At 43.2% G+C, this 121896-nt stretch overlaps 2 protein-coding genes across 3 annotated transcripts; one reads left to right on the top strand and one right to left on the bottom strand.

Moving 5' to 3' along the window:
* Positions 1–1752: 1752 nt before the first annotated feature.
* On the top strand, positions 1753–14532 carry SMIM13 (small integral membrane protein 13). Its single transcript, XM_052773457.1, has 2 exons — positions 1753–2036; positions 10861–14532. Exons 1-2 carry the CDS (start codon positions 1961–1963, stop codon positions 11052–11054), a joined length of 270 nt encoding a protein of 89 aa, XP_052629417.1. The 5' UTR covers positions 1753–1960; the 3' UTR covers positions 11055–14532.
* Positions 14533–27870: 13338 nt separating this feature from the next.
* NEDD9 (neural precursor cell expressed, developmentally down-regulated 9) lies at positions 27871–105860 on the bottom strand. 2 transcript variants are annotated; one of them, XM_052773329.1, is made up of 7 exons: positions 105673–105860; positions 52780–53220; positions 35299–35400; positions 33998–34099; positions 32333–33556; positions 31906–31995; positions 27871–30541 (listed from the first exon to the last, which is right to left on the bottom strand). In XM_052773329.1, exons 1-7 carry the CDS (start codon positions 105673–105675, stop codon positions 30032–30034), a joined length of 2472 nt encoding a protein of 823 aa, XP_052629289.1. In that variant the 5' UTR covers positions 105676–105860; the 3' UTR covers positions 27871–30031. The 2 variants fall into 2 exon arrangements, with proteins under 2 accessions (XP_052629289.1, XP_052629201.1); XM_052773241.1 differs by lacking the exon at positions 105673–105860 and adding an exon at positions 69770–69868.
* Between the last annotated feature and the right edge of the window lie 16036 nt (positions 105861–121896).

Here is a 121896-nt window from a genome sequence, read left to right as displayed (position 1 = left end):
AACCAGTTTGAAACCATAGGATGATGTATATGAAATATTTTAATAGCCCTAAAATGTGACAGCTATTTTACAGGAAAGAGAAAGTGGTGGTCCCATACCCAGACAACTTACTCTAACTGTAGACAGTTAGTAAACAATCAGAGAAACCGAACAGTGTAGCTAGGAAGGAGCTCAAATATTTTTCAAAAGATAATATCGCAGTAACTGTTACTGGTTTGCTGTTTGTTTGCAATACAGAAGAAACCTTGCTTAAGTATGTGTAACAGCTCCTTAGGCTAGAATTAGAGTGACATTTAAAGATTGGGAGACATATCAGTGTACAAAGTTATTGAGAAATAACAGAAAACATGTTTCAAATTAAATGATACTTGTAAAAGGCATGCTGAGTGGGTTAGGCAGAGTATTAAACAGGGCCAGGAATGTTGGGAGAGAAGGCTAGGAATGGAAAAAGAGAACTCCGGCTTGACTTGGTGAAGTGACAGCAAATTTAAGGATGTGAATGAGGGGCTGCACGTGCAGGTAATTTTGGTTTACAGGTATCTTGAAAGGAGGAGGCATCAGGCATGCTCAATGAGCAGGAAAACCAAGAATTTTTAGCTTCACTAAAAAGGGGAGATTTTTAAATAATCCATAAAAGAAACACAAAGGAGAACTGGATTAGCCTTCTCTGACATCTCGCTGCAATGGTGACATCGCCATGGCAAATTAGGCCTCTGTAGCAGTGGATTTAAACACACATTTTCAGTAGTTTTAGAAACACTAACCAGTGTCTCTTACAAGGCAAAGGAAAGTTATAACTTTATTCTGGTGCTAAAGGCAAAGTCCATAAGAGAATCAAGATTACCTCACACTTATCTCACGATTCCTGGAAGGTATCATTTCCTCAGATTCCTCTTAAGTGGGAAAGGCTGGCTACGTATGGCTACAAGGTCCACAGAGGGCAAGAGCCAAAGTCATGTGGAATGTGAACCACGCTGGGGTGGCACAGATGTAAGAACGCTGCCTCGGCCAAGGCCTGGTAGCCCTGCCGTCCCCTGATCGATCAAACAGGGGGAAGCGAGGGCAGCAATGACAAGAGGGAGAAAGAGGAACTAGAGACCGGGCTGCCCCGTCCTTACTGAATCCCTGCCCGGGAAGCCATCTGTCCTACAGACCTTCTGTTCCGCTCGGGCCTTCAGCCACGGCCTATTTTACCACACCGGCCTCTCCCCTCTGGCACCGCCCCAGCCCACCCCGCCTCCAGCCCTGCCTGTCAGCGCTGCCTGTCCCGCCGAGGGAGCGGCGCCGCTGCGGAGACCAGCCGTTCCCGGGGCGGCCGGGCCCGCTCCAGAGGAGCCGGGGCGGGGGCGGCCCCCGGCCCTGCACCAGGGGCAACGGCTGCCGCGGCCGCCGCTTCGCGCCGCGAGGTGGGCGGCGCGGGGCACGACGGGACTTGTTGTCGCCGTTGGCGGGGGCGCCCCCCCGCTGCTGCCGCTGGAGGGAGGGGAGGCGAACTACAACTCCCAGCATGCACCGCGCGCCGCGCTGCGTCGGCGCGGCGCGCTTGAAGGCCCGCCCCGGCTTGCTGCCGCCGCCGCTTTTCACGCCGGGTTGTGAGGCGGCGGGAGGAGAAGGGGCCGGTGTCGCCGCCGGCTCGGTCCGGGTCCCCTCGCCCTCCCGGCTGGGCCACGGAGCTGCCCCATCCCCTCCCTTCCCCGGGGGCAGCGGGCAGCGGGCAGCGATGTGAGGCGCGGCCTCCTCCCCGTAGCCGCCGGTGGGCCTCTGCCCTCACCTCAGCCCCGAGGCGGCCCGCCGAGGGGCCCGGCCGCCCCTCCCGCAGGGCTGAGGGGGCCCCGACGGCCGCCGGTGGGGCTCGGCTCAGCCCGGCCGAGCGGTTGCCGCGGCGGGGAGGCGTCTTCGTGGAGGGGCCCCTGCCGCTGCCGCCGGTGGCGGGGGGGCGGGAGGGGAGTCGGCCGGCGCCATGTGGCAGAGCATCGGGCTGACCTTGCTGGTGATCGTGGCTACCCTGGCCTGCGTGCTGCTCTTCATGCTGTGCGGTGAGTCCCGCCCGCTCCCCTCGGCGGGGGGCGAGGAGGTGCGGGGGGGCTGGGCTGGCTTCGGTGTGCGGTGCTGGTGTCCCCCCCCCCCCCCCCCCGCTTTCTCAATCTCTGGGGGTTCCTCTTTGCTCAGATTGACCGAAGGAAGTGGAAGGGCACCGTGCCGCGGGGGGCGGGGGAGGGTGTGTCGTTCACAGCGCCCTCTTCTCTTTGTTTCCGACTGTTGTCGAGCCTTGAAATGCTTCCAGAGCTTAATTCGGTGACTAATCTGAAGCTGACAGCTTTTGTAGTGAGAGGACTACTGAGCAGTCACTCGCTGCAGCTTGTACGTGGGGCTGAAATGCCAGCGAATGGAAGAAGTAGACTTCCTGCTGGTACCCTTCAGCTTTTGACATCTGTTTGCTAGAATAGATTGAGAGCAGCTCTTAGGAGGTTTTTTCTTGTGTGGTGCATCCAAGACTTGCCTTTTTTTTTTTTTTTTTTTGATGTAGAGAGAAGGGTTATTTTAATGGGTCTGTTGGAGTTCTTGGAAGGAATCAGCAATGTAGTACGTGTCAGTGTTGTAATCAATATCCTGAACTTGGAGCTCTAAAAAAAATCTACCCCAAAAAACAGCACCACCAAACTCAAACTACGCCATAGCCTGTGGTGAAAGGCTTGTGAGATAAAAAGCAAATGCCAGGTGGATTTATGAGTGATTTTTGAAAACCAAGGGAGCGAAGTGAAAAGTCAGCTGACATTTAATACTTAAAAAAATTGTTAGTTGTGGTCAAAATGGCAAAGCATTGTGAAAAGATTTTGCAGTATGACAGGACTGGATGGTAAAACGGGAGGTGAAATCCAGTATTAACATGTATGGAGTAATGCACATAAAGTGTGAAATGTATTCATGCATAATTTATGTGGGGAAATATAATGGCTTCAAACTGAGCTGTTAGTATCCCAAAGAAAGGATTAGCTGAAGTAATTGCAAGCATTTCTCCAAAATATCTGTTTAATGCTTTGTAGCAAGCAAATAGGCAAATCAAACATTAGAAGTTTAAAATAAAATAGAAGATGTCATTTTATTGCTACAGGAATCTACCACGTGCTTGTGTCTCAGTGTATTTTCTTGTTAAAGTGTATTACCTTATTTAAAAAAAAGAAAAGAAAAATCCTAGTTTCTTTTTTAAAAAATAGGATGGTGAGAGCTACGTAATGATTTTTGCATGAAGAAACTCTAAACAGGTTAGATCTGTCTAGCCTGGAAAATAGATGACTGGAGGAAGGGTGATGGTTATAAAACTGAGTAGAATGAAAAAGGTGAACTGGGAATGGTTGTGAAATTGCATCATTACAGAGGAACTGGAGTACATGAAGTTAAATGATCAAGCAACAGGCTCAAACCAAAAAAATTTTCTTTTACACAACAGAGAAATAAATTGCAAGCTCATTAACAAAGAATATTTTGGGTGCTGAAACTTTTATCATTTAAAGTTCATGGAAGAAAGGTCAGCATCTTTAAGCCAGAGTACTAATACTTGGGTAAGGAGACTTCTGAAATACAGATAACTAGGACTGTAAGGGTATATAAGGGTGTACCTTGTATGCTTTCCCTGGTCTTGTGATCTCTTCCTGCATGTCCTGTACTGTCTGTTGTTACAGACTACTAAATTGTGACCTAAGTCGATACTTATTCAAGTTTCTATATGCTCATTAAGTGTTGTCTGGCCACTTTTAATCTTTTAGAAGATGAAACATGGTACTTGCTAGGGTCTTTATGTTTTCAGAGTATGCATATGAGATCTTTGCTTATTCTCTTCCTGAAAGATTAAAATGATTTGACAACATGCCGTTCAAAATCGGAAACGAGGATCATTTTCTCCAGGCCTTTCTGCTTTTGTCAGTATGTGACAAATGGAATTGAAATGCTAAGGATCTCTTTAACTTTGCCTGCTAACTTAAACATCTCTGTAGTGCTTTCTTGCTTAAAGAGAGCAAAAGTAATTAATAAATGGCTTTATTTTTAAGTGGCTTATAACTACTTAGCAGTTTGGAGTTCTGTATTACACATTCATCTTGCATTCAGTGAATACTTTCCTTTGAATCCTTCATTGTATTTTACTTTCAACAGTATCAGAGCTTATAAAATGATTGCTAAAAGTCACCTAGATTTCAAAAGTACCGAACACAGGAAGCTGACACGTTCATTGTTTTTTTGGGGGTGACTTGAACTGTTACCATGTTAGAAGTGACTCAATAGGATTTGATAATGATTTACAGTATTGGTAATGATTTTTTTTCCATCATACAGCATTTATTGATTAATATTGGTACACTTCTAGTTCTCGTGCCATGATTATTAATGGAAAATATTCAAGGAAAACAATGTCAAGACCACTACTAGAAAAACTGAGTACAGGCTACTTCCAATTTAATTGCTGATCTGTGCTAGTGACGGGCAGTTTCTTACCCACCTTATTAGCTACAGGTCTCTATTCTTTACAGCCTGTTGGACTCCCAGGGAGACTGAGTGCTATGTATGACAGGATATGAGTAAATGCCAGCCAGCAAGACATACAAATTAATGGACAAATCTGACACAAGAATGGCTGGATATAGTCTTGAGTAAGCTTGATCTGATGGTAAGAATATTTTACAGACATCTGATGAGAGGTATTGAAACAGCCTTATGAAAAGGAATAAAGGGTCAAGAGCCTAAACAGCTGTAACTTGGATTTTGAGTGGCTTATAAAGACTCGTGGTGTGAATGCTTGCAGAGAACAATACTTAAATATCCAGGAGACATCCTAGGATCATGTGGATTTCTGCTGCTTATCACAAATGTGATGTGATAAGTGATATCAAATAATGGGGGGGGGGGGGGGGGAATTTAATTTTATCATTTTTCTAAAGTGAAAAGACAAAATTCAAAGCACAGACTATCAGAAGTTATTTGGACCAGTTCTTCAGACATGTGAAAAGCAAATGTTTATGCCTGAATTAGGCATCTATGTCTGTAAAAGTACTTTGAATAAGTGACCTGATTTCTTCTTCTTTTAAACATTTCTGGATGCTTGCAACTGGTACTTTCAATGTTAATCTGAATTTGTTAGGAAGCACGGAAGTCTTGCAGCTAGCAACATCTCTATTTGTAAACTGATCACATCTGACATAGAAACCATTGAGGGACTGTAAACATAGCAATTTTTCAGTTGATCTTTTAAAAGTGGGACTAAGGTAACTTTCTTCCACTTTTTTTTATTCTCACCTTTTCTGATTTCCTTTCTCTGGTTTCTCTCTGGTGGTCTCACTGCTGCTTCCATGTTCCTCTGCAGATGGGAGGAACTCATGTATAGTCAAGGATATAGGATAAGATAAAATACCACCCAAGGTGAACTCTGGTACTGCTTATCTCTGTGTATTTGTTTTATTTTCCCCATGTTAGAAATGCATGGAGCCATGTGAAATTGCGGAAGTGCCTTCAGTGGAACAGATGGAAGCATTCATCTCATTTGGCAAGAGAGGCTAATGAGATGTGGTTTGAGAGACATGACCTTAAAACAAAAATCATGTAACTCAAAGTGCCGAAACAAATGTGTGGTTTCCTTCACAAGTCTGAATTTAGTTGCAGATAGGAGAACGTTTGAGCCCTAAACTCTACCTGAATAACTTTTCTTTAATGCTTTGTTTAAACAGTTTTGTAACTATCTTAAATGAGTGAATATTGTAAAATACTTCAAAAGATGAGAAAAGCCATGCTTGATTAGACCAGCAATAAAGAGAAAATATCCTTTAATTTGAAGCTGAGTTTTGAAACTGTTACAAATGGGAGGTTGAAAGAGAGCAAGCTTCCTTGTGATCAGTCAGCAAGCAGCATGTGGTAGAGTGTTGTTTTAAACGAGACCAGGTTTAAGGAGCTGTGCAGAACCAAGCACTGTGTCACCTGATGTCTTCTGTTATTCCAATATCAGAGTAGTGTATGCTTCCTTCAGTCTGATCTTCTTCTCCATAGCAAAGCTATGCACTGGGGCAGTATATTATCTACATCTTAAAAATGGTGCAGCATTAAAGTGACTTGTCTATGGTCACAGAAGACATCTGACGCAGAGCTCAGAGTAGAACCCTGTTCTCCCAAATCTCACGTTAGCATCTAGAGCTCTGTGCTCCTTTTTTTCAGCTATAGCTGCTTAAGATTTTTTGTGATGGACACTTCAGCATTTGAATACAGGCAACATTCACCTTGGTGATACCCTAGTTCTAAATTAGTCTTCATGTGCTGGAGTAATAACATCCTATTTTCAAATCAGTAGGGACACAGAGGTAGAACGATCTTGCATCCTATTTTCAAATCAGTAGGGGCACAGAAGTAGAACGATCTTGCAAGACTGCACAGGAATCCCAGAGTAGGGTCAGAAGTAGAAGCCAGACCTTCAGACTCTGTCTTGTGTTGTTACCGCATCACCTTCCGTCCTTTCTTGGTTTCATTTGTATTTTACGTAACAAAAATCAGATTGCTTTACCCCAGCACTCCATAATATCCCTGGATTTTTTTGTTTTGTTGGCTCTTCCTGTTTCAAATGGAAGAGGAAAATATGCTCCAATAAAGAAAACCCTCCGTTAGCTTTTGCATACAGGCCAGTATAAGGTGAATGAAATACGTGATCCTGAGACTTGTACCCCTCACCTTTTGAGGAGGAGTAACATTGTAGTCAGATCACTTTGTTTCTTTCCCCTTTACAAAGAACTAAGAGTAGGTGTGGGAAGTAACAGTAAAGGTAGCTTTAATGAAGCATAGTCAAATCATAAAATCTGTTTAACATCCTGATATAGCACAGATGTTACATACATCTATGTATAAGTCAGTAAAAGAGGCTTTGACTCACGGTCCCATCTTCACAAACACATTGCATGATGATTTATAAGAGGGGTTGACGTACTGATAACACAATGTCAATTGTGGCTTAAACGTTTCTGGATGGCACCTGACCGTGGCATTTTAAGTGAGACATTGGCTCCCAGCTTTTAGTGAATACTAAACTCCGCAGGACTGGGAGCTGCTATTTTGCCTAAATGCAAAATACTGTCTGTTTCTGGTAGACAAGATTTCCTGACTTTCTCTGGATTCAGGTATCTGCTACACCAAGAGCTGGAGCCCCTGCTTTGCACTGTGGTGATGTACTGTTGAATCTGGCTTACTCCTTTGACAGGCAACTTCTTTCACCAATTAATGTAGACATATTATAGTCTGCATGTTGTCGCTGCTTGTTTGCTGCAGATGCATTGTGGGTATGCTGTTTGACTTCCACAGGTTCAATCAAGCTAAGGATGAGGAAAAGGTAAATCAAATGGCTAAAGAAAATAAAGCAAGCACTGGAAGACTGATTCAATCAAATATGTTGTGTGTGGTGAGGTTAAACCAGTAGGGCTTCTTTGAGAGCAGCTTACCTGAACAAAGTGGAAGCATATGAGATACAAACTGGTGGTGTCAGTTACCTGACCAGGGAGAGCTCTACAGCAAAAGAGCTGCGAAGCTAAATGGAGCTGCATAAAGACAAGAATGCATGGAAATGCCCATTTTCCTTTTTTGTATATTTTAAATTACCTTACAATTATTTTCTTTTTAAAAATACAGTATTACATAACTTACAGTTCTTCAGTATGGCATGATGTTGGGTGTTACCACTTTGCAGTGTTCTTAAGAGGCTGAGAAATAAATAGAAAATGCATTGTCTTCTGATTCAGAAGTAACTCAGTACTGTGAATTTGCCTCCAGCCTTTGTGCGTATGGTTTTGTTTAATGGCGTATTTAGTTGATATTGGTTTTGGAGAGAGTTTCTCTTACCCAGAATAACCTGTTCTTTAGTAGTCTGGTTATTTCCGAGGGAATTTTTACTTGTTTAGTAATTGTGAGGTGACAGGGAGTCTCAGCTGAAGAGGCAGTCTTAACTTGATTCAGACAAGTGTGTTTGTTTTGGGGATTTTTTTTTTTTTTTAACTTTCCATCCAAGCTGGCACTGTAACTAGAGCAAGTGAAAGAAAGAAATCTTTCTACTTGATTACCTTACATCTAAATCTCTTTGGTACAGGCTGGGACATCTTCTGAGGTTTTGAAACTCTAGTTTTCAAGCCTGGTTTTCCTCCCACTATTATTGACTAAGCCTGTTCTAATTTTCTTTTCAATCCACTGCATCGTAGTTCATTTCACCTGGCTATTATCACTGGTCTGGTTGTCTGTTGGCTATAACCAGTCTTGTTGGCTGATTATTTACACTGTCTTGTTTGTAGTCCAGAGCTGGAGAGCTCTAAAGTCTGTTTATGGTACTCGGTATTTTGGATACTCAGACCATTGTGCTCTAACTCAAACAAAACATGGAAAAAAGTTAATGCTGCTTTTCTTGAGAGCGTCCAAGAATGAACTGTGAATGTTCTTTAGTATTTCTCCCCCTCCATCCCCCAGTAATTCTGTGTGTTAAATGGCCTGTTTGTAGTGACAGAGGAAGAATGTGGTCTGCTTTGTCTAGCATGACTTAAAATACCTCCCTTAATGGGTTATTTATACCAAATATACTCGAGTCATGCTTCTGTAAAGTGCCCTATAACTCTTTTGGGAAGACCCTGAATATTTTTGGGTCTTCCTTCCCCCTCCCCGTTCCGTGGTACTCTCTGGAAGTCATGTGTCTGTTTTGCAGTAATTCACTTTGCAGGTGTTTTAGGTAGGACTTTAAACAACCAAACAAATAATTAAAAAAAAAACCAACCAAACAATTTGTAGCTGAGAGTTTCTCCCCCCACACATATGCTTAAGTGGATTTAGTAGAAGGTACCACATGCTTTTCATGTACTTCTAAGTCTAGTGTCTCAAATTTTGTTTCTGTCAACAAATTGGGGAGTTGAACACATTTTTGAATTACTTGTAATATTTTGCTTAGGTCTTACTTTCTTGCAAGTGTCCTATATTCACTTGGAATATTTTATGCATTTTTTTCCCACATGGACTAGAAATTAGCATGGCTTCTGGAAATTTGATTACTTCTAATGGTGCTTAGACCCATGAGAAGAATGGATTGTCTTCTGGTCTTCAGAATGCACAAAGCATTGAAGGTCCCAGAGACCTGAAATACCCCTCAATAGAAACAACTTTCGGGAAGCTGCTATTTCAATTTTTACTTCTAGATCTGAAAGAAAAAAGATGCCAAAACCAGACATCTGCCATTGAGGTTTTTTCTAGGTGTGTGGGGATTTAGTGCATTTGTGGGACATCAAATTCAATTTAATAACAAGTCATTTAAAGGTTTAGGTATTAATGGAAAAGGAAATACTAGGTGTAGGCTTTAGGAATTAATTTAGATCATAAAAGGTTGTCATATAAAAGCTTTCCTCCAGCTCTCCTCAGCAGCAGAGAAGTTAATGGAAATTAAAAGTCTGCAGGATGTGTAAAGTATTCCAGGAGGGAGAGGAAGGGTGGGATGTTGTTGTGTCCTAAGCAATGGCCTGCTCGTATTGGCATGACTCTGATTACAGAAGAGGAAGAAAAACAGTCGTGCTGTGGTTACATAAGTGCCACTTACTAGTCTTTCTTCCCCTTCCCTAATATGCCCCTGTTGTCCACACTCAGAAGTTTGTTTCTGCTGACAGTTGTGTAATTGGGAGGATGGGTTTCCCTAGCTCTGTAAAATAGGGCTCTTAATATTTGTGTAGGTCAGCAGTATAGGCTTGAAAGCTAGCAAGACCTTCTGAACAGAGAATGGGAGTATTAATTTATAGGTCTGTGCCAGACAGATGGTTTTTGGTGTTGCAAATGATTCTTATATAGCATATGTTTTCAAATAGCTGTTTAAATTTTATGCTACTTCACTGTGTATTTCACAGATGTTACGTTCCTGTTCTATGAATGATGAGATTTGACTGGTTAGCTAGAGGGAAAGTGATATCACTAGTTCTCAGCTGGGTAAAACTCCAGTCTTTCTTGACCTAAATGCTTAGATAAGGGATGCCTTTTAAAAGGGAGATTTTGGTTTATGTTTAGATATATTTGTACCTGCTTTAAGTTTCTTGGCTACCTGTTATAGAAACCCTTATACAAGAGAGAGAAGCTGGATCTTAAATATTTTTCAAGAGAGATTCTAGAAGTGTGACCATCTCAACTCATTACTTGCATAGTTTTTGGACCCAGAGAATTTTAGCAGTGGAGCAGAACATAAATTTACCAGAGAATGTTAATTTTACTTTAATGGGATTTGGGCATGGTGAGGAAACACTTTGAATTTGGGGGATGTGGTTGGTGCGTATAAGGGAGACCTTGTGCATTTCAAAATAGGATTTATTATAAAACATGGTATTAATTTTAAGATCTCCACAAGTGTGCTTAATAGTGATTATGTAATGCAGCTTTTAAAATGTGATTTTCAGAATGGTGTGTTTGCTGAGTGAGGGTAGAAACTCTAGTGCTAACTTTTTACAGTGCCTGTGTAATGAATCCCGAGTCCTTGTTTTGGTATAACCACAGAAATTTTTTTTCTCCTGACAGCTAAGACCTTTATCTGTGCAATGGTGATCACCCACTTACTGCTTGCTATGGCAGTACAATTCAGAATGTGTAGGTCCTTGCCTGTAGCTTAAATGTTTGCTTCTGGATGAAGACAAACTTTATCAAGTTGAATTGGTATTTATAGGACTGTAGAAAGGAGTGGGTGTGCTGTGGAGGGGTGTTGGGCTTGAGAGCTGGCAGTTAGAGGATGGGAGTTGTTAAAATTTGTTCTTACTTTTCTGCTATCTTTGCCTGAGAGCTGACTATCAATTTGAATGAAGTAACTAAGCAGTACCTTTTTTCTTTCTCCTGCAGGCTGGTACGTGGTCTGGCAATTGTTTTTGTCTAAATTCAAATTCCTGAGAGAATTGATAGGTGATACTGGGTCCCAACAGGGAGACAATGAGCCTTCAGAGACTGAAGCTGAACAGGAGACTCCACCCTCGCCTCAGAGAGGTAGACAGAAATCCGCTCGACAGCGAAGGGCAGCTGCAGAAGAGACAACTTAAAGTACTCCGTTGAACTTCTGACTAACTATGAATGGTTAAGCACCTCTGCACTGTGTTGTTCAGTGGTTTGATCTTACTGAAAAACTGACTTAAGAGGTAATATTAATACCTGTGGACCTTTACTTCTGAACTACCAATGTATGCTACTTCGATAGAGGTTCAGGGAGAGCTTCAGCAGCTAGTCATAGAATACTGGAAGAAAGGAGGGGTGGAAAGAAATCTCCATCAGAAAAATGTTGAGCTGCTGTAGCTCTTGTCTCTGCACACAGATTAAAAACAGGTCCTGGACCACAGGCTTAGCCTTTGCATTAGTCTGAGCATAGTAAACATTTCAGACTTGAAATGGTTTCTAAATTATTTTTTCTTTTCAGCACTGTAACTACATATAGTGAAATTGAGTTTTATTTCCTTAGCTATATATGAATATCTATTTTTTTCTTCAACCTTGAGAATGCACGTGAACTTGAAAAATGGTTGAAAGAATATCCTGCTTTAGAAAGTATTCTAAAGTGAGATTTTAGTTATGTTCTTATATATATAAAAAGTATAAGTGAAATATGAAAAATCAATATTAGATGCACATGATTTGCAGGTTTTTATTATCTCCTTTTTTTAAAAAAAAGGGGGCAAAAAAAGGAATTGGATGGTAGGACCTGTTTTCTTGGGTTTGGTGTAAGGAGGGTTATAGGTTAAACTGTCCTGCTAGGTTTCTGTATGTTTTTCCTGAACCTTTTACTCTAAGTCCAACTTGTGTTGGAGAGGGCAAGGTGCCTAGGTTATGTACTCACTGTTTAGTATTCTGAAGTGTCATCCTTGGTTTTTGGATACTAAGCACATCTCTAGTTCGCTTTGTACACCTTTACATCAGGTATATGGTACCTGACATAACTTCTTTCTTGGAACCAGTTAAGGCATTCTGACCAATTTGGTAGACATCACTGTAACACTTTGATAGTGTTACAGTAATCAATTTGGTACCTCATGTTTGCTGGAGGACTTACTGATTTTTACCAGTAATAAGTGGTTGCTCCTGTTTTCTTTGAGAACGAGTTATACAGCTGTTTTGACATTGCACATCAGAATGAAGAGCTCCACTTCTGTTTACCTAGCAACTCTGAAGATTGATGCATGAGATCTTTGGAAAGAGGAGGAACGTGTGTGTACCACCTCTGATGTGTGTATGATAGAGAACTACCAACAGGTCTTGTCATGAACAGCTTCAGTTTTCTCTCAAAGCTTGGATATGTGGTGGTGTTTGGATCATTGTTCCCTGTATAAAAAGTTAAACAGGACTACAAAATTGGTCTTCTACTTTCAGCTGTTAAAGAAGTTTAAACCTATGACTTCCAAACTTGTGGTTTGGTTCAATTATATGGCTAAAAGCAGCAACATTTAGCTTTTTCTTCAAGTAGTCTTACGTCTGGGAAGAGAGCACTCTTTTAGTGCCTTTATGTTTTAATTTGTCATCTGTGAATACTGTTCAAAAGCTAATGAGAGCATTCACTTCCTAAAATGATTTGGATGTTTCAGTATTAAAATATATAAGATCAGACCTGACCTTCCTTTGGAGTCTAAAAGTCTTTGTTTTGTTTACTAGCATGTATGTATAAGCATGCTTTGTATTACAGGGTTACATTTTCAAGCATGATTAGGCAGTGCTATGCACATATCCTTTAAACACACGTAGAAATACTGATAGTCTCTTTCCTCTAGCCTGTCTGCTGGCAAGGGAATGTCTAATGATGTTTTGGTTTTTTTTAATTAGTAAAATTCCCATTTATTCAAACTGAGCAAAAGCAATCAGATTCTATTCCCTGCTGCTTTCAGTTGTTTGCCTTGCACAACTTAATATCACAAAATATTGTGTCTGTATGTCTCTTCACATGATGAGACTTTCAGTTTAGCAGTGCTAACCAAGTACTGGTACGTTTTTCTTAAACACCTTTAGCATCTTTCTCTTGAGCTTTGCTAATATAGGCTTACAAATAAATTTTTTTTTTTGTACTGACTTAGGGTATTGACACTCCGCTGCACTCCACTTTTACCTAGACTTTAGCACACAGAAAATGTCAAAAGGCTGATGCTTGTAGTATCCCTGTTACTAAGTAACTGTTAACTCAGTCTCTGCTTCTAGTAGCTGTGAAGAAATGTGAAGTTACAGCAATATACATAGCTAGTCAGCGTAGCTCTAAAGGTGCAAGAATCAAGACTCTGGAGCAAGATAATGAAGGAAAAACCCATGTGGGTTTGAGTGCTGACACTGATCAAATATGCAATAAGATGGATGTGGAACCTGTGGGTAGCTCATCTGCTCTAGCCAAACAACTTCCTTCTCCCTTCCTTGCTGTATGTAGGTGTACATTTCACTCCCCAAAGTAATTTTCAGTCTCTTTTTTTTTTCAAACAGCTGATGCTATTTTTTTTTAATGTTGCTGTGACATAGCTGCCAATAAGGCTGTCTGCCTAGTGTATAACTTTAATGACCTTATTAGTAGCAGGTCAAAGGTTTATATTATGTGGTTCAGAAGAGTTTTGGAATGCTGATGTCTTCTGTCAATGCATAATTTTTCCTGAAGGAGTCTGTAGTAAAATCTTTGTACAGGGCTCTTCATGCAAACCTGTAAAAGCGAAGCTGTATGTGTGAAAGCGTACTTGTGATAAGACCTGGGTTGTGATTGCTGGCAGTCCAATATACTCATGTCTTTGAATATTTTTACCAATGTACTTCTGAAATGTTACTGGTGGATAAGCACTTAACTTTGAATTGACCCATTCAAGTCTGAAACCTTATGAAGGCAACGGGTTACACAGCTGGTCTTGTTTTGTTTAGTAGGATCTATTTTTAAAACTGTTTATTGCCTTATTGTTGCAGCCATTCTCTTGAATGTATTTTGGGTTCTTACTTTAAATATAGTCATATCACCTTCGTTGCAGGAGCTGTGTAACTTCGAATAAGCAGTAATTACCTATGTTGTATGTGACAGTTAATTGAAAACAGTTAACTGCAATGAAGGCTGGAACAAACAGAGTGTAGATTGGTGGAAAAAACACAAAAGCTATTGCTAAAATTTGAGTGGTGTAAACAATTTTGTTCATGCTGAATTGCATAACTCAGACCTCTTAGGGAGCCACTAAGGTTATTATCGTGGTGATTTAATTTTGCCTATGAGGCTAATTCTATGCAGTTCATCCACTAAGCACTGCTGCTGTAGCTATTTGCAGTAAATGCCATATACTGTGCTGCAATTTGTGAGCAACTTGCTGCTTAATATCAGGTTTTACACTGAACTAGACCTGTGTATGGACTTCTGTTTTGTTTGGAAATGACCAGCATAAAGAATGTGTTCAATGTGGTCGTCTGCTTCTTCAGTGTTACAATACTGTACCTAAAGCTTCTGTGGTTGTCTGTTTTCATCGTTAACTGTTCTTTTAACTGACTGCACAGATGGAAAAATAAAGTAACCAGACTTGATATGAATATTTGACCCGAGTGGTTTTCTGACTTTTTCTGAATGGGATTTTGCCTGTAGAATGAGACTTCTTGTTTGAGTGTGCAACACTACGAAAGATGACCTGTCAAAAGTCATATTCTAGCAGGTGTAATACCTACAGATGACTTCATTTTAAAGTACACTTTAGTATGTATCTTTCAGAGCAGTTGTTACTAAAGGTGGTTTTTCTGCCTTGTCCTTGAAAGTTGGCATTTCATTTTAGCAGTTAAACCCCAAACAGACAACAAACTCAACAAAAATAAAACCACCTCCTCCCTCCTTTGTTCTTGATACTTTTTAAGATTGTTTGTAGACTTCTTAGTTTTTCTGTAAGTATGTTGGTAAAGTAGGAAGTTCTTTGTCTTCTGGAAATTAAGATGTGCAGGAGAAGGAAATGAGAACATGCTTCATCCCTGATTGCTTCTGTTAAGTAAAATGCATAAATTGAATCCTGGGTTCTTTTATTGAATAATAAGAGATTAAAAGAAGATTTAAAACCGAACAAACAAAAAACCCCAAAAACCCAACCAAACCCACCAGATAAGATCTCTTTAATCTTGAGAGAATGAGCTGTTTTGCTATTGTCCTACTCTTCTCACTTGTAAAAAGGGGCTATTAACGTAGTACAGTAAAATGTCGTGGCATTATGTAAGTTGAGCACTTGGGTCTTTTGACCTCAAAAAGTTTGAGTTGTATTTGGGGGGCTAATGTAAGTGGGAATGCTCGGTGATGGGCTATTGGTGTCAGATGCTTGTAAAACACACGCTTGCTTTTCTACTTTGGTACTGATCCCAAGGAAACGCTTCATGGTCTGTTCCCCTGGAATGAATAAAGGTGCTGTTGTACAACTCTGCACTGCCCAAAGTTACACCAAGGGCTGTTTTAACTGATACTGCGCCTTCCCCACAGACACTCGTGTGCTGTCAGGGGTCTCCTGTGGCCTTGATCCTACACAATTAAAATACACAGTCTTTGTAAAATACAAGCAGTGTTTCATCTTGCTTGGTTAATACTTATATGAAGATTTTTTTTTACGTGGGATTAGACTGGAAGTTGGCAGTGTGATTATGCTGGGTTTTATATAAACCTTTGATACCTTAGCTGTAATCTTCATGTAGAGCAGAAGCTCGTATCTTTTGAGCATCTCTGTTATCCCTGTGGGTGTTTGTAATCAATAAAACGTTATCTCTGAAAGCTGGATGGAATGGAGGCTCTTCCACCCTGCTTTGTAGACTGCCTTTGAGAAGGGTTTGCATCTGGTCGAGGGCTTATGTTGACACGTAGCAATGTTGGACTTGGCTTCAGGCAAAAGGAACGGCAAGATGAACCTGTGGGTGGACAGAGCAGCATCATGGAGCGAACGGAAGAACTAACCGGTGCTAATGTCTGACAGCTCTTGAGGTGTAGTCACCCTTGGAGGAGGTACAGCTGTGGAAATCTGGGGGAGAAGTCTCTTAAAGGCAGGAGACCTCATCAACAGAACTCAAACCAAGACTTATGTCCTGGTTTTACAAATGGGGACACTGAGATGAAATACATCTTGAGCTTTATTTTCCTGCATTCCTATTCACAGGGCTTTTCAGCTTCCACAATGGGAAATGAATAATACAAATGTTCCTTCAACTTTGGTAGCAAAGAGACCCTAATATCTAGGGGAGGATGGGATGGGGCCATAATACGGTCACTTTGGGGTCGTTGTCAAAGTATTGCACACATGCTGTTTGTGGTGTACCTCCCTCTGCTAGCATGCTTTGTGTGTACTGCCACAGGACTCATCCTGAATGCTGGCAGTGTACCTGAACTCAGAAGGGTAGGAAGAAGGGATCCCGTATCAGGGAGCTGTGGCCAGAGAGGTACTTACCTGTGAATCCCTCGTGCCTGGGTCTGTGTGTGCTGTACAATTCACACGGCTGACTTCCACCCTGTTGAAACTTCCAGCCTTCTATGCAGATGACTGCAGAGCTTCGAAAGGAGAAGCTATGTGTAACCTGTGTCCTCCTCAGAACTGCAGAGGAGGATAGTTTGCTGCATGTCATATCAATTTTCTCTCCTCCGTGCTAGACTATTTTAACATCTTGTATGGGGAGTTGAAAGTGTCTTATCAGCAAATGTGTCTGTTCACAAATAACATTAGCTCTGGGTTGAAGCAAGTTTTGCTGCTACTGTGTGCTATATTAAACTACTGGAGCTACATTAACACTGAATTTTTATTACAGTCAGTCTTGAACTTCCTAGTGCAGTGCCCTGCTCCTTCTTATTTGAGAACCTAATCAGGAGCCTTCTGTCTTTCTGAGAACCTCTTGCTTATTTTGAGTTAATTGCAGTTCCTGTGTCTCAGCCCTTCAATGCCAGCTGATCAGCTGTTAGCCTTTTCCCTGTTTAAAAACGTCAGGCAACATCCTTGCGATGGTAGAATGCATCAAAATACATTTCTCATGCACCAGTTGTTTCCAACGTGAGTGGTTTCAGCTTTTAAGAATGTAAAGAGTTGTTACCCTCAAGTTCTGTAAGACCCTGCTTTGAGAACCATCTGAGAAGAAACAGGAGACACTGCCTGCGGATCTGGGCAGCTGCGAGAGGGCTGAGCTCGGTGTGGGGTGCTGGTGCCCACAAGGCACGAACAGGCAGCTGAGACACGACACGGTTAGCTCAAGCTCACCAGGTCTGCAGCATCGACTGCGTTCTCCAACACTGATAAACCCCACAAGCCCACTTGGGTTTGTGGCTGGACGGTACTGCATCTGCTGTGACTTCTGATCCTGGCACAACCTGACCTTTGTCTTTCCAGGAACAGAACTGGTGTGATGGACCTCTGTCCCGTGCCAGCGGCGTGGTGGCAGGTTTGCAAACAACCGGCGCCGCTACTCCTGCCATGGGGGAGAATGCTCATCCTTCCTCCAGCCCAGCGAAGGGGGTGCACCAAGGCGGAAGGCAGGGAGCTGGGAATTTCACTTTGTGGCTCTGATGTGCAGGTCTTCTACTGACTTTCTGTGTTAGCCTCTTTATTTTCCAAAATCACAAGGTTCGTTTAACAAGCGCGACATTTAAGCACTAGCAATGACGCTTATTGCAGCCCTTTTTACACTTTACAAAGGATTCAGATACTGAGGGCAGACTTGATTTTGCTTTCTCTTGTCCCTGCTTCCAGGATGTCCTCGTGTTTCTCCTGAATCCTGGAGTGACGGCACGGATAGGGGAAAGTGCTTATCCCTGGACTGGCTGCTTCAACTGGTGAATTGCTCGCAGCGCAGATCCAGTCTGAAACCCCGGAGGTTTTTAGTACCCAAGTCGGGTAGAAGGGAGCTTTGGGGCTGGCTTTTCACCACTAGATGGCACGGGCCTTCAAGCTTTGCGGTAGAGGTCCACCTGCCAGGAGAAACGTGGAGTCCATCAGGGCCAACGCCGTTGAGCTCCTTTGTGTTTGCTGTCGCTCTTTTTAGTAATTCTGCTGGTGTCTAGTGGGATTGGGAAGTACAAGGGCAGCTCCTTGCAGGGGCTGAGCCTGGTTCTTGTTTGGCCATATGGTTCATGCCAAAAAAGCTGTGCGACACATGGAGTCGTGTGCCTAAGGGGGACTTGCACGTTGCTCTGCGGCACAGGAGGAACATTGGATTTTGCTTTGTAAAGGAAAGTGACCTTAAAAATTATCTGCCCCAAGAAGGGAGGTCTCAAAAGTGCCAACAGGGATCTGCTTTTCTTACCTCTCACCGTGCTTAAGAAAAAAACCCCCCAAACACACCACAGCAGCACCTCTTCAGGTCTCAGGGTTACAAACATACTGTAATGAGGTGAACAGCAGCTTAAGAAATGGGTTGGGTTTTTTTCCCCTGTCTAATCGCAAGGGCAAGCTGCCTGCCATCCAGATCTCTTCAAAACCAATTCACAACTGTGTCCCCTCATGCTTCTTGTAGTTTCACTGCAGAGGTGTGAGGTGAAATGCCACCCCACCAGGGCTGGTCTAAATGCTGCTGGTTACTGAGCAGGTAAAACAAAGGCTCATGATCAGCTCACTTTAAAATCTTCTCCCCAAGGCTAATATTAATATTAGACCAGTAGCAATCTAATATTAATATTAATAATCTTAATAATCTAATATTAATATTAGACTTGGGGACAGAGAGCCTGTGTCACAATTTCTTTGCATTAAAGACCAAAATCCCTGAGGAGAGCAGTAAAAAAGAGATACAGTGGGAGCCTTGTTGAGTTATCCTGCTGATGAACTTCTGTATTCAGGCTAAGGGAGAAGGAGGGAGCACTTTGTTGCACAAGGCTTTGGAGAAACCTATTTTCCCTTTATTGAGCCCCTCATTTATTACCTAAGAGTAACAGCAAGTCCCCATTAGCAGATCTAACATTTACACTTGGAGAGCTGCTGGCATTTAAAAGAAAATATAATTAATTCTTGTTTCAGTCTGTGTGGCTTGCCAGGTAAACAAGGCTTATTCCAGCCATGCGGGTGTGTGCCTGAGGAGTCCTTCGTCTGCTGTTTGGGTCTGGAGGGCTGCTGCTCTTGTGTTAACAGTCCCTAGCACTTGGCAAGGCCGTCTAACTCAAAACTGAGACTAAATGTGTTGGGATTAAAAATTGGGCTGTCTGTAATCACCTAGCAGGGCTGAGGATGACACTGGCTCTTACACTGCTGCTCTGCCTGGCGGCAGGCAGCTCCGTGGGGAGCAGGAGCGTTGCTGGGGGCATGGGACCACCGCTGGAAAGGACTTGCTTGCCTGTGTGCTGGACCACTGCAGCCGTGGCCACCTGCCCGCCTTTGGGGCTTGGGCAGGAGGAAGAAGCCTCTGCCCTATGGCCAGCAGGAGGAACACCTGAAGTCAGCCTCTTGCATGTGCGTTAAGTCCTAAAACAGACAGGACTTCTATTTTTTTCTTGTCCGGACTCCACCCCGAGGCTGGCTAGCCAGGATCCATCCATCACATCGGGGACTACAACAATCACACTGGATTTTCTCCCGTCCCCAAGACCCTTCCCCTCAGTTCATGTTAGGTGACGTGCTCATCATCAACACTTTAACCAGGACTGGAGGATGCTTCAAAAGTAATTGTGAGGGACAGCGGGGTGAGCCTGTCCTAGGGAAAGGAAGAAAGTGTGCTGAGAGGAGAGTGTGGGGTTCCGTGTGTGCTTCCTGCTCTGGGAAGAGGACACAACAGACTGAGGACACTGTTTCAAGGTACAGGTACATGACAGGAGCAGTGGTTTTTTTCTAGGAACGCCAGGTACTTCAGTGGTGGCTGCAGCAACAGGTTTCTTGGGATGTCCCACACGTAAACAAATGCACTTCATACAGGAGGTGATGAAAGCGTGCACCCAGCTGCCACAGGATGTCATGAAGATATGTTTGGGAACCTGCAGATACAGGCTAATGGAGACTTCCATGGGCAAATCCCAAGTTCACAGGATAACAAGAGGTAGAGGCAGGGCTGTATTTCCTAACAACCCTGGTCCAATGATTGCGAGAACTAGGGAGAGTCAGGCTGGTGAGTTTACCCTGGACATACCCATCTGCCCCTGTTAGAATACAGGGCTATGTGCACCACGGCCTGAGCCAACAGGGCTGTTCTTACCTTCTTAAATGTTGGCAGGCTGATAGCTAGAGATGCTCGGAGAACAAAACCAATGGAATATTGCACACACACCTCCCCTCAACTAAAAAAGTCTCCAATGTCCAGAATGAAAAAAAAAAATGCTTTGTTTTACAAATAGCTGTCATGTTTACGGCTACAAATGACCAGCAAGAAACCAGCATTCAGTGCAGCACGTGGGAGGAGATCACAGCCTTTCCTGCCCACCTGTGCCCATGGCCTGGGCCGCTCTGCACACTGAGCAGGGCCAGCAGAGATTAGAGCTGGGCTCTGCTTTTGGGCTTGGTGCTGCTCTTGGCAGGTGTCAGACTGTCCCACCCTCCGTGTAGTTGATTTCATCTGTGTAAGAAGCTGTGAAAAGCTAATTAGTTCCTACTTGTGCAAAAGGTAGGGTTTAGAAAGGCCCTTCCCCCACTTTTTTTTTTTTTTTTTTAATTTGTGTTTTTACCTAACGTGCAAGGGCTAGAGACAAATCAGGCCTGGAGGACTCGCTGCGGTGTGCATGGAATGAGCTTTAAAAATAGATGCATCTCAGCTGGTGATGCAGCCACAGCTGTGGCTTTTCTGTGCATAAGGCTTGTGCCTTCATCTTTGTGTCTGTGGAAAAGCAGCATTGCTGAGGAATGGAAAGGGAAGTCTGTTGGAGTGCTCTCCTGGCCGCTTGTCGTACAATTTCCTTCTGGGAAAGCCATGGATGCGTTCAGGTAGAAAACACTGCACTTCACTTTTCTACTTGATTGTTTTTGTAAAGGGTGGGAAACTGAGCAATGTTCACAGGGCACAGAGATTTTATTCCCTGTTGCCTTGCCTGCAAGCAGAGGTTGGCATTTTCTGCTGAAGTTATTTCTTGTGAAGTGGGTTGGATGGGTTGCTCCAGAGATTTTGGTTTGCTGTGGAAGAGATGCCGCAGGCTCCTGTGCTACTGCCCTATTATGGGACTCAGAGCAGAAAAAGTTATCTGTAGCAGAGCCCCTCTGATAAGTAGCTGATGACATGTAATGGCTCCATATGAAATATATGAATTGGGGGATTTCCCCCTGTGCTAGCACGGACTGAGGCAGATTCCTCTGCTGGAAAACTAGTCAACTGCAGGAGTCTGGATTACACGATAATGGTCTGGTATCTCGTGCTGGCCTCCAAGTGGGTGCTTTTGTTTCCTCCAACAGTAGTATTGTCACTTTGTGGTACAGGAGCAGCTTGTGGGTATCTTGACGCTTCCCTGTCTGGTTAACTGCTAATGAGCACAGTGCCCAAATACCTGGCTGTTTATTCCTGTGCTGCCAGCTGCCCCAGCAGTTCATTGCATAGGCAGTTCCCTGCTGACAGAAGGCTTTGCTTGTGTCATTAGATAAAGCATTGAGAATAAGCTCTTTGAGAGTTTGTTCCTAAATATTGTGAAGAGAAAAACAAAAATGTGCAAAAGCTGTAGAAGTGAAAACACATTCAGCTGGATGTACGTACTTGCTGTGTAAGGTACATATTGTTTGCAGTTGTGTCATCCTTGTCCCCATATGAGGAAAAAAAACCCCAGACAAAAATGGGATGAGGCATATGTGCTGGTAGTGGAGAAGCAGTCAGAGTAAATGAAAAAGAACTTTCACAAAATGTTTCTAACTAGTAAAAGAAAGCAAACACACTTTGTCAGAAAATAATTTTCAAATCCACGCTTCAAAATCAAATGCTGTTCAATTGCATGGAGCTCCTTTAGCCTTCCTTGGCGATTCAGCCCTTCCTGTGCCAAAGGACACCCGCTCCAGATGTGTGGCTACTTAGCTCCACATCTGGCACACAGTCTCCCTGGAAATGAGCACCTGAAACTCTGTGCTACACTTTTCCAGCACGGCAGGGCTGTATGCAGGATTGCTTATTGAAGGGGAGCTAAACATCACCTAAACAACCACCTCTGTGACCCTAAGAACATCTGCCTGCTTTTCCTGTCCTGAGCCCTGTGTTCCTCTGCCCTGGCATGAGGAAGAGCAACCCAACCCAGGAATGCCTTCAGGCTGGGAGCTCCCAAGCAAGCCCTCCGTAACTACCTGGACTCTGTGCTGCTACGAGCCCAGAGATGGCAAGAAAATTGCTGGGAGAGTGGAGGCAGAGAGGTGTGAGCTACCTGCCTGTCCTGCTTTTCCCCCCGTCTGGCACAGAGCGTGTTTTGGTCGATAGGACTTTAGAATCAGGTCTGGTCCCGAAGCCTGGAGGCTGCCTGAGCGCAGGGGGAGGTGGCAGGGCTGGGGGATTCGGCTTGGATGTGGGTTGTGACATTTGCAGGCTCAGGCTCCAGGACTGCTCTGACTTGCTGAACCCTCCGGACCAACGCTTTGACGGTACTGATACCAGCTTCAGGCTTGATGGGCTGGGGGGGGAGTCCCTGAGTTTCTGTGGTGTTCTAGCGTTCAGGTTGTGACTTAAACTGTGTATGTGGCCACAGCAACTTTCAGGAGGCAGCTGTGGGGTCTGTGGGTAGGAATCGTCATCCTCAAAATTTAGGAGCTTATGATACGGTCATTCGCAGCTGAGCTGCTTGTCTCAGCTGCCCTTGAAGACCTAATGAGACCTAATCATCGGAGCCTGGAGAGGGTTTGTCTCCTCCTAAAGCAGATTTAATCACGTGGCTTGGTCTCCAGTCAGTTTAAAGGGGACTGTGATGATATCTCACATGCAAATGTCTTCAGGTAGGCAAGATGAATCACATCTGGAGCATCTCACACTGGGAGCAGAGATGGGCTAATCCAAATTGGGCACTTCTAAGCATCACCATCCCCATGGAGAAGGAAGCAGGGAGCAAGAAAGAGGCTTTCTTATTTGTGTATCTTGCTGTCTTCAGCAGCTTTTCTCCTCGGATGGAGCTGGTAGTTTTGTGCATTGCCCGCATTGGTGGGATGTGTGGATTTTTACCTTAACTTCTCGGTGTGCAGAGGCAGCTCCACCTGCTGCTGCTGCAGGATGGAAGTGGTGGATCCCGCATCCACCTCCTCCTGAGTATGTATGCAGGGGAATGAGGTGTCTCTGCGCGGTGCAGCCCTGCTCTAGGAACATCCTTTTGGTCATTGTAGCAATTCCCATGAAAGTGATGTAAGTGGCCAGCAGGGCTGTGCTCTTTCCTTAAGTAAATCTGCCAGTGGACAACCAAAAGCTGTGTCTTGAGCAGTGAGGTCTGAAAGTAACGGCAGGTCAAGTGCTGCAGAATGCACATGCTCGTTCTCATTTATCAAAAATTAATTTCTCTTTGAAATGCGGCATGAAGAAAAGCCAAGTTAACTTCTCCTGTTCTGGAATGCAAGTTAATTACAGGTACCTGTTTCCAGCTCAAATCACCTCCTGAGATAAAAGGCTTTTGGGTGGGCTGCTTCTACCATCCTTCATAAAAACAAAGCACAGGGTGAAACAACAGTAAAAGTCCATTTTTCTTTTTCATGTTCATGGCTGCTCACCCTTGTAGCTTTTTTCTTTTTGAGCTTAGCTGGGAATAATGGCAGACTTGAATCACTGCACGGGGAAATGCCCTGGAGCCTTCTACCTGCACAAACAGTTTTAAAATATGCTTTGATTCCTTTCTGCAAGACAATCTAAAGCCAGAGCAGGCTTTTTTTTTTTTACTTTTTCTCCTTTCCTCTCTGCTTTCCTCTTTCAGATTTTTCTGCTTGTCCTTCACTGTAACCTTCATTTAACCACGCTCAAGTCTGCCTTCATATAAATAGCAGATGCTTCTGGGACATTGTTACTGTGCCTTCCTGGTTGGCAATGGTTTGAGTAGCCCTGGGTGCAGCGTTGAGCAAGATAAAGCCAGCTAAGTAGGAAGCTGCAAAGGGCCTCTTGGATTTGGTTTCCTGCAGCTTTGCATCAAGGAAAGAGCTGTGATCATTTTTCCTGTAATTAAGGGAAATTACAGGGAAGAAGAAAAAAAAATCCCCCTGATTTCAGGGACAACACCCCCCCCCCCCCCCCCCCCCAGCAGCAAGATTTTTACATCCCTCCCTTGGCTGACAGAAGCTGATACCCCGTGGGCGTGAGCGTGCATGGAACCAGGGAATCGTGATTTTTGTTTGGGCTTACGGTATGTGTAACCTTCTGGGAGCCTGCTGCGTGCGGCGGAGGCGGCTGCTGCTGCTTGTGTCGCAAAGCTGAGGCAGCGCGTTGCAGATGAGATGAGCTTTATATATCTCCTGTAAACCTGATACTTCGTGCTCCCCCGTTCTGTTCTTGCTGTAGTCAGCCTGACGTATCGAGCTGCTGCTTGTACAGAAAAAGATACCGTGTCTCTTAGTGTTCAGCAGGGAAAAAGAAACCCCTGCCAGGGAGGTGGTACATATGCTGAGTCCATTCCAGCTTCAGCAGTGCTCCTTGGGTGCAGGTCTCTCAGGCGCTGGGCTTCGCCCTCGGCAGGGACTCGGAGAACTCATGGAGATGGAGAGGTCAATAGCAACAAGGTGGACTCCCGGGAGGAACGTTGACTTGATGGACTTTGCTTGTAGGGATGCAGGGCCAGAAGTTAAACCCAGAGAGTTGCAGCAAGAAGAAAGCAAACTGCAGATCCATTCTGGGTTGAGCCTAGCTCAATACTGTCTGCTGAAAAGACAGAACTGAAGCACAAACTCCTGTGAGGAGGTTACTTTTGCAAATTAAACCCCAGGAGAGGTGGGAAGGTCACGTTCTGCTCAGCATTGCCTCTCCCTTGGAGCATTTCACCTTTTCCTGCTCAGAAATCCACAGTAACTGTGAGCCAAGACCACATCGCTGTAGAGCCATGGGTTTGTCAGGAGGCACAAGGAGCTTTTTGTCTCCTTGCTTCTTGCCACGGAACTGCCAACTCCTGATTTTCTGCTGCCCTGTGAGGCTGAAGAGGAGGGCTCTGCAACAGCCAGCAGCATGCATGCCCAGCCATGCCCTGACGTTTTGACCTGAAACTGTCCTTGTTGGTTCTTTGCTTTGGGAGGCCATCCCTGCGTGGTCCTAGCCACTGACCTGGAAGGCGGTGGGATGAAGAGCACCCCACTCTGAACTCGGCAGCTCCCCGGAGGCACAAAGCAATGCCCTGGGAATGGCTCTCCTCTGAGGTCAGGCTGCTGACTATTTCATGCCCTGCATAACTCACAGGCACCGAAGACTAAATATTTGGGTTTTGAATGGAGAATGATGTACTTGCATTTCCTAACTGACTCCAATGGCCAGCAGCATGTCCAGCGTGATCAGGCCTTGCTAACGATGTGAGCTGCGCTCCAAATTTAGCTCTAATTTAATCTAAATAAAATTGCTTCTGGGCAGTTCACTGGAGGGAAACTGAGGTGGTACAAGTTAGAGAGTCTGTGCTAGCCCTCACGCTAGCTCCCAGGAGGTTAACTTTCATGTCACACCTGCTCTCTCTGAAGTCAGCAGGCTTATGATAAGGCTGGATTAGATGTTTCTCCTACTGTTGTTCACTTTATCCAGGTACTCTCAAGCCTGGATTCAACGTCCTCTTTGAGTCAGAAGAACCTCTCAGGGGACTTTGCAGCACTAGATATAACTATAGATTTACTCTGATGTTGAAAAGCCACACAGCAATATCCAGGGCTCCTCAGACAGAGGACGCTGTTGTCTTGGGTGGAATTTGGGTGCAAATAGCAAAAAGAAGTTATTGAAAAAAAAACCCCACATTATGTGGAGAGTCTATCTCTGAGATGGGAAAAATCTTCTAGCAGAAAAAGGGCTCTGTTGACTTAAGAGTGATGTGTGTATGTTGCTTTTGAAACTGCCAGTGTAATGGGTGTAAGATGAAATGAATAGGCATGTTTCAGAGTTGGGAGGAACCCTCTGTGTCGTCCTCCGAGACTGGCGAGACCCTGTCTTTGCCCTGGAAATGTTCCTGTCTAAATGTGGACTAATGCTGTGAACATTGTGAGAGGAGAAAGCAGCAAGGGAGGGTTAAGAACTACCTTTGGAGTAAATCCTATGAGTTTCTAAAGCCTTTTGATTGAGACTGAGGCATGTTAAGGTGGAGCAGGCAGCCTGGAAGTGGGGTTCAACAGGGAAAAGCTGAATTTGGAGCAGAACAGCTACAGGTGCTTGGCTCGTGGGCAGAGGGAAGGTGTTACTGGTGTAGCAACACTCTGAAGAGCACTGGCAGTAGACGTGGGAGGGACATTTCTGAAACGTAGCCCAGATGTACATGTCGGACAGTACTAAAAGCTCCAGGGTCTGGAAGTTCTGGGGGATGTGAAGATGCTGGGTTGTAATCCAGCATCAGGCGACAGTGTGGGAACTTGGTTTCCTTCACCCATGTTGCCTTTGCTGGAACGGCAGACGGTGGGTTTGCCAAGGTTGCAGCAACGCGAAGCTAATGAAAACAGAAGCTGCGCAGCCGTGGCTTGCAAGAAATGGTAAAAGTAGCAGCAGGGGGTTGTGCAACGTGGGGTGCAATGAAGTGTGTCCTGTATCATGAATCAGTATGAACTGATAATTTCTCTAAAACCTGCCCATTTCAAGAGTGGCTTTTGTCTCTCCTCTTTCTCCCTCACTCATCATCCTGGAAAAGAAAGGAAGCATTTTTCTGATTAATATGAATTAGCATTTACTTAATGTTTGGAGTAAGGAGCCAAGTGTGTTCTGCATTTGCCACTAGTGCAAGGCAGCCTTTTTTTTTCCACACTGGACATCAGACAGTCATTTCACACTGGCCATCAACTTGGTTGCCAAACAGCGGTAGTTTCTTGGCAACTGTGTGGGGACACTGTGGCTCAGGGAGGAGAGCAAAGAGGCTCTGGTTACTATTCCGAACCATTTTGGTTGTCCAGTCCCTCCTTTGTTGTTAGTTGACCTTTTTAAATTTAGCAGAGGAACAAAATGGAGCACTCTTGGGAAGCAATCCTGCATCACTGGCTTTCCCCTTGTGAGGACACAACAGGCCAGACCAGGCACTGTGCTCTCGAGGTGTTCATTTTACTTGCACTCTCCAGCAGGAACATCTTTCAGTGGCAGCCAAGAACTGGCGAAAGCACAGAGCCAGTCCCAGGCTTTTTCTTTCCTCCTTGCACACCCAGGGTGTTTGACAGGAGGTAGGGCAGTGCCTTGGCAACAGTGAAATGGGAAGATAACTTTTGGGAAAGACTCCATGATCCCTGAAGCCACGTGGTTGTTTCAGATGGAACCCCCACACAGGTAATGCTCAACTTGGCGTGTAGAAGAGGGATGCTCTTACTATTGGGTTGGGGTGGGGAAGGATGGCTACACTGAACAAAGCTGCTCTTCCAGTTCCTGCATGGGTTGTGGCTTCACCAGTAAATGCTGGAGAGGGAGAACAGGCCAAAATGGGTGGACAGTCACATCTGTGTCCTGCCACCCCACCTTATCGTGGGATTGTGTTGAGAGGAACTGCCCCGTTCACCTCAAGGACCTGTGCCTGTGCTATGATGAGGTGGTTCAGGATGCAGCTCACGCAGCAGGAATAGACACCAGGAACGGGGCAGGAGCGTGGTCTGGTGCGCTGTAGACCCTGATGGTTGTTTTTTGGACTTGATGCCTTGTGTAGTTGAGTTGGATAAACCTGCTTCTTCTGGACAGGCAGAGAAACTGTCCATCCCTTCTTTTTACACCCTCAAGTTCTCACTCCACACTACAAGCACTCATCAGTGAAAAGATGGAAGTGAACTCCTCATTTTAGAATGGCTTTGATAGTATTAGCAGGCAGCAATATTTCTTTTTAATATGCTTAGAGGACTCTGAAAACAAGAAAAAATAAGACCACATGTTGCCTTTCTTATATTAAAAAAGCTATAGTCATTTAATAATTTTAAAATGGCTCTCTACAAGATAACAAACTGTAATACAGGCTTGCAATAAAGGTTCTCCTTTTGAAAGCACAAACTATCAACATAACCACTAAGCTTCAAAACACTTTTTTTACTTTCTAAGAATATACAGTGAAAAAAATGGAGAAGGAAATCCAAAAGAATCCCAAACAACTCTAGTACAAAACAGGTTCATGTGGATTGCTTTTTGGCAACTGGCTATCGGTTACAATAGCATAACTGCACTTTCTGGATATTACACCGGAGCCAAGCCCTGGAGCCAATTCTAGGCCAGCTGAGGTTGTGCTGGCTCCTGTTGCCCTTCCAGGAACAGTCTGCAGACCCTGGAAGCGACGTTACGGTAACTAGGAGTGGTCTTCACTCTGAGACAATATATTAAGGCTGCAAGATTTCATACGCTGCTGAAATGGTTTTGTTACCTAAGACAACAAATCCCATTTCAATAAGGCACGTGTTCAGATACAAACTGGGAAAGAGAAGAGTTGGGCAGAAGTGCCGGTTTTCTAGGTGCTACTGATCTCGTGACTGTGTATTCACCAGTGATCTGCTTGCTGGTGCAAACGCTCAGAACACATCAATGTGGGACTACCTTGAATTATGCAAGGACAGTAGTGTTCGGCTTTAAAAATGCCAGAATCACCTGGAATTTACCTAAGCTATTGCTCACTCTGAAGCATGGCTTTTAGTCTGAGGACCACAGGCAAATGGCATTCTGTGACTTATTTTTAGGGGGTTCACAAAAGGCAATGAAGACAAATAAGCTTATGTGTGTTTTGGAGCAGCCAGCATACATGAAATTTCTAAAGGAGTCTACCACTCTGCTAACAGTTTTTAAGGGTCTAAATTGAAAATTGCTGGGTGGGACTGTGTGTACTTACTGATGGAATGGCCCCATTAAAACAGGAGGTCATTTCTGGCAACAATGTAGTGCAGAAGGACCAGCACCTACGGAATAGAATTCGGAAAAAAAGCCCAATAGCTGAATGGAAGTCAGAATTGCCATAGATGCAATTAATTCTCAAGAATATGTCCTACAACAGTAAGTGCTATTTCTTCATTAAATTGTGTATACGCTATAGAGATGTTTAAATATGTCACTTCAAATTTACCTGTTTTCTTTCCATATGCATTACAATTTGTATGTTAATCCCTCTGGAAGGGACTGGTATTCTGAGACATTGCTCATCTGCAGCCTCAAAGATGAGCCCGATGGATCCTGGGATGCTCTCAAGGTAACTCTGAGTCCATGAACCATAAGGCTTTTGGGCCTGACTGTTAAATTTAATTGCGAATGCAAGGACATACAAGGTAAACATGTATGAATTTACATTGCTGGGAATCCATCCATGTTTTTAAATCCCCCGTTGCACAGTTATTAGAAATAGCAGAATTCAAATGCCATAAGATATTAAATATATACGATTCTGTCTTCCTTCTTAGAAGGTTCTTTTTCTTATATGGCCTAAAAATGCTTTTCTCCCAAATGCTGTACGCCTTGCTTGATGCGTTGCTTGTTGCAGTTGTGCATATATGCTAGTCAGAATGATTGAATGCTGTACATAACAAAGTAACATCAAGAGGAGAGTTGAATTTCACGGAATTAAACTATAGAAAGTAATTTCTAAGAAGGGAATGGAGTTCTATGAGAACCATTACACTTGCTTCATGGATTGCTACAAGTAGGTTTCACAACCAAGTCCATGTGCCAAAATCAAGATGGAATGAAACAAGAAGAGTGCAGCATCCAGTTAACAAATATACTGAGGAAACAGGCAGTATATACAAAAGATATGCACTGCTTACCCAACGCATAATTTTTAAGGTGCTTAATTGATGGTTTAGAGAAAGTAGCAACATATACAAATATGCAGTGTATACAAATCTAAATGTGTATTAGAAACATAATACAGAACCAGATATATTCCCAGATCCCTGATTTCATTAGATTCTCTAATGCATAAGAATGTATCTAAAATTTCATTAAAAATACCTAAAAAAAAAACCCCAAACCAACCAAAACAAAACAAAAAAAACATTTACATAAAAATAGCTCCAGTTTGTTTGCTTTTGTGTTTTGCTGCTTGTGGATTGGATTCCACTGGGTTTCATAAGGATGCCATTTGGACCAGCGAGAGTTTGAACAACTGTGCGTGACGAGACAGCTCTGTTACTCGGTCCACCATCTGCTGTAGGGCTGCTGTGTTGGGGTAATGCAAGGCAGCCATCTTTGTAGCCAGAACGACACTCTTCAGCAGTTCACACAACTGGTTGCTGGCATTCATCACTTTGTTGCATATGTCCTGAGTTGTCACTTGCCTTGTGAGCATGTCTCCAATGAACACAAGTTTGTGAGCGCTCAAAATGACAAATTTGCTGTGAGCCACGAAGATTCGGGGGGGCTGAGAAGCGTTGACACAACCAAAAAAGGCGTCAATGGCATTTAGGAGGGAGTTGAAGTGAGTCTCGCATTGGTCAGAATAGAATAAGAGTAGCTGGCTGTCACGGGAGGTGGCAGTGCCGTTTGCAGTCTGGAGAGCTTGAGGCGGCTTCCATTTTGAGATGTCATTCTCTACTGGCTTTGTGATCTCTTGCTCCAGACGTTGAAACTGATTGATCTGAAAGGCAAATAAAAAGGGTCTCTTCAAAGAATATTCTCCTAAGACGTTATATATTCAATTTCACTTCATGCCTCAGGACACCTCTAGGTATCATAGATTGACCTTATGCTAGTATATGTTTTCGAAGATCTTTTATTTTGGAGAGTGAGGGGTAATCAAGTGCTTTGGTTACCAGAAATCCAAATACACAGACTTCAGAAGAGTCTTCTAAAATACTTTATTTGCATTTAAAAAAAACAAACCCTCCTGAATTTACAGGCTGTTGCTCATTTGGAATATTCTGAAATCACAAGTGACAGAGATGGATCCAAGTGGCAATGACTCCTACACAGTCTTTAAAAAGCTGCCATCTCTGTGGGATTTTGAGATGACAAACCTTTAACTTTCACCTCCATGTTGCTTGTACAATTTTCTGCCATACAATATGGCAACAACGTATTGAAGTATTAATATGAGGGCAAAGTGAAGCCCTCAATCTTATATGTCCTACTTTTTTTAGCATTTAAAGTGATGTTAAGCACAGTATTGAAGTTAATGGTATTGATCTTCACTGAACAGGTGTACAGGTGGCATGTGCATCCAGTGTGGTCCAGTGATGAAGGCACTGGATTGCGGGTCAGGAAACCTAAGTTCTTGAGCTGACTTTGTGACTGACCCACTGTGAGACATTGCATAAGTCTGTTTCTTCTCTGTGGTAAACTAGAGACAGAGACTGCTTTTTATTACACATATGCACTGGGCCCACCACAATGGCGCATTGTATAAAAAAAAAAATTAGTCTCTTAAATTGAGATGGTTGGAAATTGTTTTCAAGGGAAAAGCTTATTCCTGCCACAAGAGATGTCATTCTAAACACTGAAAGCTGTGGCTGTGCCTCCACTCCGTTATGAAGTGGCAACAAGGAAATGGACAGGGCAGAGATGATGATCTTCAGCATAGCTACTCTGCAGTAAATACTTAAGATTTCTTTGGCATAAGCAATCGCTGACACAGATGCATAGGGCCAGGAAGGTGCTACAGTCTTGATGCTCACCATTTCCCATTTGCAGCATGACAGTGCACGTCCTCGTCCTTTGCGCTGATAAATCCAATAATGGTGGAGCCTGACTGGCACAAATCCCACTTGGAAAGAAACTAACCAGGAGCTGCTGTTTAGCCAAGACCTAATACCTGCCATCTTCACTATCTAGCACCTGGGACTTTCCACCTGCATGTGCTGGCACTCATGCATGCCTCACAGCCATGATGCTAGCAGTTGCACACTGCTAAGGGAAGGGCCCCTCCTGTTTTATTTGATCAGTACTCCTTATGTGCAAGGAACGCTGCATTTCAGTGTGATTATTGCACCTGAGTGAACATACCTGATGGTGCTCTAGCTCCATTTTGCTCTGCTTGATGATATTTTCTTTTTCCAGCAGCTCCTTCTGTTGCCTTTCAAACTCTTCTTTCCCCTGTTTTGCAAAACATAAGACACTGTGTTAAATCAAAACCGCTCCTGAGCTAAATGACAACTCATAAGTCAAATAACAGGCTGCTTTGTATTGGCTTTTTCACTGGTAGTGCACCACTAAGAGTATGGAGAAGAAAAGGATAGTGTGGCAGAGCAAAAGGCTATTGCTATTATGTATGCAACAGTCTTATTTGAGAGGAAGTAATCACCCTTGTGAAATTACTCTTGAATATATATTAGTGTGACAATCTGATTGCTATTTTCCTGCAAACAGCTTCTGCAAAAACCACAGATACCTCGTTTGGCTTTGTGCGGAACAAGGTGTTGGGTTTACCTACCTGCAGGTGAACATAATCGTAGTCATCCATCCAGCTCTTTTCTGAGCTCTCACTGGGGGTATTGTGGGGGTGCTGACCTTTACTCAGGAGCGGAGGAAGGGGACTGCAGCGGTTCTGTGCTTTTTCTCCGTGACGCTGCATATGAGGATTGTCATATACATAGTCAGGAGTGTTCATGATGTTCTCTGGTAAGTTTTTGAAACGTGAGCTGCTTGACACCTGTTTGAAGAGCACCTCTGCGTTGATGCTGATGGTAGTGGTCAGTTGCTTGGCATCATCTGGGACTGTCCTTGCCACCATAACAAACCGATCCAGGTCATCACACTTGTTCTGCAGTCTGTTGACAGCTAGAACATTCAAAGACCAGTTGTAACTGTTCAAGTCGTGACTGGTTTGGGTAAGGATCTGGTGAGAGTCCTCCAGCCTTTGCACCTCCCTCCTCATTTTGTTAAGGAGGCTGAACTCGGATAGGCAGGAAGCATTGGCTGCTGATCCTTTCGCAAACTGGAGGTACTCCAACAGCGACTGCTCCACCTTATCCACAGCAGTGTGAATTTCATTGATGTGTTTCTCCATATATCCATAAGACCGCCAGTCTGCTGTAATGAAGGCCATGAGGTTATTGACAGCTGTCTCCACCATCTGCTGGAGGCGATAAAGCCTTTCTATAGCAGTGTCTGGATCAAGGATTAGTCTTTTGTCCTGTGCAGTTGATGCTGAGAAAGAAGAGTCTTTTGATGTTGTTGAAGATGTGGACATGTTACTCCTTGTGCTTCCTGTGCTGGAGAAAGACAACCTATTTATCCCATCAGTCACATCCTGTAAGCCTTTAGTGTCTTGGAGGACTGGTGGTGGCACATCATATACACCTTCTTTTCCTTCTGGGATGAGACTTTCACCAAGTCCTGTCTGTTGTCCTGGGAATGCAATTCCCCTTGGGGTATCATAAACATCTTTTTGAGGTGCAATTTGCTGTCCAAGAAAATGGTTTTGATGGTTCATAGGGATGTCATAAACACTCTGTTTCTGTGGCACTCCATCTGGCAATAAAAGGCTTTCAGGAGAAAATTTATTAAGCTCTTTCCCAGTTGCTTTGGTGATGGGAGGAGGAATATCATATGCTCCTTCTGGTCTCACACTGTGGCCCCCTGGAGATGAAAATTCCTGCAAATTTTCCCTCAGGCCTGTATCATCTCGGCATGCAGATGGAGGTGTAGCATAGACCTGAATCACAGAAAGCAAACCATGAAACCTTTGGCTAGAATAGCAAAATATTTTGCATTTTCCATATGGCCTATAAAATGCTGCGATGGAGGATCTGCCACTGACTTTCATGGAGTCAGCTACTTACTGTGGGTTTGAGTGTCAGTTTTAATATCTCACTTTTTCACATTCATCTTGATGCAAATTCTCATAAGCAGCAAAATCCAAAAAGGCAGCATGCTTCCACAAAGATAACGTAGGTCTAATTATCAATTCACACTCCATAATGTTAATAATTTTGATGCAGTGCTTCACTTTACCAGTTTTAACAGTTTAAAAACCTAAGGAAATCTTTAAAGCACTGAATCTCCCCTTCTTTCAGGATCATACATGAACTCTTGTTTAAACATGTCTGGTCAGACATGAAAATACAGGATCTTGTGGAAACAGTGTAATACTTACCCCTTTGGCAGGTGGTATGTCATAGACTCCTAAAGCTTTTGCTTCTCCCATGGGAACTGGAAGTACAGGCCCCTTAACCGATGTGGGGGGAATGTCATATATCTAAAGAAAGAATAAATTGGTTACAGAAACAAGTCACCTCAGGAAAGCTCTGATCTCAGATGAGTTTTCTTGGTTTCCGTGTTTCTTCTCAAGCAGCCTGAAGATGATCAGAGCTCTTCAACTTTGTATCATATGGGACAGCTGCTTGGATATGCCTGGTATTCTGGACAGTTAGGGGAAATGCATTTTGCTAGGCCCCCTCCGGGCAATTGTGTGGATAGTAGGCTGGAGAGATGTAGTCACAGCTGACTTCCATCCCAAGAGTTAAATCAAGGCCAGTCTATTAAAGATACCTGTTGGGGTGAACAGGGGAGCAGTATATTCATGTGACCAGAACTGATCACACCCTTACTGACAGAGATTAGAGGAGTTGACGAATAAGCTTCTACTAGTACATGCTAAATTCTCTGAAAGTAAGGCTGCCCCTGTCAGTATCGCCTATCTGCTTTATTGGGTGCAGTGTGAGCTGTCTTAGCAGAGAGTACAGCTGTCAGATGTTTGAAGTGTCCCACTTGGTAGCATGTCCTACATTACAGCGGGTTCTGCATGTCGTCTAAGGCCACTGTCTGAACATCTCTTAACCCAGACTTCCCAACAGTTCCAGCCGTTTGATGTCAGTCTGTGTTATGACCTATTAGGCTTCAATGTTGTTCCCTAGAGGAGCTGCTCGGTCAAAGAGCCATGTAGAGATGCAGGGTTGTTGAGGTACAGGTCCTGCAAGCATCCACTCTAGATGTCTGTGGTCTTGGGGAATGAATGCTAAGGGTGTTCCCCAGAACAAAGATAACATTTTAAGTTCAGTGACATAGTGTAGTAGATATGTGGTGAAAACAACTCCCTGCATAGTAGCTGTTCATCTAGGCGGTCATTTTACCCTTACTGAGTGAATTACTGTCAACTATGCAACAACAAAGTAAGGGGAAAAAAAATTGTTCCCAGGCAGCAAGTTTATTCTGTTTAGATACACCCTTTGATCAAAACACAGAAAACAAATGGGACTTTTGCATTTGGTGTGCTGCCAAATCTTAGTCAACATCAAATACAACTTTGAAATACTTCTGCGCTCTGTGAATAAGCCACAGCATCTAATTAAAACATATTTTCTCTCTGAAATGAGAGATTATGCTTAGCTCATAAACTTCTGGTAGAAATTCATCACCTTTTGTATCCTGTCAGTTGGCAGTTTTATTGGTACCTACCCCTTGGAGAGGGCGAACAGGGGGGATATCGTAGGTATCCTTCTGGTATTTCGAAGGGAATTCATAAACATAACCTTGTCCTGACCTGACTGGAGTTATTACCTGTGGGATAAAAGAAAAAGAGGAAACGTAAGTCTCCGAGGATCTTGGCACGTTCTCTCTGTAACTGCACAGGGTATAAACAATTCAGTACTATTAACATTCATGCTTTATGTGGCAATGTTAGTAACACAAGTCTACATATACTCCTGCCAGTTGAACACTGCAAAGTGACTGTTAGTAGCTACAAATGCACCATTTTTTCCTTCCAGACCAGTTCTGACAGGGCTGCTTTCTAGTGCTACGGTATCTTCTATTTGTCAAGCACAGATTCTCCAGCAGGTCTAGGAGAGTTTGGTCCCTTCTTCCCGCTGACCACCCATTAGCACAGACCACATGAGGTGATGGTTACACCACCCACTCACTGAGATCAGGGCTACGTACGTGCTGGTCCTACTGAGGTATTGAGTGTCCCCACTTGCTGACAGAGGCTTAAAGTACTACGTTCAGGCTCTGGGAGTCCACCCCTTTTCTCGCGGAGGTATTTCCCACCTACTCCAGCAGGACGTCTTGTGTTACTGCTCCACAGTACAACATGCTGGATAACTGAGTGTGAGCTGTGGCTTTGGAAATTCTTTACATAGAAAGGCTATGCTTAAACCTCCCAAAGCAGGACATTCAATTTTGCTGTCTCCGTTTGGTTTGTCTATATTAGCAGCTAAAAGATAGAAAATGTTAAGCCATTCTTGAAGTATATAATGCAAGAACAGCCTCTGAAAAAAAAAAAAAAAGTGCCTAGAATTTACATTTTTTGACATTTTTCTAAACCATTAACTACCATAATGACTTCAAATAAAATTTGGTGAAAAATAAATGCCTTATGTTTTGGACAGCATCTGCATGGCAGAATTTCAGTATTGTGTGGTATAAAAGAAATGTCACCTAACTCCAAGAAAGAGCTTGGTTTATGGTGGAAATGCTGACATCTTAACCTCTGCTGGTGCTATTCAGCTCTAACAAAAAAAATATAAATACTATAACCCAAAGGCATAAGATGGCAAATTACATAGGCCCCTCCCAGATGTGGCTTTGTACTCAGCTGGGGAGAATTCTGTATCAGAGCTACCTAACTGTCTTTAGAAATGTATGCAAGACATACAACAGACCTTCTGCCCAAATGCTGTGTAAAGATCCTATAACAGTTTTTGCTGTAAGAAATCCTAGCATCCTGGCCAGAGTTCACAGTGAGTTTTGTTTGACTGAGGTCTGCAGGGAAAGTCCCTGATGCTGACCTGCTATCTCCTCTCTGCTGTTAACAACATAGGCTTTTCTTCTTTTTACTTGCTGCCCAAATATTGCTGTGTAATCTCTGGCTCTGTACCATGAAACAATCACTGTATTTTCCCCCTGAGATGCCATACCAGTATACAGTACAGGTCTGATTCAATGCGAGTAGCCCAAGGCACTGGTAGCACCAGCCACTGCACTGACTGCGTGTGCCTTAGGTGAGGGAGGAACATCCACACCTGGCAGGGGTTTTGCAGCTGCTTTTCCTTGAATTAGTATCAGAGGACAGGAACTGGAAGTGATATGGTCTCCAGAGCTCTGGGTCACTTTGCTGCCCATGAGAGAACTCCTGCTGAATTGGGTGTGGGGTTAATAGGGCTTACACATGTCAGAGTTTTTTAAACAGAATCTAAAAATGTACTGAATTTATAACAGACTGTTCCTCTCCCACAGAGTCACCTACTACATTGTAAAAGGTATCTACAAACAAAACTTTTAAGAAAGTTCAATCTTAAGTTACTGGAAGCTTCCCACAACAGATCACTCCAGATATTATCCCTCCCAGGCCACTCTCATGTAATACTGGGATTATTTTGTTTGCCTGAGAAACTTAAAACTTGTATCAACATGGCTTCCTCATCCTTTTTCTGCCAGTGAGGGCTAGTGATCAGACTAGCATATTTTGCCATGTATTTTTTGCCCTTTTTTTTTTTTTTCTTCCTTCAGTTGGGTGCTGCCAGTCAAATGCTTTCCACCCAAGTCAGGAACAGAAGGATTTGGTTTTAAGCTATGTTTACTCAGAGGTTCCTTCCAGGGGCTCTAAAATTACAATCATGACATTGCTTCAATGATGAGCCACTGGGTGTTTAAAAATGATCCCCAGGAGAACAGACAATGCACAGTAAAAACAAAGGGCTGCTTCCTGGGTAGCCCATCTCCACTAACCTTGCTGCTACTGTGAACACTGTGTCATTAGGCTGCTTGCTAATATGCTGGGAAACTGCTTGACCATCCCAGAGAAAAAAGCCAGACTGTTCATGGCAGGCAGCCAGAGGCCCTGCAGTTCAGCTCTGCTTTACCTGATCGTTGCCTAGGTGGACAAGGCGGGAGTCAGGCTGTTAGGCTCCAGAAAGACAGGTATTGGTTCCTCAGTCTGAAATTTTTATAAACCCTTTCTCAGTTGTGGTCTACTCCAGAAGCTGAACTCTAGCCTCAATCCAGAGGAGGAGTAAAATTTGACCAGATCTCCAGGCCTCAGATATGTGATTCTTCTTACAGTCCTGCCCATGGAGGCAATGTATGGCACCTCTGGAGAAGCTTTATGGCACCTCAGTTCTCCGAGGTTCTCACAGCCCTTTAGAGAAGCACCTTTACACAGGCTCAGCAATAACTGTCCTACCCATCTCATGCCTAAGCTCATTCAGGATACAAGACACCACCACTCTCTCCTTGCTCAGAGAATTAATTTCCATGAGCAAACTCAAAGAAAAGTCACAGGCCTCTAATATTGTTATTAATTAAATCTGGCCAGGGACATCAAGCTCAACAAGAAAAGCTTCTATAGGTATGTCGGTGATAGAAGGTAGACTAGGGAAAATGTGGGCCCTCTCTGGAAGGAACCAGGAGACCTGGTTGCCCAGGACATGGAGAAGGCTGAGGTACTCAGTGACTTATTTGCCCTGGTCTTCACCAGCAAGTGCTCCAGCCACACCGCCCAAGTTGCAGCAGGCAAAGGCAGGGACTGGGAGAATGACGAACCGCTCACTGCAGGAGAAGACCAAGTTCGAGACCATCTGAGGAGCCTGAAGGTGCACAAGTCCATTGGACCTGATGAGATGCATCCACGTGTCCTGAGAGAACTGGCAGATGAAGTGGCTAAGCCACTCTCCATCATATTTGAGAAGTTGTGGTAGTCCGGTGAAGTTCCCACTGACTGGAAAAGGAGAAACATAACCCCCATTTTTAAAAAGGGAAAAAAGGAAGACCCGGGGAACTACAGGCCAGTCAGTCTCACCTCTGTGCCCAGCAAGATCATGGAGCAGATCCTCCTGGAAACTGTGCTAGGGCACATGGAAAATAAGGAGATGATTAGTGACAGCCAACATAGCTTCACTAAAGGCAAATCATGCGTGGCCTTCTACGACAGGGTTACAGTGTTGGTGGACAAGGGAAGAGCAATGGACGTCATCTACCTGGACTTGTGCAAAGCATTTGACGCTGTCCCACACGACATCCTTGTCTCTAAATTGGAGAGACATGAATTTGACGGATGGACCACTTGGTGGATAAGGAATTGGCTGGAGGGTCACACTCAAAGAGTTGCGGTCAACAGCTCAATGTCCAAGTGGAGACCAGTGATGAATGGCATTCCCCAGGGGTTGGTATTGGGACCGGTGCCATTTAGCATCTTTGTTGGCAACATGGACAGTGGGATTGAGTGCACCCTCAGCAAGTTTGCCAATGACAGCAAGCTGTGTGGTGTGGTCGACACTCTGGAAGGAAGGGATGCTACCCACAGGGACCTTGACAGGCTTGAGAGGTGGGCCCGTGCAAACCTTATGAAGTTCAACAAGGCCAAGTGCAAGGTCCTGCACATGGGTCGGGACAATCCTAAACACAAATACAGGCTGAGCAATGAGTGGATCAAGAGCAGCCCTGTGGAGAAGGACTTGGGGTTGTTAGTGGATGAAAAACTGAATATGAGCCAGCGATGTGTGCTTGCAGCCCAGAAAGCCAGTCACATCCTGGGCTGCAGCAAAAGAATTATGACCAGCAGGTCTAGAGAGGTGATTCTCCCCCTCTTACTCTGCTCTCATGAGACCCCACCTGGAGTACTGTGTTCAGCTCTGGGGCCCTCAGTGTAAGAAAGACATGGACCTGCTCAAGTGGGTCCAGAGGAGGGTCACAAAGATGATCAGAGGGCTGGAGCACCTCCCCTGTGAGGATAAGCTGAGAGTTGAGGTTGTTCAGCCTGGAGAAGAGAAGGCTCCGGGGAGACCGGAGGAAAGATGGGGAGGGACTCTTGAACAGGGAGTGTTGTGATAGGAGGAGGGGTAATGGTTTTAAACTGAAAGAGGGTAGATTTAGATTAGATATAAGGAAGAAATTCTTTACCGTGGTGGTGATGAGACGCTGGAACAGGTTGCCCAGAGAAGTTGTGGATGCCCCAATCCCTGGAAGTGTTCAAGGCCAGGTTGGATGGGGCTTTGAGCAACCTGGTCTAGTGGAAGGTGTCACTGCCCATGGCAGCGGGCTTGGAACTAGATGATCTTTAAGGTTGTTGCCAACCCAAACCATTCCATGATTCTAATATAAAAAAAGAAGCTGATCTGAGCAGCACAGGTAATAAGGCATAGAATTATAGAGGGTTGGAAAAGACCTTTAAGATCATCAAGTCCAACTGTAAACCTAACACTGCCAAGTCCACCACTAAACCACGTCCCTAAGCACGCACAAGTAAAACCACTTGCTCTTGTTGTTATAGGTAAACATGATATTTTGCTTTTGTAAAAAGAAGCTCTGGTGGCAAAGCAGATGATATCCTTACACCGTGGAGCCTGGAACAGTCGTGGAAGACAGGCTGTGCTCATGCCCAGTATTTACAGAGATCCTCCCTCACTCTGCATACAAGAGTATCATGCAGCTGCAGTTATTCTTGTAGCTCATCCTTAGAGACCTTTCCCATTTTTCAAAAAAGGCTGACATACCAGATGCTATATGAAAGTCTTACAGTACTACAAGGCTGCTGTTTTTATTTACTGTGCTGTGATACAATCCTAAATAACTACACTATGGCTAGACTGGTCAGATGAAGGAAGCCAGTTTCATTCAGTGCCGCAGGACTTTTTATCATGTATCTTGACACTTTCACTCTTTCCCAGAGAGACTAACCCGAAGTAGTGACCAAGCAGGGTCACTCCTTTATTTGGGTGAAACAAACCCCTGCTCTGGGTGCTTCCTGCTGTTGTCAAAGGAAGTGAGAGGTTAAACACAAAGTGCCTGATTCTGTGTATTCACGAGTACAGCCCACCGACATGGGTGACTGCAGACAGAAGACCTGAGCTGTCTGCGGTGCTGTGCTTAGCAGGTGCACTCAGGGTGGCATTTCTTTTCCAAATAAAAAAGCATCAGAGGCTTTTAAGTCTGCTCCTTTTTAGGCTTCTGAAAAAGCTATACAAAAGACAGAAAATACGACTTTAAGAAACTCAGCAACACCCACTAACAACCAAGGTTTGTTGATAACATGAAAGAGAACTTTTTTCTCCCAGTGACTCAGGTATATTTTCCTGTGTGGAGGATTATTATCCAGTAACAACATGTTCTGAGCAAGTTCATCATAAAATCCTCTACGAATGCTGATCTGGTCTGCTCTGAGTACAAGAACGTTTCCTGTTGTTCCTCCATCCTTCTTCCCTTCCAACACTTTTCATTAGGTTAAACGTGCCTCTTGGACTGCTTGTTCCCAGTCAGTTCAGAACAGAAGCAGCTCACCACCAAAACATATCCTGAGTGAATGTTTTGTAACAGTAATTAAAAGAATACCCATGCTACATGACAAAGTGAAAATGTGGAGCATTTGTTCTGACTCTCAAGTCCCCAAGACATGACCTTACATGGAAAGCCAGGACATGTGGTTGCACTGCTTGTTCTGTTTAAGGAAGAGGGAGGTAGCCGGGTAGGTGCAGTAAGAAAGGTACCAAACCCAGTTTTTTCAGAAGTAACTTTTGATTTTGGATATTCACCCATAAATACAGTAAATTAACTTGCTGCTGCTGAATTGGGATGCTCAGCCCTTTCAACACATTGTTGAACCTTTTCTTATGGTTTTGAATGTTTGATGGCAGTTTAGTTTTGAAGATGGACTTCAGAAGGAGGGAGGTAGCTGCAAAAGAAAAGTTCCCCTTCTCCCACATCTGGAACAGGGATAGCAGCCCTGTCTGGTACTTAGGAATTTATTTCCTAACAAATGTCACTGAACTTCAGACCTCATGAGGATTCTTTCTCCTTTTACCTCTTCTCTTTTAAGAATGCCTGTGGTCATCCGAGTTTAAATAATCCTGCATTTCAAACCAGCAATTTTCTTTGTTTACACATTGAAGGAAACAGATGGCGTTCCCACAAACTATCTAACCCAACATTCTCAAAACATAGTTAACCACTTAATCCATGCAGAGCAACTAACGGGGACCAGGTTTGGCTCTGGTGAAACATGTAATGAGCCTACTTCAAACTTTCAGTACTGCAAAACAGAGACAATTGAGCAGAAAGTTTGTTCTGTTCTTGCTGAAGACCATGCTCTTCCAAAAGCAATTACTTGGGTCTCTTCCATGCCAATGGCATGTTCCTAACCAAGAAAAAGAGCTGAATGTGCATGTACTTTGCAAAAATATCCAGTCCTGTGGTTCATTAAATCCCTCTTCCCTAAATATAAGGGAAAAAAATCCATTCTATTTCTTCTAGGATTAAAATGAACATTAGGCTGCAATAGAGAACATTCCTAACTAAGGCAGCAACAGGACAGTTCTTGTGCTTATGGCAGATGCACAACACTGTAGTTTACATTGTGTAACAAGGATAAAGAGCAAATAAACCTACTGAAGCCAACAGAATTACTCTGAATTTATAGCAGCACTGTGGAGGGCAGAATTCAGCCTGCTCCCAGGAGGAGCAATGCCTTGTATGCAGAATGATGGGAAACAAGCTTTGCCAAGTTTTACAGGTGAGAGAACTGAAGCAGAGGTATGTTGCACCTCTGCAACACTTTGCCCCACCCAAACCACAGGCAGACAGGGGAGCTGAAAAGGGCAGCTTGCAATTTCCCAGTACGGCCTCTTAACCCCAAGAACATACTGATGCCTGCTGACTGCTTTTAAAATAGATCAGTGCTTTTTGGAGGTGGAAAAGAGGAGGCATGTGAAGTAAATTTATATATTTATTTTAAATCTGGATGAAGAATTGTATGAAAATATATTTCCTCCCCTGATGCTCTCCTCTTCACCCCATGGGTAACTCTCAGCAGTTGATGAGCTACTGCCATCAATTGCTGCTAATCTCAGCTGTCAGTCCTGTATCTATTTAAATCAGCTGTAGCTTACCCCGGGAAGAGTTGTGCCCTGGGGCAGGCCCAGTAGTGGTGCATAAAGCGGGGCTGTTATAAAGCTTAGATATGGGGAAAAAATGAATGAAAATGTAAGTAAAGGAAAAAGAGTATGATTGTTTTCTGTTGTAAAGTGTTTCTGTAAATGTAATACAAAACTCTAGTTGTTGAAATTCTGCTCCTAAGCCTTTTAGGTGGATATATAACAGCTACCTGGGCTCTCTTAGGCTTGTAAGGAGAATGAAATAGCCAAAGATAACGTGGGGAAATTATAAGAGAGAGAGAATTAGGGGAAAAAACCTAATCCCTACTCTTTTGAACTCCTAGTCCTTTGCAAGGCAGCGACAGGAGATATTGAACAATGCTGGATCAGGTAGTGAGCCACCTCCCAGTCCATCTTTCTGTTTTGCTGCGTGTACTTAGGAGGCTAGGTGTGTCTCCCTAAATGTTTTTTCTTGGGAAAGGTGTTAAAGAAAAGAGTCTCTAAGGTAATCTGGGTATTTGAAAGAACCGGGCTAGCTGGCTAAAACTCTTGTCTTTTTCACAGAAAGCACATAGTGTTTCCTCTCCTGTCTTTTGCAAGCTGCATCAAGATTTCCAGTGACTGATAATGAATTTCCTGACAGTAATACCTATTGTATCACTCAATATTGTTTGCTGTAAAAAAAGAGCAAAAATGTTTTTATGAAGCAGTAGCCTTGACTTACTTATTTGCTATATATGATGACATACAATGTGTTCCCCAGCTGTCAGTGAGTAAAGGTTGGGGTTTCATTCTCACATGTGCTGAGGATACTTGCTCTTATAAATGTTTTGGTTTTGTAAGTTGCTGTAGGTCTTAAGGATTATCAAACCATAACACTTTATTTTAACCTAAATAATGTATGAACATCAGGCCACTATAAAATGCTCTAGTAGAGTATTTTCTGCCAAGACTGAACCATTGGAGAGCTTTTGATCAAGGTTCACAAGCTGAAAGAGAGGGGAGGAAACCTATAGAGGCATTTCTTCTAATGCACCAGGCTCGTAGCTACAACTATGAGTTGCTTCTAGTGCTGTTTCTGAAAGGCATGAGGAAATCAACAAAAATGACTGCATCTTGTTTCCTGGGCTGAGTGAGTTATCAGCTCTACTGTGTGGCGGAAAGAAATGCGGTATCGATGCACATAGTGACACTGCCACTTGTCTTTGATTGGGTGTTCCCCCGTGAATTTTCTAAGAAGACTCAAGATGTGTGAAGATAAGGATATGTGAAAAATACTACCCTGATACAGAACTGATTTATAGTTCTTGATGTTGTTTCCATCTTCAAAATACCTGCTTATTTTCTCCTATGCTTTATGTCCATTTGTTGTCCAAGAGCTATGCCTATGAAGATCTGCTTTTCTGCTGTAACTGTACGTGCTCTCACGGCTAAAGCATGTCCAGATGTCACTGATTCATGGTGTGTTAAATTAAAAATGCCTAACTTTGCAGGCTCAGGGCTTTAAACGGAAACTTTTCAATGTGGTTACGAAGTGCTTCACCAGTAGATGCCCAGTCTTAAAAAATGCCCCCGTGGTATTTGAATGCAAATAACAAGTAATGAAATGGGTGTTACACTTTTCTCCTTCTGAGGTCGTATTATTTTAACCAGATTTATGCAAGTTTTGGGTTGTGAGTCTTGAAGATGTACAGCAGAAGGTGTGAAAACGATTTAAATAAAAAATGTGAAATCATGAGCTGGCCATGATTCAAACCCTCAACTGCTGGTGATATAGGTATAGCCAACTGCTTTTCAACTAGCCTAATCCTGACTTGTTAATTTCTGGTGTGACCCTTTCTATTAACCAGCACACAAACGCAGGTTTGTTACACTGTTTTTCAGTTTTGTGTTTTTCTTAATCTAAAGTGCAGGTTTGTTATCCTTCTAAACAACTAAATATATTACTTTTTTTTTAATCTATGGAGTTACATAAATAACCTAAGTTCCCATTAGCATAAAATGACAGGGCTGTATTAAATGTAATGGAATGGTGCTGACTTGCTGTAGCTTTGGATTATGGTGTTCAATTTTTGCTTGCTGCTGGTGTTCACGATCACAAACTAAATGCAGATATAAAGGTCTCTGTCTCTACAGACCTTACTGACTGAGTAGTACAAGGCACAAAAAAAGTTCAACAATTTTGTCACTGACAAGACTTTACTGCTTTTTTTTTTTTTTCTTTTAATGATGCTTTCATGACCTGATCCTGCTCTTGCATCAACTCTAGGGCTTTCTGCCAATTGTGTTATGAGCAACATTTCTGCCTGCGTCAGTGGAACAGGCTTGGTGCTGGCTGGCCTTGAATTGCAAGGCTGACTGGGAAGGGGTATTTCCTAGCTTCTGGTGGAGTCATTCTTGCTTACAAAATGTGATTAAAAAGAGTCAAACCAACACTTCAGAGGCTGTCACGTTTTTTGAGAGGAAGAGAATGAGAGGGACGAATAAAACATACCTGTTATTATTAAATTATCAGCATTTTAAAGAGAAGTGTGAAAGAGGATACTTGTCCAATACTCTTGCTAAAAGTTTTTTACCAGTGCCATCCCCATGACAATTACTCGCTTTTAGACAGACAGTGACATCACTATTTCTGCATGTGTTGGCCAACAGTGCTAATGAGCTTGTGTTGCAGTACTGCTGTTAGAACAGGCATGCACTCTGAAGTAAATGTCTGTGGATGGATCTTAAGGAGAAACAAAATCCCCAAATTATTGTGTGCTAAGTTCTTCTAGTGGAGAAATATGTTTATCTGATAAAGCACTCTCTGGAAACCTGTGATTAAATTTGAGCTGGAGTTTTGATTAATGAGAAGTGTGTGGTGAAACTCAGCACCTCAGCGTTTTGGTATCTTGCCGATGATAAATACTTAAAGCAGTGTCTTGCTTTGCCATCCCAATCTGTCTAGTCTTCCTATTTTAAAAAGGTTGTCGCATGAAGAATCATTTGACAAACATGCACTTGTTTTCTATGCTAGTAATACTATGACTGTCTCATCTCAAAGACAGAAGCCTAAATTTAGGGCAGGTTTGCAGGAGGAGAGGAAATGAAGAAAAAGGATGAGAAGATGAGGTGCTGGGACAGGTAGGGCAGAGAGCGGTCTTACTGTTTTGAATGACATGAAATCCTAAAGGCTCACAAACAATAAACCAGTTTGGTTCAGCCCAAACAACCCGTTTCAATTCTTTTGAGGAGCTTCATCTTATTTCTGTTATTTCTTCCCTCCTATATTGAATTTCTAGATGGAAAGTTGGAGGGGGGAAAAAAAAGCTTCATTTTGGAATTGAAGTAGGGCATTTCCATGAGTTCTTGTTTCCCTTCAAATATTTTCTTTCTTCCTTTAAGACATTTCTCAGAAGAGATCCTTCCCTGTCACCAGTTTCAGTTTTGGTGAATTAGCATTTCCCAGTAGGCAAAAAAAATGGCTGAGATGAAGCATTGCCAAAGAGTTTCAATTCCACAAGAATGTTCTTGGAGGTACACTTGGGCAGAAACAATGGAAGTGTCCCTAAATCATTTAGGTTGGGAACTATGTTGCTCTGAGAGAAGTAGGCAAAGAAAACCTTCCATCAAGAAGCAGCTCAATTTAATGTGATTTGTAGAGGTTCTCTGGCTCACAAGCTATATTCTGGCTTGATTTTGGTAGGGGTTTCTCAAGGCAGCTGTACGGACAAGTGCTCCTATTAACTGGTGTTTAGATTAGCATAGCTTGCTTTGGCAAGTTTATGGAAGGTATAGACACATTTTAAACAGATATAAACTCCATCATTAATTGTCTGTTGCATCTATATAATTATTATATACCAGACCTCAGTCAGGACTGATTGTGCATACAAAAAAGTTGTGATGGCAAGACACAATGGACATATGTTTAGTGTCTTTTAAGGATTAGGGATGGACCGTCTTATGGAAAATTTGTCTCCTAAGAACTTAACTACATCAATTTCACTTTGATTCCATTCTAATGATCTGTTTTGGGAGAAAGCTTAACTTAGATTATTTTTTTAAAAAGATGATGCAATATTACCACTGCTATTTAAAAAAGAAAAATGGAAACACTTCATGCCAGACATGTGGAATGATGATATTCTGAGGCTAATTAGTCTTCCTCCAAAACAAAACATCTACAAAAATCATCGAATGCCTGCAAAGCCTTCGGACTTCAATAGAACTATGTTTTCTGACTGTTAGCAACCCATCTTAATCTATCCATTTCCTATCTCCAGAAACCACACTTCCTCCTTATGAAGAGATTCACTTTTTGAATAATCAGTTTTCCACTCACGTTTCTCTAAAATGCTCTGCTGTGGTGCTTGGGTTTTAGTACTTACAGGGAAATTTAGACTACCCAAACTTAGTGTTTGGTTAATATGTGTTCAGATGTAACCAAAGGTCCAGTTAGATTTCTAATCAGCAAGAAACAGTCTATAAGCTTGCATTTTTCTTTTTATTCCTTTTTTTTTTTTAGCCAAGGTTTGATCCTGTACTTATGCTTGTGCAGGCTGATTTGTGTCCCTGGGGACCTCAGTTGTTGGATGAGATTGCAGGACTGGCCTTTTTTCTGATACTACAGGGAAAAAATGCATGCCTCTGGTCTACAAATAGAACTGATTAAAAAGAGCCCTGTGCTTAGGGAGAAACAGGGAGTAATGTTGAGCTCATATGTTTGCTCAGCCTAATAAAATGCAGTCTTTTTCTTAAAATACTTCTCTACAAATCACATCAGTGAGTAACTACTGCTTACTCTAACTTGTGGATGAGGGTTTCTTCACTCAGTGGTTTTCATGGAGACCGCTAAGGATAGATTAACTGCACAGGCTTTTTATCAGTAAAACGGCTTTTCTCCTATTAGTGTCACATGGAAAGTTACAAGTGAAACTCCTGAGTCTAAGGAAAAGGCTGTGTGCTGTTTTTACCATTAAGCTTGCTTTTAATTTGAGAGAATTTCACCCTTTAGACTGTACTTTGTGAAACAGGGCACTGAGTGTTGAGGTATGTGTTACCATTCCTGCTGTACTCAGCAAATTTGCTGTGTGTTCAGCACTTCTAACACTGAAGCAATATTTTTTTACAAGGGATACAAATCCCCAAAGTAGAATTTGTAATGTGAAAGCAGAAGAGGGACTAGAAGATGACTGGGCCATTTAAGTAAACCGCATCACAGGAAGCCCTGGTATTTCAGACTTGAGGGTAAACGGGGACATTCTATCTTGGAATGTAAATATATTTTGTCATCAAAAAAAATGGGACCGTATCTAGTATTTTGTAGTTTGTTGGCAAAATGTGTTTGCCACACAACTCTCTAATATACTTAGTGTATGTCTCTTCTTACTTCATAAATGTGAAAATAAGCAAGAAAAAAGATAACAATGTAAAGGCAGGCTTATTTCTGGAACAAACGTTATATACAGCCATTTGTTTCCTCCCAGCTAAGACAGTGCTTGTTTAATTGGAAGGAAAAACATCGTAACGTGGCTAACTGGCTTCTGCTACTGAAGTCTGTGCCAGAATTGTCAGGGTGGTGCTGCTTGTGGGGTGGTGTTTCCACTTTCTCATGGATTCAACCAACATGACTCTAACACAAATAAAGACCAAGGAACAAGGTCCATTCCCTTAGCCGTAGTTTACCTAAACCTCCTGCTGAAGGCAGTGAACTCTTGAAGAAGGTGGAGATCACAGGATGTCAGGGTGTGAAACTCTTGATCTGTCAAGGGGATGTTTATACTTGGAAATAGGCCAGGGATGTTCATGCGTGAATAATTTCCTTCCCTGTCCTGCTTTATCCACTTTTAAAAGATGGATAAATGTGAGTGTTTCCTGAACTATAAAACTCTAGTTCAAACAGACCAACAAACAAAAAAGAGCTGATGTCTTCCAAGTTGGCATTGATCTCTATTTGCCTGAGTTGGTCCATGCCTTGTGGGAGTTGTAGTTCAGGGCTGCTAAGCCCTGCAGTGCAGCTTCTTCCCTGGTTGAACAGCTGTGATGTATCAGCCTCATATTCTGTTTTGTGCTGATTTCCCTTGATCAAAAGTTCTTCTGAAAGCTACTGGTTCCTACAGAAAGCTTTCAGAATTTGTCAAAACTGTTTTCCAACAAGGAAATGTTTCCTTTAAATTTTTTGGCCAATGCTATTTTCAGGATGGCAGGGACAGCACAACAGATCAGTTAGGGGAAATACTGAACCGGAAAAAGAGTGTTTAAATTAGTGGTGGTTTTTTTCCATGTCACTTTCACTATTTTAAAGCTCATGTGTGAACTAATGATTAATCACAGATGCAAAAGAGACTTTGTGCTTTGACAGCACCTTTCCCAAAGGATGTGCTCCAAGTAGTCTGTCCAGAATGAGTTCCCTCATAATTACCCCACATATTTTGCAGATGAGATTGCTGAAGTGCAAAAATACCACTCAAGACTATGCAGAAGTCTGTGGCAAGGATAAAACCCAGGTTTCCTGAATGTCAGATTTGTCTGAAGATTCTTTCTCTTTGCTGGTTGCAGGAAAAGAGAGTAAGTTTGAAGGCAGAGCACAGAAAGAAGGAATAAATTCTAAGATACAGCTTTTGTATCTTTATGCTTGTCAGACACTCTTCACACTTAGGGGTGTAACTATTTTGTGACTAAACGTGCAGCACAGCTATAAAAGCTTGGGGCTAACCAAGGCTAATTTTAAACCATCCCTCGTTATCTCTGTCATTTGTACGGTGAGTTTTAGAAGGTGGTATTTTTATTTGATAGAAGGAGCTGATACAGCTCTGTTGTCAACAACTAGCTTGGCCAGAATCAATTCATCATAATTACCTGCCTCAGGACTCCTTTTTGAGTTGCTTTGCCTTTCTGGCTAACAGGATGTGTTACCTCAGCATAGCTTTATAACAGGCCTGCTGTTGATTTACTGTTGCTTGAGGCTAGACAATTCCTGCCTGACAGCAGTTCCTAAGCTTTGCCTGTAAAACTTGTATGGCAGCCAAACCACACATTTGCACAAAGAAAATGGGCAAATGTGCGCAGAAATGGATAGGATAAAAACTGCTGCTGGTCCTGCTTAGAAGGGTGTCTAGAGGCCAGTCTTCTCTAGCTACTGCTATGGGAAGGAAGAAGGCTTACATATGGGACGACCTCATAGCAAAACCCTTCAATGTCCTTAAAACTGCCAAGATGCACAACTTGCTAACCAGCTGTTTCTGCTGATGGAAGAAGGCAGAGTGGCTCACTTAAGCCATTGGGCAGGTGTCACAAGTCTGAGAAAAGAGATTCATCATTTTGGAAGTCAAAGCAAAGATTCCCAAAGTCAAATCTTCAAGATTTCCTGCTTTCCTTAATACTAAGGATTGTTTTTACTGATCCCTAGAGGAGGAGGAGGAGGAGGATTTGGAGGACAGACTGTTTGCTCAGACAGAGACAAGTGCTACAGTGCTTCCCCTTAATTAGGCTTTCCTTTCACAAAGGCATTAACAGATAGTTGCAGCTGTAGCACTAAAAAGCAGTTTTGCAAGGTTAGGATGCTAAAGAATGGAGTATGTTTTAACTCCCTGAGTCCTCCTTTACCAATAACCCTACAGTTCTCTCTTGTCTACCATGGTTTCAATCCCAATGGGCTCTTTTTAGTGTAAAACTGAACAATTCCAAAGGACTAAAGACATACCTGCCTCTGATCAAAGCAGGACACTGCCATGAGGTGTGCCATCCAGGAAGCCTGCTACTAATACACAGTGAATCCTGAGACTCAGGGCTCTTAGGCTAAATAAATTTAAAATCAGGATTAAAGCGATCCTATCCTAAGTAACAAGAACTGGCTAGTGCTAAGCAGGTTGGTAGCTACTTTGCTGAGGGTAAAATGCTTTATACATGTGCATGTTTAGTTTATTCTACAGTTGACAGCATAGCCATTTGTTTTTATGCAGCATAGCTGACCTTTTCATAGGTTGCAAGGAATTAAATGAAACAAGTTACAAGTCAGCCAAATAAATGGTCTTAGTTTTCTAAAGAAGGTGACTTGAATTCAGAAGAATGCATATTCAAGCTTGCTGAAAAATTTCTAGGCAGAACTTGGAGAAAACAGGTGCTTTAGTGCCTCTGATTTTTGCATCTCAACAAGAAGTTTGCACTTAAATTAAAACAAAGATTTCAGTTTCTCAATGTACCTAGGGTTTTAATACAGTACCTGTAGCAACCAGGTTTATGCAGAATGTCCTATTAGTTTCAGTGGAGCTGGAGAGGGTGGGAGGAGGGAGAAGAGACTTTGCATGCAGTTGGAGAATTTTTTCCTTTCAGGCTTACACTGTGCAGAGTACACACACACTTGCATTATGCTAAGCTAATGATCATTTAGGCAGGGCAGGTCCTAAAATTAAAGTACATAGCACTTATGCCAAGCTAATATCTTGGGCTTCCCAACAGACTTCAGGGCAGCTCTGCAGTATGGTGCATCTCCTGTGGCGCAAGCTGGCTAGCTGAGGCATCTCTGCACAGCACTGTAATGTTTCATGCAGAATACACTAAAATGTGATCTCTTCAGTGGTGTCCCATCAATAGGCTATTTACCAGGTGTTCACTAACTACCTTGGAGGGTATCTAAATGCTACTGTGGATAAGTAAACTATACTGCCCCTGAAAAAGATTTCACTATATCTAGTCTATAGGAAAAGGAGAAAATGAGAGAAAAAATGTGAGATTTCTCAGGAGAACTCACATAATTACTCCAACAAAGCTCCCATCTCTACCTGTGCAGCAAGTACAATTTTCTCATTTTATCTTCCTGCACACCCTACAAAGCATAATTGTGGAAAAGCTAAGCAAACAAACCTCTTTATAAGTTGACTTGGAATGATTTCACAGGTCTTTTTCTCTTGCTCATAAGGAAAAAAATCCATTTATTCTTATCAAGGAAAATGAAATTATAACAAGGAAATAAAAGCATTAGAAGATGTCTTCCAAAGGCCTGATATGAAAAAGGTTGAGTTGGGGGTGAGGCAGGGGGAAAAACCTGAAACAGACTGTCTTGCCAATCTAAATTAGGAGATGAAAGTTTAAACCAGTCAGGAACTTCCTGACAGAGACATCTGCTCACAACTTGTATATAAATACTATGCTTTAAGCTCTAAAGGTAAGGAGGATGCTAAAAGCTGGAGCTGTTGAGCTGGGAATGGAGGGACTGTAGGAACTTCTTTTTGGCTTGGCAATAAGGGGTCTGGAAGGCCAGGAGAATCTCCTTCCTCCCTCAGGTACCTTCCTTAACCCTTTTCAGCCACCAAGGAACTGTCTGCCACCAGGGTACCTGGCAGGTGCCCTGTGAAGGTAAAATGAGGGAGTGACAGGAGATGGGGAGAGCCTGAGAGGGACAGCAGGAATAAGGGGGGGGGCCCACATAATGCAATGCCTCTCACTGGAGCCTTGGGAGCTCTCATCTGCTGCAGTAATGGCTGCATCATGGAGCTGTTGCAGCTCCCACTTTCAATCAAGAAATTTAGCTGTAGATAAACATCAGGTGCACCCTTATAAACTTTAGGTTCGGTATTAAAACATCCCTCATTATCATCATTCTCTTCCTCCCTCACTCTTCCAAGTATGGCCCTTGTCTCATTAATCATTGCTTTCTCTTTGTAATTTAGACCCACTGGGACTTCTCCAGCAGGACTATACATCATTTTTAATTAAACAAAAATTACTTGGGCAGGTGATGTAACTGTTCATTAATTTGTGGGAGAGTTAATCTTACTGCAGCAGCTCTCTTTTGAGCATATAATGCAAAAGTGCATAGGCCAGATGTGTTTCAGCCTCCCTGGGAGCCTGTGAGGACACAAGATCACATACCTCCCCAATGCTCCACCATGCATCTCAGTTGTGAATTAAGCAAGCCATTAAGAACTGGACCTTTCTCTTCTTCCCACAGTAGTAAAGTTACAGCAGTAACTTATATATATTTATCCTTCCTACATCTTAAGTCCACAGGCTATAACTAGACATTAACCACTTCACTGGTGGTCAGCACAAGTAACCTGCTTTGGAGCTATGACATGAAACCAAATGCACGCACCTTGTTAGTCAGAGCTGGACCATCAACACATCTCTGCATGGAGGGTGGCACCTGGTAAATATCTTGTCCCACTAGACCATGACCAGTGGGTATTTGATAAATTCCCTGATTCAGATGGGAAGGTGGCACTTGGTAGACAGGATCCCGTGCTGAGGCATGTGAGCTTGGCACTTGGTAGATCTTTTGCTGGTTGAAGGACTGATGCATCAATCCTGAATTGGACATATCCTGGCCAGAAGGACTGTCCTGTACCACTGGACCTATCAGGAGTTTCACACGGTTGCCTGGAACGATGCCTTGCCGGCCATGTAAGGAGCAGAGCCACCATCCTTCAAGACCTTCGGTGTTCTGTTCTATCACCGTCAAAATATCTCCTTTGCGGAAGGCCAACTCTTCTGCGCATTCAGGGACGTTATCATACAGGGCTCTTGCCATAAGATTCTATGGAAAAAGAACACCAAGAAAAACAAATGAACAAACAAGCTAGAACTTTTCTAAAACTTCAAGCACATTCTAGGTGAAGAACTGAATTTGAAAAACAAGTGTGCAGGAAATCAAAATAACATGGAAAATAATGTAGCACACGCTTCCCCTGTCCCAAGCTGGAGAAATAAGAGGCTTATGCATTAGCAACACTGCTAGTGAGAACTTTTCCAGTAATACTAGGTCAGATAGAAGCTCTTTATATGGTCTATTCATGTGAACAGACAGGAAGTCAGAAGAGTTCTGCCCTTGGCATTGAGATGCTCTTCCTGTGAATGGGGGCTTGTACCTTCATGTCTTGACATTGATTTCCCTATAAATGTGCTCTGTATACTGCCACAGCTAGCTAGCTGATATTTAAAATAAAACTTGAACAAGACTCTCAGGGACATAATCCAGAGCACTTGCTTCCAAACATTTTTCCATTTGCGGGGTCCCAAAAGACTTTTCACTAGAGGTGCAGATCCCATCAGTGTAAAGACAGTGGGCTGGCTTTTCTTAGCTGCCACCTGCAGGCTCCTTAAAGTCAGGGATCTGTAGACCACCTGGTCAGAAAAAACAGCCTAAAATACAAATTGACAAAATGTCACAGTTTCTGAACTACGATGCTCATGTTGGTATGTAGCTCTGTGCCTTCTCGTTCTTTCTGTAAACTTCCTTGGTGGCACAGTGCAGCATAGCACCAGCTTAATAGGTAAAAAGCCTCTTCCCCCCCCGACCCCCCACCCCGCTGCCTCAAAACCACCACCACAAAACAACCTCAAAGGACAAGGTTCCTCAAAGACCCACTCTCTGTAGAAAGACTTTGAAGAGAACATTATTTAAAAAATAATGTGCCCAGTGACCCCAGCTGGAGTCATGCCTTTGCCATGGGGAAAGCTGTACCAATCCCTGTGGGCCTGTTCTTATGTCAAAGAACCTAAGAATTCAGTTACCAAGCATTACCATAGAGTATGTCTATGTGTAACTTGGGAGGAGTCTAAGGGCAGCCAAGGAGTGTCTTTGACCTGTGTCAACATAGTTTAAGCATACTTATATGTATTTTGCTTGATTATGTCAAGTGGAGCAGTAACATTAGTATAGGGAACTTCACACAGGTCTATTCCCAAGCATTTGCCTAGTGTTTCAGGCAGGCTTTGCAGCTTGCCCTGACCTCTGTTTTGGTGTGGCCATGCTACCAGCAGTAACTCTGCTAAGAAGTTTTAGGCCAACTCTGAGCAGATATAAGATTGTAGTCTGTGAGGTACAGGTGCGTTACTAACAAGTGCCATCTCCTCTCGCAGACTGAACCAGCTCCCTTCCCTCTTTCTCTGCAGGCCTGTATGGCACATCCAGTTCTGAATAATTGGCCAAGCTTAGGTATTCAATGGAAAGTAGGCAGGCTGGCTGTATTGACATTCTTGGACCCCTCACAAAGGCCATGAACATTTAATTTCTTGGCTCTGGTGATATTTCCAAATGCGTTGGCAAGAACTGCTCCATGCCTGCCTGCTTTTCGGTGAAGGCAGTCAGCAGAGATGGTTATAAACTAATTGTAAGCACTTGAAAAAATATAGGGAGCCCTGGATCTGGAGCATTCTAGCTGAAGTATTTGGATGCAGTACACAAACTGAAATGGTGCTAATCCACTGTAAGATAGGATATGCAGCTGTCCTGAACATTTATCTTCCCTCTGTTAAAGGGATAGTGTCAAGTACAGTTTAGTGTTTTTATCTGTCATATTTATCCTCCTTCTTGGACATATCAAAATTTTTTTTTTTATCCCCCACTTGTTGTATCTTTCCCCATTGACATACACTGATGTTTTCCCATCATCTCTGTGCTTCATCAAGACAGCAGACTTCCATTTGACCTTCTTCAGTTCAACTTTTCTTAAGCGTATGTCATGGTTTAACCCCAGCCAGCAACTAAGCACCACGCAGCTGCTCACTCACTTCCCCCCCACCCAGTGGGATGGGGGAGAGAATCAGGGAAAAAAAAGTAAAACTTGTGGGTTGAGATAAGAACAGTTTAATAGAACGGAAAGGAAGAAAATAATAATGATGATAATAATAACAATAATGACAATAATAATGATAATAACAATAATAAAAGGATTGGAATATACAAAACAAGTGATGCACAATGCAATTGCTCACCACTTGCTGACTGATGCCCAGTTAGTTCCCAATCAGCAATCTGTCCCTCCCAGCCAACTCCCCCCAGTTTATATACTGGGCATGGTATGGGATACCCCTTTGGCTGGTTTGGGTCAGCTGTCCTGGCTGTGTCCCCTCCCAACTTCTTGTGCCCCTCCAGCCTTCTTGCTGGCTCAGCATGAGTAGCTGAAAAATCCTTAGTATAAACACTGCTTAGCAACAACTGAAAACATCAGTGCGTTATCGGCATTATTCTCATACTAAATCCAAAACATAACACTATACCAACTACTAGAAAGAAAATTAACTCTATCCCAGCCAAAACGAGGACAGTGTAGCATATGGCCAGGAGGTTGTATGAACAGCTGACTGGTGGATGAAAAAAGGGTAAGCTCAGATGTCACATAAAAGGTAGATGAATATGCTTTTCCCAAGACATGTAGTGTTTGAAATGGGGTGCATGAGATCAGTTTTCTGATCCATCTTCTCCAAATGGGGGATTAGCTTTCAAATGTATGGGAAACACTGGCTTTGCCTTTCATCAGCATCATTAGTGAGGTCAGTATAAATTAAGCTTTGGCTTGGAAAAGCAGGACTGCCATTTTGAACTCCCATGTAAACAGCAGCACTGGGGCCCACCATTCCCTCTGATGTATGCCTACTCAGCTCATCAGTCAACAACGCTAAGAAATGTGAATAGAGATAAAGCAGAGAGCAGTTTTGTCCATGCCTTGGCAGAACTGTAAAACTATTCTTTAGCACAGCCAAAAACAGTGGTCTCTTCTTGAACACTACATCTGTGCTCTTGCTGTGTTGACCTGGCTGCTCAGCTGAGTCCAAGGAACTCAGAAAAGCTCCTGCCTAGTCTGAAATATTTAAGTTAATCTCTTATCTTTCCACATTTCTTTCTAGTGTGCCTTTCACAGGAGAAATCTACTAATGTGACTAGCTCAGCCTGTGCAACTGACTATTTAAAGGAGGTTTTTGCAGAAGATGTTGTTTAAAGGAGGAGGAAGATGGGGGGGGGCATAAAACAAGCAGGCTAAATCAGTGATAAATGTTTATTCTTCTATACTTTGGTGATTAAAGGTATTTGAAAAGCCTGATTAGCTTCTACAGCAAAGCAATTCTCAGAAGAAAGCTGGAATGGTGGTAGAATTAGAACAGACAGAAGTTCCTATGTGATTTCTTTTTTTTCCCAGTTGCTCATTATCGCTGTCCCAGTGACCTTCTCACCACCTGGCATGCAGCATATTAATACTTTCTGGGTGTGCTTCAAGAACTTCTGTGCTGCAAACAGCTTCAGATTCTCATTGTCAGTGTTAACTCAGGCACCAGTATGTGAATTATACTAATTGGTTGCCACTTGTTTCACAGCAATTTCCCAAAGGCCCTTTAAATAATGCAGAGCCATGCCACCAGCATCAGCAGCAGTGAAGCAGGCAAAATATTCCTGCAAGTAAGCACTGGGACCAGAACCTCTAAGCCTGTTGCTTGTTGCCAGCAACATAGGCACTGTTCCTGCTAAGCAAACCTTCTGCGTTTTGAGCATTTCCCTGACTTCATTCTTCCTTCACAGGATTTCTTAGTATGAGCTTCAGGAACAGTGTCACAGTTGCTTTCATTAGTCATTAGAGTCAGTCTTGAGAAAAACGAAATTGTCACCACAGAAGGTCATTAGGAAAGCTTTTGAAAACCACAGAGGTACCTTTAATGTGCTGTGGTGATCAAGATGGTAGTCTCTACTTTTCCACACACAGAAAGAAGTCCTGATTGAAGACACCCCTCAATGCCTGTGGGTTTTATCTGGATTGATTTGACAAATTTGAATAATTTTTGGATGCTGTGGGCATTATAGCCCTCATCTTGCAAGTCTCGCTCTCACTGGTCTTATCAGGAAAGAGACTGGGGAGGGTTATCTGGCATTAATTGGACTTGCTCTTAGAGGTATGGATCGTCACTCATCTGCCTGCGAAACAGGCACCAAATTACCACTAACATTGATATGAGAAGTCAAAGGCACATCAGTGACTTCTTCATTGACTGAGTGCTGAAAAAACCATGGCCACTTCCTAAACAAATTCGTAATAGAGAAGGGGCTGATGAGAAACTTGTACTGGAGCTTGGTTTTGCAACTGGAAAGTTGCACAGAAGTCCCTTTATATTTCTAATACAAAGAGACAAAAAGAGGGCAACAGATTCAGAACTACAAATTCAAGTTCTGTAATGGCAGGGGAAAAATGATTTGATCCTAGAGAGGGAAAAAATTTTGGTTTGCCATAGAAATCAGCTGTGCTTCATAAAATGAACATACCAGCAGCTACCACCTTCTTTTAATAAGATTAAGGATGGAAGTGTCTGTTGCTCTCTTTTGGTCCAGTTAAATTAACTACATGATGGGTGCAGTGGTGCTCTCCTCAAAATCTGAAAGTACCTGTGGTCTATATAAAGCTCCGTTCTCCTGAGCCCTCTGTGTAACAGCAGCCATACCTCAATTAATGAGTGCTTCTCTACAACTAATGGTTGACTGGAAAGATTCAGTTCAGCTTTTGTATCCTCAGGCCTTGCTAGCAATACTGGGATGTTTGGAAGTCGAAGCCAGGGTCAGGCCCCCACTGTGTAATACTCTGTACAGGCAAAACAAAACAAAAAACCGCATTTGTTCTCAAGAAGCTTAAATTCCTCTTAACCTTGGACTCTTGAGTGCAGTAGAAAGCATCTTCTGTAAAATCACTTAAATAAGGAAGTTTCCCAGTCTTCTGTTAAATAAAGTGCTATCCCAGTCGTCAGAAGGTCAAAGTGAAAGGGAGCCTGACCCTAATGACAGCTGCCTGGGGATTTTAGCTGGAACGTGCTGCAGGAAAAGGCTCAGTGGACTTTGTTGATGCCTTGTGTCAGAAACTCTGTCTAAAAGATCTAAAACTGAAATGGATATTCTCTAGATTAAATGTAGATTACAGTGCCTGTGGTCCCAACTTTCTACATTGGTTGAGACAAAAGTAAAGCTTTCAAGCTCTCTAGGTAAGGTGAACCTGGGATTTGAAACTTCGATCTGATTTCTCCTTTAATGCCAGCTGCAAGTCCATTAGATAAAAGGCACAATTTGTATTCTCTGCACACCTTAGATTTTCTCACTTTTGCATCCAGGATGCATGTCCTAGTAAATCCTGACTGAGAGCAAAAGACGCTGTCCTGAAAGCTATCAGCTGTTCTACTTGCAGAAGCTGAAGAAAAAAACCTAAGACTCTAAACTATTTTTCTTCTCAGATGCTGAAGGAATTACAGGCCAAATTCAGATGCATAAATGAGGTCTATTATAGAACAGTCAAAGGTGTCTACTCTCTCCTTAGCCTACTGCACTTGATGGTTAATGTGCCTGCCACTGAATAAAGACACATGAAAATACTTTGAAGAATATGATCTGTTTTGGTTGGCCTTCCCTGCAGCGATGGGAACTGATAGAATTCTGTAATTTGTGGTTTGGAGGATGAAAAGGTTATTTGTTGATGAGGCTGAGTGCCGGAAGAGGCAAGAGTTAAAGTAAGTGGTGGAAACATCTACTCTTCCTGTTAAACACATCCAGTGATGTGGGTAATGAGCATGTGAGGTGCCCACAGCCATGGAAGCAAACACCAGAATAATAAATGACATGCTATGAGATTAAATACAATGGACTCTTTAAGGGCTGAGTGTCATGGTGCCAAGCTCCTAGTGGAGGGCTGCCGACTTGACTCCTCAGCCAGCTCTGCAATGAATGAATGCTCGAGGAAAAGGTTCAACCAACCATAAGCTCAAAGAATTTCAGTTGCTTCCCTTAGAGGTGCAATATGAGGATGTGCCAGAGCATGCAGGCTTGTGGATACTGATCCCTGCTCTTCGCTTGGCTGGTGGGGTGTGTTGTTTTGTTCTGCTTTGTCTTGTTTTTAAATATTGCTTCCTATGCATAGAGTTTATGTGCAAACAGAACTAGGGAAATCACCTCTGCTCTTAACTGAAAAAGGGTGGGAACCCTTTTTTCTATTATTGGACAAACTGTTTCTTAAAATGCCAAATGGCTTCTCTTCTATGTTTAGCTAGCTTAGGAGAGGGAAGGAAGAGAGGAACAAAGGAAGGAAAGGTGGGGGAAGACACTCCAAAGGAGTGTCTGTGCACAAACCAGTAGCTTCATTTCGGTTGGATCACTTTTAATTATCCATCACATAATATTTTTAATACAGATTCCCCTGTCTTTTAGGTTTCTTTAAAATGAATGACTGCCATTCCGAAGTAAGCTTAAGCATTTATGTACCCTTCAGTTCACTCTTATAGGCAAAGCCCACAGTTCCACTTTTCAGGCACTCTCTTGCTTTCTTTCACCAGAAAACCAAAGTTTTCTTTTAGTGCAGATACTTTTCTGGTCAACCATTGCTAGCCCAAATAATTACAAGTCCTGCTGGATGGAAATTAAGGCGGTTTTCCATGCACAGATTTGGAAGGCTGGCTTTACAGCTAATGAGAGAGCTATGAGGTAACAGGCTGAGCAGAGCCCTAAGGAGGACAGGTCTTCATCCACCTTAAGTATCCTTGCACTCTAGTCCTGTGCATCTCTGGAACAGAGGCTGTCAGTCATGCTAAAGTATGCCAAGCTGCCTGGAGGTTGTGATGCAGAAAGCCTTGGGTCTGCAGGGGAAAAAGGCAAGCGTCTTATTTCAGTGTTCCACCGAGCTGTCCCAGCCCCTTTGTCTGGCCTGAGAGGCCTGAATTTCAGAGTTTGTTCTGGCTGGGTTTTTTTTGTAGCATGGCCAGTTACACAGAAAGTTAAGGCTGAAAAATGGGAATGTCCCCTCCTTACTGGATCACACTTGGATAAGCCAAAGTAGGCATTATGGCTGTCATGCTCTGGATATATTCACTGACAGTTTACACAGGCACAATACTCCACCCAGCAGGGGTGGCAGGCAGGCAGCGAGCAGACCGACTAGGGCCCAGGCACTTCACACTCCTGCTCAAGATGCTGATGTGGTCCATCAGTTCACCCAAGACTGGGATTCAAATGTAACATAAACATGTGAGAGACTGAAGGCTCTCTGGTCTAAGAACATTTTTTGTTTCAGCATAGCTGCTCCATTTTTAAGCAAATGGGAGATATTTGTGTATCCAGTTTTTTGTAGACAGTCAGCAAAGTACTTTGTGAAACTGAGGCGCAGTGGTGAACCTGCAACTAGGGAAGGAATCCAAATGCGTGACTCCAAAAGAAGGAATTAGGAGGGTAGAAAAGGTGGGGGAGAAGTAAAAAGGAAAAAATATGAAAACAAAGGTTAGAGCAGGAGATCCTAACCGAAGCTTTGGCCTGTGTGAATAAAATACTTCCTTGTTCTGCACTGAGTGCATCAGCTTATTGCTGTGCCTGACAGTTCAAACTGGACAAGTGAGTTGAAAAGAAAGTTTTCTGGCTCTGTATTTATTAAGAGCAACTCTATGTTGGCTAGAAGGACAATAAGCTAGACTTTGTTTGTACATTTGAATGATACTCTTTTGTCTCTTGATTGAGTTTTCGTTTTTGGCTTGGCTGGTGTTATTTTATTTTAGTTAGAGAGGATGTGAGGTGTGGGGGTGCTACTCTGCCTTCCTAGGCATTACAAAGGTAATCGTAGAAATATAATTTAAGGTCAGATGTTAAATAAGGAGTTGATTTATCCCTTCTGTTTCTGATGCAGTGAAGGATGGATGTATTGCGTCACAAACACCATTTAAATCGCATAAAACCTCTGAGGTGCTCAGTGAGCTTGTAGGGGGAGTTTAACAGAAGTGGCAACTCCCTTTTTACTACATAGCAACCTTCTGTTTGGAGTCTGTGCAGTGAGACACAACAGGTCACAGCTACATTAAAAAAGGGCATATCTGAGGTAATGCTCTTTCGCTCAGCCCTGGGGAACACCCCTGAGATTAATGCACACTGCTTCTGTGTTGTCAGACCACCCACCCTGTTTTGGAGCTATCATAGAAGACCAATACGGTTTGTGACAGTAACATTTACAGTGAAGCAGAGCAGTGATCCACTGGTGACATATTCTGATGTTATTCCCCTGCCCTCCAAGTTCCTGGGGTTTTACAGGAATGCTGAAATACCGTTTTCTTTGCTCTTTCTGGGAATGCAAACTACATCCCCTGACTTACCTTCAAGACCTATTAATACTTTGGGAAATTCCACCACACCTAACTCGCAAAGTTTTCTGTATATGTTTTACCCTTGTAACCAGTTTCCTTTCCCCCCACCCAAGGAAGGGTGTGATCTAGTTCCATGACTTTAAAAGGCCTTTTCAAATCTGTCTGAGGGCTGTGTGCCTTCTGTGACATCAGTTGGGGAGGGGGGGAAGGAAAAAATAAAGCATGCAAACAATAGCCTTAGAGTAAATATGATCTCACTGTGATTAAACCGCAGTACATCAAAATCAAAAAGCAGATGGAAAACCTAACCTCTTTCCCTCAGGCAAGCAATTAAAAACTTAATGAAAGGAGATCGGATGTTGAATGCTTAAAAATTGAAGGAGCAGAGCAGAAGGAAAAAAAAAAGAGAAAAGATGGAAAGAAAGAATCCCAAAACGTGTGTTTTGAGTTCTCAGTTTTCCATTTTCTGGCATTTGCGAGCAGTCTTCTCCCAGACAAAGTTTCCTTACAAAAAACCCCCTCCTCCCAAATTTAACCCTTCTCTATGCAGCCCTGGGGAAACAATCACAAGTTGATTGTCAAGAAACCATAGCTGTGTAGACACAGGACCTCAGTATTGTCACCAACTTACTTCTGTCTGATGTCTTCAGCTTTGTAAAGTATGATTCTTTTTTTTAAATTTTTTTTTTTAATTTTAAATATAGAACTTAGCTGAACTGGGACATGCTCTTCTTCCTCCAAGTCTCTCCAAAAATTCTCCATAGAAGGGAAAGCCACCCTTCTCTGTCACTTTAGTGTCACCATCTGGGATACTACACAGCAGCCACAACTTGGGATGCCCTGAGAGTCCAGCTTACGGAAGAGAAACAAGCTTGGGAACTCATGTTTCCAGGCTCCTGACAGCCCTCAGCAGGCTGGTGGGGGGACAGGCTGCAAGTTGCCTGTGAATCAGACCCACTTCCAGGGGAGCCAAGCCTGGCTGGTAGATGAGGCTTGCCAGGTCCGGTCAGGGTCTTCTTCATACCTCAGGGCAGCAGCCAAAAGTCAACAAGCCCTCCAGAACAGCTTGATTTTGGCAAGCTGACATTTTCTAGGGAAGTGTACCCCTGAAGAAGGGAGAGGGAGAGTGTGTGAGTGCATTTTAACCAGTTATAGTTACTATGCTTAGTCTCAGATTGAAATACAACTTTAACTGTATTCTTGATCGTGTGAGAGATTGGTTTGTGCAGTTTCTGGGCTGAGAACAAGATAAAGCAGTATAAGCAGGGAGAGAGAAAAAAGAGAAGATATCTGCTTGTAAACTAGGCCCTTCTATAACAGTAAAAGTTGGTTTATTACCCTAAGCATTTTAACTGGATGTAAAGTCCATAGGACAAGGGCATTCATGACCCAACCTACTGCAAGCTGTATGTTAAACAGAGAGTACACACTTGCAGTTGTTTTGTACTTAACCCTTTGGATCAAAAATTTCCTTTGAAAGAGAATCATTGAATTTTCATGGTCTGTATTTTTCTCCCCCTGCCCTCAACTAAGCAGGACATTCAGTGGAGGAATTGAGATTTACTCCTAGGATCCTTCAGCATTTTCTAAGATTTGTTGTCACCAAATGGTTCACAGTATTGCTATTGCTAAAATTTTCAACCTTGCTGTGAATGAGGACTGCTTAAGAAAGGGCTTCTGATATGCTGACTGCATTCCTGTAGAGTAAATCCATTCTTACTACTCTTCCTTTTCCGGGCAGGCTAATCCACTGACTGTGAATGAAGTGTTTTTAAAACAAACAAAAATAGAAAGGCAAGAATGGGCCTCATCCCTATAGAGAAAAAAAAAGACATACAATTTTTGCCATGCTGTGCACTTGTGTTTCTAGGACTGCAAACTATAGCTTTAGCAGTCCTGTTTCTTGTCAAACACAAGCTACGTCCAAATTTTCTGTGGAAAAATGAACTCCTTAAAATTAAGACAGTTTCCACTACTGTAATGTCTAGACCAAAAGGCAAAAGAAAAAGGTCACTTGCCAAGAGCAGCCTGTGATAAACAGGCAGCAATATTCATGGCTGTACTCTTAGCTGCTATAAAGTGACCCAGCTTCACTGATACCGAGAGCTGCAGCCATTTACAGGCAGCTAGGAGTACCTCTAAATGCAGCTTTACTCAGCAGCAGCCCAACTTAAATATTGCTGAATACATGCCATAAATATTCTTTTGTAGTACAGTCCCAGAGGACTGTCTGATCAATCCTACTGAAGACCTAGCATAAAGCATCTTTCAGGGGTCAGAGTACTGTTGTAACAGGTAAATGTCCGTTACTTTCATGGATGCTCAGAGAGCACCTATGATGTAAAGAAGCATCTTGAAATGTGACTTGCACATTTACGATTCCAAATGTTACTGAATGTGAGCTCCTACAGAGGTGTGTGGACTTCAATGTCTCAAGAAGTTCAGCTACTTGTCTCCATCAACTGCAGCCAGAAATGGGAACAGTAGAAGATAAGGGTTCTCCACAATTGTTGCAGCTAAGGCAGACACCTGTGCATGCTCCTCTTACGTGCTTATGTCGCTTTAAAAATGAAATTAAACTCTAGATCTTGGAGACAGGTGGGTTCCTAATTCCTGTTGGTATGAATGGGATTTTAAGTACTTAGATGTCTGTGACAAGCTAGTCCAAATAAAATAAGCAAAACAAAAGTGACCTTACCTAGGCCCCTAAGTGACCTAAGCCCATCTATTATATGCACAAGACATTCCCGTGCCCTTAACACCTTTGATAACAGCAATATGACAAGCAGGAAGCCCTATGCTCCAGTGACAGTCTTCTACTTTTTGTATGCACAGAGATACAAGGCTGTTTGCTATTTCCAGATACTGGGGGAAAGTCCTCTTATCCTGTACTTCTGTGCAAGAGCAGGACCTCGTGCTTGGCTGAGGACTACCATGAGTGCAAGTTCTTTGTGAGAAGACAAAGGCTTCTTGTCTCCTACCATTTCTAAAGTTGGCCAAAGTAGCCAGTAGGTACACCCATTCCAGTAGCGGTGCATGGACGTGTGTGTGACTCAGGAGAATTGCCTCATTCAAACTGTTACTCGGGTCACTAGACACACCTGGCCTTGCTGCAATGATGCTGGTATTTGTCACGGGGCACAGGCAGTTCAATAGTATAAGCTTCTCCTGAGCCACCACACGTACGAGTTCAATGTTCAGTGATAAGATATCAGTGCAAGTATAATCTCTTCGAACCCCACTTGCTGCTGTGCTTGAGATCGTAAGATTCCAAAGGTGAGTTTGTACATGGTCTTAGGAATTGTGCTCCAACACTTGACAAGTTCACAATAACGCTTCGTGAGACTTCTCCAAAGTCTAGCCTGTATTCTGCAAAACAGTGATTATCGGCTTAGAAAGGCTGCAGAACCCTCCTAAAATGTACTTTCATTTTTGCTTTGCAGAAGATGTTTCCATAAAGTCTTCCTATGAGGCAGTTCTCCTGCTCTCTGATCTGGCAGGTGCCCCTCTGATCAGGTCTTTTGATAGTATGGCACTGTTTGCAATAACTAATGTTGAGTCAAGATATCTAAAGGCAAAGTAATAGTCTAATGTGACTGCAACCTCTAGCAGAATCTTAAAAGCATGAGTAAAACCCCTAGATTAGTATCCAATATCTCTTGTACTATCTAGGGTCAATCTGAATTGGAACTATCAAAAATATAAGGAAGACTGTTCTGGCAGTTCTGCTTCCCCATCATGTACTAGGAACTACTAGACAGAGACAGATTAGGCTACCAGGTTCTTGTTGAAATAGATTTACAGCTGCATTACTCAGGAACAGCTGTTAGCATGAAAACAGAAGTTTAGAAATCATGCAAAAAACCTGCGTGCTGTTAGCGGTAATGCTTTGTGATGGCTCCTCTTTTTCCTCTGAAAAAAGTCCTGTAACATCCCTCACCTTCAGCAGCACCTCCTTCTGTAAAAACAGAACGAACAGCACCTTGCTATCCTACCCAGTCTTTGGTAGGGCAAACAAATTCTATTGTGGGAGTTCCTCAAATGCCCTGAGGTATTGAGGCAGTTACCTCTATTAAGTACACAAATACATACTTGACCCAAAATTGGAGGCTTATAAGCAATACATAAGTCTACCGGGGGTGGGGGAGGGGGCGACACAGAAGCCACAGTGGGAAGAGTGGGAATCTGAAAAGGACAGTGGCCCTCCAAGCTTTAGGAAGGAGCCAGTCCTACTGCTACATCTCACTAGTGCTGCTGCTGATTTAGGCCTGATCCTGCTAGACTTCTGTCACCTTCTTCCATACATGCATGGAGGAGATAAAAAGCACGGAAACTTCCATTGCAAATTCACAACGGTAACAGGGATGGCACAAACTTGTACAGTTTTTCCCCTTTGTTGTTTTGTTTCTCTAATACTACCTCTTACAAGGTTTTACGGTTCCTATTTACTCCTAAGTTTGATTGTCACCCTGTGATTGCTGAGATAGCAAAAAAAAAAAAAAAAAAGGAAAACAAAGAGGAGTGTGAGGGATAAACAAAACAGAGAGGATTTGGTTAGTAAAGTACAGGCAGTTCTCTTCCTTTTACATGGCCCAACACTCAAAGTCTTTCATTGCCAGGGTTACAAGCAGCTTTTCACAAGCATTCCTGGTTGGGAATATAGTATTTCTTCCCAGTGACACTATTTTGTTTGTCTTGGCATACAGGCATTGTAACCAAGTCTATATATTACAGGACTGTGCCTTAGCACAAATGGCAGGCATTTCAAACCCTATTTACTTAGGTTTCTTCCTTGCCCAACAAATTATCTAAAAATAGATAATCAAGACCTCATACTTTACATCTACGTCATTCCTTTTGGCTTAAATGAGGTAAGGAATGCAGGGGGTTTTGTTGTTTTTTCTCTCCTCTTTCACTAACTGTTTGGATCTTTTAGTAAACAGATAAGTCCCCCTTTCTCCTTCCCCCTCTTTTTTTGTCTTGTGAACAGCCAACAAGCTACAAAAGCCTTGTTATGATAATGTCTTCTTCCTTTTGCTTCTGTCACACTTTTAATGCCTGAGATAAGGGCATTGGAGTTGCTGGCCAGATACATCCTCTCCCATCCATGGTCCTCTCTGATCATGGTAACCCACTGGTATTTCTGTTCCTGTATAGCACATTTTAGCTTTAACTGCTTCATCCTTGGAATCATAGTCTGGGTTTGGTTTCAGAAAGGGTTGATCCTACCTTCTGGATTACAGATTACTTGAACAGCATCCTGTGAGAACTTGATGGGATGCAGTTTTGTGGTACATGGAGATTTAGCACAAAAAGATGCTGTTGTCATCAAATGAAGAACTGGGGTGTTGCCATAATACAACTGCACCCTACAGGAATTAGTTTCTGAAAGTAGCTTTTAGACAAGGAGGACTAAGAAATGCTCACAACCAACACAGAAGTATTTGTTATGCTAACGTTTCCTATCTTTCCATGGCTCAGAGTAACTTTTGTGTTCTCCAGTATTTAACTACTACATGAATGGCAGAAGAGGACCTAATCTGGGGTTAAATTTGTCTTTGCTTTAAACAGTCACATCTTCAATGAATTTCACACAGTGTGCAAAAGATAGACAGAAATGTAAAGACATATATAAGGTAAAATTCTGAACTTGCTTAAATCCACAGGGATTTTCCCAGTGGCTTTCAGAGGATTCAGACTTGAGTATTATGTTGGAAGGATGTTTAAAGAGTGGGATGGACAATAAAAGAAGCTTAGGTAAAATAAGAGAGCAAACCAGTCTTCAAAATGTTTATGAGTGAAAAAAGGGTAGACTGACTAGCGGAAGGGATTTCTACACCAGAAATGATCTTGAGTTTAGTCACACTGAAAGTGAAGCCATGAGTGATGGAGAGACATACTCAGGGTCTCACAAATAAGTCAGTTCCTGTTCTGTCCAACTGTTAATACTCTAATTAAACTCTAATAAGAATCTCAATCATTTCATTAAATGAGGCCTTATCTTATGGACTATCACAATGAAAGTAAAGAATGACAGGCCCCAATATAACACCAGGAGCAGTTAAATAGACCCAACTCTGCACCTGGAACCTAAGCCACCTCTGAAATGATGGTATGTCCCCAGGCAGCCCGTAAGCATGCTCTGTTCCTTTATTTTCTGTATACAATAAAAACTACAGGACTTTTGTTTTTCTATAGAAAAATAAAAGAAAGCAAGCAAATACAGAAAGAAAATAATAGACACTGAATGAGCAGGTATTTTCTTTCTATGTTACTCCAGGGATAAGAAATAGATCAGAGATAAGAAATAGATCTAAGAATGTTTGTCCTAGTTGAACAGTGTAACTACTTGACATTTCCCAGGGAAAGTAAACACCTTAGTCTGACAAGAAGGCCAAAACCCTCAGTCTTTTTTTTTTTTTTTTTTTTTTTTTTTTTTTATGGCTCATGCTTTCTTTGTCCAGCTTTCTCTGTCTAGAGTTATGTAATCACAAACCCAAACCAAAACACTCATTCCAAACAGACAGGGCAAAGGAAACACTACAGAGCAGGGAAGACTTCCACCTTTTGAGCCACCTTATCGGTCCCTATTCTTGCAGCGCCACTGGGCTACATATGAAGCATGATCTCCTTGCATCAGAGGAAGGATAGATGGTGACACCAGAAGTCAGGAAGCTGTGTAACTATGCAGGACCATTATTTTGCCACTGCGATAGAAGTGTCGCTTAGTCATGGGCAGTTGCAAAGCAGTTCATGAGCTCTGGACTAACAGTGACACTGCTCTTCTACCCCCAAGTGCCTGACGTTTTGTGTTAAGAGTCACAGCTTCTCTAAGCAGGTATAAAGTCTACCTGAACTGATTTGAGGGGGAGTAGAAAGGGACAGGAGATGAATTTGATCTCAGACTTCAGATCAGTTGTTTGAGATAGAATTGAAGGAAAAAAAAATAATTTTCAAAGTCATGGAGTATCTTTGTCTATCTGTATCTTACACAATTTCTTTTTCCCGGTTATTCTTAACCACCATGAGATGGAGAAACTGGCAGCAGCTTTGAAAACCTAACTCTGAGCTTTCCCAAAGTTTGGGTATGAGAGATCCTGAAAGCCTCGGCTGAGCTCAGACATATATGGAAAAGCATGAAAATCTCTGTATATTTACCTAGGTATCACTCGCACATCTCATTCCGCCCGGGTTTATAAGCCTTATACAATGCTATAGCATTAGGGCTCCCGTGTAGGAGACACTACACTGCCTAAATTCAGTAAGAAGATGGACTTCACTTCCAAAGCAAGTTAGTCTCCAAGTAAGTATATAACGTGTGACATTTCCAAATCACTTTTTTATTGATGCTGAAGTTATTTTTGGCAGAGAAAGTAAAGTTTTTCCTTCCCTCCCCCTTTTTTTCCGATCACACAAGATTATGGTATGTCTGTACAGTAATCTAATGCCCTGTGGGCAATTCAGTACCTTGCCCAGACGTTTTTAAGTAGAGTAATATTAGGATGAAAGCCTCCACATCTGTGTCTTCTGAAGAAAAACCTCTAGTAAAAGGTTAAGCTAGAATCACTTATTTTATTTAACTTGGGAAAGGGGGATAGGCTACCCATTTTTTTAAATATACGGTGGTTTTGGGGTTTTCCTTCTTGCTTGTGACCCGAACAGACCACCCCGAAAAACTGCGCTGTGATGACGAGACATTCACCAAGGACTGGAAAACGGGGAGAAGCAGCGATACCTGTCCCAAACCGACGCTGGGCATCACGTACAAACCCGCCTTTCCCGAGACACCGGGCTCACCCCGTTCGCTAGCGCCGGCGTAAGCGGGAGAGGCGCCGAGACACCGGGCGGGAACCCCCTTCTCCCCCCACCCACAACACCCCAGAGCACCCGGGGCGGGTGGGGGTCTCCGCCGGCCTGCCCCCCTTCGCTGCCCCCCCCCCACCCCTCCCCGGCACCCCCCTTAGGGCTCTGTGCCCGGAGACAGCACGGAGCAGCGGGCTCGGGGCGGCTCGGCCGCACCACCCCGGGCCAACGGCTGCGCCCGCTTGTCCTGTGGGGGGTACCGAGGGGAGCCCCGACCCGCCCGCCTCCTGTCAGGGCTGCGGCCCCTCAGCGAGGGCCGCCCGGCTGCCGCCGGGGAAGCCGCTGACAAGCCCGTGAGACTTCAAAGGCCCGCTCCTGCCCCTGCCCCAGCCCCGGGACGGCGCCCGCCGCCGGCTCACCTTGTACTTCATGGCTGCGGAGCGCTGAGGGGGCCCGCGCGGCAGCTACACCGCCTCCCGCCGCATCGCCGCCGCCTCTTCTCCGCGCCCCGCCGCCCGCCACCGCCGCCAGGCTACCCCGCTCATTTGCATAGCGCCCCCGCCATTGGCCACGCTCGGGGACAAGGTGGACACCCCCCCCGCGGCTCCGCCCTCTGCTTCCCGCCCCTCGGGGCGGTGAGGGGAGCGGGCGCGCGAGGCGCCCCCCGCTTCCGTGGGGCGGGAGAGAAGCGTCCCACAGAGCGAGGGCCGAGGGCCCCGCTTCTCGTGAGCCACCGGCTCCGCCCGTGCCCTCTCACAAGCCGGTCACCTCGAGTTCCCCGCACGGCGGGGACACTGGGAACAAAAGGCCTTCTGTCTGCCGCCCCCGCCCCGGCTGCTGCCTCCTGTGCTGAGGGGGTTTCTGGGCCCGGCAAGGTTCAAAGCGCCCGGGCTGTCAGTGAAGGCAGCCCCGGGAAGAGCGGCTCTGAAGTGACAAAGCGGCGGGGAACCGAAAATGCCGCCTCGCAGTCTGGCCTGGTCTGGGGCCTGCCCCGCCAGCCGGGCTGCGCAGAGGTGGCGGCCTGCTGCCAAACCTGCCTGGTGCTAAACCTTCTCCATCCGTCCCCTCTGTAGCTGCCTTTTTCTTGTGCAGCTCTTGGAGGGGTTGAGCACTTCACGCTGCTCCGTTCCTGTCTTTGCAATTGATTTTTGTTCTCGTTTGTCCCCAAAAGATGGATCTTCTAACTACTGCCTCTTGAATCAAAATGCCCAGTGTTCGCTTTGCCCGGGATAGCCTGCTATTCAAACACCGGTTAGACACCAGAGGCCAAGATGGCTTTAATCATCTAGAGATGTCCATTATAAAGAGTGACCATGGCAAATAAGGATTACTTGGAAGAGAGTAATAATTAACTCTGGTATCTTGGGGGCAGGAAAGAGCAGGGAAAATAAATGCGTGGTGATCCTCCATGCTTTTTAAGTCAGACCCCTTAATCAGGCATGATTAATATGGTGCACATAATAGGAAACTTTGTGTATGGGACATACTCCAGCTTGTTTAGATGAACAGGAAATAAATTCTCTCCTTTTTGCCCGAGTTGGATCTTACCCAACATTTCTAGGTCACAGATGGACTCAAGACTATTTCTAGTGGCCTAAGGAAACAGAGCAAAGAATAATCTTGTACTACCAGATTACCAACATAACTTCATTCCATAGTACAGTGATATCCTTAAATTCTCATGTGACTAATCCTCTAGAGAAGGATCTTATTGCTAAAATGGCTTCGTGGCTTCTAAGGAATGTCATACTTTTGTCTGCAATCTCTTCCGTTCTCTAGTTCCAGCAGAAAATATGTGGTTATACTATGCAAATTTACTAAATGAATACAAAAATAATTTTTTTCTATACTGTCTAATAGTTCATCGGTATGAGTTCCTGTCAGTACAAAAGATGTCTCAGTGAGAAAAGTGAGCTTCTGCTTCCTGCAGTGCAGAGCACGCCACTGTGACTGGGATCCCTGTGCAGTGCTGTAGCTTCACTGGCTGTAACCCCCCACAGGGGTTTTTCTTTGGGTTTTTCCTTCTGTTTTTGTTGTTGCTGTTGATTCTTCTGATTTTCCAAGACGGTACTTGTCCTGGTTTCAGCTGGGATAGAGTTAACTGTCTTCCTAGTAGCTGGTACAGTGCTATGTTTTGAGTTCAGAGCGAAGAATGTTGATAACACTGATGTTTTCAGTTGTTGCTCAGTAGTGTTTAGACTAATGTCAAGGATTTTTCAGCTTCTCATGCCCAGCCAGTGAGAAAGCTGGAGGGGCACAAGAAGTTGGCACAGGACACAGCCAGGGCACCTGACCCAAACTGGCCAACGGTGTATTCCATACCATGTGACGTCCCATCCAGTATAGGAACGGGGAAGTGGGGGCAGGGATTCGCCGCTCGGGGACTGGCGGGGTGTCGGTCGGCGGGTGGTGAGCAATTGCACTGCGCATCATTTGTACATTCCAATCCTTTCATTATTGCTGTTGTCATTTTATTAGTGTTATCATTATCATTATTAGTTTCTTCTTTTCTGTTCTATTAAACCGTTCTTATCTCAACCCACAGGTTTTGCTTCTTTTCCCAATTTTCTCCCCCAACCCACTGGGTGGGGGGGAGTGAGTGAGCGGCTGCGTGGTGTTTAGTTGCTGGCTGGGGTTAAACCACGACAGTACTTGAAATAGATAATATTCTATATGCACTGAGTTTGGGGCAGCGTTGTTTTAAGCGTAGCATCAAAATAAACGTGGGTAGTTTTGAGAGAATAAAGCTAATTTGTATGCTGTGTCCTTAGACACTTTATTTAAGAAATAATTTTTCCAATGATTATGCATAACCAGCTTACTACTAGAAGAGCGCCAATATCTTTGGAGTGTTTCTTAACTGTAGAGTTTGACCTTGGATTTTCTTTTTGCGCATTTTTGCCCTTCATACTCCAAGGATAAAAATTTCTCCTGGGAGGAGAAAATTTCTCCTAAGTACAGAGGATGCAATGGCTAATGTGTTTGCATGGTATTGGACTAGCATCCAAATCCCATTCCCTGAACGAGCTCTGTATAATCTCTTTATGTGGCACCATTGTCATGAAGATAAATGCATTAAAGATTGTAGAACCACATTAACAAGAACCGGATAAGTGTCAGAGACAAAAATAAGAAAAGTAGAATCATATTTCTGACTTCACCTATATTTAAATGCAGAGTGCATCTGGTTTCTAGTCATCTCACCAGCAGTGATACTTTTAATGTAATTGGTGTTTTTTCCTTTTTTCAGAATGCTTTACAATCATATTATGAAATCTAAACAGATTTGAAAAGCTGTGCCTTCTGCTTTTGTTTTAGCTTGCATTGCTTTTAACGTATGTAAAATGTCCCTGACTGATCTTGATATGAGGTAACAGATGTGTTAATGTAGAATTCTAGTTGAGTTGTTCCCTTGTATATATTGTTTTGCCTTTATTGCTCTCCATAACTCATATTAAAAACTTTTAATTAGATGCCACTGGAACGACACTTTGGGCACAAAGTCTATCGGTGTTGGTAGCTATACAATTCTGAAGAAGCAGGTACAAGAATTGTTATTTTACAGGGAGAAAGAGAGATTGCCATCGCACACCACCTCCTCAGTCAAGTCCCACTGCTCATTTTATTCACGCACCCTCCCTCCCCCTTCTCTCACCTACTCTGTTTACCGTCTTAGGTTTTCTTTGCACTTTGAGGGGGTTTTTTATTTCCCCAAGAGTGAAATACTCCTGCTTAGTGCAACACTTCTAGCAGAGCTAGCAGTGTGGCGGAGCTCCCCAATCTATCACGAATATCAGGAATTAGATATACCTTGAAAGAGAGATTTGTAAATACGATCCTCTAACCTTGATGCATTACTATAAGAAGTCAGGATTGTGGCAAGCACACATTTGTGGTTAGTGCAAGCACTTGGCTTTTCTTGATGACCTTGCCGACTGCTGTGCCTTTACTATGTAATATTGTATTTCAGGCATAGTCTAGGAAAGTTTTGAGTTGGTTGCCTTGGATAATCAGCTCAATTATACAATGGAACATGCTGAAGGGGAAGCCAAGACCTGGATGTCTGTGTTGTAGAAGCAACTTGAGCTATATTGCCAGGATTTATAACTACAGGGTCCTATTGAAGTTCTCAGGAGGGTAATTCATGTAATGTGTCTTTTTGCTTCACAGCACAGCAATGGCTTGATTCACTGCCTCATACTTTGTGCCACTGCAATTCTAGCTGAGTAGCAAATGGGTTCTGTGACTTCGTCTTGTGCCTGCATCAATGGCTTTTGTTTGTTTCTTTGCTTTTGCCGAGGGCAATTAATATTACTCTCTGCTCATTTGGGCAACCTACTGCTTGTCTCCTGCTCTCATACACCATCCTGGTGAGCTTATCACTTGCTTTGTTTCTCACCGCACCACTGGTCTGTGTCTTCCTGGTGCCCTCCTGATTGCCAGTTGGGGTTCTGGGGTATCTGGGAGATGGCAGCAGGTGAAATAGTAGGGCAGCCAAAGGGACTGCTTGTCAGCCAGGCTCTGCGGCTCGGCCACCACAACGCTGAGCACACAACATGAAACACAGCTGTCAGCCAGGCTGGGAAGGGAATACCCGTTGAAGCAAATCCGCCAGCTATCGCCCTGTGACAATTGATAGGAGAAGAACACGAGACAGATATCCTGCTCTGAAAGGTTACTCAAACAAAAATCCCTTGTTCCTATTTCCCCATGACACAACCTGAGAAAAGAGAGACACAGCAGCGTGTCTCCCTCGCAGTTGAGAGAGTCTTTTCAGGAAGGGTCTGTGAGCTCTGTGTTTGGGAAACACTGCGCTAACCTTTTTTTTTTTTTTTCCCTGCACAAAGCCCTGACTATCCTTTGGATAATGTTGTACAGCATCTGCATCACTTCTTGCTGTGATACTTGGCCAGGGAATTGGGATTAAAATTAATTTAGTTACAGTGCCACTGCACTTTACGAGCAAAGGAGTCGTAATTAGCCTTGGTCCTGCCGCCTCTACAACGCTACCCAGACTGGTTCAGTGGATATGCAGTGGATGGAATTTCTTCAGTGTAGAATGGTTTTATACACACTCAGAGTGGTGGAATTTGCTTGCTTGGACAGATCTGTTAAAAAAGATGAAACGCTGCTGTTTCCTGAAAAGAACATTAACAAAAATTCACCACTGACGTGGGCAGGCTTCTGTGTCTGTCTGCACAGAAAGGCCTCCTCTCCCACCTCGCTACGAGATGATGAGAAAAAGATTTCAGTCTCACCCAAAGAAGGGAATATTTTGCATTTCAGCAAACCAAAACAAAGTCTGCTCTGTTTTTCTTTGACCAGTGATGGAAATCTTTTCAAGCAAGCGGTCTATTCCATTTAACAGTAACAGAAGTCTGTCCTGGCAGACAGAGGGGTGGGTAGCGATCACTGTAGTCGTCAGGTTTAAATGCAAGGGTCAAATCGTGAGAATAAAAGTTGTTACTAGAAGTATCTTTTTAAATTTGACTGTCCTTTGCCATTCTACCTAAGACGCCTTTTAACCACAGAGCTAGTTCACTGGCCTTGCTCTAGAATTCTGCATTTCCTTTAATATATATGAACTAATCTTACAGGCATCCCACCTCCTTTCACAATAAAGCACAAAAGCTGTTCACATTCTCAAGAAGGGCATTCTATGCAGTGTTTCTTCAGGAATCGCTCATTTAACTTTGTAAGTCAACCATCAAGGCCCTGTTTAGTGACCCTCCTTCAGATAAAGGGAATAAATGCAGCTCCCTCTGTCCTCTCTGTTTTGCTTCAAATGCCAGCCAGAAAGAAACATGCTGGTGTCCTCCCACCCAAAAGGTTTTGAAAGTGAATCCAGCCTTTGTTAGCTTGAGAAATCATGGAAGGCAGTTGGAGTTTAGATATTCCGGAACTGGCTATCACTAAGCCACCAGCCTGACCCTGCAAATAAAAACTGAAAAGTCTGTTCGGTTTAAAAAAAAAAAGGGGGGGGGGGTGGATAAATACCACTACAATTTTCACTTGTTATGAGAAGCAGGCGGTCACCTTGTCAGGGGAAAATGAACACAGGAAGGGAAACAGTGGAGTCACTATTAAAACAGCAGGAGGGACCCATCTCACCCTGGAGAAAGGAAAGGAGAGAATGTAAAATTGATATGAAGTAAATTTATCTCTGGTCCAACGCTGAGTACTAACTGCAGATGAGGATGAAAAAGAATAGCTTTTCCAGGTCCGTGCAGCACAGCAGCTCCTCAGCCATCCAGCTGGTGCAGAGCACGTGGGTCAGGGGGACTTCATGTTCTCAGCAGTGTTGGAAGGAATTTGTGGAAGACGGCAGCAGTCGTAGCTGAGCTGCCACACGCACTTTGCAAAGCCAAGGCAAGTTAAGAGCTCTGCAAACCTTGATATGTGCACTCGTGCAGATAACATTGGTGCATTGGGTAGGCGAGATGGCAGAAGCCGGTGGCTTCAAGATGGGTGCAGGGCTGTGGCAGATTGGGTCTCCAGTGCTTGCCTGCCCACGAACCAGTGGTGTTGGGAGGGCAAGAGGAACGTAAGGTATGCGGGGAAGACTGGAGAGGGAAAAGAATGTCAGGATGGAGCACGCACTGGCCTATTCCTTCCAAGGATACTGTCAAAGGCTTATTCATTTCCCAAACAAACCAACCAGTCTAACAGTTGTGCTCGCAGAATACACTCCTTTATTTTCCCCTCCAGCACTGAATATTTTTAATACATGGGTTTAAAAAATACAGGCTTGCTTCCAGACGTGTGGCATGCATGCCATTCAACCTACTGATGCCAAAAGAGGGGTTTTCTGTTTTTCGTAAGAAAAGCTGAGAAATAGCATAACTATGGAGAGACTGCAAAAGGCTTCTGTTCTCTCTGGTTCACAATTATGCAGATGAAATATGATAAATATAATACAGGGAGGTTGCTCAAGAGGAAATGTATGTTTAGACATCACAGCTCATTTAAGATGAAAGGAATCCAGAATTGGAACCGGAATTGCCTCAGACAATAAACTTAGCCACAAAGCTTAGGCATGTTAAGCTTTTCACGCAGTTGTAAGAAGTCAGAGTGCTGGCATCCAAAAGCTCAGATCTTTACCTGAACTTTCTACTTGAACTTTCCCCAGTTTGGGTGAAACTCTGGAGCTGAGATTTTATCCGTGTGGATCCACAATGGATGTTACATTATTCTACCAGGTATTACAATTGTTAAAACAGGAGTCAATTGAGTAAGGTTTTTCTTTTCTTTCTCTTTTTGGGTTGGTTTGGGTTTTTTTTGGTGGAGGCCAACCAGCCCACCACAGCACTATGATCCCAGTTTGGAAACACCCCAGGCTCTTTTGAATACATGCGTCTGGCATACTACGTTTGTGGGAGTGAAGTCCTGACTCAAATAGCACATAGCCCACCCGGAAAGGAGTTCCTTCCTGAAAGCAAGAGTGTGAGTGTGGACAATTAAGTAGGAAACAGTGGTCTGGAGTAAAAAGGTTCACTTTCCTGTGACATCCTGTTTGATATCTAGAAAGATAAGGTTTCGTAGACTAGCATCAGCAAGTTTTTTCTCAGCAAGTGTGATCTCTCTCGCCTCCACGCATGCACATGCAGAGTAATATGCAGCAATTCCTATCCCTAGAAGCTTTGTCTTGGACATGGTAGCGCATGGCTCTGCTCTTTCCAGTCTCTGGTACCCTGTTCCAGCCTACTCTTCCTGCCTGCCTCTCCTTCCCCTCCTCCTACCTTCCCAGTCCTGCAGTTGACAGGGTGGAGAGCCCCACTTTCAAACACACGTGCCAGTACTTTCCTCTGAATTTGTGTGGAAGCAGGTTGTACAGAAACATTAAGCTACAAAATGGCCTATAAAGAGGGGTGTGCGTTGAAGTCCTTACGCATCTATTAGATTTAAAATACTGCATCAAAACCCTTGAAATCCCATTAATCCTCTGTGCAGAGCATTTCTGCATCTTAGCCCCATCTGAGGGAGCCAGGACCAAAGAAACCCTTATCTAAATACTCTCCCCTTCCCCCTGATTTGCAAAATGCACACTACTTTAACTTGGCAAAAACTCAAAACTGACCCTAAAATACAGTCTCTCCTGACTGTAAACTGTCCATCGGTTTTACACATCATCCAAGGAATCGTCCTGTGACTGGACTAGCCAACTGTGTCCATTTTGCTTGCAAAGCCTGTTATTTTTGTTCTGTCTGGTTTTAGGAAGCTTTTGTTGCATGTCTGTCCTGGTTTCAGCTGGGATAGAGTTAATTTTCTTCCTAGTAGCTGGTATAGTGTTGTGTTTTGGGTTCAGTATGAGAAGAATGTTGATAACACGCTGATGTTTTCAGTTGTTGCTAGGTAGTGTTTATACCAAGTCAAGGATTTTTCAGCTTCTCATGCCCAGCCAGTGAGAAGGCTGGAGGGGCACAAGAAGTTGGGAGGGGATGCAGCCAGGACAGCTGACCCAAACTGGCCAAAGGGGTATTCCATACCATGTGACGTCATGCCCAGTATATAAACTGGGCGAGTTGGCCTGGGAGGATCGCTGCTCAGGAACTAACTGGGCATCGGTCGGCAAGTGGTGAGCAATTGCATTGTGCATCACTTGCTGTTGCTCAGAGGCCATCCCACTGGGTGGGAGGGAAGTGAGTGAGCGTCTGCGTGGTGCTTAGTTACCGGCTGGGGTTAAACCACAACAATATCTCCCACACTTCTTTTAGCAAAGGTAATCTGCTGTTGTTATATTTTATATCCTTGTTTTTTGCCTCTTCCCATCTCTCACCAGCAGCTCTTTCATAGCACCAAAAGCATTTCTCCCTGGCAGGGCCAGCAGCTCAGTTGTTGTCCACTAGCCAGCTACCAGTTCTTTCCAGTGGGAGGAGGGGAAGCAAAAATTAAAATTTAATAAAATGCAAATTAGAGATTTAAAAAAAAAAAATCAATCCAGAGGTGAAACTTCTGTTTTGCCTTTACCACCAAGCTTCCCATGAAGACTCAGCCTGGAGGTGTTTTAAGGCTTGAGGAATTTCAGGGGAATTTGCTTCTTTCGGAGGTGTTTGGAGAGAGGATATATGATAAGGAAGCGATCATCTTTTCTCTCTTTCACCTCAACCAGATCTGTGGAGGTCAGTTGATATCCATAACAACAGAGAATGGCACATGAAATGTCTCACACTGTCTGACTTATTTTTCTCTTCTTTGGGTGCTGGTGTTTAAGCTCTCATCTCATAATCAGTGTAAATTTGCATCTCCATAAAACTGCCAAAAATGGTTATCTTTGCTGCCATCTAAATCTGTTTATGGTCTACTCTCCCAAAATCATTCTTTAAAGGAAAATGACTGATTTCCAAACCCCTCCTCCTCTTCTGTTATTTTTAACAAGCAATTCAGTCCAATGTCGTTTAAAGAACAGATCATTGCATTACTGCGCGTTGCAGGACTCTCAGGAAACAATAGTAGAAGAGAAGGAACGTGGGAACTCTGTTCCCTCTCTTTTCCATTGCTATCATTTGCAAACTCTGAATGCTTCCAGCAACGGGGTAGCCAAAGACGGGGTGAAAAGGACAGAGCATGTTCCCATTGGCAAAGCTTCCCTCGACTTCACTGGGACCAGGATTTGGCCCACACCCCATAGCATCCCGAGCCTTGGCTTTGACTAAATTGGCTCCTCATAGTAGACTTGTCTCTGCTGAGGGAGGCCGTGGTTGCAGATAACTCTGCTCTCACGAGTATCCACCACAGTTATTCTTCTGCTTGCTTCAGTCTCGATACTTACACTTGCACAGCTGATAGAAGCACCAGACTTGGGATCACATGAAAGGAAGGCTACACACAACTGTTTGCTGGTCTCTCCTTCGACACCTACGTTCTCTACTCTGTCTGCCCTTTCCCTCACATCCCAGTTGACTCATGGTGTTTGTTCCTGAAGTCTGATGAGGGCTTGAGTCATAAGTGTTGACACAAGGATTTCACTCCTCACCTCCTCAGAGTTCAGCCCTGTCTGGGAGCTGTAAAGATCTGTCTCCACGTGTACTCATGGCTTTTGAGGAGGGGCTTAGCTCATCTGTTGTGCCATAAGGTCCTGGAGAATGTACGTCTAGAAGCCATTGTTAAAAATCCCTGGGAGTGTCAGGGTACCAGAGAGGCTCTCCTCATACTTTAAAGTTTTGAGATAGAGTGTGTTGGCTCTGGCTCTCTAGACAGTAAGTAGGCACTGTAAAAGGACCTTAGTCATACTTTCAAAAGTAAGGCACTGTAGCGTGCCGCGGTGAGCGCAGTTGCCGTGGGATGGGTCCACAGTAGCTATTCCAGTTGTTGCTTCCAGTGAAAGACCATGGTACGGATGAGTGTTTGCCCAAAAAGACCGTGAAGGCCATACATATGCAATCCCCTCTCCCCAGAACATAAGCAGTGGTCTGACATGACTATCTAGTGGTGTAAACACTGGCACAGAAACATAAAAGTCCAAGATGCGCTGGGATAGCAGGTTTCGGGTATATATGTGTAGATAGGGTCAAAAGGTTTGGACTAAAGCTGGTGGAATAGGCTCCTTAGACTGGTCTTATAATTTCATTTTCCTTATTTCTCAGAGATGGATCTTCTGGTGCAGAGATCAGAAGTGGGAAAGCATAAGAAATGCAAGGTCCCAAATGCTGACTCCTGACCTAAGCACATGGGTGAAAGAAAAGTCTGTCGGACCAAGTTGCATTTGTAGGAGCTGTAACCACTGTGAGGAGGAATGGAGGGAGACATTTCTTTGCATTTGTGGGAAAAGGGAAAGAGGGCAAGAAAAGGAAGATGGATAGAGAAATAGACTATTATTAATCAAGATAATGAGAGAGAAATAGTCAGGGGCATTAGGGATACAAAGCACCCCACACCTTATGTGGATCAGTACAGATTATAGCCTTTTCTGTCTTTTGGGAAGTCTGTTCCCCTACTTTGATATTTAAACATTCTGCACTTGATAAATAACAAAAAATATGGTTCTTAAAGACTGAACCACATTCTGGTAGCAGCCAAGATAACTTTACGAAGACAGACAAACTTGTGTTAAATTAAAAAATATATATATCATGCTAGAAAGTTATGTAAGATTCTATTTTAAAATCATCTGGTCCTAATTTACTAAATTTACTGCCTCAGAGCTAATGCCAAACTGCTACATTTGATTTATAGAAATACTTTAGCACATTTTTCCATCAGGCTATTGTAGAGTATATTTACTGCCTTTTTATTATTGTTAAAAATGCAGACTTCTTTAAAGGAAAGGAACATTTTTGAAGAGCTTATTGATAGTTTCTCATAGAATGCCAGGAGACATGCAGATAGTAAACAATGCTGTGTGCTTAGGAACATTCCACTCGATTTTCAACTCCTTCAGCATCTTTTTTTTTCTCTGTAATTGAACAAAGTGATCCATCTGGTAAATGGATGTTTGAAAATGTCCGGTTTGTGCCAAACCACTTTTCTTAAGCACAGACTACTTTTTTTTTCAGGCAAATATTTAAACAGCAGCCATACTGTGATGCATTGCTAACCATTAAAAAAACACACACAAAACCCAGACAGTGGGCAGGGGGGGTGTCGGAGTGGAAGAAAGCTTAACAAATATTCCATTAAAAATCTATCTAAAAATATCATGCTAAACAACCCTCCTTTTCCCCCTTTCTCTCCCTGACAAGGGTTTCCAAATGGGAAATGACTGCTAGGGAGTAGAACCTATGCCCTGTGTTCAGCAGAGTGATTGAACACATGCTTAACTTTATGCACATGCTCAAGTCCTTCCTTATTCATTTGTATGTGTGTGCTTCACTGAACTGGGTCCTTGATGAGTCTTTGTCTGCTTGTGCAACAAAATTGTGCTCCAGAAGAGTTATGTTTTTCAAGATTTTGAGAAGTCATCGTAGCTTTTTTTTCTCCTGCGTCCATCTCCCATTGAACTTATCCACAAAGTTTGCACTGTATGCAATGAGTTCTCAAATGTATGGATATTGGATGGAGCTCTGGTTCAGGCCTTTCCCTAATTTTTATTCACCTCTGTATACTGATCTTTTGAACCCAGAAGTGCCAAAATACCACAAGCAGAGGGAATTTTTCTGTTATTTCCAGCTTGAGCAGAAGTAGGTGGTATTAGACATCTCCTCTTCTTCTGTGGTAAACTCAGACTAATTCAGGTCTAATCTAGCAGTCATACCAATACCTCTTCTTCAAAAGTCCCCATGCAGTTACCTGAAACTTGTATTGCCTGCTTTCATTTTGATACCTATCTTTCCTCATCCATCTCTACAACTGCTCTCTGTTGAGTCTTAGATTCAAATTCAGAGCCTCCTGAAGTTACACAACCAACTAACCAACTTCAGGGACTTTAACTTCAGGCCTGTTTTGAGTCCATAAACTCCCTCCCATTTTAAAGCCCAAATCTCTGAGTAATTTTGAAGCTCAAGGGATTGATATTTTTGCCTTGGTGCAGCAAGACATCAGACTCTTAATGCCAGCTTCAAAAAAGGCATCATTGCTTTTAAAGTGTCTGGTCTCAATAGCAGTACTTCCAGATGAGTTGGGTTTGCACAGCTGTAGAGGCTGTTACTTTGGTAAAAGAATGAGAGGGTGTAAACCTGGTCCTTGCAAAGCTGACTCAAGTGTGTCTGTGACTCCATGGTATCATCTGTTTAGTCTCAAGATAGAGAGGATCTCAGTATTACAGTGCCAAGGCAAAATTGATGTCTGTTTTGTATCCATGAATGCCTTGCCAGTGTGTCTGCTTGTAACATCCCAAGATTTTAGGGCATTTTGGTTTTCTGAAACAGGTTACTAGGCTGTTGTGGTTTTCGTAGGTGGTGTTATGCTTGTTGGAGAAGGACTGTCAGAAAAGGGGAACTGTGTCTGTTGCCCAACATGAAACGTTCCTGGCTGAGAAAATTTCCCTGCACCTCATTGAGTACAAATCCACTGAATCTTCTTAAATACTTCTGTGATATAGATGCATGAGAGCCGCTCATGAAGAAATGGACTGACATGAAAGGGAAGGAGGGTAAAAAGGTCGTAGCTGGAAAAAGAAATGATTCAGCACTAGTTTTTGTGGGCTGGCATTTGTGTTTGCAGGTCAAAGTTAGTGTAAAGTTGTAAATGTTCTTCCATGTTCTGCTCTGGAAAGGAGACAACGGTGCAAGACAAGCAAAGCGCTAAAGTCTAAATTTAGTTTGACACACCATGAAAATGAGACAATTGTGTACTAGCTGGTTGAGGTCCAGAGATGTCGCCTCCCATTACTATCATTTGTTGAGCGGTTGCCAACATTTGTCCGTTTTCACAGCCCCGTCAATACTATAGAAGAATATTTCTGGGACTCCTCGGCAGTCTGAGGAAGAGTGGAGCTTTGTTTTTCGGGAGCTAATCCCCTTAAACCACTTCCTCTTCCCATTGGAGTGAGGTTTTCTTAATGCCTTTTTGTGTGTTTTGTTTTGTTTTAATGACCAGTGCTCTTGGGGCTGTTTCCAGATCTCCCTGAAAGGTCAGGTCTGCTTTTCTCTTTGCCTGCCATTCATATGGTGAGTAGCAAGTGCTCCTGCTCCCTTCCCTCAGGCTTTGAGCCTGCTCTGTTTGCTGACCTCAGTTCTCTTCTTTGAGGTTTGACTCTTTAGAAAAATAAAAAAGGTCCTTAAAACCTTGTGAATTTATATCCCTTTTTGCTATTTATCACTACTTCACCTAAATATTTGGGTAAATAAGAAGTGCGTCTGCATCTTTCAGCCTTTTCTTTGCACAGTGATACAATGAAACACACCTGACGCAGAGAGGAATTTTTCCACCGGCAGCTCTGGACAGCTTTCAGCTCTGCTTTAATGTGTGTCTTTGTTGTTTTCTCTTGCAGGGTTTGTTCTGCATTTCAGAAAACAAAAACAAACATGCACGTGACATGTTTATATAGTCATGGTTCTAGACTGCAGATGTATTGTGTGTAAGCAGGTGTCCCCAGATAATCTAAAATATATCAGGCATGCCATTTTTATAGACATATATGAAATAACCACTTAATTAAACTAGCATCCTAAAGACTGCATCTGTCTTTGATTTATTCAAGATCTTGGTGGTGTTGAGAACCCGCAAGCTATACTGAAGCTGCTCAGTTTTATGAGTGACTGGCCTCTTGGGACCAGTCCAGTTGATAAAGTTTATGTTGAAGTTGGTGACAGTTGCATTCATATGCATAGGGGAATAATTCTGACTTACTACATAGAGATGACTTCATGCAGATTAATTCTAAATGCTCACCATGAATGATGTAGTTAGATACAGAAAAATCTGTCAGGGTAGGAGAACATTTAACTTAAAAGCGAGTCCAGCCTTCAAAGCAGCAAGTACCTCCTCTCTAATCAAGGATCTGTCTTGTTATAACAATATTAAGTTCCAAAGTTCAGAGCCAGATAGCTAATATGAGCTGGATGAATTTTGCTTCCTTCTCTCTCTATTACTTATTTATAAAAAATCTGTACTATTTCTCAGGTTGGCTGATTTCAAAATAATTTGGGGCTTTTTTTCTCATATCATGGCTCCATTTCATGAGAAAAATCATCTCTGGAATTTTTTTCCTGCTATTCAAGACTCTGTAAGGTTTCAAAATGAATTGATTGCAGAGTGCCACTTTTGGACCAGATGAGGTTAGAAAACAAGTGCTGAAATGCTAATATGAACCCATCCCTGGACCACAACCACAACTGACATGAGAAAAGGAGTACTGGACAAGAAATTGTTTCACTTAGCTGTGTTCTTTAGCAGAAGAAAATAAGGGAAGGCTTACATACATTATAGTCTGTCAGTGGTTTATTGACCACACTGTGGTTGAATTTTGGCTAAAAGAACATCTTCCAGTGTTTAAATATATATTGACCTAGAACTATATATGGCAGAGATGTAAAACACCTATTTGATCACGTAGTCCCTTGCATTTAAGAAAATTTACTGTGTCCTCTACTACAGGTGTTTCCCTGGTGTATGTGGTAGGTCAGCAATCTCTGAACTGCTGGCTGTTCTTTGAGATAGAGTAGTAGTATCACAGTATTTTGCAGGAAGGAAAACTGAGGCACTTAGTGATTTGCTCATGATCACACAAAAAATGCAAAACAACTGAGGTGCAGGCAGCTGTGAGCTGAATGGCAGGGAGAATTGGCTGCTTGGCTGTGACAACATTGCTTAATAGGGGAGCACAGAAATTGCTTGATGGGGCTGCTGTATCTTCACTGAATCTCCCCCATTATATTCTTGGCTGTGTTGTAACGCTACAAATAGCACCTAGCTGGATTTCCCTCGCTCTCGGGCCTCTGTCATCCTTCTCCTCAAAAATCAAAGTGATTTGGAGGTTTGGTTCACTTGGGCATTCACTTAGAATGTTTGAGGGCTAGACTTTCAGAAGTAAATCCCCCACTAGGGATGGGACTGGGTTGCCTGAGCATAGAGTCTATGGACAGGTCTAGCTTAGGATATCCCAGCTGACATATAGCTGCAACTCCAGGAAGACAGCGGTATCCAATAGGTCCTATTGTATTATACCCACCCTTGCATGGATGGTTGAGAGTTGGGTGCCTGAGCCTTTTGAATCCAACCCCTGAACGTTTGTTGGAATCATGGACAAGATATCTGAACATCCTGGCTCAGCAAAGCTGAGCTGGAGTTTGAGACCTGCATTTGAGACCCCCTGTCCACAAATGCATTTCTTCTGGCAGAAACCAGACATGCAGAGGAGAAATCACATAAAATAATAATCATCAGGTCTTCAAAATATGTTTGAGCTGTTTCCAGGTAAAATTTTGGTCCAGGAATTCTGGGAGCAGGGGAGATTTGGTAGTCTGAGTAATAGTAGTAGAAAAATCTGGACCAGTTTCCGGTCTGTAAGGTTCAGCCAAGTGAAAATTCATCCACTGTGAAATTGTCACAGCCTGCTTGCTTAGGCGGCCATGACCTCTGCCACTTTTATCCTGTAAATACAAAGTGGCCTCTTCCCTGGTCCAGCAAGGAACAGAAAATGATTCATTGCAGTCAAGCATCTCAGTGCTCAAAGTAGCCAGTAAGATTTTCCCATGATTTCTGAAAAGCCAGTTCATTTGATGGAATGCACACAGAAGGCAAAGATAAGGTAGAGGGAAACTACTCTTTTCCTTTGTTTTCTGTTTCTACTAATTTGTGCAGTACTTAAAAACAAAAGACCCCTAAATCCACTACTGATTCAGTAACTTCTGCATCAATAGCCCGCTCTCTGCACCAGCAGTCTAACTACCTTGCTAGCTGCAGCGACAAAATGTGTCTTTCTGGGTTTTTTAGAGTGAAATCACACCTCACACTGGGAGTTTCTAGGTCATATGCTCACATTCAGAAAGGATGTGGTTTTCCTGTTCTGCAGGTTGCAACACAGAGCTGCACCAAAATGAACTCTGAGAAAGCTTGCTGTGTAGCACCAGCTGTGACAAATGCTTCACCATTATTCTTCACAAAAGGATGAAACCCACTGTTTTAGTTTTCTGAACTGTAGCTAGCCTGCTGGGAAGGCTGGACTCAGGTTTAACTTGCACTCTGAGCACAGTAGGGCGGTAGGACAATAACTAGAAGGACGGGGGACAAATGGAGATGAAGCACAATGATTCTCGCCCAAGTGCTAGTAAAACTGGCCCTTACTTATGCTTTGCTTTGGCTCATATTGAAGGTGCCACCACAATAAATCTTGACTCTTTCATCCTCTGTGTCAGGTACCTAAGTAGACTTTGCATCCTGGCTTGACTCCATACCCACAAAGCTGCACTATACAAGGAATCCTTATATGCCACCTTTTTGCTTGCCAAATATCTGCTAAGTCCTTGTCAGTGCTTAAGAGGTCTAGTCTGAGCCCTCCAGCTTTGGAGTCTGCAAAGGGCCTCACAGTGCCTGCGAAAGCTAGTTTCTACAACCAGCTCTCATTCAGTTATGAGAGGCTTAGCAGACTTCCCAGGAGCATGGAAGAAATGTAGGTGGGGACATTTGCTTCTTAAACCAAATGACGGGGAAAAGCAGACGCAGTGGCTCCTCTGAAGCCTCTTCCAAAAGGGCTACATATTTCTAGGAGCACAGGGCTAGTTTGGCAGGGATTAGCTGTGTCACTGAAGAAGCTTTATTCATTTGCTCAACCCAATCCTGCTAAATGTCCTAACACAGAAAAGAAGATTATCTTTCCTTTTGGCGGGCAGGCAGACATGGTTTGTCATCAGTGCCTATATATCTTCAGAGAGGGATACACTCTTTGCTGGGTGGATCTCAGGTATCTTCTCACCCTTCTAACAGAAGGTAATGTTTTACATACAGAAGATGTTACTGCAAAATTTCAGCCCATACTGAAAAAAACCCAAGTTGAGTCAAGACAGACATGGTAGTGTGGGAGCTGCAAAAGCAAAGGGCTAGCTCAGGGCATGTTTGCACTAACCCAAAGGAACTAGATACGTTCTCCACCTCTTTTTAAATTCTAACATAGCCTCAGGTCTGCTGAATCATTCATAACATTCAACAATGGAGAGTTTCTAATATCTTGCATTAGCTGAATTTTCACAGTGCATCTTCCAAGATTACCCATGGCAGTATGCAATATTTGTATTGCAGATCTAATCTAATACTTACAGCCCCATTCTGCAACTGTGTAGCTTCTTCCTGGAACAGTGAAAGAGCTTCAAGGGGGCTCCCACTCATGGGTGGATCCTGTGGTTAATGTGCCAGGCCCCCAGTTTAACAGCGAGGCAGTTTGAGGTGCGAGCATGCGGGCGTCTCTTCTCTCTCTAATATAATTCTCTAAGTTCAAAGAATACCAAACACAGATGAAAACGGCCCTGACCTTTCTACCAAGCCAGCAGTGGTGTTCCATTTTTGTGCTCTAGTAAGCCGTTCTAACAGTCTGAAGCCCGCCTGATTCTATGTACATTTAGCTATGTTTTGTTCTGCCAATAGTGTAATTTATTTCACATGGAACAAAGGCTGCAAGGGGAACTGGATGCTTTTCCCCTTGAATAGCACCCTCAGGATCTGCTCCCAGGTCATTCTTGTCTCTGAATATTTTCTGAACACTTACATTTCAAATTGTTCCTACCAGCCTGGCATGTATACCTAAGTGGTGATGACTGCAGCAGGTCTTATAGAAGTCTTACAGAAGTCCATAGGCCAGATTGTTAAAAATATCTCTAGGGGAGGATTCTACTTTATTTGTGAAGTATCATAACTGATTTCAATGATGCTACTCATCAACCGAGGTGTTTTCAGTCAGAATAACAAAATATTGGATTCTGTACCTTCTAAAAAGGATTCCTGCTTTCAGTAATCTAGTTTCTAATCGATAAAGGATATTAAAATGTCTGCATGTGTGCCAATTATATCCACCTGTAAAGATACTCATTTTACAGTTTATCCTGTTTACAACTAATATGGTAAAATATTCCTCTGCTTTTTAAATACCATAAATGTAACTTAAAAGAGTCACTAAGTACTGACTGCATGCTTCATTCAAAGCACTGGTACCTCCTTTCGTTACTCATGTTGGGTAATATCATTCATTTTAAATTGTCTATCCTCTTTCATAAGTCCAACTTATGTTGTGTTGGATGTAAGTATATGAAGTAAATATTCTGGTTGAGAAAGAGTAACTAAGTCTGACCCAAGCACCTGTGTTGATTAATGTAGTATGTAATTTTGCAGCAAGCACCTTAAAAAAAAAAGAATGTGAAATCAATTTGACACATTTATTTCCTATTTTATGCCATATTACATTGATTATTGAAAGGTTGAGTTGGAGATTGCAACTTAAATATTATCCTCCTGAGTAAGGAAATGGCTAAAAATTCTTGTTGTGTTTTTTTTTTTTTTTTAAACAACAACCCCTAGAACTTGATTCATCTGAAATACAAATAAAACCCCACTTGGTGTCAAGTGCAGACTGAAGAGTGAGTGTAAAAATTTCAGGCTTGTCCCTTGGTTTAGCACAAATCATCCTAGTTCCACTGATTAGAATGAATTGACACATCTTCACTAACCAAGGATCTGGCCTTTAGAAATGGCTGTGTGAAATGACCTCTACTTTCACAGTATTCATGACTGACTATCCATTCATTTGAACTGGATTGAGGTCCAGTGTCTTTCTACTAGATTGCTATAGATACCAGACCTCTAGTGTATGCTGCTTCCCACCTTTCAATTGCCTCTACTTAGAGATTCAAGAAAAAAACTTCTCTTTCTTTTCCCTTCTACTTCCATTTTGATCTTTGACTTGCAGTTGTTGCTAATCCTCTTCAAAAGGACAAAAATCAGACGGAGTTTACACAGCTGTTTCTGGTCAGAAGCTCTCTCTAGTCCTTGATGGGATGGGCTTCTGGGTGGCTACTGAGAAAAAATTGTCCTCCTTGCCCCCTTTCTGAAAGTTGCACCTATGAATCTTTCCATCATTCTAGTTCAGCATTTAAAAAGCAGTAAATGGATGTGGAGAAATTTAACCTGATTCCCTTCTGGGTGACAGAACAAAGGAAGATCTGGAAACATCAAGATGGTCACCATTTTCCCTCTAGGTTTTCTTTAAAGATAAGAATTTGTTTGCTGAAAGTCATTGTTCCCTACCTTCTCATGCTTCTTCAAAAAGTGTTTTAGAATTGCAATTCACCTAGCAAAAAAAGAGTATTAAGGAACTTGAGAATTTCCCCTTGCCTCTGCAGGTGTTTTTAGAATGGCAAGCCTTCATTTCTCCTGGATATGAACCACTCATATCCAACTGCTACATAGTTTTGGGAATTTATTTGTATTTTGTTGTTCCTCTATGCAGATTTATAAATGACTGCTACTTTAGGACACAAAACTGTTTAATCTTGTATATCTTAAGATATTTTTCTGTGAGCTAAATTAACCCTATAGAAATTATCTATTTCCTACTTCATTATTGAAGGAAGCCTTTAAGACAACAGAGTAAAGTATTTCCTCTTTTCCTTCTGCTCCATGCTATATCTATGAATATTGTATTTCCTACTAACATTGTCCCCTTATATTGAAAATGCAGGCAGATAGGATGGGAAATAGCATTCATATAGCTCCTTATGAGAGCCTAGCTAGTGACTGCGGTGTATCAGATTTTTGGTATATGAAATCAAATTAACGTAGTATCCTGAGGATAGTGACACAATGGCAAAAAAGTTTTGTGTATTCAGAATGATCTGTATACTGCAGGTAAAAATACTGAGGCGGATTGAAAAAATCCCCATGTTTTCTACATGAAATTGTTTAAGTTTTGCTGGCAGAATTTTAAAAGAAAGCTGGATGACCTTTATTTCAATGTAATTATTTAGTTTCTGGGAGGAGAAACAACATGCTTGTATTTTGGGGTATTTCTACCTAATTTGTCTCATTTTTCTCTAATGCACAAAAGGAGGGTGAAACTTTGGGGTTTCTAAGTCTGAGGAAGTACCCCATTTCCAGTTGTGAAGAGTACAGATGTTGTGTGAATGTGTTTTATTCCCTTTGGGTTTTAAGATTTTAAACATATTTTCCTGCATTTTTAAATGACAGAGAATAAAACCTCTATAATAACTGAGGTTTGTTTGTGGGTTTGGGGTTTTTTATTTGTTTTTGTTTGTTGTTTGGTTTTTGTTTTTTAAAACATGTAAAGAAAAGTAAGCTCTTGATCTACTTCTCCCTCTTCCAGGGAGCGCTTGGACTGCTGGCACCTCTCATTCCTCTAGGCCAATCTTTTTATCAGTGTCCATCACTGTAAACACATCCACTAGAAGACTAAAAACTTCATGTTTATTACTCATCATAGCTTTGCTTACAGCTGAAGCAGTTTATTAATTCTCATTAGCAAAACAAGATTAAGGCTCTGTCCCACTACCTAGCAAAACAGTTCAGTTCTTGCTTTCTCAGGTAATACTGTAAAGAACCTAGGCCTGTTGTGAATAAGACCTTGTCTAAAATCCAGGCTGCCATAAAGAAGGTAGCTAGAAACATTTGCAGGACACCATAATATCTGGAACTCATCCACAGAAATGCAATAAAGTATTTTTAAATACATATGAATCTTCCAAATCTTTGAAAATCTGAGCAGTTTGCTTTGAGAATGCCCATAAATTAAATATCTCCCAGACCTGCAAACCACATCTGTTGCCAGAGTTTAATCCCAAATACCAGAAGTGCAGAAAGAAGCTGGCTCATGAGGTGTGCAGGGGTACTCCTATGTGCAGATAGATCATCTGCTTTTGCAAAGTCCCTGACAAATCCCCAACATTTTCAATATGCAAAATCAACTTGCAGCTGCATAACTGCTACAAACGGGATTTCTGCATTGCAAAGAGATGGTTTTCTTGGTTGTATTGCTTTATGTACATCAGGGACTTCACAGGCAATTTGGAATTTCATCTCACTAGACTCTGGATGAGCTACCAGCCTTGGCTCCCTGGAAGTCGAGTCGTGAGTTTTTTAAGTTCAGATAAATGGTCATCCATGCACACAATTAACTTTTCTAAGAAATGTATACATGTACACACACAGAGTGTTCTCCCTTAAGCTTCCATTTCCTTAGGAAACTAGGCACACACACACCCCTCCTCCCTCCAGGTGCACACACATACAAATAGACATTTTGTAGATCGGTTTAAGAATCAGTTTGACAAGTTTACCAAACTGTACTGGTCCCTGCAGTGCTATTTTGTCCTGTTGTACATTTACATAGGCTGCATTGGTAGCTGACTTTCAGAGCTAAACGCAAGGGAATATGTGTGGTTGCTGTAATGCTTTCAACATACAACTTATTGCAAATCTCTACTTTTCTACGTGTTACCGGACTTATGGGTTTGGTAGCATTTTTGCATAAATTCTATTCATGCAGCTGAAAATCTCTCCTCTTCCTGCATAATTGACTTCTGGCCATTAAAATCAGAACCCAACAAAAAAGGTCAGCATTTAACAATCATCCTTTATATAAAATGTCCACATGTTTTTTCCCATTCCCTCCCTAGATAAGTAGTATGGACTTTCAGGTACTTTTCAGCTGACAGTTAACACGTTCATCGTATAGTTTGTGTCTGTATTCAAGTATTTTGAATCTCAGCTTAATTGCTTTTATGTGATTTCTTCTGTGTAAGGAAATGAGGGTCAGACTTTTCCATCGGTTTCTCAAGCTCATTGTGCTGTTGCTGCTGGTGTACATGACTATTTATACTGCGCTGAGGTTGGACTGAATTAGACTGTTCAACTAATGTTTAGTTCCTTGGATCCTTCCAGCAAGTGAGATGTGCAATTCCTCAAGTATTCAGTAGGATAACATTATGAAATCATATATTTTTTTTACCAGCCAGCAGATAAAATGACAGCTCTCCCTGTGCTCTGGAATGTCATTGCGGTAGCCTCTTTTACAAGTTTGTCAGCTTAAGTAAAACAAATACCCTACTCATTTGCCTTAGGTTACAAAATAACAACTAGGCATTTACTGTTGTTACAGGGAACCATAATTATTATCAATTACTAACTATGCAAGCGTATTTTGTATACTCAATGGATTTCGACCTATTTTCATTCCAGTCTAATTAGAAAGCTACATGGTAATCTCCAGCCTCAGGCTTTTCCTACCCATCCTTGAGTGACTGCTTAACTTATCCCTTCAAAATAAACAGAGCTGCCACATCCACAGCAAAGCTCCAAAAGGAGGGCCCATACACAGTGACACAGCATTAAGAGATGACTTTTTTTTTAGCAATTGCCTTTTATTTTTCTTTGCAAAATTGTCTACTAACTACTAGCTTCAATGGGAAGATTTAACTTTGAAATTCAATTTCAGTGTTTCTAGACCAAGTTAATATTTTCTTTCATACATGGTGGGAGAGGAAGAAAACAAATTTGAAGCAAAGATTAGTTAGTTGACTGTAAGACAAAAAAGATAAATTCTGGGAGTATAAAGTGCTGATGCAGGTATCTGAACATGGTTATGGGCTCTCCTTTCTCCTATGCTTTCCAGAGCATGTCAGATAAATGTGTTGGGGTTGGCGTAGGGATATCAGACCCTGCCCTCTGGGCAAAAAATGATATTAGATGATCTCATGAGGTCTCTTTTAGCCCTAGTTTTCTAAGACTAAATTCAAATTAGACGAGGGGCTGAGCTGTGTGAGTCACTGAACTTAATCCACTACTGCTAGAAATCAGGGTGCCCACTGTGCGCCCTGAAAGGTAAGAGCAGACCCTCCATTTGAGACCTGTGCCGCTGTAGGAGGAGGTAGGCATGGAGATGAGAGGACACTGGTGGTACATCCCCAGGATGGAGGCTGTGAGCAGTGCCAACCACAGTGGGTCACTCCCCTGGCCTCTGAGACTGGCAAGGTATTAGAGGAAGAGTTTGAAGGGAGTCTGCCCTCTCTTCCCTAGGGAAGACGACAAACTGGCTGAAAGAGAGATCCTAAAGTCTGGGTCTCTTACTCCCTGCTGGGACTTGGTGGGCATCTCTGATGTAATTGAATGTTTGCTGGAAGGCAGCTTCATGCCCAGCTTCTACATCCCAGGTGAGCATCCAACTCGCTGGGTTACTGGTCTACCCTCTCACTTCATGTGTTATCTCTGTCCCAGTTTAGGTGAGGGAGCAGAGTGGAATGAGTCCATCTGGTGAGACAGTCCATCTCCAGTCCATCTGGAGGACCACTCCAGGATAACATGTAACTTAGTGGCTAAGGTGGCCTCCTAGGAGTTTGAGAAACCATTGTCAAGTGCCTGTCTCACATCAGGCAAAGAAAAGTTTGAGCCCTCGCTTCTTGTGTCCCAGAAATAAGATTTAGCCTTTTCATAAAAAAGAGGCATAGTCCTTCTAGCCTCCTCTTGAAAATGCATTTTGGGTGGTTGTCATGAACAAGCCTGCTGTAAGACCAGTATTTAACATGTATTAGGCACAAAGCAGTTTGGAGCTGAATGAAAGAAAAAATGAGGTTCAGTGTCTGCAGGCTGAGGTCTGGGTGCTCAGGGTGCAAACCACAGGCTTTGTGCAGAACATGGCAATTAGGCACCTAATCCACCCACACAAATCTCATCCCATCAAACTGTGGTGTTTGTCAGTTTATGTTTATAATTATGGTTATATTTATATTTTAGAGGGAAAAGCAAACAAACCTCTTTACCAAAAGAAAATAGCTCATTGCACAAACAACATATCTGTTGGGGAGAAGGGACCCCATATGATAGAGATGGTCACACCGCCTGATGTGCAGCCAGGAGGTGTTTGATACCACAGCAATGAGGCTTCCATGAGAATTTGGGTAGTTTAGAACAGAAGTTTCAAGCTTCAGCAAAGGGCAGGTGGACATATATATATCCTCATGTTCACTGCTGTGTCCGTGACAGCACATGTATTTTAGTCGCAGGATGGATATGCTTTTCGGTCACAGGAGAAGGCAGAGCTACTCATGTCCATTTACAAGGTTAGGTAGCCTGACTCTGGCAAACAATCATACTCTATTTCTCTGTTTCATGTTAATGTTTCCACTCTGGGATATACAGTGGCTTTAGGACCTCAGGAAGAGCTGTTTGTGCAAATTACCAGGCAAATCAATGGTATGTGCATTCCAAGGACTCATAACTCAGGCAGAAAGAAAAAAAAAAAGTCATCAAATTGCTCGAAGGAACTTGTTTAGGGTGGCAATTTCCTTGCCATATTTCAGCGCTCTGTCTCCAGCTATTCAGGCTGTCTAAAATAAATCACTGTCTTTTTTTTCCTCTTTTTTTTTCCTGAACAATGGGGGAAGTGTGATCAGTTTGTTTGTGCTAACTCTTTTTTTTTTTTTTTTATTCTCCTTTTCCATAAAACCAAACAAAACCTGTGACTCTTTCTGTTGACAACTCTATCCTAAAACCTATGCAAAACCTTTCAATGGGCTTAAAGTAGTATTTTAACCAGGAGAAGTCAAAATAGCTTAGCTGTTTTACCCACCAATGGAATGTAACGCAAGCTATGTACACAAACCAGGCCTCACATATTAAAAAATGTCAGGAAGAAGTAAGATCCATTCCCCTCTTTAGAAGCTATGGATTTCATCCTATATTGGAAGGATGCTGAGTCCAGACTCCTGTTAGGTGGCCTCATCCCAGACAGTGGTGAGTCCATATAAAAACACAACCGGTTGTGGGGGGTTTTTTTGCCAAAGCTGAATATATTTCCCTTTGAAGTACTGTTGGTGAGGAGCATGTTTTACTACGCATGGTGTTAACACCAGTTCAAAATTCTAACTCCTTTTTCATATTAAAATAAGAATTTGTGTCCATGAGAGCTTGAGACTGGCTTTTTAACTACAAGCTGCAACTCTTTTTTTCTTAAATGAAATAAAGGCACTGCTTGGGAGCAGGAGACCAAAAGGATGTTTCTAAGCTAAAAGGCAGGCAGAATAAGCTTGGCTTGTCACCAAGTTGCACTGAATTTGACAAATGAAATTTCATTAGAAGTGCAGGGGCGGTTGTGAAACTGCCAGTAAATAACTGTCTCCCCAGAGTCTCACACTTTTTCCAGAGTCTATTTTCTCTTTGGACTCCATTCTGCCAGGGACAATATTTTAAAAGCAAAACCCAGAGCTAAGCATCAGAGTTAGAAGTTAGTATATAATAAAGGTCAAATGTATTTTTTCCAGGAGCTACTGGAATTTATGCCATTATTTTACCTTTTCTTCCTTCTTTGCGCTTTCTCTCACAGTTGTTACCACTAATGGGTCCAAGCCAAGGCCATGAATCTAGACAAATTCAGGGATGGTTCCAGAGCTAAATCGTGTCGCTGACCATTTTCTCTCCAGTGACCTGAAGCAAAACCCAAGCCCCATGCCCATCACCCTGTGTTCTGAAATGCTTGGAGCTGTTTCAAACCTGGATCTGAACTTCATGGCTGATGACCCTCTTTAGTCATCATCCTTCACTAATTCAAAATATAAATTAACTGCACGTCATCATTCATCCCACCAAACCACATCTGTGCATGAAGCTACTTTTGCTCTCTCAGGGCATTACAGCACCATGAAATATCTCTCCTCCTGGCTGTTACTGAGCAAAGAAAAAGGGTTCTTTGTCTTCTTTCTTGCTGCTTCTGTAAGGAAGGTTTCCTACTCTTTCTGGCTCCGGGATATGAGACACTTACATTTCCAAACAGGAGGCTCTATCGTGACAGATTGTGTTTTCTGTAAGGATTAGCTGTTGAATTTACTCTTCTGTACCACCCCCTCACTGCTCCTTAGCTGGAATGTGGGCTGGGGTGGCCCTGACAATGCAGCTTCTTTTGCTCTGAAGCCAAGGCAGGAGGTCCCGTGATGGTCCGAAGTGTGGGAATGCAGCTTTCCTGCACGGACGCTGTCACTTGTGATTGACTGAGACTGGCTTGAGGGAGCACCCGAGCTCTTTTCACAGGAGCTTCCCCCTCAGTGACACAGTCTGTGTCTTTTCTTACAACTGGCACTCTGAAGGACACCTACTTCTGAAAACACGTGTATCTGCATCTGTCTCTGTTGTTAGATGCAATTTTGATCATGCGTAGGGATGTTTTGTAAGTGAACTCTTTCCTTCCCTGCATGCAAGGAAAGAGCTAGCTTTTCTTGGTAGCCAGTGAGACCAGGCGTATGAAACACCTGTTTCTGAAGTGCACAGCAGTGCCTCCAAATGGGCAAGAGATGGAAAAGGAGGTGTCCTCAGACTCATTCTCTGTTTTCTTTTTAAAAACTTGAGACCATGTGTTTTGGGCAAAATTCATACCTGCTGCCATCAGAAGAGCAGAGCTGGGATTTCAGCTCCCTAATTTGGTTGATAGTTTAATTTGCTAGGAAACAAGTCCTACATGTCACATGCTTCAGCTGATAAAATCAGCAGATCTTTACTCATCAGGCCATGTCACTGATGTAAATGGAAGTCATTACACCAATAGTTTATGGGAAGAGGATTTAGGGTATAGAGAGAATAGAGCTCCAGTCTTTGCTCTTCCAAGTTTCCTAAAGCCATAAATGCTTGCAGAAGTAACATGAAGAGCATATTTCCAGTGTAGATGAAGTTGGAGGATGCAATTTCTTGGTACAACTTCTGTTTTCTAGAACCTTAATTAGAACTTTCAAAAATCACTGATAACCTAGATATCTCACCACTGCTCTTAGTAGAAGGTAATCCTAGATGACCTTCCACAAATCCCTTTTAATTAGCCTCTTTCCCAGAGTGTGCCATGCCAGCAGATGATTAATACATTAATCTTACTGTATTTGCAGCTGATTCTTGATTCTTTCTTTACAGATGGAGTTTTATTTTGAGGCCCCATGAAGTTTTAGGTCTTGATCATCTACTGTAAAATCTATTCTCACCCTTAGAGAGTCTAGTCACATTTTGGGGAAGACGGGGGGATGATCTAAAATAAAGTCTTGCAGATGATATTGCACAAAACACCACACACAACTGCACACAACAACATACTCAATGCTGCCAGCAGTCCTGCTGCTTAAGAACTAAAACTGTCTCTCGAGAAATCTGAATTTACAAGTTGATTGTAATGCTATTGAACAAGCTAACAAATGACATACCATTGTACAAGCTCACACAGGAGGCAGCGCTAACAGTCCTTAATGGTACCAAATTGTGTAGATTGTGACATCAGATATACTTTTTAGTCTTGAGAAATAAGAATTTATTTATGCTGCTTATTATTGAGAAATAATACAAAATGGTTCACAAGCGAAAAAATTCCCATTATGGCACTTGATATTCACCATTGCACTGGATAGAAAATAGCCATGCGAAAGAAAAATCTGGGGGATTTAGTTGGGCTAACTAGATTTGCTGGAAAACATGCCCTGCATACCACCTGCTGCAAATTTGATCTGAATTTGGGTCATCAATCAGGTCTTTGACTGAAATGTAACATAATATTAGGGAGGGTCAGAAGAACATTGAGCTTTGTATTTAAAATATTACAATCTCTGTCAGGCATTAACTACATCAGCTGCTATGTATGGCACTATGGAAAGCATTTTGCAACTGGACTCAGTAACTGTCTGAAAACATTTTCCCTGAAATTTTCTGTTGGGGGGAAAAAAAGGTAAAGAAATAGGTAAGTACACCTTTGCCATCTCTGGGCTTTATGAAGGTATGACTTTGTGGATGGCCATGGGGAGCAAGGATGGCAAAGTTCAGGGTAGCGATTGGTCACGTGGACCACGGGGAGTCTGGAAGGAGGATCTGTTAGTCTGCTTCAGTCGAGTTTATCTGTCCCAGTGGTAATCTGGGTACCAGCAGGTATTTTATGGCTTTATGGTAGGTGTGGTTTAGAAGCCACTGGAAGGGCTATAAATTTTCAGACTTGAGGCATTAACTGACGTGTAACTGATGGAGGTTAAGGACAAGCTTCTCTTTTGGTGAAACTGCTGGATTATTTGTATCTTAGCAAGGCACCTGGTTTTACATCAAAACCAGCACATGGATTAGATGGACAGTTAGTTGTACCAAACACAGTGGTTCCTGTGTCAGGCTGGGTAGGGAGGCTCTGTCAGATGGTGAAAGCACACTGTAAAAGAGATCTGCCAGTAACTGCTTACAATAGCTGTATATATACCATATAGTTAAATGCTGAGAATCAGGCCCTACCAGTGCTGTGATTTGCCATTTGTCCTTGTAAATGGAGGGTATGCCGTACCTTGCAGAATGGGAACCTGGGGCACCTGTTGTTTGAGTAGCAAAGGGGAAAAGCCAGAGAACAGGAAAATCTGATGGCAAAGAAATCCGAGACAAGCTCCAGAGAAGATTTTCAGCGGTGGTATTTTGCACTGTTTCCCACTATGTTCTGGGAGCCAGTGAAGATTTCTGAAGATGTTTGCTTGATAGAACACCCACTGCTTGTTTTAATTAGCTCGGTCTCATTTTTAATAGGCACCAGATGAAAATTTTGAGTGAGGTCTTGCATGCATTTCAGTATTAATGCAGAAAGATGGGCCTGACAGAGTTCAAGCTTGCATCCTGGTTATTGCAGGAGTAGTTCCACAGGTCTGGTCTGGTGCAGCATAGGGGGAGCAGCCAAGACCCAGCTGAATTAAACTTTGTGGGTTAGGGCTATCTTTTGTATTTCTCTTGAAAGACTTAAAATGTATAAAGGCCACTTAGGTTCCTTTTTGCTCATCTCTGTTCAAGGCTGCTGACTTCTGTTGAAAGCAAGTACTGATTGCCTGTGGTGGGATAGCTTTTCTATTAAGAGATCGTTAAAGCATGTCAGCAATCTTTGGCTGATAGCAGACAAACCAAGCTCCTCTTGCTTTCCCTTGCACAGAGCCTTTAAGTCTCCCTGACATGCCTGGAGTTGAAAAAGCCAACGATGAGCTGTGATAATAGCTTGTAAACACAGAGTGCAGCCACACCTTGCAGCATCTACAGCCTGAGGGAACAGATCTGCCAACCTGTACATCTGCCCTTAAATGCCAGGAAACAAATCATTGGTAATAAAACACAATGGCTGTTCTCCATCTGCAATCAATTTGTGTTTGACTAATGATGTTAAGTAGAAAATAGCCACAGACATCTCTTATTAGGTCCTTGAATAAACAATGGCTGTAGCTCAAATGCTTCATTAACTGGGAAGGAAGCAGCCACTGGTTCCTTTTCTAGGTATCAGTAGCAGCTAGGGTTTACATAGCTGTAGGCAGGCAGGAACAGCCCACGTTGCTGCCATCATTCTTTGCTCGTGTGATGGAGGGAAGCGTGCATCTCTCTGCTGCATGGCCTGGGCAAGGATGGTGTGCTCATAACAGTGAGACAAGCTCTGCAACCCAGTGAAAAGAGTAAGTCTTTCTGCTAGTTGCAAATGGCTTTGGGCTCAACCATGAAAAAAGTCAACCAAGGTCTGGGGGAAAACTATGGAGCTGGGGCTGTCTCTAAGCTCTCAAGCAGAGAGCCCGAGACAAGCTACCTTATGTGCTTCCTATCTCCCCTTGAGCAGGCTTGGGGTGCAACTGCTGGTGGCATTGCAGTCCCCTCAAGCAGGCTAGCTGTGTATAGTCAAGATGTTTTTTCAGGCTCAATAGCAGAGAGAAGCTCAAGATGTAATGTTGGGATTGGGGTCAAGTGCAAAAGTTGTCAAAAGTTTAAGGTGATGAGATGACTTTGATTTGACTCACCAAAAGCCATACGCAGATAACACCTCTCAACTTTTCTAAGCCTGAGGTTATTCACCCTTTAAGTTAGTTTTTTTGCACCATCTACAAATTACAAACCCCAGCTCTCTTAAAGTGGAAATTATGTGCTATGTATGCACACAGGGCTTGGCTCTTCTCTTACAACAAAGTGCCACACCAAATAAATAATCGTGAGCGTAAGGAAATGTCATGAATGAGGGGAGAGAGAAGGAGAATAAAATGAAATAAGGCTTCTTAAAAATATTCTGGGAAATGAACAGACATTGTAAGTAAAGACAGTATAATTTGTTAGCGGACTGGGGAATTTATGTTCTTTAATGGCATTCTAATGCTGCTGATAAGAAATGCATGTATTCATGGGACTTAAGTAGATGCTAGATCCTCTTGCTTTAGGATTAAAGCAAATAAAGCTTTAAGGTATTTTCAGAGAGCCCCTTCACTTCTAGCCTGCTCTTTGTTAGTTTAAAAAGAAAAAAACAAAACAGAAGAATTCCTAGAGGAAAATATTTATGTTCATTTGGGGCAACCCAAAGCCTTTCATTTGTTTTTGTTTTGAAAGGCAAATGTTTACCCTGAGTCTGAGCCTAGCCTGCAGGTGTTGGGGCTGGCCCTATTAACCTGCATGGGCCTGCTCGCACGCAGGCAGCTTTCAGGGTGGCCTGCCTCACTGCACTCAGCTTAGCTTCTTTCTTTGCTGGGCGTGTTATAGATCCGTCTTTCTTGTGAAAATCTGAGTGTTTCTGGCTTGGATTAGGTTAGAGAAACTGTGAAAGGAAGGGGTTTGGTTTTGTTCTGGTTTTCCCTTCGTGCTATTCAGCGCTAATGGCTTCAGCCAGGTCAAAATTGAAAAAAGCAAAAGGGGTTTCTCCCTGACTTCCCTCCAGTGTCTGACTGCTGCTGACCATGAAAACGTTGGTTCCGAGCATTAAATGTTAGCACTGATCTGTTCCAGCCCTTTCATATGTATCTGTGTTTAGTCTGCTCTTCTGGATCCCCCCTTCTCCAACTGAATAGTAATGGTGATCATGCAATAGGGGTTTATGTAAAACAGCCATCCAAAAAAATGGTATATATTGCTGTAAAGAGTGTTTACTTTGGCTGCTTCTTACATGAATCCTAGTGATCTACATACACACTGTGGTAAACCTACACAACGGTGAAACATAATGACTAGAGGCTGTCTTTAACTGGGCATGGTAATATTAAACAATTGTACGAGGAGTCACTGAAACTGGAACAGCCCAGCCTTTAAATACCAGGTTACTCAACTGCTGATGAAAATGTCATCCAGGTCCCTGGGCTTTCCCTTCTGCACTCATCCTTGTCAGTCAGTGATACTTTCTCCATTTGGTCAAGGACACATTAATCCATAATCCAGACATCAGCTAAATCTCTGTCTCTGATTCTCATTACTCTCCAGTAGGCTAAAGCTTGAGATGTGCCTCACTTGCACTTTGTCATACTTGGAAAGGAGGGAGGACTAAACTGGCTTTAAACTTGTGCCTGGCTGCAGTCTAGGAGTTACTGGGTTGGATGCAGGCATAAAACAGAGTGGGCTTAGGCTTTTTTCCATGCTTTGTCTGCCAGCATCTCCTGAGGACTACTCTGTCGCGTGAGGATTGTCAGGGGATGGACTTCCCACTTAGGAGTTGTCCCTGAGGCCTTACTGCTGCATTGAAGAACAGCAAATGCAGGAGCTGCTCCCAAGGCCAGGCTTCCTTGAAAGATTTCGTTAGATAAACTGTGGCCAATGTGTGTTGATGAACTACTTGCACAGCAGACAGGAAACAACTGGAAAGCATGCAAAACTCTCTATACACATTACAAGTTTGTATATTTTCTGCCTCCACTTCTAATCCTGTCCAAAGCTCTCTCTTTTTTTCCTTTTCTTTTTTTCCCCTTAAAAAAAAATATCCAAGCACTTGGTATTTTTCCTCAAGATCCGTTATGAGGTACTCAGTTTTTCTTGCTGCTTCACTGGACACTAAACCCAAACTTCTCCATGGTAATTTTTAATGACCTAAAGCTCTGTGCACAACATTCCTGTAATTGGGTATATTTCAGGCAGTTGCTACTTCAGGCCTTCATCTTCCTGTATTTCAATGGAGAGGAAAATAAACCATCTATATCAACTGGAGGTAGAGGTTATAGATGGAAAGCTATGGCCCCCATGAATGAAAGTATTATTCATGGAGTGAGATGTAATCCCCAAAATCCAGGCTGGGAGAACTGCTGCTCAGCTGAGGCCACTTTTAAAACCTGTAAGGCAACTTGCTTTCCTTGTAAACTAAGGAATTGGGTATAAATACATTTTACTGCACCTTTAAAGTACAAAACAAAACAGACGGTTGAAAGGTACTGTGCTCTCTTGTCAGCTCTCACCCTCTTTACATGGACTTCTTCCAGCCCTCCCAGTCTTTGTGGGTTTTAATACAGTTATTAATCCCAGTTTGCCTCCCCCCTTGGCGAGGAGCCTCTCCCCTTGCCAGTCTTTGGTCAGACAGTACTACTGAAGCCTGATTCAGAACCTGCTGCTGCTGCCAAACCTGTGATTAGCTATTGTTTGGAAACCCTAACAATTAGGCAGGGGTGTATATGTTCAGCTGGAAGCCAATGATCTTGTGCAGGAGGTTGGGGAGTGGGGGTGATGTGCTGGACAAGTGTCACAGAGCAGCTCAGTTTACTGTAGCACAAAGCATCTGGGGATGTGGAGCGAAAATCCCTGATGACACTTTGGGAGAGGACATGCTCAGGAAGGGCATGTTGTGCTGCAGCTGCCTGCACAAACCAGGTGGGTTGGCTTTGTTGCCTGAACTGCAGAAGCAGATAAAGCACTGAGGGCCGAGTAAAAAAAATACATAGCTTTCTCTAAACAAAAAATAATTGAATGCTGGGATTCTTGCAAAATCTGGGAGGTGGCAGGGCACTCTAGAAACCAGCATGTATTCGTAGTCTTGTGCTCCAGAAAATGTATTGTGAGCTGGCAGTGCTGGACAGTGGAAGGCTCAAAAGGATAAAACATGAATGCTGTCTGCTTTAGGGTGCTGCACATCAGGAAAGAGGTACTTAATTCAAATAGAACTTGCTTGGGGGCCATCTGAGCCTGCAGACTTGTTTCAGCTTGGTTCAGCAGTGGTTACTAACCACTATGCCTTGTTCTCTGCCATCTACCTCCAAATGAGCAGCTAAGAGGACAATTTAATTTAGTTACGCAGCTCCCCTGAATCCAGGCATAGGCATGGCTTTGCCAAATGGGTTGGGTTGTGCACAGAGGACAAAACGTTGCCCTTGCCCATTACCATGGAAGCACTAAGATGCATGGGCAGAGCTGAATTGGCTGTTGTTTGGAAGGCATCGGTGTTAGGTACAAATTATACTTCTCAGGGCAGGAAGGCTGAAGTTTATCCTGCCTAGCTGAGATGCTGAGAGCTAGGTATTTCCAGGGTTTATTACTCTAATACCAGTTTCTATTGCCTGTGCAGAAAACAACCTAGGCTAGTTGTCTTTGTTAGGTGAGGTGGATGCTTATGCCCCAGATCTTTGGGTGAGGGTTGGCTGGAGAAATAAAACACTGGTGCTAGCAAGATAGCCAAGGACCAACACTTCCTTCTGTAAATCCCGAGTATGGAGTTGGCAGAAATAGCGGTAGGGGATGTCTGCATGTGCGGACTCTGAGACAAATGTGACTGCCCCCTTTCCGTTGACTAATTGAGGATGGAGTGATCCTGTTCCTCTCTCTGGTGGCCTATGAGATATGTACTTCACCTCTGCTGGGCAGCACTGCAGAGCAGAGACTTCCCTTCACTCTTCTAGCTGGGCACTTTGGCCCAAGTGCAGGGCAGTGGGTTTGGTCAGTTCCTGAGAGTAAGGAAAAAAAGCTATATCTGAATCCTATTGTCTCATCCCAGGCACGCTCTGGATGCAAGCAAGCCTAGGTTTCTTATTTGACCTCAATTTATACTTTCCTAGAGAGAAATGAGAAGGGTCTGCAACTGAGAGTCCTGACTGGAAGAAAGCAGTCTGCCACAAGCATCTATCTACCTGCCTTAGTAACAGGGAGAAGGGAAAGTTTCTGCTTAGTGGAAGAGAGTGAGCACAGCTAAAACCTTGCTAAATGTAGGGAGTCTCTTGCTACCTTTCAGCTCCTGCTTACTCCCTGTGATTTGGCAACGCTTCATTCTGCCCACACAGTTTCTTCAGTGTGACTGGGCTTTGCAAAAACCTCCTTAATCCAACACAGAAAGGTTTTATGCAATTGCATCCAGCACAGTCCTGTTTCACTTGACTTAAATGAGAAAGTTAAATCTCAGTCTAGACAGAGTGCTCGCTAGCTCCTGTGAATCTTGCACCCAGCGAGATGTATCATCTCTGAGTATGTTTCTCATTTTCCAGACAAGCCCAGGGGATCTGCACCCCCCTCCATAAAATTCCTGTCTGTGCGAAATTGCCTTTTAGTCCTGATTTATACCTCAATAAAACACATCGTGAGAAGGAGAAAATATTTAATTGTATAACTGACATGACTTAGGGCACATTTTTGGTGGTTATTTATGCACTTATCTTCTTTAAAAGGGATGTAAAGACCCATGACTTTCATTTACAGTGGGAACAGTAAAAAGGTGAGGAATATAAATGCAGTGAAGGACAAGGAGTAAACCTTAAAATAGTATGGCTTCTGGAAAAGGACCTCTGTGAAAAGAATCACTGAAAAATATGAAGAGATGCAGGTTGGATTTGGGATCTTAAGGGGTTCCAAGAAAAACTTCAAGATTCCTCCTGTCCCCTATCAAATCAAGGCAGAAAACAACCTTACAATGGGGCTGTTTGATGTTGAAAGTTGGAAAACATTTCTTTTCTTAAAGCAGTAACAAGTGAAGGAATCTTCTTTTATGTTGCTTATGAAACCACTGATTCCAAGTTCTTGTTTGATTTCTTTCACCCAGACCCCTTTCAAAATTGTGCTGTGGTTTTCTTTTAAAATAGTTTTCTCAAGGGTGAACATGGTGCTAGAGACCAAGAGACAGGTATGCAAGCCTGTCTTCAGGTTTCTGCTGCAAAGTTTCTACTGGCAACCTTGTCCTACTGATGACAGACACATTGGCAGCACCTTAAACAAGTGTTCAAGTGGCACATGCAAGATAAGAAGACTCCAGGATAATTAGAAATAGGTTCATTACTGGGAGGCTGGCATGATTTGCTTAATTACATCATAAATGTGCTGCTTTATCTTTTCTATCGCCTGCATAAGGATGTAGCTTCTAAGACTGTTTGTTCTTTGGGGGTGAAAGCTAAGGAGCAAAGTTAAGCTTGTTGTTCAGCTCCAGTTTGCTCTCATTACTGATTAATGTTTATTATGGCATGCAGTTAGTGTTGACATGTGCTTTGTTCTGCGTGACGTGACTCTTGCCTCAAGGGCCATCTAGACTTCAAACGCTGGAGACTAGCTACGTGGTAATGCATAGACATGCCTATATATTTGCATATTAGGCTGATAGAGGGAAGAAATACTTCATAAATACGTAGGTCAGCAGCATTCTTATCTCCTTGTCTTTCACTGTCTCAGCCCTGAGTCCACTTGTCTTACCTGTGATGGTGTCCTCTGCACAGAAGCTCGGCAGCTATAGTGCTGTGGACCAACAAACAGGGAGTGTGAAGTCAGGAACTTGTTAAGGTTTCAGAGTGGTGGGGTACAAGGCCTCCTAAAAGGTCTTAGACTATCCATAGGAGATGCTGAATTCTTCCTGTCAACGTCTAGAAATTTCCCTTAAATATGAGAAGTGATCAGTGCAATCTTCAAAAGCTCTCCTCTAACGGAGAGGTGGATGAAGTCTCTTACGTCTTCGTACTTAGATGCTGTACTAATCCCCTGAGACATCATTTACTAGAGACAAGCCTCCCTCTTCTTCACTGGAGAAAATCCTCCTGGCAGTATGTTCAGTAAAGATGTGTTTAGTACCAAGACTTGCAGCGTTATCCCTACCCAGGATACCAGCTCTTGCTAGCTTTGGCACTAAGACTGGTTGTGACCAAGCCTAACAAGGAGCGCTCTGCCTGACTTCTGAGCAACGTGGGTGTTCGGTCAGCCTCTGAGAAAGAGAGTATTTTCATGCTGAACTGAAAAGAAAGACAGTTATGCTTCTATTAAAACAGCTTTTGACTTTGTAAAAAGTGAAACTTACCATTATCCAGTGTTTTTGGCTTCCACCTACAGTACGTTAATCGAAGGAACACAGGAGCTTTGTGCATCAGCGATGGTTATCTCCATAGGAAATCCAGCATTGTGGTTACACTGGCTGGTTTTTTGCCTTTCCCAGTTGTAGGACTTCTTTTTGCTTGCAGGATTTCCTTGTTCCAAATATTTCTTCATAAACCCAAGCACTTTTTTTTTTCCTTCCTCTGAAAGAAAATGTCAATGAAACAGAGATCAACAAAGGAGGAAAATGTCTTGCCATTTACTTACTGTCCTGCCAATTCAAACAGTTCTGTGCTGCGCAGGGTTTCCCTGCACGCCTCTCCTGATGATGCACAAGACTGACCTCAGGGAAAAACTCTGATTCTCTCTGAAAATATGATTCAATAACTTTGCCACTGTCAGCGATATGTGTTTTTAATCAATGGCATGGCCTTTTTTTTTTATCCCTGGTAAGGGCTAAGGAATTTTGGCAGGTATCATAAACTGATGCATGCTGCATGGCCTTACTTTACTGGTCCCAATGCATTTATCAGGAAGGCTGATATCCAGAGTTGTTCAATAGCTCTGGAATGCTTATTCCAGCAGTTCCTTCATCTGCAGATCTGCAGCCTAATGTTGCAGCTTTGTGCTGGAGAACCAAAAGGCCAAACAGACCTGATCTGGGGTGAAATCAGCTACTTTGTGGGCTTCGCTGAACAAGCTTTGAGAGAAATGCAACCAGTAAACCAAAGCACAACCAATCCACAGTTGTGGATTGAAAATATAATATTGTATGAGTTGGAATAGCTTAGCCTTTTTAAAAATATTTTTGTTGCTCTTCATATTGGGACAATGCCTAGAGCCAGACCACCATATGGATTGTGCAAACATAAAACAAAGGGTTGATCCCTATACTGGAGATCATTAATCTAGCTTTAAAATGACAAGTTGTGCTTTGAGAGGTCATTTTGGTTTGTTTTTTAAACCTGCTTGTTGTCTTGAGTAACCCAAACAGAACATTGCTGAGGCCCTGCCCTTATTCTGATAAGGGACACAAAAACTGCTATCATGCATGGAATTTGCCTCCTGAGCGTTCACGTACATAGGTGACTGTCCACTGATAACCGGTTCCTCTGTGCGAATTTTTTGAGACACTTCATGTTTCAAAGAAAGACCTGAACTGCGTGAAAAAAAAACCAAACCCAAACCAAAAAAACCCCATTGGAATTGTCAGGAAATAGCTGAGCAAGCTTGTGAGAAAATTGTGAGTTAAAGGAATACGTGAAGAGTTTATGCTGCGCATGGAGGGTGTGAAGTTTTAGATGGGCTCAGGGTACGGCTGCAGTAAGCTATAACGTAATCCTTCTAGCATGCGATGCGCAGGATGAGCTAGAGTTTGAGAAGAGTTACTTGGCTTTGGGATCTTTTCCGTTTGCCAGGAGAGTCAGTCTGAAGGAAACCTTGGAAACAGAGCACACTTGCTTTTTTTGAAGAGTTCAGTAACTTTCGCTATTTGTACTTCCAAATGCAGAAAAGTGGTTGTCACAAATGACGCTGTTTCTCTTGACTTGTTGGGGGGTCTCTGAGGTATGACGGTAGCTCCTGAACTTCAGAATGCTTTCACTATCCTCTTGGTAGCACGTGGAGAACCCAGGAGGCATGACTTCCCCCCTGCCCCCGAATTCTTCTAGACAACATTAATGTCTTGTCCAAAAATTACAGAGGACACAACTGCACAAAATAAGGCAGAATTGGCTGCTGCCTTAAAATATGCTCCCATCATGGCACTAACACTTGCCCCTGCTCCCAACTAAAATAGATTTATAACAAAGGCACTGAGTAAGCTGTAGGGTCCTTCAGCTGACAGCGAGACTGCTGGTAAAGGTCGCACAGCAGTCTCCTTTCTCTGCTCCCAACAAATGAGGAAAACTGATGGCCTGGCAAGGACTTTTCCTGTCTGTCTGGGTCTTAAGCACAGAAGCAGCACTTCCCAGGGAAGAAAAAGAAATTATACTTTTGTGTGCAAATAGCAGCCAGCTGCTGGTTGTGTTTTTTGTTGTTTATTACCCCTGCCCCCCGACTTCTAAAACGTGTTCAACATGTTGAACCCAATTTCTCACCCCTCATCCAACCTGCAGAGGATTTAAAGAACAGGATGAAAAAATTCTCCGTATGCCAAATACAGCAAGTGTCCTGAAGGATGAAGGGGCCAGAGGTGACTTGTTGCACTGAGCCCAGCGTATTAGCTCAAAATGCATCCAGAGCTGCGATCAGACATTGGGCTAAAGAGTTTGGCCAGGTGGGAGACAACTTCAGGGAGACTTTTCATGAAAGCAGTATGTGCTGCCCTGCTGCAGGACCGCCGGTGTTGGCCTTAGTTCATCTCTCTGTACTCTGTTTTGCAGAAGCTTTAGCAATTGCTTTTGCTCTCCTTTTCCTCGTCTCCAGCCCCTGTGGTTTGAGCCCTGTACTGCTTGTGGGTCTTCCTCTCAGAGCGGAGGGCAGGGATGTTATTTCCCTCTCTGCCTTCCCATCAGACCAACTTTTCTTCTGCAAGGTGTGACCCTGAGGAAGGGCAGTCTGTGCCTGCCTTGTCTCCCGTCAGGGGAGCGATGGGGTCAAACAGCTCACGCAGGATTTCTTGTTCCTGCTGAACATGCGTGTCTCCAGTGACCTGGGAGATGTGCTGACACTGCTGGGGTTTGTCTAGGTGTGGGGAATCTTACAGGCATAGCTGTAGGGAGCAGTTATGCCACTGCGGTGATACCAGTGTCAGTTCCTTTCCTACTTGTGAATCAAGAGTGTAGTTCAGGCTGTTTGAGCTATTTTTGAAGTGATAACTCGAGTATGGCAGGACAGGCAAGGTACTTGATCCAAGCAATGCCCTTGCTTTCCCAAGATCCGCTACTGACCTGCTGGTGCTTACTCAGCCAGGAAGGAACATATAGCTGGGGGGAGTCATGAGTTGAGGGATTGGTACAACGGAGTAAAGCAGGATGGCCTTTTGCTAAGGGCATCAAGTAAGAGTCTGAAGTCTGTTGGCATGTTATTTCATCTGTTGGTATGGGTTTTTTTTTTCCACTGCCCAAGAGTGAGGCATGAAACCTGCCTATGAAGTGCCTACAGCATTCATCCCTCTTGCTTGCTTAAGAGAATCTCAAAGGGAGTTGCGTTACTTGCTTTCATGTTAGGGAGCAATAATCTTGTGCTAAATCCCGTGAACCAAAGGCTGCAGGATACTTGAGCTTTCAGCCAGCACTTGACTTCATAGCTTAGGCAACCAAATTGTACTCCAGAAGTAAAACAGTGTTTCTCAAGTGAGTGCTTTGGGATTATTATCCTTACATTTCAATTAATATGTTCATTCCTGTAGCGCAGTCTGAGGCATACAGTAAATATTTGTTTTGCCAAATGGTACCAAGGCAAAATTACCCTTCTATGATCCATGTGGTTTACCAGGGTAAATCATACTACTAAAAAATGATGGAAAGACAGATCCAATTAAAATCTTTTTTAAATAAAAACACTAAAGAAATCCCTGTCAGGTGTGTTTAAGGAAGAAAGGCAAACATAAAATCTTAAGCCCTGCTCCTCTAAAGAAGGACAACATTGTACTGAAAGGGCTAACTGCTGCTCTATATACTGCATGATTTTACTTTGTACACTTTCATAGCACTGAGGAAAGAAAATAAGGTACAACCCACATGCCTTCCAGATCTGCCATAAGGTGGTTTTTTCCCCCCTCTTGCTCCATAATGAACAAACGCTCTGTGCCTTTGCTTCACAAACAGATTATTTATTGCTTGACACTGAATTCCCCTTTTATTTGCTGTATTATTTTCACCACTATATTTTGAAAGTTGCTCTTTCAGGTATCTGCTCTTCTAGCACTAAAAAATGCCTCTCTGTGCTGAATGAAGTGGTATGGGAAGTTATTAGTTTCTAATTAGGAGAACAGCCTGAGGGACGGGCTACACAGGCAGTCCTTGCAAGGTGAGGTAACAGTGAGAGAGTAAGCACTGGTGTGAGGACCTGAAGTGACTCGTACAAGAGCCGAGCAGATCTGTGGTGGCGTTGGGAACAGAGTCCCTGTTTCACAGGAGGGTCTCATCTTTGACAACTCTGGGTGGCAGGATTTTCAGGACCCCAGAAAACAGTCACTGTTGTAGCTGGAAATAACCCTCTAACCTGCTCTGCTCACGGGGAAATTGGTCAGAAAAGTTCTTCTGGGTAGATGCAGAAACAGCGAGGAAACTATTAGTAGGTAGGGGTGAAGAGAGCTGGGAGAAGTAGGTGAAGAGCAGGATAGATGGCTGAGGCATAAACCTTGGTGGTTTTGGTTTTGCTGTTCAGAAGGTGTGTGGGAGCAGAGAGATTGGAGAGGTGCAATCAATTTAAACTACAGGGAATGTACCCAAATTCCTGAGTAACCTGCAATGACAATCGCCTGACGCTTCTCACTTGAAAGATGCTGCTTGAAGGTGTTCACGTGTCTGCCTGGCTTTGGGTGGTCAAACCACAGGCACAGATCTTGTAATCAGCCCCAGTTCTTGAACCAAGATCGGCTCCTGCCGTGGCTGCGTGGGGTGGGCCTCACCCGATGGCTGCTACTGAACTGCAACTTTAACCACCGCACTTAAACCACAAATACCTCTCAATCTGTTAAGTGAGCTGGAGGGTAGCTGGTTGAAGAGCATTACCCCAGAGGTCATTCTCCTTCAGGGCTCGGAGCAGAGGTCTGGGCTGCTTATGCTTTCTCTGCAACAGGCTGCAAACCTGCTGCAAGCTGGCTGTCTCATCTTCCGGGAGAAGGACCATAAAGGCAATAATGATGGGTTATTGCACTAGCTGTAGTAGAGAGATATAAAAGTTGCTCACAAAAGCCCATTTTACAATTGAAAATCTGTTGTTTCAGTATATTTTTTGTAAAATACTAAGAAAGTGATGTTAGAGGCACCCTATTAATGTTGTTTGATTGGTGGTTTTTGATGATACTAATGGTACTTTTAAAAATGAATCAAGGTCAAAGTCAAGGTCATCTGTATGACCTTTACTTGAGGTTGAGTTGCTTAAATCATAAAACTTTTCTCCTTATCATTCAGTGTAGTCACTCCCTTTCTGTTTCCTTTTCATGCTGCATGGCTCCATGCATTATCTGGTATATACTGTATGTCCTCCTCAGCCCTGAACTACATTTTTATTTATTTTTATGTTCGGCTGTCAAGTAGTACTGCTGTTGTAGATGTCCATATAGTGTTTATCTGCCTAGTGATGAGAGGTGATATTTTGGAAGGAGCAGAGAAGCACAGAAAGTTAATTCAGCATCATCCAGGGCAGGATGTTCTCCACCTGCCATCAGGCATCTCATCTGAGCTGCTTCTCAATGGATGGGGAAAGACATTTCTAAAACCTCTTTTCAGCTGAAGTCTACTTCTTTCATAATTATTTTTGGGGGGGGGAGAAATATGCAATCCAAAATATTGCTTTTCATTTCCATTTAAAACATGCTTTTCGTATCAAAATTTAGACACCTGTGTTCTTAAACAGTTTTGTTTTGGAAAACAGTAAAGCCAAATGTTTGAATTTCCGATAATATTTGCTGACAACCTTTTTCTGACTTTGACACAACTTTGCACACAGGCTCATTTAACTGAAAACCAGATTTGTTTTCAGGTCAAAACAAACTGTGAAATTGAGAGGAGAAAATCCCAAACCTTCTTACTTGTATGTAACTTTTTTTTTTTTACTACTTGATTAATTTAAGTATAGTCCTCTGCTTTTGGTTGTTGCTGTGCATGCTTATCATTCTAGCAAAGCAGGCCAAAAATGTTTCAGTGTAATTAATTGGAAGTAGATGAACATGAAGTATCTATTTTCAAAGCCTGGGGTTAAATAAGGTAATAGGCATTTTGTAAGAACTGTGCAAATGTTATGGATGCAATCTGAGACTATGGAAAATTTTTTTGTACAAGACACCATGATTTTTCTTTCAACAAACTGCATTCACAACTTCAGCAGCACGTTATGGCTTTAAAACAAAAAAAGCAGGGGCCTTCTGGACAGGATACTTACTAGGGCACAGCCCCTGACTAACACTTAAAGTATTGGCACTGAATGAGGCAGGGGATTTATGGAAAAATAGTATGCGATAAAATGCATATGGGTGAAGACTAAAGCTAAGAAATGCAGATAAAAAAGCTGTTTGCGCAGTCTGGATTCAGAGTACTTGACTTTGTAGCAATAGTATTCTTTTAATTTGTAATAATTTTTGATGCTAGGAGTGCTGGACTGAGATGTGGCGGGGAGGTTTGATGTGTGTGTGTGTGCATATATATAGATATATATGCATATTTAAAACATATATATTGGTCTAAACCCCATGCTTGGTTTTCTTCCAGCCTGTATTCTGTCTACGTGGAGAGAATTGAGGGAGCGGGGACATGGAACTTCTCAGCCTTCCTGAGAAGTACAAGCGAGCAAGTACAAGTTCTGATGCAGAACCCTGCAGTACCGGCTGCATGTGGCACGCAGGACGGCTGACAAGCTACTTGGGTCAATAGGACTGCCCTTGCAATGGAGCTTCACTTGGACAAGGGAGAAGAGCAGTTTTGGTGGCTGCCTGTGTTATTTAGCCTCATTAATTCACAAAAAACCCTAGTGGGCAGCATGTATGCTGCTGATGCAGGGTGCTTGGTTCTGGTGACGAGTTGTACCAGGATAGTAACTGCCTTGCCTGAGGTGAGCAAGAGGAAGGAAATGAAACCAAAGATTAATTTTTCTAGCCTTTTGCTCCTGGAGGTGGATGAAATTTGTTTGTGTTTCCACGTCAGATGAGCGTGGACGTTGCAGCCTCGCTCTGCGTGCCGTGTGGCACAGCAAATGCAGCTGACGCTCTGTTAACAGCGTGCTCTGTAGCTCCGGGGTTGAGCTCTGTCAGCTCCCTGAGCAAACTGTGCCAGGCCTGTTGTTAAGTAATGCTAGTTCAGTGCTCAGAAAAAACAAGCTGGGCTAAGTCTTGGGAGCGTTTGGCAGCTTTTTTCCCTTCTGTTGCAGACCAGTAGGGAAATGTTGGGAAATTTAGCATGGGCAGTTACAACAGATGGATGCAAGCTCTGAAATACACTTCTGTACTTTGCAGTTTGGTGAACTTTCAGGTATAAGCTGTTGCTCTGGGCCTCTCAACATATTAGCAAATAGGGAGCAATGTTAAAGAGATTGATAGGGATCAAGTACTGCACCAGTAGGTGCTCGGTGTGCACCAGGCTGTGCCACTTTCTGTGTTCAGGCACCATCACGCTTTGGGAGGTACAACCTGGTAGCGGAAAAGCTGGAGGCATGCCTCATCGCTAGGGTTCAAACCTGTACCCTTGCTGAATGAGTTGCCTAAGGAAAATTATTACACCTATACATGTACTTGCTGCTGGGCAAATCTACAGACTCGTGTTATCCCGTGCGTAGCACTGTAAGCATAATGTTTGCCACCCACCGAGTCTTTAACTGTGCATGGGGTTAGGAGGAGGTAAGTCATACGAAACAGGAGGTAATAAAGAGCCTAATGAACAGCAGGCAAAGCAGACATGAGTTAATGTAAAAGCAGAGTAAGTAGTGTAGTTAAAAGCTAAAGAAAAATAAAGCTTTGGCTGCCCTGTTGGAAGTGCATGTATCAGCAGGAGTCCCCATGTTCTAATTTAAGTGAAGAATTAGTCACAGGCAGCAGAGCAGAGCCTCAGGGAGGTGAAACAACGCCCGTAGCTGCCTCCCACAGCCCCACGCTTTTCCCGTGAGCACGCCAGGAGCCCCCTGGGTGCCTGCCGGTGGGCAGACAGGCATCAGCCCAGATCCTTCTGCAGCCTCTGGCTCACAAGCTCAATTTATCAGGGACCAGCGTGGTCACGGGCGATGAACGAGCAATAACGGTTGACGTGGCAGTGGAGAGGAGCTGCAGGCACTCGCTGGGTTCTGCCTGGGCAGCTGTCAGGAGGATGGTGTTCCACCCTGTGCAAGCCCACGTGTTTGTAAGGAGGATGGGAACGCTCTGACTGGCACCTGTGGCATAAGGACAGGATCCTTGAGGAAGTCTTTGTCACAAACCGCTGTTGCCTATGCGAACATAACCCAGAACTGCAGCTGTGATCTCCCGCCTGACCGTACGCTAGCTTACGCTTGCTGTATGCCGTGCCGAAGGCAGGAGAAAAGGTTACAGGTCAGTAGCTCTGTTTGGCTTCAAAGCTGATGCTAGAAAGAAGTGTCTTTTCCCACAGCCCCCCCCCCTTCAGTTAACCACTATGAATAAGCCATTCTGAGTCAAGGCAAGACAGACATCAAACACTTAAATTTACACACACCCCTCCCGAGTTTGAGACACGGCTTGCAATTCCTCTCAGGTCTACTTGCAGCAGCAGATGATGGTGTTGCCACGCTGGTGTGCCCAACCCCTCTGCCAGAAGCTACTGCCACTGTGGCAGAGCCGACAAGAGAAGCAGCACGCTCCCCTCGCTGCAGGGCAGTTTGCAGCCTTACACGCTAACACCAGCTGAGGTCAATGCCGGTGTGAGGGGGGATGCTGGGCTCCGACGTGTGCTGCTGAGAGCCGTGCTTCAAATATTTCTGTTGTAGCAGTAGTAGCTGAAGTTTATCCAGCCCTTGGCAGGTCAAGAAGCAGCTTTCAGTCCATAGGGATTGCAAATTGCTTCCAACCTTGCCTGGTCTACCTCAGCAGTTTTATATTATGGGAAGTAAAATAATTGCTATGCAGACCTCTTCCCCAGCTCTGAGGCACCCACTTCGTCATCCCCGCTCAGAAGTCATGTGTTAGGGGATATCACTGAAATCCAGTCCCTCATCCTGCCTTAAAAGCTTTGTGTTCTTAGACACTTGTGGACCTCCTGGTCCATTTATTTCCCGTATTATGACTTCGCCTCTTCCCAGTTCCTGTTTTTATTTGCCTTCTCCCGCTTTCTTGGGATTTCTTGGCTGCCTAAATCCATACTCTAAACAAAGCATATAAGAAAAATGAGCAAAACCACAGCAGAGCACCCAAGTTTAAAATGTATCATGGCTTTGGATGAGTAATTAGCACTTACATTTCTTCAAGAACTATTTTTACAATTGCCATTAAAAGCTCATTACAACTTGTATTTCTCTTTCGGCAATGATGCATCAGCTTATTGAATTAGTAGTTGTAAATGTCACTTGGACTTGGCAGGAGGAGGCCAAATAATCTAGTTAAATAGTTTGGTTTTAAGATGCTGGGGTGGGTAGTGGTCTGGCCTAATATGAACTTTCTAGGGGGAGGAGCATGAAATTAGAGCTATACTGAAATGTAGAAACCGCCATAGTTGGCAGGATAATGATTAACCTCATCACTTGGCTAATTGAGTTTTTAAATTTGGTGCCTATGTTCCCTCCACCATGTGAGGTGAACTGGGAACCTCAGCATGGCTCTCCTGGTTTTGCACTGTGTCAGTAATGACTTGCTCTGTGACTCTGGCCTGAGCACCAGGTGGATCGAGAGGCTAGACTTGCAGCCAGTTAATATTAAAGAGCTGAAAGCAGACCAGATTAGTACTCCCTCCTCCTTTTCCTGCAAGACTTTACAACTAGGTGGTTTAAGTATGTTCACAAGAGTCGAGGCATGGGTGATCAAGTGAGACAGAGGAACAGAATTAAACACTGGTTTCCTTGCATTGCAGCTGAGCTATAGGGTACGAGAACCACAACCTCCTCCAGTTTTGTTTTATGCAAACCTGTGAGTAATCGCTCTAGTTCTCTACTAAACCGGGCCTCTTGGACAAACTAGGCAAATGAAGTCTTAGTCTGTGGATCCCCTCTAAACCTGAACTTGAGCAAGCCAGCAGGTTGTTCAGCTGTAACTTTGTCGGCTGAGATGTTTGCCACTCCTGCTTTGCACAAAAACGCCTGCCATAGTGACGGGATGTGTTGTACAAGGTAGACAAGGGTCTTGGCCAGCAAAGTCCATCTTCCAAATACTGTGTGTTGCAGTGGAATAGCTGCCTTTGACCAAATGCTCCTATACCTGCAGGCTGGCAAAAATAGTCTGGTTCCCTCCACTGCTGTGAATGATTTTCCATATGAGATTAAGAGACTTGCTGGACTATCTGAAAAACTGTAATGTTAGTGGAAGGGATGTGCATCCAAGGTGACAGTAGTTTATTACTGACATGTCTCATGAGATGAATGACTGCTAATGAAGTCAATTATGGTTTGAGCTGTCAGGATGGTAATTGCAGACAAAAGGACTAGTTTGGACTCTTAAGTGTTCAAAAAAAAAAAAAATCCCAAGCGTACCTTTTTATTGAAAACAAATGTGTTTGTGAAAGGCAGGAGTTACCTAAGAAAGATACATATTTAAATGTGCGTAGTTAAGGGTCAGTTGTCAACTACTCATTTGAAGCCCTATAAATAGTACCTCATCCGTTTTTGTGTTATGAGATGTGCATATGATAGTTGGAGGTTCTCTTAGGTATGCTTTCCTCTCAGTGCAAATCCAGTTCTGCTTCAGGAATATCAGTTCATTCCCTTTCATGCTTGTTTTCCCCTGGCTTACTTACAGCACTATCAAATAATCAGAATTTGAAAATTTGCCAAAGGGTAATTGTTTTCAGCATTGGGATAAATATGAAAACACCACTTGTGACATTTTAAGCCATTTATTTTTGGTTTGTGTTTTTGTGGGTTTTTTCTTCCCCCAATCACAGTGAGTTACATCCCTAGATAAACATCTCACTAGCATACCAGTTAGACGGTCATCCAAGCCCAAATGTGTATGTTGAGCTTGCTGACAAAAAGAAGGGCATACCACTTGGCAGCAAATGCTTCTCAAAGTTCAGCAAGCCTCTGACATAAATTTTTTTATATATAAGGGGTTTTGTTTGTTGGGGTTTTTTTTTAAAGTTCTGGAAACCATTTTCCTTAAACTCCAACGGTAATGAAAACCACTCGTTTGTAGCCAGGTCTGCGCCGTTGTGCGGGAGGCTCGCCTGGAATTTGCTGGCGCGGGGGTCAGACGGGCTCACGGCAAAGACGGGGAGGTGGGCACGAGGCGGCACGCAGGCTGAACGCCCGCCGGCAGGCGAGCGGGGCTGCCCACGCCGTAACGAAACGTGGCGTGTTAGGTGGCTGAGCAGCCCGGGCGAATAACCCTGGTATTTGCAGTTTTCTCATGTACAAAAGCAGCTCTTGAAGCTTTCATGCTCCAGCAGCTCTGCCGCAGAGCGTACCACCTCTAGGAGATGGTATGAGGAACTAATGCCCGACCTTGACTTGGGCCTGCTCCAGGGGAATTCAGCTCGTGAGAGCCCTGGCCGCGGCCCAGCGTGGGGCCGAGACGGCTCTCGCCCACAGCAGTGCAAACCTGTAATCGCTCAGAGTCCGATGATCAAACCAGGGTATTTCCCTCGCCAGGTCAATGACCCTACTTCACATGTACCTTGGCATGTGGCAGAATATGGTCTTAAGGGCTCAGCCCAGCAGTGTGCCACAGAGGTCCTCTGCTCCTCTTACGGGAAGGACCGTCCCTTTCACCTGGTGTGTTCAGGACCACACGCGGCCACCTTATTTCAAGACCGGGAGTAAGAGCTGTTGTACCTGTTGCTCTGATCTCTGGGCCATTCGGACTCAATTTGAACAGTGATTTGTGTGTGGAAGAGTTTCTTCATGCGCTGTGGTTCACGGCTACACATAAATCTGATAATTGATCTGTTCATTGCAGTATAGTTGTGGACAACTAATCTGGGCAGAACCTTGAACAGGGTGTCGTGTCTTCGTTGCAAATAGTTCAGCGGAGGAAAAAGTCACCTATTGGAGCACTGTGGAGAGTTGTGGTTTCCCTCCTCCAGAGATCTGCCTCTGGAAACCATGTCTTCAGTTGCAGCAGAGACTGATTTCAAAGGAAAAAGTCAGTAGCAAATGAAAGGAAAAAGTGGCAATCTGTTTGCTTGTCTCAGCTGCCCTGGCTGCGTCCATAAAAACGTGTGATTGCCCTTACATGCAATAAATGGGAAGCGGGTATAAAATATCACTTCTCAATGTTTCCTTGAGTTGGTCCGCTGGTTCTGTAGGCATCGTCTGCCTTAAGAGGAGGGAATCCCATTGCTTGTGCCAGCTCTGTCAAATCTGGCAGCAGATTCAAACCTTGGGAGAGAGGACATGGATTTGCCCTTCGTCAGATGGCACGTTTTTCAAATGTGCTAAGTGATTAACACTGGAAAAGATTGGGATCCGTAATCTTCTGGTGGCCTTGGTAGCACTCAGATGCATGCAGGGGCAATCAGAAAGCAGTTTCAGCATATCTGCTTCAGTTTGCTAGCGGTCACAAACTCATAGTTGCATATAATCATTTTTTTTGTTGTTGGACGGATGACAGAGGAGGAGATCGTGCATTCAAAGGAGTATTATGACAGGTCATTTTTTTTGGTGGCACTGGAACGTGCTTTTCTAAGCGTGGAAGCTGTGGAGGTCAGAGGAGTCTCTTCCTGCTTTTGCAATAGCAGTAAGTTTCAGTTTACAAAACAGTTTCCCTGGGACACGAACACAAGGCATTTGACAGCCTTGTTAGAGATAAGTTGTTTGGGAATGTTTTTCTCCAAATCATTTTTGTAACAGAAGAAAATCCTACTTTGTCTAAACCTAACACTTTTCATGAGAATTAACAATTATAAGAGACTTAGCTGTAAATATTTCAGATTTTTTTTTATTTAAATACCCTGTTTTGATATTTTGGGGTAGAAAAATCTAGCTCAAAACTAAAACTCTAGCTCAAAACTACCTTCATTTTAGCATTTGACTTAGTTATAAGAACCCTGAAACAAGAAAAAATTAAAAATATTTTGAATTCTCGAAGCTTAAAGAAAACCACAGTGGCCGAAAGAAGGGATAAGTGTGTTTCAGATTTTCAATTTTTGTAAATCTAGGTTTTTCTTTAGAATAATTCTCTCAAAGCCTCAAATATTTTCCCCCATATAGGATGATAGTTTCTAGTCCAGTTTATTATGGATTCAGTAGTAAAGCTGTGTCTTCCACAATAGATAACCTTGCAAATACTGTTTGAGGAGGGAAGGAAATCTGACCCAGTCTCTTAGTAGAATTACTCAAACCAGAGGCCTTTCCTACATGATATTATGGGTATCTGCTTTCTCTCTGATGCTTTCCAGACAGCACTCATAAAGAAGAAGGGATGGCATCTCTGAACAGAAGAGTATGGAGAAGTTTGGGCTGTGTGGTTGAGTGCAGCTGAATGTGTGAGCACATACCTGGAGGCTGGGCAAAATGAAAACTGAGTTTTGTTGAGCTCCACCCCAATTCTACCTCCACTGCTCTCTTCTAGTGGCTCTTTCTCCCTCCAGCCTTTTCTGAAATCCTCACCCTACAGGAAGGGAGAAGAGACGAGACCTCCCTGGAGGTACTGGGGACCCAGCCACGATAGCTGTGCCCAGACCTTCTTGTGCCACGCTGAGGAGTGGGGTGAAACAACTGGAGGTGTTTTCCCCACACACACCATAAAAGATGCATATCGGTACGGTGGAGCATCTTTGAGATCTCTTGTGATGGACATAAGGCTTTTCAAGTAGGCTGTAGTGCCAGTGGTGTCCCACATTTAAGGGTTTTTCAACAATCCAGGATCACCAAGTGGGACTGAAATCATTCACCTTCCCTGTCTGCTTCTTGTCCCACAGCCACCAGTAACGCTGTGTGGTCTGTAGGGTTGCTGGCACCACTGGGAAATGGGCTTGTGAATAATCTGGATGAGGTCCTGGCAGTGCTGATTTGTTTGCTGATGGGGACAAAGGTGGTAGAGGCTGATCTACTCCTCCACTCACCAAGCTCCAGTAGGACTAGATTTCAAGAACTCTTCTCTCTGTCCCTTTGCTTTGGTGCTTTATTCCCCTCTGTTTCCCTCCTTCACAGTTTTATTCTTACCATTTCCCCCCCCTCCCCGCTTTCTGCTGCTTTTGTGTTTTGAGAGCCAATGATAAGAACAGTCACAGCCTAGGACTTGCTGTGAACAGAGCCTGAGTAAATCCATCCATCGCTGCAATTATGGGCTGCTTTATTATTTGTTTGTTCCGTACTGAAGTTTTTAAATTTCCAGCTTAAAGTTTTGGAGGAGTATCTCAGAGGTGGGAGCGTGGCAGTAGAGCTGCTGGGGAAGTCCCAGAGGACTTGCTCAGAGACGACAGCACAGGCTGGGTTGAAAGAGGCTTTATGTAATCATGCTCTCTCCAGCTTCCCCTGACACTTCAGACGAGTGGTCCTCACCCTTTCCTGAATTAAAAAAGGCTGACCAAAGAGGTCCCTTCCAGCAGGTCAGCGTGCCTGCTGCTTCTTGATAAACAAGCCTTATTTCAAACAACTTAGCTCAGTGCAAGTTTTCCCTGCCCCTGAGCTGCTCTCCTGTTGCGATAGCTGTTGCTGCCCTTCCTGCTGGGAGTGAGCGTGTTCGTCAAGGGGAAAATGCCAGGGCAGGTTGTGGGAGAGGAAGCATATCCCTGACGAAGAGGAAGAAGAAGGTGGAGACCAAGACTTTGCGCAAGGCCACGTCCCAAAAGCCCCTTAATCATCTTGTGTCGCACCCCTGGTGCCTCCTTAATTCCAAGAAGTCCTCAACTCTTACCTAGTTTCCCAAGTGTTGCCATCAGCAAGAAAACGGTGCTTAAACCAAGTGCTGCTGGGGCTTCTGGAAACCTTGAGTTGATCTCTGCTGGCTTGACTCTGGAGCCAGCCAAGGCATAGCGGATCACCTCTTGAAGGTTGGCCATCCCCAGAGTAGCTCCGTAAGCTAAACCCAATGAGCAAATCGGCGTGGAATGGCTCCATGCTGCAAAGGCTGTTTCATGTTGTTTTAAACTTGAAAGCTGGAAAATTCAGAGCCAGCACTAAATATTTGTTCCATTTTCAAAGCTGAGCATCAGGGAGCCATTCCTTAAATAGTGGATGTCTGTTCTCTGAGCCCAGATGTGCTTATAGCACGGATCTTGCCAGCATTTTCCCTTCCTCATGCTTCCCACATGAATGTGGTTGCAGCTTTCTAGCCATCCGTCTTTACCCTTTAAAGCTGGTGTGAGGGGTAGCAGCTGTTCCTTCTTCAATACAGGTGGCAATAACATTGTACAAATTGTTTTCAAGCGAAATCAGTAAAGTTTGCCACACAAGCGATCCTATTTCTTGCCAGAAGTGATAAATCGGACACACTTTTGGGGCAGATGAAATGTTAGGCAAAATACATTAGTCAAAGACACTTCAGAGTATCAGTTACTTTCCTGTGGTATGTAAGTAATAATTCAGTTCTTAAAACCTTCCACCTGGATTTGGAAGGTCACCTGAGCTCCTGTTGCAGGCATTTAGCAGTGAGTTAGTGTGAGGTAGCAATGCTAACTGGTATGTGAATTGATAGATAGCATGGTGTTCCCATTTGTGTAATTAGAAACAGCAGCAGACTCCAGCCTGGAATTTGGGATACTGGCCTTTACTAATCCATCTTACTGGGCCCAGGCTGGGATGTTCTTGTCACTTGCTATCATTTTACACAGGCAGCCAATCTCAAATTATCACAGCTTTATCCCTTCTTTAAATAGCACAAGCTGGGCAGACCCGGGGTAATGACAACGCACAGAGATGCACCAAGCACAAATGGACATCTCCTGAAGGTCAGTCGTCCCTTCCTTCCACCTTCAGTGGCTGCCCTGCCTAGTGCGTGCAATGGAGAGGTTATCCTGAAAGAACCAGAGGAATCAAAGGCTGAGATGCTTAGAGAGGGAAGCTTTTTCTTTCTGTAATGCTTCTGCCACCTTTCCTTGCCCTGAGTAAACCCCTGGCTCCTCTTAGGGAAAGAAGGTGCTGAAGGAGGGCAGGAGGGTTACCCTCTTGTTACTGGTCACATGCACTGCAGCGCTGGTGAAGGGGTCTGTCAGATTGGGCTTGCTTTGTCTTAGGTGCTGCACAAAGCTTAACAAATGACGTGGTTTGAAGTGATGGAGTTGCATCACTTCAAGTAAACTCGGTAAGAGGTTGATGTGAGAAGGGGTAGATTCCACCTGCACCTCTTACAGCAGGCTCCTTCCCCTGACCAAAAGAAGAGCAAAGGTGAAAGTTTTGAGAGTTTTAACCAAGTTTTCTACTTTTTTTTTTTTTTTTAAGAGTGACCATGCTCGTGCTTGTGTGTAGAAATTTTATTTCTAACCTGGCAAAGGGGACAATGGGTAGAGGAAGTCAG

The sequence above is a fragment of the Harpia harpyja genome, chromosome 1 (assembly GCF_026419915.1).
Source record: "Harpia harpyja isolate bHarHar1 chromosome 1, bHarHar1 primary haplotype, whole genome shotgun sequence".
Classification (NCBI taxonomy): Eukaryota; Metazoa; Chordata; class Aves; order Accipitriformes; family Accipitridae; genus Harpia; species Harpia harpyja.
Note: the sequence above shows the minus strand (reverse complement) of the source record. Positions and strands in the feature narration are given on the sequence as shown.

Coding starts and splice junctions, on each gene's coding strand:
- SMIM13 (XM_052773457.1), top strand. CDS start 1,961: ATGTGGCAGAGCATCGGGCTGACCTTGCTGGTGATCGTGGCTACCCTG. Junction 2,037..10,860: donor GCTGCTCTTCATGCTGTGCG/GTGAGTCCCGCC, acceptor TTTCTCCTGCAG/GCTGGTACGTGGTCTGGCAA.
- NEDD9 (XM_052773241.1), bottom strand. Junction 35,401..52,779: donor GTCCAGCTCTGACTAACAAG/GTGCGTGCATTT, acceptor TTTATCCCACAG/GTAATAACTCCAGTCAGGTC. Junction 30,542..31,905: donor TGGAGCTAGAGCACCATCAG/GTATGTTCACTC, acceptor TTTGCCTTTCAG/ATCAATCAGTTTCAACGTCT.